The 138,629-nt window shown below is 41.5% G+C and overlaps 13 protein-coding genes and 1 long non-coding RNA gene across 28 annotated transcripts in view; 5 read left to right on the top strand and 9 right to left on the bottom strand.

The window, feature by feature from the left end:
* Positions 1-3,603, bottom strand: part of LOC120786227 (elongation factor 1-alpha) — a 4,009-nt gene extending 406 nt beyond the window's left edge. The window contains exons 1-8 of the mRNA XM_040121524.1: positions 3,472-3,603; positions 2,395-2,549; positions 1,478-1,657; positions 1,081-1,377; positions 846-996; positions 495-751; positions 174-408; positions 1-52 (exon numbers count right to left, since the gene is read on the bottom strand). The exon at positions 1-52 is cut by the window's left edge and continues 406 nt beyond it. Coding sequence (XP_039977458.1) covers positions 1-52; positions 174-408; positions 495-751; positions 846-996; positions 1,081-1,377; positions 1,478-1,657; positions 2,395-2,538 — 1,316 coding nt within the window. The 5' untranslated portion in view covers positions 2,539-2,549; positions 3,472-3,603. The remainder of the gene's footprint in view (positions 53-173; positions 409-494; positions 752-845; positions 997-1,080; positions 1,378-1,477; positions 1,658-2,394; positions 2,550-3,471) is intronic.
* An 8,317-nt stretch (positions 3,604-11,920) lies between these two features.
* On the bottom strand, positions 11,921-29,519 carry si:ch1073-513e17.1 (sialin). Of its 8 annotated transcripts, none has more exons than XM_040121345.1 (11): positions 29,032-29,519; positions 24,077-24,233; positions 21,910-22,127; positions 21,202-21,435; positions 20,347-20,521; positions 19,638-19,756; positions 18,664-18,825; positions 17,087-17,219; positions 15,576-15,723; positions 14,808-14,898; positions 11,921-13,513 (listed from the first exon to the last, which is right to left on the bottom strand). In XM_040121345.1, exons 2-11 carry the CDS (start codon positions 24,159-24,161, stop codon positions 13,340-13,342), a joined length of 1,539 nt encoding a protein of 512 aa, XP_039977279.1. In that variant the 5' UTR covers positions 24,162-24,233; positions 29,032-29,519; the 3' UTR covers positions 11,921-13,339. The 8 variants fall into 8 exon arrangements, with proteins under 8 accessions (XP_039977279.1, XP_039977280.1, XP_039977281.1 ...); XM_040121346.1 differs by having other exon boundaries at positions 29,039-29,519; XM_040121347.1 differs by lacking the exon at positions 29,032-29,519 and adding an exon at positions 27,867-28,179.
* On the top strand, positions 28,432-29,800 carry LOC120786154 (MYC binding protein). Its single transcript, XM_040121353.1, has 5 exons — positions 28,432-28,559; positions 28,864-28,936; positions 29,050-29,098; positions 29,513-29,642; positions 29,738-29,800. Exons 1-5 carry the CDS (start codon positions 28,545-28,547, stop codon positions 29,780-29,782), a joined length of 312 nt encoding a protein of 103 aa, XP_039977287.1. The 5' UTR covers positions 28,432-28,544; the 3' UTR covers positions 29,783-29,800.
* Positions 29,801-30,736: 936 nt separating this feature from the next.
* LOC120786153 (gap junction alpha-9 protein-like) lies at positions 30,737-32,248 on the bottom strand. The gene has a single exon (XM_040121351.1). The coding sequence runs from the start codon at positions 32,246-32,248 to the stop codon at positions 30,737-30,739; it is 1,512 nt and encodes a 503-aa protein (XP_039977285.1).
* A 3,476-nt stretch (positions 32,249-35,724) lies between these two features.
* On the bottom strand, positions 35,725-44,033 carry LOC120786768 (serine/arginine-rich splicing factor 10-like). Its single transcript, XM_040122399.1, has 6 exons — positions 43,837-44,033; positions 41,129-41,233; positions 39,920-40,023; positions 38,129-38,300; positions 37,972-38,025; positions 35,725-37,132 (listed from the first exon to the last, which is right to left on the bottom strand). The coding sequence occupies exons 1-6, from the start codon at positions 43,980-43,982 to the stop codon at positions 36,898-36,900; spliced, it is 816 nt and encodes a 271-aa protein (XP_039978333.1). The 5' UTR covers positions 43,983-44,033; the 3' UTR covers positions 35,725-36,897.
* A 743-nt stretch (positions 44,034-44,776) lies between these two features.
* LOC120786579 (fatty acid-binding protein, liver-like) lies at positions 44,777-47,266 on the bottom strand. The gene is made up of 4 exons (XM_040122078.1): positions 46,666-47,266; positions 46,406-46,578; positions 45,064-45,153; positions 44,777-44,910 (listed from the first exon to the last, which is right to left on the bottom strand). The coding sequence occupies exons 1-4, from the start codon at positions 46,790-46,792 to the stop codon at positions 44,860-44,862; spliced, it is 441 nt and encodes a 146-aa protein (XP_039978012.1). The 5' UTR covers positions 46,793-47,266; the 3' UTR covers positions 44,777-44,859.
* Positions 47,267-47,570: 304 nt separating this feature from the next.
* Positions 47,571-67,460, bottom strand: LOC120786347 (Na(+)/H(+) exchanger beta-like). Its single transcript, XM_040121774.1, has 13 exons — positions 67,252-67,460; positions 66,702-67,163; positions 58,777-59,237; positions 56,026-56,276; positions 54,968-55,185; positions 54,559-54,755; positions 53,698-53,787; positions 53,169-53,239; positions 52,115-52,288; positions 51,345-51,459; positions 50,983-51,081; positions 50,709-50,781; positions 47,571-49,487 (listed from the first exon to the last, which is right to left on the bottom strand). Exons 2-13 carry the CDS (start codon positions 66,973-66,975, stop codon positions 49,219-49,221), a joined length of 2,292 nt encoding a protein of 763 aa, XP_039977708.1. The 5' UTR covers positions 66,976-67,163; positions 67,252-67,460; the 3' UTR covers positions 47,571-49,218.
* Positions 67,461-75,247: 7,787 nt separating this feature from the next.
* LOC120786041 (cilia- and flagella-associated protein 69-like) lies at positions 75,248-88,164 on the bottom strand. Its single transcript, XM_040121081.1, has 23 exons — positions 87,782-88,164; positions 86,313-86,372; positions 86,159-86,224; positions 85,665-85,774; positions 85,493-85,569; positions 84,558-84,656; positions 83,285-83,437; positions 82,850-83,027; positions 82,585-82,708; positions 82,371-82,419; positions 82,137-82,258; positions 81,794-82,025; positions 80,917-81,081; positions 80,695-80,810; positions 80,043-80,161; positions 79,717-79,798; positions 79,348-79,540; positions 78,415-78,552; positions 77,829-77,905; positions 77,536-77,733; positions 76,972-77,058; positions 76,761-76,844; positions 75,248-76,068 (listed from the first exon to the last, which is right to left on the bottom strand). Exons 1-23 carry the CDS (start codon positions 87,863-87,865, stop codon positions 75,901-75,903), a joined length of 2,781 nt encoding a protein of 926 aa, XP_039977015.1. The 5' UTR covers positions 87,866-88,164; the 3' UTR covers positions 75,248-75,900.
* Positions 88,165-88,325: 161 nt separating this feature from the next.
* Positions 88,326-97,521, top strand: LOC120786871 (lysine-specific histone demethylase 1B). Its single transcript, XM_040122614.1, has 21 exons — positions 88,326-88,440; positions 88,729-88,871; positions 89,455-89,576; positions 89,675-89,764; positions 90,000-90,111; positions 90,216-90,329; positions 90,414-90,452; positions 90,673-90,865; positions 90,946-91,130; positions 91,351-91,521; positions 91,618-91,692; positions 91,800-91,934; positions 92,093-92,264; positions 92,890-93,017; positions 93,439-93,570; positions 93,702-93,776; positions 93,949-94,065; positions 94,184-94,309; positions 94,633-94,755; positions 95,129-95,281; positions 96,046-97,521. The coding sequence occupies exons 1-21, from the start codon at positions 88,425-88,427 to the stop codon at positions 96,127-96,129; spliced, it is 2,505 nt and encodes an 834-aa protein (XP_039978548.1). The 5' UTR covers positions 88,326-88,424; the 3' UTR covers positions 96,130-97,521.
* Positions 97,522-98,428: 907 nt separating this feature from the next.
* On the top strand, positions 98,429-105,553 carry LOC120786811 (nucleolar protein dao-5-like). 5 transcript variants are annotated; one of them, XM_040122492.1, is made up of 11 exons: positions 98,429-98,786; positions 100,740-100,802; positions 100,916-101,041; positions 101,144-101,260; positions 103,452-103,559; positions 103,648-103,800; positions 103,903-104,037; positions 104,136-104,261; positions 104,369-104,518; positions 104,706-104,849; positions 104,930-105,553. In XM_040122492.1, exons 1-11 carry the CDS (start codon positions 98,735-98,737, stop codon positions 104,998-105,000), a joined length of 1,245 nt encoding a protein of 414 aa, XP_039978426.1. In that variant the 5' UTR covers positions 98,429-98,734; the 3' UTR covers positions 105,001-105,553. The 5 variants fall into 5 exon arrangements, with proteins under 5 accessions (XP_039978426.1, XP_039978425.1, XP_039978427.1 ...); XM_040122491.1 differs by having other exon boundaries at positions 104,927-105,548; XM_040122494.1 differs by lacking the exon at positions 98,429-98,786 and adding an exon at positions 98,812-99,007 and having other exon boundaries at positions 104,927-105,484.
* On the bottom strand, positions 100,224-103,258 carry LOC120786813. The gene is made up of 3 exons (XR_005706763.1): positions 102,606-103,258; positions 101,135-101,245; positions 100,224-100,975 (listed from the first exon to the last, which is right to left on the bottom strand). It is a non-coding gene; the product is annotated as an uncharacterized LOC120786813 (long non-coding RNA).
* A 789-nt stretch (positions 105,554-106,342) lies between the features above and the next one.
* LOC120786782 (probable C-mannosyltransferase DPY19L4) lies at positions 106,343-114,919 on the top strand. 3 transcript variants are annotated; one of them, XM_040122429.1, is made up of 19 exons: positions 106,343-106,507; positions 106,925-107,098; positions 108,100-108,224; positions 108,305-108,395; positions 108,536-108,657; positions 109,138-109,283; positions 109,532-109,655; positions 109,758-109,892; positions 110,498-110,629; positions 110,788-110,889; positions 111,007-111,080; positions 111,255-111,413; positions 111,545-111,664; positions 111,812-111,932; positions 112,867-112,923; positions 113,013-113,095; positions 113,260-113,392; positions 113,811-113,969; positions 114,611-114,919. In XM_040122429.1, exons 2-19 carry the CDS (start codon positions 106,927-106,929, stop codon positions 114,773-114,775), a joined length of 2,220 nt encoding a protein of 739 aa, XP_039978363.1. In that variant the 5' UTR covers positions 106,343-106,507; positions 106,925-106,926; the 3' UTR covers positions 114,776-114,919. The 3 variants fall into 3 exon arrangements, with proteins under 3 accessions (XP_039978363.1, XP_039978361.1, XP_039978362.1); XM_040122427.1 differs by having other exon boundaries at positions 106,343-106,754; XM_040122428.1 differs by having other exon boundaries at positions 106,343-106,754; positions 106,896-107,098.
* Positions 114,920-117,123: 2,204 nt separating this feature from the next.
* On the top strand, positions 117,124-131,370 carry ints8 (integrator complex subunit 8). 2 transcript variants are annotated; one of them, XM_040121992.1, is made up of 28 exons: positions 117,124-117,173; positions 118,333-118,471; positions 118,891-119,065; positions 119,351-119,491; positions 120,303-120,374; positions 120,615-120,666; positions 120,881-121,060; positions 121,310-121,417; positions 121,681-121,833; positions 122,039-122,139; positions 122,555-122,696; positions 122,989-123,059; positions 123,326-123,501; positions 123,666-123,796; positions 124,075-124,185; positions 124,353-124,557; positions 124,980-125,101; positions 125,637-125,821; positions 125,915-125,948; positions 126,051-126,110; positions 126,334-126,395; positions 126,491-126,609; positions 128,091-128,194; positions 129,329-129,379; positions 129,602-129,675; positions 129,765-129,829; positions 130,023-130,066; positions 131,170-131,370. In XM_040121992.1, the coding sequence occupies exons 1-28, from the start codon at positions 117,150-117,152 to the stop codon at positions 131,284-131,286; spliced, it is 3,018 nt and encodes a 1,005-aa protein (XP_039977926.1). In that variant the 5' UTR covers positions 117,124-117,149; the 3' UTR covers positions 131,287-131,370. The 2 variants fall into 2 exon arrangements, with proteins under 2 accessions (XP_039977926.1, XP_039977927.1); XM_040121993.1 differs by having other exon boundaries at positions 117,124-117,279; positions 131,170-131,286.
* A 3-nt stretch (positions 131,371-131,373) lies between these two features.
* LOC120786526 (G1/S-specific cyclin-E2-like) lies at positions 131,374-138,424 on the bottom strand. Its single transcript, XM_040121994.1, has 12 exons — positions 138,355-138,424; positions 137,249-137,430; positions 137,079-137,136; positions 136,910-136,960; positions 136,486-136,634; positions 136,262-136,397; positions 135,173-135,319; positions 134,475-134,570; positions 134,232-134,366; positions 133,769-133,880; positions 133,310-133,464; positions 131,374-132,260 (listed from the first exon to the last, which is right to left on the bottom strand). The coding sequence occupies exons 2-12, from the start codon at positions 137,260-137,262 to the stop codon at positions 132,192-132,194; spliced, it is 1,122 nt and encodes a 373-aa protein (XP_039977928.1). The 5' UTR covers positions 137,263-137,430; positions 138,355-138,424; the 3' UTR covers positions 131,374-132,191.
* Between the last annotated feature and the right edge of the window lie 205 nt (positions 138,425-138,629).

Below are 138,629 nucleotides of genomic sequence, written 5' to 3'. Positions count from 1 at the left end.
TTGATGACACCGACAGCCACCGTCTGCCTCATGTCACGCACAGCAAAACGACCTGGAAATAGAAGCGGGGTGAGTAACACCATCTTTTACCATTTTGTTGTGCAGGTACCAAGCATGATAAAGCATTTCTAAAGTGCATGTGTGCAGTGGGGGCCAGTGAGTACAAAACGTACCAAGGGGAGCATAGTTGGAGAAGGGCTCCACAACCATGGGCTTCTGTGGAATGAGTTTGACAATGGCGGCATCGCCAGACTTGACGAACTTGGGGTGGTCCTCAAGCTTCTTGCCAGAACGACGGTCGATCTTCTCGATGAGCTCCTTGAACTTGCAGGCAATGTGAGCAGTGTGGCAATCCAGCACTGGGGCGTAACCCTCATTGATCTGGCCGGGGTGGTTCAGGATGATGACCTGTGGACACATTCCGAATTAGAATGTCTGCCAAACGTAACTTCACCCAAAACTGCAACTTATGTGTCCAATTTCACAATACCAACCTGAGCGTTAAAGCTGTCAGCAGCCTTGGGTGGGTCGTTCTTGCTGTCACCAGCCACGTATCCACGACGGATTTCCTTGACGGACACGTTCTTGATGTTGAAGCCGACGTTGTCACCAGGGACAGCCTCGGGCAGAGACTCGTGGTGCATCTCCACAGACTTCACCTCAGTGGTCAGGTTGGGGGGAGCAAAGGTGACGACCATGCCGGGCTTCAGGAGACCAGTCTCCACACGACCGACGGGGACAGTTCCAATACCTGAGAAGTAAAGTGGTTTAAGTATAAGATGCTTTACTGTTTGAGTAGTTCCTATTCATGCCACCATTTTTTAGTAATTGTTCTCCATTCTTACCGCCAATCTTGTAGACGTCCTGCAGGGGCAGACGGAGGGGCTTCTCAGTAGGGCGAGATGGGGGCAGGATGGCATCCAGGGCCTCCAGCAGTGTGGTTCCACTGGCGTTGCCCTCCTTGCGCTCAATCTTCCATCCCTTGAACCAGCTCATCTATAGACAGTTTCAAAGTGAAAAATAAGCCCTTGCTTCCAATCAGGTTAACGAGCTGATCACTACATTGTATATATTCCTCACCTTTTCACTGGTTTCCAGCATGTTGTCTCCGTGCCACCCAGAGATGGGGACAAAGGCAACAGTGGCGGGGTTGTAGCCGATCTTCTTGATGTAGGTGCTCACTTCCTTGGTGATCTCCTCAAAACGGGCCTGGCTGTAAGGGGGCTCGGTGGAGTCCATCTTGTTGACACCAACGATGAGCTGCTTCACGCCGAGGGTGAAGGCCAGCAGGGCGTGCTCACGGGTCTGGCCGTTCTTGGAGATACCAGCCTCAAACTCACCAACACCAGCAGCAACGATCAGCACGGCGCAGTCAGCCTAAAAATCAGACATAAAAATTCAGGTTTCAGATCCATCTAAAGCTAGATCCACAGCAACTGGTAACTTTGAGCCCTCGGTGCTTTAACATGATGATTACCTGAGAGGTACCAGTGATCATGTTCTTGATGAAGTCCCTGTGTCCAGGGGCATCAATGATGGTCACGTAGTACTTGCTGGTCTCAAACTTCCACAGAGCGATGTCAATGGTGATACCACGCTCACGCTCGGCCTTCAGTTTGTCCAGCACCCAGGCATACTTGAAGGAGCCCTTGCCCATCTGTGAAGGAGCAAATTTGCAATTTCAGTTTTTTGCTAACCCAAGCAAATTTGATACAGTTAAGTTAGGACATTGCACTGGCATTAAGTGCTGCTTTTATGTAGTTTGACATGAAAATTAACTGCAGTTAGGGGTTCTGGACCGTCGGTTCAACACCAGACAGACATTAAATAGCGTCACCTTTGTTCTAGGACAGACTGATTTTTCTGTTTTCTGGTGTTTTGTTGCCCAAAATGATTCATTGGTAGGGAAAAAAAAAATATATAGAGTAAAATAGTAAATCAGAACTAAATGCCCCCCCAATTCTGTATGTGCATAGAAACTGAATTTGGATTCCAAGTTTTTATGTAAAGTTCAAATTTGAAGTGACACGGTTGCTCAGACAAACTTCTAGAACTTTGTACAGAGACTAACAAACATCTCATTACTATAAGCTTTTTATCTTATGAAAAAAAAATTACATTTTAGCTGTAGTATTCAGTGTGTGTCAACCATTTTTTCCTCTTTAAAAATCGACACCCCGAGGCCTGGGCTGAATAAAGTGCACCGTCACCGTCAGCCCTACTGGTGTTAGGCCCCACCCAGCGTGCGCGCACACTGCTGCTGCTACACCCTCGCGCCGGGCAGCTGAGCTCAGCCTGGAGAAGACACGCTGAAGCCGCCATCTTGAACTCGACTGACGGTTGTAAAGACAAAAAAAAATAAAATAAAACCAACATTAAAAAATTGCGGCTCACCTCGGCGGCTTCCTTCTCGAACTTCTCGATGGTTCTCTTGTCGATTCCTCCGCACTTGTAGATAAGGTGGCCGGTGGAGGTGGACTTGCCGGAGTCGACATGGCCAATGACCACGATGTTGATGTGGATCTTTTCCTTTCCCATTGTTGTAGTTTCTGTCGCGAATAAAAGACCCAGCCGTTAAGTCATTTCTAACACGCACCTTAATTTAACAGCCAGTAACATTTAACCGGATGGTTAACCGGACGTGGGGTGGGGGCGGCTATGTGACATTAACCGAACCATGATATCTTGGGCCCGGCTTAATTTGAAAACTGCTCCAACAGCAGTCCGCTTACAAAATACACCCATTTAAGCCCACAGTTGAAGTCAAAAACAGTTTTGTTTTTTGGTTTTTGTTAAGGTTGGGGGGTAGGGGAAAAAAAGAAAAAAGAAAAATCAGTTATTCCAAGGCGGCGTTCCGGGATTCGAGCCGCCAACGGGCATCGGGTGCTGGTAGGCCTCACTCGGCCACAGGCCAGCCGAGACACGTGTTCCTGCATGGGCCACGTCGTATAAAGTTACAAAGACTGCCAAAATACTCAGAAGCTATCTTGTCCGGACTCCCGACACCTGTCACTGAAGAATACGAGCAGTCGTTTCGTGTACGGGAGAGAAGGAAGAAATGCCATTCCAGCATCCTCGGATCTCCACTTTCAGCAGCCCCCTCTTTGTTCCTTTTCCCCCCACATTCTCTCCTCCCTCATAAAATCTCCTCTTTTTGTTCAAATGTTTAATATAAACCACAGTAAAAAACACTCAATAACCGACAAAAGGCGCGGGACATAAATCAAATTAGCAAACGACAGGTGATAACTACTGTAACTTTGACGGCTAATGCCTTCGTCGAAAAAAAAAAAAAAATCCACAGGTTACTGTGAAGTTACATAACCGAAAGGGCAAAGTTTTCTATTAGAAAATACCAACACTCGAAGAAAAGAAAAGAGAAAACACAAACTAGTTCTTATTAAATGTCAAAAACATCCGAAGGCCTAACTCTAGCTCTCTATCTGGGTTATGAATCAACGCCGAACTTACCGGTGTTTCTGGATTTTCACCAAAGCCGCTACCCCTAGCCAGGTAACAGAAAGAGGAAGACTGGGGCCGGACTGGGAGGTTTTATACCGAATGGGAGGCGGCCTGACTTCCCGTCGCCCTCCCCGGTGCATACCCCGCAAATCACACACATTCCTGCAAAAAACGTCAGCACGCCACCGGATGAACCGCCTGAAACATGCATGATGTCTCGCCAGAGAGTGTGAGTTCAGCACTGACACAAACGAGAGAGAAAAAAATAAAAAAATAAAAAAATAAAAACCCAACAGAGACTTCGTAAAGATGGTGACAATGATCCAGAAAAGAGGCCGATCGTTCGAGATAAACAGTTTTCCGTTCATTTTGACGGATTTCTTAGCCTGAATCATCCGGTTTTATGGACGAACCACTGGTAGGAACACGCTGTTTTTCCTCTGGAAGTTGTTTTTGGCCGAGCCGCAATCATTTTCAGCCCTTAACAGATTTTTAAACGGTAGAACAGGAAGACACAAAACACAATGTATGGTACCAAGTCAGACAGTACAGAGTTAAAATATGATAAAAAATACAACATTTTTCCATCTTGACTAAATACAACCACTCAATTATTAATATACAGCAGCTAAACAGAATCTGTATTGTAATAATGTTCTGACAAGCTGTATTTTCAATAGAAAAACTTGAAAAACACATGTAGAGAAACACACAATGGGACAAGTATGTTTATTCCAAACATACAATTGTTTCCAGCTCCTCAAATGTTAGGATCTGATGTTTTCTGTTTGGTCATAAATGACAATAAACTGAACATATTTAGGTTTGGGACTGGAGGTCGAGTAAAATCAGCATTTTCAATAAACTGACTTGAGCCGTGGGACGTTACCAGGCCTCACTGTTTTCTGACATTTCTTGGGCAAAATGAGTAGTCGGTCGATCAAGAAAAATAACCAGCCCCAATTCATTTTTACATTTGCAGGTAAGACACCCATTCCAGCCTGTAGGTGAATTTTCAGGACTGCAGTTTGTAACATCATTTACCTTCGCTCAAAGCTCACCCTCAAGCTCCTACCCACCCACCCCCCACCCCCCCAACCCCCCTTCGGACCCCAACCCACCGGTAACACTGTAACGGCTCATCAGCCTGACAAGATTATCTAAATCCGAATGAGATTTGCATTCAAACAGATGCCAGACCCTGAAAAGATGAACTCATGCTGTTTTCAAGACACCTTATCTTCCAGGCATTCCCATCGGACGCGCACGCACGCAGGCGCCACACACACACACACACACACACACACACACGTTTTTGACTGAATTAAAAGTGATTATTCAGGGCGGAGTGTATCATCAGGGTCAGCTGGTTAACTAATTTATAACCAAAAGTCATGTTATTATCCTCTGGCCATCTTTAAAGTGGTTTAAGTTTACAGTTAATTAGGATCATTCGAACCCTCAGTGGCTTGGAGGACGGAAAGAAGGACTAATTTGGGGATTTTTTCCTCATATTTTCTCCTACCCATATCCAAATATTAAAGCTGTCCAGTACACGCTGTTGATACGAGTTAATAATTAGACTGATTGAAAAGCAAAACTCAGTTATAAACAGGTGGGATAAGTAATAGACCTGTCTGTGATTAGGGATGCTGCTGGGGGGGGGGTCAGGAGGTCGGAATCCGCCTCTTCCTCCATCCCCGTGGCATGTTGCCCAGTATAGAGGCAGCTGGCATCCCTTGATACATGCACACACACGCACACACAAGCACACACCAACTACTCGCTCAGCTTTCCCCTCCGGTTCAGGTGACAGACTCTTCGGCCGGGGCAGCTGCTGCTTTCACTCCAGCGGAGCTCAGAGCGAAGGGGCCTGAGAGGTGGGGTGGGTGGGAGGGAGGGAGGGGGGGAGGATGAGAGGCATGCCGGGGGGAGATATGGTGGGATGTGGGAAGAGATAAGGGCAATGAGAAACTGGCAACTTGCTAAAAGAGTCACAAAAAGTGAGGGTGAAAAGACCAGAAGTGTGTTTTCCTCTGCTGCAGTCGTAGAGGAAAAATGTAAGTTATCGCAGTCGAAAAGTAAAATTTAGAAATTTATTGTAAAATTATTGTAAAGAAAATCCCTAGTAAATGTCATATACACACATCCCTTTGTAGGCAGAGAAACCAAGTTCTTGTTGGATCACAAACAGGTTCTGTTGTGTATTAATTCGTGGTAGACCACGATCTGTCTGACAGAGCGAGGAGCGTAGCTTCATGTGTAAGTGACAACGTGAAGCAAGATACATAATGTACTTTTAAGTCTTTTCTGACGCCACAGGCTGCTGCGGTGTTGAGTAACTGCCATTCGCAACTTCAGCCTTAGAAAATCTGGTCTGAGCCAGTTAAAATCGCCATGGGTACGAGACGGCAGGTTAGCGATTTCCAGCGGCACGGCCTTATTAAACAGCTCGGTATCTAAACAGTCACCCTCTGATCCGGCATGAAGAGACTTGTCTTATTTGTGATTCTATGGGCCTCGATCGTAGTTAGTCCATGAAAACTGAACACATCATATAACCCCCCTCTGGTAACACTTTCGGCTCTCTTGACTACAACAGGGGGTGTCTGACTCAGGGTAAGACTGTTAAAGTGACAATCTCGGCAACGAAGATGTGGACAGGCCCCTTTGCCTGGACCTAGACTGAGGTGTTGGAGGTGCCGTGCCTTGAAACATCTGCCCTGGGTCTAGAGTAAATATACCTGTTACTAAAACACACCTGTAGGGCAGGTAAAGAAGGACTATTTGGCCTTTTTTCTGATTGACAGTTGCCATAAACAGGTTGTTCAGGCTTTATTAGGTCGACAGAGCCGAAGCAGCGAGGAGACACAATATGAGGTGTCGAGACTGGGACGGGGGCGACAGAGAGCAAGTGAAGCGAGGAGTTTCCCAGCCTACAAAGGGTGGAGCAGAGCAACTTGGCAGGGACGCAGAGGTGGACTCAGCGTTCAGGGTGACACACAAGCACAGAAACACTTGACCCGTTTTACCGGCCTGCAGAGGAAGGCGGCTCCAGCTCTGTCTTTGCCTGGAAAAACGTGCCTGCTCCGCAACTGGTTTGACTTTGGAGCCGGTGGAGGAAGTGGTGCACAGAAGGGTGGAGTTGAAGACCAGGGCCATCGCGTAGACCAGCATGCAATGCACCCCTTCCATTCTATTCTGATTTATTTTTACTTATAATCTGTCCACCTATCTATCTATCTATCACCAAAGTCACTGGACTTCATCCTCTGGGGCACGATGAGTATCTGTATCAGTGTCGTGCCAGTCCATGGAGCAGGATAAGGGAAAACTTTGACCAGCCACAGCGTTTCCACTGCAGTTCGGCACATGAGGACGTAGCCTCTAATGATCCGATGACTGAACAGGGGTGAAGCGCAGCAGCTGTGTAGCCTCTGACTAGAGCAGGGCAGGAGGAAGGGGGAAGTATGAGCGTGTGTTTCAGTGTGTGTGTGTGTGTGTGATTCAACAGGCAGACTGGCACTCAGTCCGTGGGAGCACATCGGTGATGAATCATACAGCATGAGTGGTGGTTATGGCAACGAGAGAGAACTTGACGTTCAACTACTGACGGAGGGAAGCATCTCTGTTAGTACAGACGGACAGATCGGGCTCCTGTACGACCCCCGGCGTCAAAGGGGGCAACTTTCTCCAGATAGATAGAAGTACCTCACCCAGTCACTGCGGTGTCTTATACTGAATGAAAGTCCATGTGTAAGGCTCTTTTTTCTGGCCTTAAAAAAAACAAGAAAAAAAAGAACCAAAGAACATTTTATTGCTTCATATTTATTTTTAGATGCATTCATCATAATTACCCAGTTTATTTGATAAGGTTTTTACAACCAAATACCTCGTTGCATTTACCTTTTCACTAATATTTTATTCCTTTTCCTGCGAAATGCTAGATAATTTTACTAATCTCTAAAATGTATCCAAATAAAATAGGAAAACAAAAATCACACTTTTTTTTTTTTTTTTTTAAACATAATTAGTAAACGTGCAACTGGTGACACAGGACGCATGTACACATGGCTTCGTTTTATGGTGTTATAAGCCAAAAAGAATGGGAACTACTGCTATACAGTATATAAATACCATTAAATCTAAATAATCTCTGCTGTATCCCGTATCTGGAACTAAGGTGCCTAGACCCAGACCCCGAGTACACGTGTCCACATACTTTTGCCAATATAAAATAGTGGGGATGGATAATAATAGACATTCCAAATACAGAAAACAGACACGCATATACTATCGGCATATTAGTCTGAACACATGATGGATTCCAGTGTAAAACCTTGGTTTGTAGTGGGCAGCAGCATCAACTGTTCCTACGTCAGAGGCGTCTTTGGCAGTTTTAAGAAACACGACTTGGTGTCTGTGTGGGTGCGGAAGAAGAAAAAAGAAGAAAAAAAAAAGGCCGAATCCCACGGCACACTGGCATTCATGTGCATACAGGCAGTTTACGGTAACTCAATCTAAAGTGTAATTGCTCAGCACACTGTATGTAAATAAAATCTGAGTCGGGGGTGGGGGGGGCAACGGACAGTTAATGCAAATAAAGCAAATTAGCAACACACAGCCAGCTCCACATCTCCCGGCTGCCACTGCTACACACACACCCCCACCGCTCCACACGTGCAAACATCCTGGTTCACACTTGCAAACAGAGTATTCCCTTTTGGTGTCCAGGGTGTCGTCTGCATTGGTTTCACACCCCGATTATCAACCGGGAGACGCATCTATCACACGCATATCACAGCCTCCAGGCAGCGGGCGGCTACTCGACTAAACCTTCACGGGGTCAGTGGTATTCTGAGTATGTGTCGGGAAAGTGGTGCGGTTTCTGGTCCAGTAGTACGCAGCATTTTGCTGCTGGTAGCGAGACGACAGCCGCAACAAGTCCTACGGACTAGGACCGTGGTTTTTATTTAACGGGGCAAAAAGATTTTCACAGAAAGAACAAGTGAGCTGTGAAATGCGGCCACTATATACAAAGAATGAAACCTAGCAGAGGACAAGTTCATTTTCTAAGAGCAGGCTCTGCATTTTCTGTTCTTCAACAATTTATTCTACAGATATGTTGTAAATATTAAGTAACGTATGACTTCCAGGACAGTCAACGAAACTGCACGATGGAATTCAACTTGGTACATTTACTCAACCACTGTACATTTTTGAGGTACTTGTACTTCAACTTGAGTATTTCCATTCTCTGCTAATTTATACTTCTACTCCTCCGCAATTCAGAGTCAAATATTGCACTTTCTGCTCCACTACTTTATCTGATGACTTTGCAGATTCAGATAAATATTGAAAAATATAATCCACCAATAAATGATGATGTATTATTGAGGTCGGATAAGAGATTTCCAAGCCTCATAGCAGTATATTAAGTAGTTGAAATTAGCTCAACCTTTACCAGCTGCAACATTAAAGTGATAGTTACATTAATGCATCAATAATTATAAGCCGATTATATAGTGTGTATTATTCTAAAATGGTCCATTCTGCATAATGAGCACTTTTACTTTTGGTACTCTACGTATATGTTGATGTTTATTTATTTACATTTTTAAAATTTTACTCAAGTAGAATTTTTGAATGCATGTGTTTTTACTTGTAACAGAGTATTTCTACACTGTGGTATTTCTACTTTTACTAAAGTAAAGGATCTGAGTACTTCTTCCCTCTCTGCTGCAGTCATAAAAAAAAAATGACTAAAAAAATAAAATACGGTTTTGCAGCATTTTGAAACGAGAAAAACAAAACAAACAAACCCCAAAAATGTTAGTCACTGTGCTATTCGGGCAACTACTCACACAGTAAACTTCTAAAATGGTACATGACATTACAGAGCCGCCTGCAGCGCAGTCGCTTGTTATGCTAATAAAAACGCGCTCACTCGGATGAGAAAAAAAGAAAAACAGGGTAGTAATAACCGAAGCGTGTAAATAAACGCGGGCGGAACGCATAGTTTGCGCGGGGACGAGAAAATCCTGCTACACCACACCCGGCTTCACCCTAAGAACATCCGGTTCATTCATCCAAAAAAAAAAAAAAAGAAAAAAGAAAAAAAATCTGACGCAAAGTCCAGCACCTTCCAGGTAACAGGAGACACACACACACACACACACACACACACCCACCCTCCGAGTCTTTTACACAGAGGACACACATCTGTATGGAACTGATGAGGATCCAATGGAGGAAAAATGATCCAATAAGAAATCAAACAAATGTTCAATTCTATACACCGGGGTTATTTAGGGTCACAGTTGAGTGTAAAGCAAACTTAACTTCTTACTCACTTTTTTATATATATATATATACATATATATATGCATGTATATATGCAGAACCGGGTTTACCCAACTTTAAATCTTAACCAAAAACCAATTAAATATGTCTGGTAATATGACTAGTTACGAGGACTGAGCATCTCAAGAGGGAACAAGTTGGACTCAATTAATTTGCTTTTCTGACACATTCATATAAATATATGGCATAATTCTGATACAGTCACTTCCTAATGTTCTTTTCCTCTTTCCGCTGCTAACATTTAGTTTCTTGCGCCACCTAGTGGTCGTGAGGGGGGGGGGGGGTAGTATGGAGAAACCAGGCAGGCTGATTGTGTTTTACAGGCCAGTGAAAAACCAAATCAATCCAGCAGCTGTTGCTGAAAGGACGACAGGCGCTGTTACTGCACCGTGCGTCGTGTCCGGTTGGAGGGGATCGTTGCGGGGCACAACCCCCCGGGAGCAAGTGGGGGCTTCGCCTTCTGGAATATCTATTAGCCAATACGGTGGGGGAGAATTTCCAGCTGGACGCCTCCAAAGAGACTCAAAAAAAGCTCCCCTTATTTTCTACATGCACACACACACACACACACACACACACACACACACACACACACACACACTTTGGTCTGATATTCTTGCCAAACACCACATCCATAAATGTAAATTCACAAAAACAATTGTATTTAAATATGAGCTGATGAACTACAAAGATTAAATTAGGACCTCTTCCAATTGAGAAGCCATTTTCCTCCTTATTCAATATATTTCTTAACTTTTTTTTCTTTTCTTAATTTATTTAATTTCTCTCTTTTAATGTACCTATTAGACATTTATCCAAAATCAGGTGCTGCGGTAATAAACTACACCACAGGTTCATGAAAACATCTAAACAGCTGGAGGACAAAAAACAAGACAGAGCACCACCTGTGCGTTTACCCAAAGACATTTACATCAGCCCGCTTTTCAGCAGGGACCGCACCGTTGTCGTAAATGAAAAACAAAACAGAACAGGACAGACGTGTCGTTCCCTTGTGCCTCGGGATCACTGAGTCTGAGGGGCCGTAGCTACACGTGAAGACACCGAGGACCCGTCTTCAGTGTTGTCCCTGGGAACTGCGGGGGGTTCAGCGGCCTGAGGAGGAGCGAGGAGGAGTGTATATTCGACAGTTACGCAAAAAACTGCACCCGAGGAGTTTTATTATGCTGGTTGCAGTAGTTTTTGTTAAGAGTCAATTTCTTAAATCTGGCTGTTTTTGGGCCAAAAATAATACCAATTATAATGCAAATGATAATGAAAATAACAATTTCAAAGACAGGGATTTAATATTTGTACCCACCAGAATTACACTCAGTTTATTAGATACGCCCAGCTAAAACCAATGCAGTCTAATACAACAGTCCTGTAATGAATCCTCCTTCCATGACGGTTTTAACGTTCAGTGGTTACTGAAACTGCTTCAGAGAGGTGCTGAGGCAGCTGTACAAAATATTTTTGGAGGATTTCGTTAGCGGTGCCGTTAAAAGTGAAATGCATTGTGTCGCACGACAACACCTCTCAACGCAAACCGAACGTGCCAACCTCCTCGGCGGAGGATTTACTGCGGGACCGTTGTGTTACACTGCATTAGTTTCGGCTAGACGTTCCCAATAAACTGGAAAAACTGGTGTATATTCTCCAACTGAAAGAGAATATACACACTACATCGACTTTCTTGTGAGGCGATAAGAACATTAAGAAAACAATAAAGACACTTTTGGCGGCTGGTGAAAATATTTTCAGAGGGGAGCCCTGGCTGCGTTCCAGCTGATCTCCTGATCCCTTTTCACATATACTTTTGTGTGACCCGGGTGCAGCAGCAGAGGAGACCGCATCACATCAACACGATTGGTTCAGTAACAGAGGAACAATCTTGTGTCCTGGAAACATGTAAACCGGGGTTTTTTGCCTTTTATATGCAAAAAGACACACACATGTACATTTCTCCTGCTGTAGGACTGTAAGATGACAAAAAATCTGTGACAACTATACAATGTTGACACACACACACACACACACACCTGTACACAGGCTGAAATGCTAAATATGTGACAGAAGTCCACTCTGATGCCACAGATTTTATTTTTTTTTCCTCTCAGTAAAACAAATTTGATTCTTTTTTACAACAGAGTAGCCTAAAACACACACATACGTGTATCACATGGCACATTTTCAAAGTGCAGAGAAGGTAAATACATTATTGCATCCGTTTAAAAACATCATATCTTCACATTCATCACAGTGCTCTTTGACACACTGCACGAGTTTACACAAAGGGTGAGATTTTTTAAAACGACCTATGTTGCATAAAAATTGCAGTAGTTATTGTAGCTGAAGAAATTAGCAACGAAATGCAGCATCCTGATGGGAAAGTGAGCTGAAAAAAAGGCAAAATCCAGTCATTCCTTGGAAACTGAACACAGAAGTGCACAGTGATCTAAGAAATTAATTTTGCATGGTACTGACACTAAAAATGTTAAAATCCTGGCAGTGGAAGGCGCTTTGGTTTTCCGAGACTAAAGCACCTTAGCTTTCTAAATACTGGAAAAAAAACCTTCTGTTGGAAATTTGATTTTGCTAAATATTGGCACTCTTATCAAATACAAGGCTCGTGGCGTATTTCTGTGCGTGGAAAGTGCTTCTTTTGTAAAAAGTGGTCAGAAAACAGACAAAGCCGTAAACGAAGCCGCTACAGGCAATGTGGTTTGATCATAAGACAGTCGGTCCCATTTCCTTCACTGTCCAAGAAAAGCTGGAAAGTATAAGAAAAAGATCCCACAGATTTGACTGATCTGATCTGGTCTAACCTGAGGTGCTGTGTGAATTATACAGTGCAAATATCGCTGGTTGTAATTTAAATATTGGTCCGATGCAAGGAGTTGTACCTTTACAACAGTAAACAGAGCAAAAGTAAAAGAAATAACAATTTCTTGATTGGTAACAGCAGTGAGTACCCAGCAGGTGTTGAATCATGTCAGTGCAAATAGGAAATCTGTCTCTTTGGCTTCGACGCAGTCATAACATCCATCGGCTTTTTTCTTACCACCCTCAAAAATGTGGCTCAGATGTGATTTTGAGGGGTAAAACTGCTCCAAAATTTCAATCTCTCTGCTCAAACTGCTGTAAAAATTAGTCCAAAAGCTCATCTGCGTTTTAACTTTGAAAGACCAGAAACACAGCTACAGAATATAGATAAAAATGGCCAAAATATCCTGCTTTGATGATATGGATGTTTTTCCCTGTTCAGCTGATAATTTTGTTCTCCAGCCGCCTCTTTTTGATGTCTGTCTTTGCTGTGGAGATAAATCTCTCACACTCTTCGTTTTGTTAAGTGTGAATACTGCATATATTCAATGTACAGAAGTAGAAGTAGTCTCTCCTGCTGCACTCAGTACGCCGGGTTAAAATATATCCTGTAACTGTATATTGGTCTTTTAAAGCTGTATTTCATCTGCCGACCTTGTTCGTCTTCGCATAACGCCGGTGCTGGATGCGTTTACGTTTGTGCCGAGCTGGACCTGCTCCTCCTTTTCTCGGCCTCTGCCCTCTCCTCCTCCGTGACGGCCCAGGGCTGAATCTTCCCGCTGGCGAATATCGTGTAGACGAGGGCGCCGCCGACGTTCATCCCGGCTGCCACCCAGAACACCGTCCTCCAGCCCGCCAGGGTGTGCTGACGACCAGAGAAGAAGAGGCATCAGTGGCGTGTTACTGGAGTGACTCCCTGCGTTACGGTGCGTGCATCTGCTAACTGTGAATTCTCTCTCACCAGCAGGCTCTACGACTGTTTCTATGTATGTTGCTAAGAGAAAAGCGGATATCAAGGTTTTCCGACATATCTGCATGAAAGTAATGAAAGCTTAGTAGGACCATTACCATTAAAGCTTAAATAAAGCTAGTAAAGAGGTAAGTAAAGAGTTAATCGGTTACTAGGAAACATCTGTAGTGAAAAAAAAAATAGTTTTAGAGGCTAAAAACATCTTTCTTTTGTAAATGTAGGCATTACTTTGTTTTATTCATGTCTATGCACGTTTGAGAGTAAGTATTATTTATCCAGTTTAGAATGAGAGAGAAATATTTGAGTATACTAACCTAAGTGACGTAATTTACTCATTTAGTCGAATGTTACTGGCATAACGTTTTATAATTTGAGGTATGTTGTGTAATTTTTTCGAAATGTTCTTTAAAATCAGTATATTTACATCGTTATTCAACAGCATTCGTTGAATTTCAGGTCAGATATGGCGCCTGTACTCCACCTTACCTCTTTTACTCTTCAATCTAAGCGGGTCACATATTGGCAACCTGACGTTTTAACGGTTGGTTCAGTTCGCTACACAACAGCTACACCTGGTAGTTAGTGGCCACAAATATTTAGTAACGGCAGAACTAGTTTGTTTGTGTTTGTGTGAATCAACCGTTTTTTTTTTAATTTAATAACACGCAAAACAACACACTTAGTGAACACTTAGGTTATAATTGGGCTAAGTTAAGAACAGCTGGTGCAACCGGACCCAGGTCCTCATGGTAAAAAACACAATAAAAACCTCTAAACATTTTATCAGTATGGAATTAAGGAAGGACTTTTAGGCACTGGTGACGATCTAGCGATGGTTAAGATGGAGATTTTCACTCTGACAAGAAAAATTTCTAAGTTTTTTTTTTTTTTTTAAACATACAAATGTTTACATCTAAAAGGTAACAGAGGTCAGCCTTCAGAAGCTCTAGCCAAAAACGAAAAACCTCACTAAAGGTATAATACTACAAAAATCTATATCAGTCTCTCTAATATGCGACGCATGTGCGTGAGCCTCTATCGCTTAATCTCTCTTCACCAATTGTCAAGCCACATCTGGCGCTGACGTGGTGATGTTACATCCTGTCGGAGGTCAGGTGACCAAGCCGATCCCTTCCCCTTTTTAAAAAAAAAAAAAAAAAAATAAAAAATTAAAAAATGGGGGACTTACATCTTCTGTAAAGTATCCTGTGGCAATCGGTGCCACCACACCAGGGATGGTCCCGAACGTGTTGGTGATTCCCAGAAGAAATCCTGCATATCTGGAGGGGAGAGAGACAGAGAGAGAGAGAGAGAGAGACAGAAAAAAAAAGGTCTTCAGCATTTTCCTAAACTTACAGAGACAGTGAACGGAGGGAGCTTTGTCTACTTTCATTTGTAACGCTTTCCATGAAATTATATATATTGTATTACAGCTACTGAATATAATAAAGTGCATCACGCTGACGTGTGCAATCTTAATGAGTCATGAGGACCAAAACTGGAGGAGGGGTCCCAGTCCACATAAATACACTGATCAGACTCCTCCTTGTGCCTCTGAGAGTTGATTAAAAGCTGAAACGATTAGTTGATTGACCAGTTATTGGATCAACAGAGAATTACTGGGCAACAGATAATCGGTGTATCGCTCAAGTCATTTATCGTGGAAAAAGGCAAACATTCTCTGGTTTCAGCTTATGAAGTGTCATGATCTGCTGTTTCATTTTATTATATCACTGTCAACTGAATATCTCTGATACTCAGGCCGAACAAGCAATTTTGAAGACGTCACTCTGGGCTAACCGAAATGGGCATATTTCACCATTCTGTGACATTTTATAGACCACACAAATAATCGAGAAAACAAACAGACTAACGAGTAATGAGAATGACTGTTATCCGCAGCCCTACTCCAAATAAATGACCAACTGTCTAAGCCGGGAAAGATGATAACACCCACCGAGGAGCGATGTCTATCTGGTTGATGAAGACTCCGGAGGCGCTGATCCCCCCTGTGGTTGTGGAGAGTGTGAGGAAGGTGACGGTGAGGATGTGGCTGCAGCCGGCGTAGCTCACAGCCACGAGGAAAGCTGCAGGGAGCAACATACCTGCAGAGGGAGGAGGTGGATGTTAAAAAAAAAAAGAAAGAAAGAAAACATCAGCTGTTTTGTTGGTTTTATTGGTAAAACATAAAACACTGGGCCTGTTTATTCCGGTCACTGAGTGTTCTGTTAGTGTGGACGTCTGTCATCATTTCAGTACTAACAATAGAATCTAAACCACATGGGGGCAGCAGTACTCCGTTTTTTTGGTTTCACCTCTTTGGTCTGTAATGGAAAACCACCGAAACCCGCTTTCTATGTTGAGGACAGCTCCACGTTTTTTTTTTGTTTGTTTTTTGTTTTTAATCAAAAGGTTATTTTTAATCATTTTCAGGCCTTTTCAGGCCTGGTGGACACACCTGGTCCTGGCCAGTTCAAACAGTGGGTGTAACACTCTCACCTCTATATGGAGGACGAGCAAAAATACAATTTCCCTGGGGGATGTAATAAAGCGTAACATTTCTGGTGATTAATTAGGGTTGGAAAACCTACTAGTATCAGTTCCATATGTAAATGTTGCGCTAACATGAAGGAAAATGCTTCCACAGTAAACATACAGTAGTTTTAAATGTTAACTTAAATAAAAGTCCCTACGTGTAGGAGTAAAATGTATTTAAGTATCAAGAGTAAAAACAGCTATTCTGAACCTTAATCTTAATTTAAACTCTAAGAAATATTTTAGTGTTGGTCCAGATGGCCCAAAGTCTATTTACTCCATTTACTGCAAATGTAAAATCTTACTCTGCGACATCAGTAGAGCTGAAGCCGACAGATGAAAGCTGTACAGCAAAATGTAGGCTTTTTATGAGACATTTTGACATGTCACAGTAGGAAAAGATACCGGCATAAATATTATAATTAAAGATGGTTCCCGCTGTCACACTGTCACGACCCACTGGGACACCTGAACAGAAGAGAGCCGTCGTCGATGCCGTTAGCGACACCTGTGCTTTTCCTACCGTGACGTCTCAAAGTGCTTGCGGCGAAAAAGGACTCCAGTGCGTTTCCCTCTGATATAATATAATATAATATATCATATATAATGATAATATAATGCTTTAACTGTATTCAAATCCGTAGCACGTGATAAGTGTAGGAATCGTGGTCCTTCGTACTGGGGTAATGTATGAAAAGGGCCACAGTGACTATAAGGTCCATAAAAAGTGCAGGTAAACCAAAACAGCAGTCAAAAGCAGAGTAGAGACTGAACTGAATATAATAAAGTCGAACCGACCAACATAGTAAATCACCTCTCTGAGCCCCTTAACTACCTCAAAAACCTGTATCCCTTGTCCCGTGGCAGTCAGCCAGACACAGGACTAAATCACGCATGCACAGGTTTTAGTGACACACAGCACACAAGGAGGACCTGAGAGCGTAAAGAGCTTGCGTACGACGGTGACGCTGAACACCCTCTTCTCGATGAGGCTGTCTGCCACGACACCCGACAGCGTGGAGACCAACCAGCCCCCGAGGTACGGCAGGGCGGACAGGAAACCATTCTGAGGGGAGAGAGTCAAAACACAGAAGAGGATTTTAATGAATAAAGGTTGGTTGTCCTTGTCCAGTTTTTATAAGAGACGGGTAGTTAAGCATATTATAAGTAGAATTTTGTTACTATTTAGCAGCTTGGACAACGACAACAGGAAAGCGTGGGGCTGTCTTAGAAGTGATGAGAACACCGACACCAAAGTCAAAATCTATGACGCCTCGGTAAATTTGAAAGAAATACACTTTTTCTCTTTCTTTCTGAGACTTAGATGAGAAGATCGACGACCCTCTCACACTTGTATGGCAAATACTAAGCTACAGCCAGGAGGCGGTTAGCCTATCTTAACATAAAGACTGGAACCGGGCGGAAAATAGCTTGTCCGGCGCTGTCGAACGGCAACAAAATCTGCCCGCCAGCTCCTTTATCAATTAGTTGTTCGACAGAAAAACAACCTGCAACTATTTTGATGATCGATTAAGCGTTTAAGTCATTTTTTCAAGCAGAAACAGCGAAATATTGCCACATTCTCTCTGATTCCAGCCTCTCAAGCGAGGCAATATCCTGCTTTTTTTGTCATATATCATCGGAAGTTAAATATTTCTGGGTATTTGGACTTTTGTCCAAACACGACAAGACATTTGAAAACGTCACGTTTGGCTCTGTAAAGTTATGACGGACATTTTTGACATTTTTTTCTTTCTTTCTATTTTTCATAGACCAAACGATTAAGTGTTAATCAATCCTGAAAATCGTTGTTAGTTCCACCCATGATCTAAACCTCACTGATTAACATGTAATGAGCAAATAGTCTTATTTCCCAAAATGTCAAACTATTCCTTTGACTTCCTTTTGCTCAAGCACTGGTTTTCATTGGCTTGAGGGATGGAAATCCACTAGCACAATGATTAGTTGGTGATAGATATATTTAAACCACCTCAAAGTAGCCAGGTTTACTTTTGAAACAATTTTTTGTTTTTTGTTTTTTTTTAAATCAACTAATTATTTACTTTGTAAAACGTCATTATAATGTGAAAAACATTCATCACAATTTCCCAGAGCCTAAGGTGATGTGGTCAAATAGCTTTTTTTTCTTTCCAAAACCCAAAGATTTTTTTATTTAAAATGACATAAAACAGAGAAAGCAGCAAATCATCGCATTTGAGAGGCTACAACTGAGGATTAATTGATGTTTAACCACAAAACTCCTAAAACTTGTCATGAATTAACTTTTGCTATAATCCTACTGCTCTTAAATCACGCAACATGGTGAAAGTTTAAGTTTAGTATCGCAACAAATGATCCCTTGTTCGCATCTCTAAAACACGCAAACTGAACTACAGACCAAACCCTAAAACATCTGGCATATTTCTTTAAGTGAACGCATGTGGACATTATGACTAATAAATATATTTTTCAACACGAAACACAGGGGAACGAATGAATAGAAAGCTCACCGATTTGAGGTCGAAGTGCAGGATGCTGTCCATGTAGGTGGGCAGAGAGGTGAGCAGAGTGTAGTAGGACCAGTTGGAGCACATCTGGGTGATGATGATCGCCCACAGAGGGACCGACAGCAGCATGGGCAGCATGGGCACGGACCAGCCGTGACCTGTACCCTGCCGTTTCAGTTTAGATTAGACCACACAGTCTTTAAACGGACTACACAAACAGCACATGACAAAAAGCTCACATCTACAGGGAGAATGTGGAAAAAAAGAAACCCCTCGTTTAGAAACTACGCGATGATTCGATAAAAAGATTTTTCGGCTGATTTTATGAGCCTTCTGAGCCAGGGATAACGTCAGGTCACTTACTACACACATTCATAGACAAGAAAGCTTCATTTTTATGTGTGGAAAAAGAAAAGACTATGCTGCTCAGGCACAGGCTTATAGTTACTAGGATCTTTGATTAAAAAAAAAAAAAAAAAAGGAAGGGAAAGTAAGAAAATGAAAAACAGTAAAGGGAATGGAAACAGGAAGTTTGAGAAAAAAAATCTCTCCAATGTGGAGCACAAGGTCAGTTTTAAAGAGCAATGGCAGAAGAGCTTTTTTTTTTTTTTTTTTTTTTTAAATGTGTACCTAAAGCTCCCTCTGCATTTGGCGTTCTGATGCCACACTTGAATAAGTCACATAAAATCCCCTTTTTGGCAGCTCCCACACTGGCGGCAAATACAGGTGAGCTGTACGAGTGCAGTCATACTGCGTTTTTTTCTTTCACGTATTTAAGGCCCAGATTTCAAGCTGTACGAGGCCTGAGTTTTATACCATATCAACCATCTCATCTCAGCATCGAATTAAGAGGAAAGCTGAGATGATGTTGTATTCTTCCGAGTCCTCGGGTTTAAACAGTTTTCAAACAACGATCTGAGAAATGTGAGAAGCGCGCTGCGGTAAATAAAAACCGTCCGTTAATGTTTCACGGGCACCTGAGGTCCAATAGAGTTTACGATGTAGTCTCTCTCCGCTTCGCTGATTCGACGATGGGTGCGAGGGTCATCCGACACAAAAACAAACCAAAAGACGGCCCAGAGGCAACCAGCGCCCCCTGAGAGACAAAGAGAGAGAGAGAGTCCGAGAGTCAGGGAGTGCGTCAAGCTTTTACTGCACAAGGTGGTGAATAATTAAAGGAATTTTGTGCTCAGGCTCCACGGCGAATGCCAAGTGTCATAACAAAATCAGAGTGCTCTAAACGTGTCATGCACAGTGGCGCACTGTTTCAGCTATTTTGGGAGCCCAGTCAGAGGAGAGGTACTATTGTCACTGTCATAACCCAAGAGGAACAATGCTACGATATCAGAACCAGGTTAGCAAAGTTTGGGAGTCAGATCAATTGGATTATTTTTGTCATGCCATAATAAAACATTGATTTTGTGCAGCTTTAGTATTCTACAAATTACTGTAAACTAATTTCTGTTTGTCAAATATAGCAACAAATATAATTTCATTAGATTGAATGTCTTGATTATTGACCACATACGTCAAATAGGAAATTTATGCCCCGAATGTTTAAATGACTTTTTGTTTTTGCACCTCCTACCCTCCACCCTGGCATCTTTCCTGTGAGAGACTAAGGTGACGCATGCTGCGTAAGAGCAGGTGATTGCAGTCGGGTTTGCGTGAGGTTCCCTCCCTCACCACAGAGGTAGAAGACAGCGGGCCAGCCCAGTGTTTGGCAGATGTAGCCGGTGAGCGGCAGAGCCAGAAAGGCCCCAAAGTTGCCCCCGGATCCCGACAGGGTAATCAGGCGAGAGCGCTCCAGAGGAGGGGCCCACCGAGCCCACATTGCCATCATGGCCGGGAACGTCACACCCTGAAGAACAACGGAGGCGGGAAAGGGGTGAGACAGACTGGTTAGCATCCAACAAAACACTTCCTTTTGTTATTTGCAAGGTTTCAAATGTTTCCTCTTCTGGGAGGTTGTAAAAGCTACTGAAACAGCACACAGTCCATATTGGGTGGGTTTCCATCCACCTGTTTTTATGTACATTTCCGTGTAAGGGTGGCGGAAGCACGCGCACATTAATCCTCAGATTAAACTTGGTTCAGAGCTGTGCTGCATTCGGATGGAAACTCACGTGTACCGACGCCAAAATGCTCCACCGAAACAGTAACTGTCCAGACAAACCTTTTAAAGTGAGTGGTGTGAAAGAAAATCCTTGAAATCTTTTAATGCAGAACTAGTTTACTAGAAAATTACAGAAAATCTGAGTTAAAAAAACATGTAAAAGTGATAAAGCTGGCAGATTTCATAGACTGATTTTACATATTTGTGGTCAGGTTCTATTTTCCATCGCTGCCAACATTCAGTATTTCACTAAAAGTCAGTATCTTCAAGATTTATCAGCAAACTGCCATATCGGCCTGTTGCTGCTGTCGAACGACCTTCTCTGTAAACTAGAGGTCTAATCAGAATGTACAAACAACATTGCACTTTGTATTTCCTGCAGCTTCCTGACGCACAAGTGCCTCCGCTGCCCAGCATCCTCTTACCTCCCCAAAGCCCTCCAGGGCCCGGAGTGCAAACAGCCAGTACGACCCGAACTGAGCAGCCAGAGGGGTGAGGAGAGTGAGGACGGCCGTGCCCAGCACACCCAAGCCCAGGAAGATAGTCCCCCCGTAGTGACCGGCCAGGTAACCTCCCGGGATCTGTGTGAGCAGGTAGCCGAAGAAGAAGGCCCCCAGCAGCCAGCCCTGAGTCTCCGAGTCCCACGGGTACTGAGGGATCTGGGATAGGAGGACGGAGAGAGGGTGTGTTTGTGGTCACGGTCCTTCACAAAACAGGGAAAGGCAGGAAGACAAGGTGGACAGGTCACCTCCGTTTTTATCTGTTGAATTTACATTGAAATTTGCCTATTATGAGTGAACGAGCTTTTTAGCTACAGGCCCTGATGGTGGTGAGATAAAGAAGGATTAAACAGCCTCCTGCATGTCCAGTCCACTGGCTCGTCCGTCTCACATGTCCCGAGAGCCGGCAAGGAAATACAAACAAAAGCTATAAGTAATGTTTGTTTCTACTGCAGGCAATAAAAATATTCAAGACCTTAGTAAATGAGATTTAAGACTTTTTAGCACCTCGTAAGGCCTTTTGTGGGGGGAACTAAATTCACTGCTTTTTGAGACTTTTCAAGACCTGGAGATTCCTTGAAAAATTTACAACAGCAAAATAAATGAAAAAAAAAACAAAACAAACAAACTTACCCCCTCAGGCTGTAGGAAAGTGTCACTGGTGTTTTCCGTCCCCGCCGGCAGCGGACAGGCGCGGACGATGGAGCTGTTCGGCGCCGGTCTGGGGCCGGTGGTGTTCACCATGGCGACCATGGCAACACTGAGGTTGACACGGAGGCCGTAGACCACGGTGAACCCGAAGAACATGAGGACGGCGAGGTTGAGGCGAGCCGAGCAGCACTGAGGAGGAGCTGCTCACGTGCAGTACAAAGAGATTCACATGTAGCTGGACTGTGGACTGCAGTGAAAACCATGTATCTCCAATTATGGTCTTTTAACATTTTCAGAAAAACTTAAGAATGAAATGTTTCTTTGAGGGTTGAGAAAAATATCCTTTTTTAAATTTTATTTTTAAAGTACTGAGCAAAATAAACCGTTTAAAATCACATTGGATTTACTGAAAAATGCATTGTCACAAATCCGAAAACTGACATGGAGATACGTGGTTTTCACAGGACAACAACAATTCTTTTCCATTCTATTATACCTACTACGCAGTCTTGTTTTATAACTGTACAGTGTATCTATATTACATAAACTGCACATATATATATATAACATTACATACTTCCCAATATTATCATGTATATTGCACTTATTATTAGCAGTAGTTCACACACCGTGGCTGCTGGAGTTGCACTACTGGACATCTTTGGCACAAATATTTGCTCAATTCACGTATATGGTCTATTTAAGATATTGTTATGTATATATTGTATAGTTTTTTTTAATGTCTTATTTCTTAAATCTCCTATTTTATTCTTAATTCTTATTATCAGTTTAATTCAGATGGTTTTTGTCCGTTTTCTTACCTTGGCCTGTCGCTCTTCTGCTGTAACCTGTCAATTTTCCCTTGGGAATTAATAAACCTTGTCTTGTCTAATCATATCTAGTTTTAATTTTTTCACAGGACAACGGCAATAGGTTGATTTGATAAACCAATAATTTATGAAAATCACTTATTTAAATTCCCTTTTATGTGCTTCTCTTTCATCAGCCTTTATCTTTTGTTGTGTCTTGCTTTGCACAAACTGCTTTCTATTTTTCCCCCATTCTGACTGCTTCATATAAATATCGAGTTGTGCTTCTACGTGGGCCTCTTGTTTAACAGCACAAAAAGATGGCTGTTGATTTGTATATAACGGAACGTGTTTAACAGCACCACATAAACTACAGGTAACATTCATATGATAAACAGTTTATAACTTTATTTGTCTTCATTTCAGTAGCTCGTGATTTCAGTTTAACTGCAGCCATCTGGTCGTCAGCGACCTCGTTACGATCTTAGGTACCAGGTGACCGCTAACCAGTAAAGGGCAGATGACTGTCACAACTACGACGAATTTGCTGGGGAACCAGATATGCAGGCCTGTCACAGTTCACCGAGCTGTTTGCAGAATTGCAAAATAGTAAAGTAAATAGAAAGTTGTTGGTTACTCACTGCTGCAAACACCGTTTCTGTGTCACAGAAACGCATGTTGTACAAAATGAAGTCATTAGCAGAAGAGACAACAACAATCGGAAAAAGATTCACTTGCTGCATGTTCAACTTCTCTGCTCAATTTTTTAAGCATAATTAATGTTTAATGTCACAGCACAGGACTGCAACGAGTAACTGATTAGTTGATTCGTCAGAAAAATGATAATCGATTCATCATTTAAGTCATTTTTCGAGTAAAAATCGCTGTTTACAGCCTCTCATATATTATGATTTTAAAAAAGGAAACTGAATAACTTTGGGTTGTTGACAGGTGGCCGGACAAAACGTGACATTTGAATAATCAAAACCTTCTCCTTTTTAAGGTCCTCAAAGGTGGAAATTAGATTTTGTTACCATGTTTTAACGATGTAGTAAGCTGAATATTTTTAGGTACTGTACTGTTGGTCGGACAAAACAAGGGATCTGGCAAATTGTTTGGGGCATTTTTAACAGTTTTCCTGATTTTACGTAGACCAAACAATTCACCGATAAATCGAGAAAATAATCGGCGTATCAATCGAATATGAACACAACTGTCAGTTGCAGCCACAAATGTCAATACAACTGAAAGAACTCGAAACTTGTCTTGAGAGTTTTGGCATGGAGCAAATCCAAAATCTTCATCGGAATAAAAATTCCCTGCTACAAATAGAAACACACCTGCACCGGTCTCGATGAGCGGCTCACCGTCCTCGCCGTCGTCCAACGGGGCTGAGTTGATGGAGCAGCCATTCGGTAGCGGCATGGCAGTCGGCTGACGCAGCAGTATCAAGTCAGTAAAATGACGTCAGTGAGCCATGGCGTCCAGGAAAATCTGCTGCACGGACGGAATTTGACGATCAGAAGCCAGAAGAAAGGCAGAATAACCCAAAGCGGATATGAGAAAAATGCCAAAGACACGAGTCGAGAGACACAACACATCAGCAGATATGGATTGTTAGGAAAACCCAGACAGCTGGCAGGTTTTCACAAAAATAACACACACACACACACACACACACACACACACACACACACACACAGGATGATACTTCCTGCTGTCACAAGTTGTTGAAAAAGTCTCATCAAACCTACACTTATAGGAGGTTTTGATTTTCAGAATGGAGGAGGGCTACAATGCAGAGCCAGAGACTGGAACCTTTCATCAAGGAAAAAAAAAGAAAGGATGTTGTTGTTGCTGTAGGGTAAAACCTCATAATGTCAACTTTTGAGGCTCTCAGAAAACCACCTGTGTCCTTGCTTTGACGCAAACCTCTCTTTACCGACGTGGCTTTGAAAAGGTTTCGTGCAACCAAAACGCCGGCGTACAGGCAGATAAGAGAGGAAATACCCGAGGAGGTGTTGCAACAAATCTGGGAAGCTCAGGGCACCTCTGGTCAATTCACTGACCTGGAGTGACTTCTGTTGGAAGAGTCTGATTCGGTTTTAAATGAAGCATTTGGTAAAGCTTAACTGTGGGGGAGTGTGGATCCTAGTGGAAACTTAAAATGGAAAATGATAGCGCATCTGTGACATTATCTAATAAGTTTTTGTTTTGTTTTTTGCATTTTTTCCTTAAAAAAAATGACTTAAACGATTAACTGATCGTCAAAATCTTTGCAGATTAAATTTCCACCCACTGACTAAACAATCAGTCGACTAATCGTCTCAGCTCTAATCTCTCTGCACAGATCGGTACAAATTCGAGGTATTTGTACTTTACTTGAGTATTTCCATTTCGTGACACTTTCACTTCTGCTCCAGCGCATTGCAGAGGGAAAATCTTGCACTTTTCACTGCACTACATTTATTTTGGCAGCTTGAGTAAGTAGTTACTTTACACATTAAGGGTTTACGCAGCGAAACAAAAGGAAGAACCTGAGACTTACAAATTAGTCAATTCATCAAAATTGAATCAGCCAACGTTTTGATAATCCCTCAGTTGTTTAGGTGCCAAACGTTTCATGGCTTCAGCCTCACAAATGTGAACTGAGTCATTCTGAGGTTTGAATTGTTAAGGAGACGGTTTTGAGTTCTGGGCAACGGCGACGGACATGTGTCACTGTTTTCTGACGTTTTACAAACCAAACTCATTTGGATTCATCAAGAGGACGAAGATGCAGACTAATCCACAACGAAAGCAGCCCCCTGAAAAAAAAGAGAAGACGTGGACTCGAAAGTCGTACTTATGACAGCTGCTGTGCGTCTCGGTCAAAGTTCAGGTTTTTGAATCAGGCCCGGGCTCAATCGCATCCACTTAGGGACCCTTCAGAAACAATCAGCACTAGGCCAGGACTGTTTTTCTTTAGGGGAACGCACACAGAGCTGACGCTGATCTGAACTGACGTTGCAGTTTCATGATCATCTGTGTTGCCTCTCAGCACACGGTCAGGTGCTGTGAAGTATTTCTGGATGCCAATCGCTTGACTTCCTCAAAATCTGCAGCTTCTGACAAACCCTGGAGTAAAATCCTGCTGTGGCATTAATGCATGAGTAATAATAATCTAATGATATACTACACACACACATATATATATATATATATATATATATATATAGTATATCATTAGATTTACTATATACACACTCACTTCTTTGCAATTTGTACTTTAACTTTTTATCCCTGAAGCACATTTTCCTGTAACATAGCATTTTGAATGCGGGGACTTTTACTTGTGATGGAGTGTTTTTACACTGTGTGGTACCGGTACTTCTACTTAAGTGAAGGATCTAAGTACTTCCTCCATCCCCGAGTGTAACTGTAATCCCACACAGGACTGAAAGTCCACCACAACCGGTTGTCCACACCGTTCAGTTCGGTCGGCATTACCGTTTAACGACAGCCTGCGGGGGACATTTCGTTAAAATGCCGCTCACCTTGTCGAGGATTTCAAACCGAAGGCACTGGGTGACGACAGTCCGGTCCGTCGCACCGAGCGTGGCACAAAAAACCGGGCGAATTGTGTCACGGCACCGGCGAAACAACAAGCCGCGCTGCGCTGCTGTTTTTTCCGCAGAGAGCCGTCATATGAGCGGTGGTCCCTTCGCGAAGGCGCCGATGCTAAAACCCCCTGGAGCGGCTACGCCTGCCGATGCACCGCGCGCGGACGCCGGCGCGCACGTCTTTGCAAATCGGCGCTGAGGACGTGACGTTCCAGCACGAGACCGACGGGCCTGGCCCCGCCCTCCTCAGTGGCTGTCTCGGAGCGGGGTTGCCAGGTTGGGCTGTTTTCACGCTGCTTTTTGTGTGAGTGTGCCCGTAAAGAAGATGTTCCGGGCTACACCCTTCCTGTCGTCAGCGGCAGGACTGAGACCGACAGGGGACAGCAGGCTCAGCTCCACACTGACTGATTGCTGATGATTGACATGTATATATATATACCCTATTCCAGTTGTTAATCTGCCATAGCTGAGTGATGACTTGCAAGAGCTTACAGTTCATGGATGGACCACGCAACGGGCCTACCAGACACAGGGGTCAGGGGCCCATGGGGTCAGGGGCTCCTGGTCTTCACCTGCAAAAATATCCAAGAAGGTGACACAAAACCACCAAAGTGAGACGCAAAACAAACCCAAAGAAACACAAAGTGAAAAGGATGCAAAGAGACGTAAAATGTCCTCAAAGAGACGCAAAACATGTCTCTTTCAGTCTGGGTGTCTTGCTTCTTTGTAGGAGGGCTGGGGGGGACTCGAAAATCGTAGATACGCCACATTCTGTGCTTCATGGGAAAACTTCAGGTGTTAATCAGGAACGACAACGGTTCCTGACTTAACACCTGAACCGTTGTGTTGCCATTGTGTCATAATCCGTCTATGCATTTGTTCAGATGAAACATTTGCCCTTTAACATTATCTTAAAGACCGTTATTATTATTATTATAGCATTTTGATTCCCTGACTTGCTGCTCTGAGTAGTTTCTACACTTGACTGTGACGGTTCTTTAAATCTGTTTTGCCTCAAACCGATCTCGACTGCATACAGTCTTTTGGTGTATTGTAAGACATTAACGGCTGCTGTTGACAGTTGACTGTCTGAAGGTTTTTTTTTTTAAGAATTTAAACTGCTGTGTAATAATTGATTAAATACCTGCCTTGTCGGTCCACTACAGCATTTTGATCTGACTGCAGGCTCACCACGGGGTTTGCCGTGTGGGGCAGTTTTAAAAAGTGACATTTCACCAATAAAGACCCCTTTTTATTATCCAACAGACAGTCAGCAATAACACAATAGCAGGTATTGTGTAAACTAGTAAACTACACACACACACACACACACACACACACATATATGTGTGTGTGTGTTGTTTACTAGTTTACACAATACCTACTATTGTGTTATTGCTGAATGTATATATATATATATGTGTGTGTATATGTATATATATATATATATATGTGTGTGTGTGTGTGTGTGTGTGTGTGTGTATTTATATATATACAGATGTGACTACAAGTATTGGTACCCACACACCTCATTGAAACAATGCCCCGTTCTCCCTGAATAATGGTGAAGTGAAAAGCTTTTCCGTCAGGCACACCTGCAAGCCTTCGGTTCGCCGTAGATTACAACACAGAAGCTGTGGGGAAAGGGGGCCGAACTGGAGCTCGTCCAACTGGACAGATGGCCCAGACCTGACATCTAAAAAGCAGCCGTGAGTGGATGAGGGGGAAAAAAACGAGGTGGCCCGCTGCGAGTCCCGATCCTGGCCCAACCGATCATGTGTGGAAAGAGCTGAGGCTCACTGCTGGGAGAAGGGTGTCAGGTTAAGGGTCCCGGTGTTTTTTTGCCCCTGCCATTGTCAGCCGCGGTATCGCCTGAACTATGTTACATCGAAAAATCAAAAGCAGCGTGTCTGTTCTATTAAAAATGGACAAGAGGTTTCTGTGAGTTTCCACGGTTTAGCTTGCGAATACAATCCTCTGTGCTCCCTCCAGATCCTTCATTTAGCAGGTTAGAGGCAGTCGGTCTTCCTCACGTCTACCGGTTTCTTTCTTTTTCTCTTTTTTTTTTGCGTGTTGTTGTGGCAACGGGTCCCGCTCCCTCCGGGCATGTTGAGGCAAACAGAACAACCAGCTGCCGGTGGCTCGCCATAATTAACCTGTCGCGATTTTTCAAGCAACCGAAAACCACGCACCTATCCTCGCACTCATGGCCCATTACAGAGTAAGTGTCCGGCTGCGTACTTCTCTGTAGCCGTTTACTATTTCTTTACGAGGTAAATGTACTTTATAGTTGGTCCTACGAAGCGCGTGCTAACTGGGTAGCACCATAGCAACGTCAAGCTAGGCCACGGGCTGAATTCGGCTTTATTCGGTTCTCTGTCAGGTTGTTTTGTCCCCTGTGAACTCACCGGAACTCGCCATCCACATAATTATTTTTGCTAGCGGCTAGACTAGCACACCAAACGTGTGCTGCTAACGTACGTGTCAAAAGTATTAATATAAGTCTTTTTTTTTCTTTTTTTCAGGCCTCAGAATCCAAGCGAGAGCAATTTAGAAGATACCTCGAAAAATCTGGGGTCCTCGACACTATAACGAGCGGTAGGTATGCAGGCAATTCAAAGACATCACCTGGGGGAGTGCATTGGCAATCCCACGCTTGCTGTTAACCCCCCCCAACCAACCCGTACACTCACCTCTCACCTTTATCCCAGTTTTAGTGGCACTTTACGAAGAAACCGACAAGCCCAACAACGCTCTGGAGTATCCTTGTCCTCTGCGCTCGGCTCCACGGAACCTTTAGCGGCACAAGGAACGGGTGTCCGTGTGTTTCAGTTTCACTTTCTTGACAGGCTGCAGGGCAGTCACATCCCGAATTTGTTGATATTTAGGCGGGATCCGTGGGATAGTAAGTGTCGGCAGGACTTATTATTGGTCTTTGCCGTCATTCTTAACATGTTGAGTACCGCAGTATAGATACGGTACCTCGGGCAGGGAGCTTGCTCTTCGGCCACAGGAGCAACAAAACTAAATCATCATATTTTTTTTTCTCTGTTTGAATGGCCCCAGAGGGAAGCAGGTCATTGTTGTTTACCAAGCGAGACCCGTCTGACTTTGTTAAAACCAATCATTGTCCCGAACATCGAGAGAACACGTTGACCTTAACCACCTGGACAGTTTCATAAAGCTTCACCTCGGCGCGGCCGCTCCGGAGCCAGCGGACGCCGAGGCCCTCCGCATGGAGCTGGCCGAGCTTCAGCACAAGTGCAACCTGCTCATGGAGGAAAACAAAGAGCTGAGAAACAGGGTGGGTTGCACGCACAGATAAGCAGCTGTGTGTGTGTTTGTGTGTGTGTGTCTCCCGCTTTAGCCTCTAACATCTGCCTTGATATCGTTTTCCAGCTGATGCAGTATGAACCGTCGCCTGAGGAGGGAGCGGCAGAGTAGAAGAGGGGTTTTGCCTTTGCAAAAAAATAAAAGACAAACGTTTAACAATAGCATTGTTGGAGAGTATGTACAGTTTTATTACATAGTAATGGGTGTACAGTGAGCACAAATCACTGTTAGTTTTTGTTACACAACAAGAGGCAACTTTTGCTTTCTCAAAATAAAATTTTTTTTTCAGCTTTTGGTACCAGTCATTCTGTTTCCAAAATAAACCACAAGATTCTGCTTACACACTCTGCCACTCATCTGAAATACATACATTAAAAAAAAAAGAATTACTAAATATTTTTATAGATTGGTCTTAAATATTTTCAGACATTTTAATCGATATCAACTGCGTGACTGAATATCAAGTAAAAAAATAATTTCATACAAAAGCAATAATTCAGAGGTCGCTGCTCATGTGCCTTTGGGGAATTAACAGATGACAGCACACTAAAGATGCAGATTTTACATATTATCATACCACCGCAAAGATATTTTCCATTGTGACAGAGAGCTCCAGAACTGGGTGTTTCTATGTCGGATGTTCTTGTTTGAGTACTCTCAAACAGGAGCCGGATTCATTCGGCATTCAGCATTGCTTATCTAAAAGTATCCGGTTGCATAACAGCATGTTGCGGCCTAAAACAACATTATAGATTTCTGGTTCAGTTTTCCATCCCCCTATAATCATTCAGACAGAGCTGTTCCATACAGCCAAATCATTACGAGTCCGTCTGGATGCATGTAACTGACCTGGAAATGTGGGGGGGGGACTAAACAGTGCATTGTGGTCTGACCACATTTTTAAAAGTAAGAGTAGATGTTAGACGTCTTCATACTCAAGAGTTCATTTTAAATATGATTGGAAAAAGGCTGCTCTTTGATTTCAAGGGCGTAATCATGGCTTGCACCCAAACATGGCTAATTGAGAGTTTGTGTTGCCATGTTGGAAGGTACACAGTCTGTTGTTTATATCTGCAGATCAGTTGGCGCTCGTCTGCTGCTGGCACTGCTCGCCGCCGACACTCTGCGGTTTGGAGAGGACGCGGTGGGGCTGTTACTCTCACGGCTGTGTCGAGACGCAGAACTCAGCTCCCCTGCAGAGTCCGGGCTCTGGGATCTGCTCGGCCTCTTAATGTCTGATCTAGAGAGCACCCTCGCTCTGGGGCCGATGTAGCTGCTACGTAGCTTCACGCTGCTGTTGTTCCCGTGGTAGGAGTCTCCGCTGTCCGAGCCGTTCCCCTCCACCACCGTGGAGCAGTTCCACGGCGGGCTGACCCTCCGTGACTTCCTCGCAGTCCCTGACAGTGTCGTGCAGGAGGAGGTGTCTGCTACGGGGAGGGTGGGATACTCGGAGCTCGCACACTCCAGGCGCTCATGATGGGGTGAGGATTGTTCCTCTGGTTCATCCTGCTTTTCAGCAGGAGGTGAACGTGTCTCGCTGCTTGTGTTGTTGGAGTTGCTGTTCTGCTCTGTGGGGCTCGGCATGCCCTCCTTGCCGTCCTTGCGACTGCCTGGTTTTGCACCAGGGTCCCCTTGTATTGGCATGAAGGCAGAGGAGGCATTGAGGAGAGGGTAGTTCGGTCCATTGCCCTGCTTCTCCAACAGTAATGTGTATCCACTCGGTGCCGTGGGGATAGTGCTCTTGCGTCCCACAGAGGTGCCTGTGCAAACCTGATGGACAACTGAGTTCTTTTTAGACTTGTTGACGTAGTAATCGTCAAGGTCGTCCTTCAGATGTGGATAGTAGTCCAGGATCCCCTTCTTAAGATTCTTGAAGCCCAGGTGCATGATCTCAAGGAGGCTGAGAAAGAGGGAGATGCAGGCGATCGCTTGCATGAACATCATGAAAACTGTCTTCTCCGTGGGCCTGGAGACAAAGCAGTCCACCACATTTGGGCACGGCTCCCTTTCGCACTTGTAAAGAGGGCTCAGGTGGTGTCCGTAGAGGATGTACTGACCCATCATGAAGCTGACCTCCACCACCGAGCGAGTAACAATGTGGGCCACGTAAGTGCACAACAGAGAACCTCTCAGCGGCGCCTTGTTGAGCTTCCCCTGCTCCAGCTGCCTCATCTCCTTCTCAATCCTCCTCCTCACCTCCGCCAGCTCCACGTCCACCGCCTCCAGCTCCCGCCGGAGAGCCACCTTCTTGCAGTGGCGCTCCTTCTCCAGGGCTCGCAGCTGGTAGATGGCATGACCCATGTAGACCAGGGAGGGCGAGGACACAAAAATCACCTGCAGCACCCAGTACCTGATGAGGGAGATGGGGAAGGCCTGGTCGTAGCAGACGTTTCGGCAGCCGGGCTGCTCGGTGTTGCAGATGAAGTCTGACTGCTCGTCGTTCCACACGTCCTCCGCGGCGACGCCCAGCACCAGCATCCGGAATATGAAGAGGATGGTCAGCCAGATCTTGCCGACCATGGTGGAGTGGATATGCACCTCCTCCAAGATCCCGCCGAGGAAGTTCCAGTCTCCCATTTTTTTACATTAGCAGTGCTGTAAGGAGTGAGGAAAAAAGTCAAGTTATGATCGTTAATATAGCCCGAACAATACTGGATTTATAGTTCGATACTTATCAATATCTGGGAGTTTAAAAATCCAATACTGATATATCAGCTCAGAGTAATGTTTTTTTTTTTATCATTTAAATAAACACAAAATATAGACAAACAACCTTGAAACAGATTTTTTTTTTTTTAAAGAATAACAATGATAGTACTGTTTCATTATTTTAAAAGAATAAAATAGTACAATATAAGTTTGAAAGTTTGTCCTGATGTAAATCTCTGAGTCAAACATTAAAATAAACGACTTCCTCAAGGTGAGTCATTAAGTTTATAGCCCGACTGATGCTGAAATTTTGAGGCCGATATTGATACCAATACTTGGCAGCTTTAAAAAAATCTGATAAATTTCTTTTATTTTTTAAAGTCATAAACAAATAACAGAGACAAACAACATTGAAATAGATTATTATTCAATTCAAATTTTGATCTCAAGACTTGTACATGTAAGAGTATTTTTAACGTCAGGTATCGCTACTTTTTTCTCAAATAAAAGATCTCAATACTTCCTCCACCACTGGTAAGAACAAGGTTTTCCATTATACAACCAGTTAACCCTGTTACAACCGAAGCCTCGCCCACCAGACACTAATTAAAATGCTGACGTGTTAATCTGATTGTATTACATTGTTGAATTAGCTATTTTAATGCTCTTTATACCAGGTGTTAATGTAAAATCGTCTTTAGATGAAAGGTGTTCAAATTGGCAAAAGAAAATCAGTAGAGCTCACCAATCATGTCAAATAAATAATTTAAATCTATGATGTTATTTACATGAAAGTAAAGTTTTCTACATCATGGGAAAAACATTGCACTATACAGTGGAAAGCTGGTGTGTGTGTGTCTCGCTGTATAGCCTCAAAAAAAGTCATTTTAAAATGAGTTCACTTACCTTTCATCTTGGATATGAAATGTAACAATAAAGGCCTTTCTGCAATAAAAGCTGCCGATGCTGTTCAACTCAGTCCTACAAGCACATCTTTTATCTTCTTTATCCTCTTGTAAGAAGTAACATTTCCACACTGGGAGAGATTTCAGTCTCCACTGTCGGTGAAAACCGGACAAAAACAAATCATCCGCACCGGCTCTCCTGGTTCACGATTTATAGCCCGTGAAAGACAAAAACAATCAATACCGTTGCAATGCTCCGTTGCCATTTACCTCGCAGCAGTGTGAAAGAACCGACTGGCAGGCCCTGCGAGTCATTAGGGGTGAAATGGTTTGCAAAATATTCAATTGTGGGACGCCTATTTCTGGTTGAACCAATAGGGACCCTGAACTTGTTTGATCCTTTTAGATTCACACAGGACACAATTGGTGCGCTGGGTTGCCCCCTTCGGTGGGAATGTACAGTGTATGCGAGTTCCTCTAAAGTGGACTATAATCTAAATAATAACCTGCTTCTGAATAGGATTCATACCCTAATTTGATTTTATGTCCTGGGCTGAAAGATTGGTTAAAACGCTGGACATCAAGATTTTGTCCCCAGAAGGGTCCCCTGTGCTGCCGCAGTGTTTGATGTGGTGTTGGTTGCCGCAGCTGGAGCGAATTAATTGGTCGGCAGAAATGAATCCGGAACTATTGTTGAGATCAGTGCATCGTTAAATATTTTTTCTCAGTTGTGAAGCTTTGCTGCTTTTCTTTGTCTTATGTCATGGTAAACTACATATTTGTGGATTTATCAGACAAAACAATGCAAAGACGCAACCATGGGCTTCAGGTAACTGAGTACATGTACTCAAGTACTGTACTTAAGTTCAATTTGTTATTTATTTTTTTTTTTTACTTTTTTCTAATACTTCATACTTCTACTCCACAACATTTAAAACTTGTACTTTTTCCTCCACTACATTTATTTGATAACTCTGTGTTAATAATTATATTATATTAAATTACATTACATTATATTGGAGCATTCTGCATACTCAATACTTTTAGCTTTGGTACTTTAAGTATATTTTAATGTTATTACTTTAATAATTTTTATTAAAAATTGGAATGCAGAACTTTACTTGTAACAGAGTATTATCTGGGTAAATATCTGAGTACTTCTTGCACCACTGGAAAACTGAGAACAACCCCATCAAATGACTTGTTTTGTCTGACCAACAGTCCAAAACCCAAAGATGTTCAATTTATTATGTCAGACACATAAGCAGCACATTCTCATATTTCAGAAGCTGACACCATCAAATATTTGGCAATTGTGCTTGAAAAATGACTCGAACGCCAGATCAATTATCGAAAGAGTTGTCGAACTCTCGCTGACGTCACGGTTGCAGCTCATCTAAACTGCTGCATCACGACTTTCATCGAGGGTTACGACACCAGACAAGGTTGGATGCCAAACGCTGCAGTTCAAAATATTTTGGACCGGGAGCTTCAGTAAATTCACTGTACACTCACAGGGAAGCAGGAAAACAACCAGGCGGACCCCAGTTAGATTTCCAGCCACATGACTGAAAAACTGATTTTTGCCAAGCTAACAAAACCAACATCTTGACTCTTGTACTGAGCTGGAAAGGGACCCTGAGTATTGACCCGTGTCTCTCTAAAACCATGGCGGTGTTTTCTCTGACCAGAACAGTTTGTGAGACCGACTCCAGCTCCATGAGCCACTTCATGTCCAATCAGTGTCGGTTACTGTACTGGGTAATAGATGGTCACACAATCTGGTCTGTTATAATAAGGATATGATTTACATGAAATCCAAAAAAACAAACAAACAAAAATTAAAAAAAACAGGACCCCTTGTTGTCTGAGCTATGATCTACCTATTGAGTTACACAGAAGTCGGTGTAATTAGAAGTTTTTTTCAGTCATGGATGTAATGTCTTGGTCCTGTTGTGTCTTTGTAACCAACCCTGTGATTTGACTCATACCGGCTATTCTTGATAACGTAACCCACATCAAGGCTCCGTGCTACCATTGTACTCGCTTGATCAGTGTTATTTTTTCGAATACACTGATCAATGGGGCATGTCCGATTTCATACATGGTTGCATCTTCACAGTGAATCTAATTTCCTCCCAGCTACTGTTCCATTAAAAGGAAATCAATGGACAAGGCTGAACTGACAGACCATACTGGTTTGTTTTCCATGTAGATGATTGCAGACTGCAGGTCTGCACCTATAGGACATCCGGGTGTCCAGGGAGGAGTGGGAAATATCTGAATTACTCCTGATGTTTCCTCGATTTTTGTCTCCTTAAATTTCTTTGCTAAGTTAAGTGTTTTTCCTCATCTTCATATAACGTTTGGCTTGATTTGTAAATACCTTTGAGTGCCCGTGTTCGATAGTGGGCCCCACAAATAAACCTGAGCTGACCAAGTTGTACGGTGTCTTCAAGAAGGGTTTACAAACTGAAGCCACGCATTGTTGCCGTATACTGAATGTTAACCATTTATTATTTAAAATAGCAGTTTCTTCCTGCTAATGATAGAAGATTAGGAGGATAAAACATGCAGTCACAAGAATCATTCAGAAAAACTATCAACACAGTCATGTAAACACCAATGAGAAACTTCTGTTCCTCTGCTCAGAACCGATTTTTGGAGAAATGTCCAAATATGAAATAGCTTTTGAAAAAGGTCTACTCTTACAGAAAACACCATAAAATGAAATCAAATTCATTTACGTCTCAAACAGCTTGTGGTTAAAGTCACTGGTTGACAAAATTTTAACACTTAAAAAAGGAGCATAGCAACAATTCCATGTATTTAAGCCCCCCAACTCATTTACTTGACAGACCTGCCAACACAGACCATATTCTTTACATTTATGTTTTTTTCTCCCAGGCAACCAGGGGTTTTCATTTCATTATACAAAAATCATCAACTTGAAGTGACTCAAAGCTTAATTCATCACAGTCAACAGTCATCTTTCTTAGTCATGTTACTGCTGCAGGATAACTCAGTTTGCTTTTCAATTCAGTCTGCACTTACAGCTGAAATACCATGCAGTGATTCTGTATCTGACAATAAAAGTTGATCATTATCTCAACAATGTTCATCGTGATGTATTATTTATCTCAAGCAAGTTTAAGTTGATTCTTATTGAGAAATAAACAGACACATCTGGCTGCCTTGAAAGAGTTGAAAAACAAGAAAAATCTAAACTTCAGCAGTGGAAAATGGTCAGCAGTGACGTAAAAAAGCATGTGATTTGTTATAATGTGATTAAACACACAGAAATGCTGGGCTGATTCATCAACAGACTGGATAACTTTTAAAATACTGAATGTTCTTTTTTTTTTTTGCAAGAAATGGATGCATAGGGTTTATAAAAACAAAATTATCAGTAACTGTATATAAAAAAACACAATAGATTATTCCTGGCTGCCTACCACTGAACAAATATACTGCTGACTGTCTCATGTTCCTATCAGGAAATATTACCAAAACAATTTTATAAAAAACAAGCAAAGGACCAGAATTGTTCCTAAAATGGAGCTGCAAAAACAAGCTTCCTACAAATGGTTCAGTGGATGTTACATTCATGTCAAAACAAACAAATCTTCTCCTGACAAATGACCAACTCTGGTCCATCAGAGCAGATACTTTCTAGCGTCCACCTGACTTGCGGCCGGCCCAGGACCGGGACCGAGAACGTGAACGAGAGCGTGATCTCTCTCTCGATACAGACCGGGATCTGGAGTGGGAGGGGGAGTGCGTCCGTCGTACTTCTTCCTCCGTGTAGTGCGAAGTCGAAGCTGTGTTGACGTTTTCTCGCGGAGATGCAGATCTGGAGTGCGACTGAGATCTCGCTCTGGACTCTCTCCGAGGCCTCTGTCTGTATCTGAGGACACAAAATGAGACAAATGGCTGTGAAAGAAAACCTGCAGAGGTTTGTGCTGTAAGACACTGGCTGAATAAACTGTATTGTACTGTATTGGCCCAAATATAAGATGCTATTCTTTCAAGGACGAGACAATTACGTGTTCAAAACATCAGATTTTCTTCTTGAATGAAGAGCGTACCAGTGTAACTACTGGTCTATTGCAGTGTGTATCGAGTTAGTTGTTTGTAGCCTTACTGTTGCTAGGCCAGTGAGTGTTTTTAAATCTGTTAATAGCGAGTCTTTCAGAGTTAGTCAGCCCTAAAAGTGTCTCGGTAACCCACTCTCGGTAACTTCAGAAACAACCTGCGGGAGTTTCTGAAGGCTCATGTAATGTGTTTTGCTGCCACGAAAGAAATAAACTCATGATCAGTGAAAATTTGTTCACAGCATCTCCCGACATCTGTATTGCAGAAATGAACCAGGGAGAAAATCTGTCGAACAAATAAGCTCAAAAAGTCAGAGACAATGATTCAGATCTGACCATATTTCATGTTTCACTTAGAGGAGAGAAAGACTTCAATGATGAGGACTCTCTTTTCCTCGGATCAGTGGTATCTGAGGGAACCTCTGGGGTCGTCCTATATTCAACCTGATACAGTACAGTTAAGTCACTTTAGTCAATAAAGACATTACACGTATAGTAGTTTTTCTTGATGGCACTGGGGCAGGTACATAATTCCCGCGGTGAGGTTGCCCCATGGACAATGGTTGGATGCATTGGGCTGAAATAGATTGTACAGGTGTACCTAATAAAGTGGCCACTGAGTGTATATCTAAACAGTCTTGAAAGGCTGTACCTGTCATCCTCATGGCTCCTGCTCCTTCCTCTCCCATACATGCGTCCACGAGACCTGAGGAAAAAAAATGAAAGGTTATTTTCCTTTTCCCTTTCAAAAAGGAGTCAAAGTACACGACTGTGATGAATATGTTTCTGTTCCTGAGAGGAAAACTCACTCTCGAGGACTCTCAGATCGTCTGCGCCGGCGATCATAAGAAGGGCTGCGGGATCTGTATCTGTCGTAGCTGCGGCTGCGCGAACGTCTGCGCCGGCCGTCTCGATCATAGTCGTCGTATCGAGAGGACCTGCTAGGAGAATGCCTTTCCTTCGCTTTCATCTGATTTGGTGCTGTTGTAAAGAAACAGTGACATGAAAGGGGTTCCCAGACTAGAAAACAAAGCACAAAACATTCCCGAGAGCTCCAACAGTTTGTGTGGAACTCCACTGTGAGTTCCTCAGAGTTCTCCTATTTCCCTGTTTTTTAGTTTTAGATGCTCAAGCAGATCACTGTAGGAGCTGGTCTGTTTGTTTTTAATGGTACGTTTAGCAAATTTTGAAATGCAAAGCGCTTTCTGCCCCATGAGCCCTACAGAGTGAATACAATGTGTGCTTCTACACCAGGCATTACAGCACTATTGCCACAAACAGGAACCAGTCAGCACTTCCACGACCAGTTTAGATGACTGCACAGGGATGTATCAGGAAGGCCCTGCAGTCAATTCTTGCAATACACACACGCGCGGACACAGACAGACAGACAGACAGACAGACAGACAGACAGACAGACAGACAGAGAGAGAGAGAGAACAATCTGAGGATGCCAAGTGTGAGGGGCCACTGGCTCTGGAAGTGCTTTCCCACATTCTGTATTTCAGTTTTTTCTTTAATGTTACTGAACACAGAAACACAGGACTCTCCTAGATAACAGCCCTGTCGGTTTGATATGGCCACAAATTTAGATTGTTTGAGCTTCGTTTCCGAGGAATCATGCTTTGTCCATCATTTTGGCATAACAGGTCTAAAATACTACAATACCCATGATCCCATGATTCTTTTGCTATGGTGAAGATGTAAGTCAGAGGCACAAATCAGAGCTTCAGTGAATTCGTGTGCACCATCACTGCTGAATTCTCTCAAAACTGACTCAGAATTTAAAAGTGAACTGGTTTAAGCTTCAAATTGTGTTTTCAGTTTTCTAAAAAGTGTAGTCTTTAGCCCTTGACTGCCGTTGGTGGCTAAGATGACCGAATTCCAACCTCTGCAATTGGATGTGTCTTGCGATTGGATGTGTCTTTTAACATTGTCTATGGGTAAATGACCCATAGACAATGTTAAAAGTCCTCGACGGGACTTTTAAGAACATTCTGATTTGTCACATCCGGAAGATCACGGGTGTAACTAAAAACACAACATTTCACTTAGGTGACAAACTGAGCTTCAAAAGTGAAGTTGAAAGGAGACATTACTGCAGGTTCTAGTTGTGAGGTGAAACTGAAGAAGGCCTTTGGACTTCAACTGCAAAAAATGTTGCCGTTCCGGCCAAAGCTCAATCAGTGAAACCTTAACAGATATTTTGCCTTTGGCAGGCAACACCTGCTGAATATTTATACTTTTTTTCAGGTTTACCACCAAATCACGTCCTTTCTAGTTTCACTCACTTCAGTTACTAACAGCTGTGTGTGTTCTGGCAGCGTGAAGCCATCACTGATGCTCTTACACGTTTATACTGTCAAGGATGCCTTTTTGCCATAATTCTAGATACTTCAGCTCTACCAATATAGTGCATTGTTCACTCATTTACAACCCAAATAAATAACATCCTCTCAGGTGCTGTGCTGTGTCTTTAAAAGACATTTAAAAGTATTTTTCTACCACTGACAGTGAAATTAAATTTCGATCAACAGCAAAAACAATTAAAGAAGGTGTGTAGTTTACAGGAAAAAAAAAATAAAAAGTTAGAAACTTACTCTTTCTGTCGCCCTGGGCAAACTGGATTTCAATCTGCCGGCCACAAACCCACTTCCTGTCCAGGCTGTGAAGAGCATCTTCTGCATCACGCACGTCCTCAAACATGCTGGGTGGTTAAGGGTTTTATTTGCTCTAATTTTTGGTGAGGCCACACAAATGTAAATAAATGTTTTCCTCTCAAACAAGTGCAGTGGGCAAAGGAAAAACAATTTCTCCTCACATAAAAACATTAATCAATTCCACTGCATTTTCATGAATTTACCCTTAAGTTTCATCCCTCACGTGATCAAAACGTTAAGGTCCTAATTCTTATAATTTTCAAAGCCTCTTCATTAGCGCTGTGTATTTTACGCTCATGGTAAGAGGGACGGAGGGCGTTCGTCAAACATTTTCTTTAATTTGTGTGACCCGATTTATAAGGTAAAACAGTTTAAAATGATGGGGAATTATATATACTACTTCATACTGTAAGATAAGTGAAAAAACAACAACAACAACAACAACAACAACAACATACATATACACGCTCAGGTCATTTTTGTAGAGATAAAAGATGAAGCAAGCTTTTCAAACATCAAATCATTGTCTGAGGGATCAGGACAATAAATATATAAACAAATCAAACATTAGCATTTGCTTAAATAGTTTTGATCAAAATTAAAAAGTCATCGATATCACACGGACAGCTGATTTTGGTGTCATGTCAAATTCTTGGATTTGTCTTGGGAGGATACAAAATATTTCAGACTTGTTACCTTTGCCCATGCTTGACTTTGAACTTCATCTTGATCTTTACACTCTTTAATCGACTCCCAGAGAGACTCGGGTTTCCTGCTTGCCTTTTAAACCTCTTTTCTTTTCCCCATTCTTTGCCGCCATATCCAAGCTTTGTCTCCGTTCCCTTTTCCTCTTCATGCTTTACTTTCTCTTTTCAACCTTTTCCCTCTCTCTGATCCTGAAGGTCTCTGTGTGACTTGTCTTTACAGCTACTCTATACAGGTCTTTGTTACTCTTTGTGGCCGGTTCCACAACTGGATGCTTTTACATTTTCTGAAGCAATAACAGAGAAATATGTGTGTTAGATATTCAATCAAATTATGTGCAAGAAAAACACATCATAAAAGCATATCTTCTGTGCTGAAAGAAAATTTAAATAATTTGTTAACAAGAGCACAAAAACACAGTTAAAACTCATTGGGAAAGGATATTGAATGTACGCAAATCCTCTTGGTTGACGTGTATAGAAGTCAAGTGGGATGTAGACATCTACTACCGGCCCATAGCGGCCAAACTCACGCCGCAAATCCTCAGGCCTGAACACCGTAAATACAAGTATGACTCAACTGACCATCACGGGCAACTCTACCTACATCATCAACCAGTAACAGCAGCTGGGGGAGCAGCTGATGAGTGAGCTAAAGGGACAGTTCACTCCAAAACACAATAAGACTTCTTTTTTTCATTTTCTGTCTTACCTGGAGAGTGATCCACCTGTCCAGATAGTTTCTGTGTTATTTGCTTAAGTTAATAGCTACTGACTGTTCCTAACTAGGGCTGGATTAAAAATAACATTGCCCACTTAAATGGGATTTTTATTAAAATCCCAAGATCGATCTTTCGGGAATAGGTTTATTACAACATCCACAGAATGGTAATTTTATATTAAGAGTAACATAGATGATAGCTGGCTATATTAGCAGCCTTGAGTCATGACAGTCCTGTAACCTGTGACATGAATGGATACAGTCTAAGTGGACCAGCTGCAATTTACAGGACTATTGTGTACCCAGGATGGTTGGCTGAGTCTGTATATCTCATTGACTGAACAGACTGACAGACTGAAAAAAGGCTCTGCAAACTGATCTGAGCTCTGTTTGTGTTTGTTGTTTGGCTATGAGAATTCAGGCCGTGGAAGTCGAGTTAACAGTTTGTGGATTCTACATTTTTCCGTCTGTCCTTGTCGGGAAGCGTACACCAGGCTGAAATCTTGTAAACGCAAACAGTTCAGATAAATGATATGCAGGGGACAACAGTGTTGCTCACTTGTTGAATGTGAAAGAAATTTAAGTTCCCAGAGTAAATTCTGAGAAACACTTTAAGCAACAATGGTGTTTATTTGATGTAACTGAATCCAGCCCTACTGCTAACCCAGCACAGATAAACTCAGAAGCAATTTGTATTCCAGCTGCGTTGTTCTACAGCAATTCTATTGGGTTTTTGGTGAACTGCCCCTTTAAGAAACACACACTTTTTGTGAACATGCAATTGAATGTAAAACCCACTAACAAGTCCAAAACTGGTGTAGCAGATACAGTATTGATGCTTCATTTGGGTTACATTAATATCAATTGTAAAAATACAACCTTTCAGCAAATAAAAGCTCATTATGTCTGAAATGCATCGGTAACTGCGTTACCATGAGGAGGAGAAAATCTAAAGATTAAGATTGGGATTAACATGACTTTTCCAGCATCCATATTACACTGTGTTAATCAACTTTGGGTAGTAGTAGTTAACATGTAATTATATTATGAAAAACTAACTGGTCAACATTTTTGAACTGTAAATGTTGGTATATTTTGACTTATTTTTTGTCTAAGTTTATTGTATATTCTAAATTTAATACTGCTGGACTATGTAGTTTGTATTCAGATGTATATTCTGACACAATCCGAGTGTTACAGCATACAGTATAAAAAAAAAAAAAAAATGCTTGGCAGTCTAGTTTCAAAAAATAGGGAGAAGCCTTTTACGTTTTGAAGTTACAGTTCATTTATGTGACCAAATAACATTTAACTGCTTTACTTTTTCATATTTTAAAAGCTTTTTATTGACTCTTTTAAATGACTGTTCCGTTTTTTCAGGTACTGAAATTGAAGGTAACCACTTTCAACGTGTTGCGACACTTTTATTTTAAACCGATCCCAGGTGGTGGAAAGTACATTTACTCAAGTACAACTCTAAGGTACTTGTACTTGAGCATACTTTTCTACTCCACTAAAAGTCAGCGGCAAACAATCTACTTTGTTGCTCCACCACGTTCAGTTGATAACTTTACAGATTCGGGTCAGATGATAAAAAATATAATCACTAAATAAATCACGATGTATTGTTATGAGTTAAGATCAGACTTTAATAGCTCCACCTTTACCAGCCGCAACGTTGAAATGATGTACACATGAACGCATCGATAATTATGATCCCATAATGTATCATCAAATGTCTTGAAACGGACCATTCTGCATAATGAGTACTTTTACTTTTGGTACTTTGAATGGATTTCTTTCACTCAAAATAGTATTTCTACACTGTTGGTACTACTTTTACTTAAATATCCGAATATTTCTTCCACCATTGCTAATCACACACGAACATGTAACGTTTCGAGTGTAAAATGTATATCCGTTAGCTGCAGTGCAACGTTAAACTAATTAACTAATTGAATAAAAACAAGTAATTAAAACCAGCAACGGTTAACCGAAATAACGGAATGTATGCAAACGTCGTATCGGTTCGCTGAAAATCACGTCCCATCAAATGCAACCCGATTTTTTCCATATTTTAAATGTATTTTACTTGCAAATCACCAAAATATTCACTGAGCTATTGTTTTTGGGCTCACTCTCAGCTCGCTCTGTTAGCTCATGTATAACCGTGAAAACGTGCAACAGTCTCAATGCAAACAAAGAAACGCCCCCAAGACAAATAAGGTCCTGGCAAAGACATGTAAGGAGTAAAACTATTGTTTAAGTTTTAATGTATGTGACAAAAATGTGAGATAAATATGCTGCACAACGGTTTAACTTCAGGCTAACCGTAGCTGCTAGGCTAACTCAGCTAGTCGCCGTTGCCGTGAGTTAGTTAACGTTAACAGTGAATGATCTGTGGCTCAAACCGCGTCTGGATGCGGACTCACCTGGACTCATCGGCGATGTTTCTGACAAACAAAGACGTGTTTGGAGGCCTCATGTATCTGGCCATAAAGTTTAACTCACTCAGCAGAAGAAAACGTTGGCGAGGGGGGAAAGAAAAAACCCAGCAACCACAAAATTTGCAAGGCATGCGCACTTACATGGCGCCTTCTGCTTCTTCCTCGAAAAAAAAAAAATCAGGCAATAAAACCCCACAGCGCCCTCTCTGTTTGACCCCCGCACCTGCATCACCTGCACCGTGCAGAGACAGTGGATCTCAGCGGGCCTACCGGGGCGCAGCCCCAGGGGCCACCAGGACTGCAGAAAGCAACCACAAAGAGACGCCAAACAATGAAAAATAAATGCCCAAGGTCAACAAAGAGAAAATAAAACTACAAATAGATGCAAAACTACATATTACCCGTAACCACAACATAGAGAAACAAAACAACTGTAAAGAGATGCAAAACAACCACAAAGAGAAACTAAAATATAGATGGAAAACAACATATTACCCAGAATCACAAGAATGAGAAAGAAAATATCCACACACGTGCAAAACGACCACATAAAGATGCAAAACAGCTACAAAGAGAAACTAAAAACTACAAATAGATGCAAAAAAACTACATATTAACCAAAATAACAACAAAGAGAGACAAAATAACCACACACATGCAAAAAGATGCAAAACAGCAAAAAATAGATCCAAAATGTCTACTAAGAAACACAAAACGAGCACAAAGAGAAGCAAGCCGCATCGGTTGTACTTGTTTTATGTCTCTCTCAATCTTTGGGTCTTGCTCCCATGTAGCAGAGGTGGGGAGCTTTTTATATGTCTGTGTCCAGGGGCCGCTTGGCTTATGTTTTGTCCATGCAGTGGACTAAATAAAAACAAACACGTCGGTTTATTCAATCATTCAAAATTTATTCGTTGATGTATTTAGCTTTATTTAGAGTTTCCAGATGGCCCCCTTGCTTGAAGCTGAGAGGGTCAGAGGGGTGATGTGTGAGCTGCCGGGTGCTGATTAGACCCGTTTACTTCTGCTGATGAAAGTCACAGAGCCAGCAGTGACAGTCTGGAACAGTGAGGAAGCAGAGACAGAAATAAACATGATTCTCACACACACACACACACGCCAAAAAAAAAAACCAACCCCTCACGGTCTGTGTTTCTTCCTAACACAGAATCCCTCATCTTTACAGCAGTTTTTAAAATCAAAGCCACTGACCTCAACCATGTCGTCGCCTTGGATCTCTCGGACAGAGGTGAACTTGTCGGTCTCAGCGATCAGCTTCCCATCCTCCTCCCTGACGGCGCACTGGTCAAGACCGAAAACATTGCAAGGTGTCAAGACGGTCTCGAACTGTCTGCCTTGTTCCTGCTGAAGCTAAAAATCTGTTCGTTCCACACATGCACTGAAGATTTTTTCCAGTAAATGTGAGGAAACGCAAACTAATTCATTTATAACTGTCACAAGCCAAACATGCAACTGCTTTAAAAATGGCAGGATATTCAGAAAACACCATTCATTCTAGTTCATGGAATAAGGGAGATGTCTTGGCCGTGCAGATGTCTATGACCAGACAAAAGGTTTGTGCTACCAAAGTTTCTCCAAGGTATTTTTAGTAGTTTTAGTTCAGCAAGAGTAACACGGTTGTGAATGATTAATTGAGTAATGTTTTTATATCATTTTTATGTGTATATGTATATATGTATATTTGTTTTTTCTCTATAATTAATCATTTATATTTGTTATGTTTGTGAAATTTTTTTTTTTTTTTTTTTTAAACCAAGAATGTTATTGTTGGTTGGTGGGGATGGGATGGAGGATTTTTGTAAATGTTTGTTCTGTTTCTTTTAAATGACCAAAAAGCCAATAAAGATAGTTTTGAAGGAGAAAAAACAAAAAAACAAAAAGAAACATCTAATGGGGCAGTGGCTCTCAAGGCTTTTGTGTCATAAACCCCTTTGATAGCCAGGAAAAATGTTTTCCTGCTGTACATAAGTCAAGTTAATTTTTACCAACCAATGACGAATCAATGTCTAAGTGAATAATTAGCAAAGTTAAACTGCCCAAAACTGCAAAGTTTGCAGACACTAAACTCTGCTGTCTACTGACAGTGACCTCGAGAGCAAAACAGGCTTTGTCATATTTTGGATACGACTGACATTTGCTCGGTGAGCTTCACATTTTTTTTTTTTGTCTCTTCCCCGTCAAAAATCCATCTCTCCATCCAAGGACGTCCATCTTTTACGTTTCCATCTGTCTGGATAAATCTTGCAAACCTTGATCTTAATAGCCTCGCAAGCATCACTGCAAACATTCCTGGTTATTGTCTCCCCACTAATATGATTCTTTCCACTTCACATGCAGGAGGCAACAGTGAGCGAGATCTCTGCACGGCTGTTACCGTCACTTACAGCGGGCCCTTTAGTTTAAAATGCACAAAAACAAGACTTGAACCCTACGCGGATCTCGCGTGCGGCGACACTTTCTGGGGCATCTTCAGCTCACGTGCAACTCTCATATCTCCACTTCTGCGCCTGAAGGCCCCTGAGTCTCGAGCTACCTTAAACTTCCTGCCATCCACAGCGGTCATCTCGGACTCCTCTCCGATGCTGAATGAGTGGACCTTGGTGCAGATGGGAGTCTTCATTGTGTAAGTGAAGTCTTTGCCTTTCTGCTCGATCACTATCACCGGTTTGACTTCCTTGCGCATTTTGACAACCATTTGAGGTGCACCTTAAATGCATATTGGGAAAAATAAATAAATGTCTCTATAAAACGGTACATAAGCAAATAAACCCTTTAAATATGAAAAATCCTTACCCACAACTTTCAGGAACTCCTCAAGGTTTTCCTCAGAATAAACTTTCCAGGTGCCGTTGAAGTCCATACCTTCTGCTCGTGTCGCTTGCCCGAGGATGTATGTTGTGCATGTTGTCGTTAATCCCATCACATACTGCCGGTTGGCACGTTGGGGACTTCAAACTCCCTGTTATTTGGACCGGTGGTTCCAAGGAGACCCGCGACAGGTGGAAGTTTGTTTGTCCTCACTCACAGGCTGCGGTGTAACATCTTTACACACCGGTTCAACAGACGAACAGATCATGTATTGTCGCTTTTTCAGGCAGTTGCACAGGTGATGTAAAGCGGCATGAAACAAAAGTTTGGGCACCCTACTTGGTCAGCACTTAGTAATAAGTATCACAGTCTTTCAGTTCTTGTTTGAGGGATGTTCGCCCATTCTTGCTGCAGCAGGCTTCTGGTTCTGTGAGATTCTTACGGCCGCTGCTCTTTTGAGACCTGTCCACAGATTTTCGGCGACGTTAAGGTCTGTGGGGGACTGTGGGGGCCATGGCAAATCCTTCAGTGTGCGCCTCTCGAGGAGGTCCATTGTGGATTTTTTTTTTTTAGCTGTGTTTAGGATCATTATCCTGTTGTAAAGCTTTGACATTTGCATCACTTGGCCTTTCTTATTGATGAACAAGATAATTAAGGTCTGAGACCTTGGTAAAAGTTACCTGCTCCTTGCTTAAAATGTTGAAAAGAATGTTTCACCTTTAACTTTATAACCTCTGACAATCAGTTCATCATCACGGTAACAGAAATTTAGACCAGTGGTGCTCAAACTTTTTCATGCCACGGTATATTCCTTTTTTTCCCCCCCTTTCTACCAGCTACACTTTATGTTCCATTTTCTGAATCCCAACAAAAGCCATGCATATCATTCCTGAACGTCGACAGTGACAAACCTTTATTTCAGACAGGAACTAAAGCTTTTCCTCCACTTGACAAATATTTACGACTTAAACACATTTCTTCTTTCAGAATATAAAAATACTTCAGCTGGCAAACACACAAAAAGCCAAAACAGTTTAAGGCAAACGTGCAGGCAGTAAAAGCTCAGGCAGTCCAGTGCTGTGCAGTGCAGGTCTGAACAGGTGATTCGATCTTTTTAGCCTCCCAAGAAAAGTCCCGAAGCGTGCTCAGGTAACTGGAAACACAGATGCGCAGAGCTTTGTTTCCTAAATGCTAAGCCGGGGAACTAGATTACTGTGAGAATGTTACTGAAGCTCGTAGCAGCTCAAAACGCTTTAGCTATTAAAAGGTCGCATCACAAAACGGATCGCTTCGAGCAAGTTTTAGACAGAAACGCTTACTTTCTTTCTGTTAGTACCGTGACCTGTTGAAGTCCCTGAGAAAACACTGATCCGTCGTGCAGCGACGTTTGTAAAGATAAACACACTGCCAAGCTTATTCACAGACGTCGGTCCAACGATATTCGTATTTTGCTCTTGACTTTTAGGTTATTTTTAATATTCTCGGATCAGCAGATTGGTGTTTTCTGTCAAACCAAAACAGTGTCAGGTTCACAAGGAGGACAAACGGAAATTTTGACCTGACGGTGATGCTCGCTACAGAGTTAAGGGACCATCGAAGTGTTTACAATTCATCGTGAGGGGGACGCGCATGTCTGAACCCACTGTCATTACAGTCCACCAAAGTGGACTCCAGACATTTCACTGAAAGCCTCAAGTGTGAACCTCATGGTGGCGCTAGAGAAAACGTCAGAAAAATCACCAAAGATGGTAGGGTTCATCCACTGGGGGCCATGAATGATTTGTATGTAAAATTTCATGGCAGGCCGTCCAGTAATCGTTGAGATATTTCAGTCTGGACCACATCGTGGACACACAGACAAACACACACACACACACACACACACACACACACACACACACACACACACACACACCAATATACCTGGGGTCGCGCCGGACCCTCGTCAGTGATCTCTGATAGTGGAGGCACTTTTTTTTCTAAATGACCTCAAACATCTGAACAAACGTCTGTTTTGCAATTTCTCGTTACTTCGGCCGACGTGTGCCAACACTGATATGATTTATCGGTCCGGCTCTACGTTTCATGGCGCTCCTTACACTGTGCTTTTGAGAAGCGTTAAACTCCACCCATCCTGTGCTTCAAGTTTGTTAAAACAAACGCTCTCTCTCTTTTTTTGTTCTATCTGAGGCAAGTCTGCAAATCATGACACAAAAAATGCAGACATGTGGCTCATTTCAGTCGTAGAACCCTGAAACAGCAAATGTCCAGTGGTGCGTGGTTTGGCAATACGTATGATAAAAGTCATAACTTTTGAAAAAGACACATCCAAAATAATGGAAACAAAAAAAACAATTTGCATTTTTTTTTTGATCCCATATCACAAAAACATAAAAAAATAACACTAAATTATAAATATCAAGCTTCGCTATGACTCCCATTCATTCAGGCATCTTCACTCATTGAAATGCAACAAGAGAAGACAGTGAGTGGGAGAATACATCCTATGTTTTCAAGTACTATAAATATGCGGTCTAATCAAGAGAGGAAGGAGCTGTTCCCTTCCCCGTCCTTGTTTGGACCGGGGTCACTAAGGCAGCGTGATAGTTTCAGTTGTTCCTGCTCCTCCTGGTCGTCTGGCGCTTTCGCCCGCGGCTGGGCGTTGCCTTTAGCTCGCGGCGCGCCGCCCTGGTCGGGCCCCCGGGGCGATTCGCTCAACAGGCTGACGGCATCGGGAGGGCTGGGCTGGGGCTGAGACGCCCGGCCTGTGGGGCTCTCGCTGTCATCGTACATGTAAACCTGGTTTTCTGGAAAAACAGATAGAGTGCGTTGATATAATAGTGTTTTAACAGTGTCCACAAGCAGCTGCAAAATCATGAACGAGTGCCTTTATTTTGTTTTTGCTGGCCAGTGACGGAAAAAGTATTTAGATCGTTGACTTAAGTGAAAGTACCAATACCAAAATTACAAATAAAGGTTCTGCATTTAAAAATACTACTTAGTAATAATATTTAAGTATTATCAGCTAAATGTACTTAAAAAATACGAAATGTACAAGTATTTGTTTTGCAGAAAACCTGCCCCTGTGATGAATTTATTATTATATTTGACGTTATGAATTGTTAATACAGATGCACCAGGAGTGATAAGCGCTTTCCTCTGGGGGTCTCACAACAGGTGCTTAAATGAAGCCGTGTGAGGCGTTTAGAGGGAGAGTGGCTCTTTGGTGGAACTGCTAACCACAGTTACTGTGAGCCACTGGTTTAATATCTGACAATGTGTTGTGTTATATGAGCTGATCATAGGAGTATGTGGATTTTTAAAATTTCCCTTTTTTTTTTTTTCTAATGTGATATCTTAATCTGAAAAGTAAAGGTTAATAGAAAATGTAAGTGCTCGAGTAAAGTATAGTTACCTCAAAATTACACTTCGGTTCAAGACTTGAGTAAATGTACTTAGATACATTCCACCACTGTTTTTGGCTAATAGGTGGGTTAAAGTGACGTTTGTGCTGCCTTCCGCCCTCTGACCTTAAATGTCCATTTGATAAAGTTTTGTCATAGAAGGTAAATCCATGGTTGTGTAACGGCTGCTGACTGATGCTGATTATATTACCGATGGCATTGGCTGATACCTTTGGGTTTTTTTTTTTTTTTTTGTCTTAAATTTGCTTTCTGAAGCGTCAGGCCAAAGACGTGCACCGAGCAGGACGGGTTGCAGTTGAAAAGTGCCGACTGGTGGTCAAACTATGTACCGGCAACAGTGTTTGGTTACTCATGCACGGACACGCATTTGTGTCAAATGAATGACGCAAATGCCAATTGATATTCCATTGCATAATCTCGGTTTAGCTGTTATCTCATCATGCAAATCAGTTGGGAAATACCACTATGGCTGTTATCGATCACATCCCAAGCTGCGTTCAGACCCTCAACACATCCGGCTTTCAACCAGAGATATACGTCCAGTTAAACAGAGAGAAACGCATCCAACGATGAGATAAACTCTTGGCTGTGTGTTCAACTGACCTGATTCGAAGCAGACTTTCCTCACTGGCGGTGTTTCCTGGCGGTTGGCAGGAACGGTGAGGTAGTGACTCATCTGTGAATGAGACGGGACGGCGCGTAAGGAAGCGATTTATCTCAAAGCTTGATGTCTTTTTGTAAAATCATGACCAATGAGCACAATCCTTGATATTTCAGATACGCAACCAAATAAGGTTCCCGTGGCAAACAGAGGCAGTCTCGCGCTTCCACGGCTGCAACATTTACAAAGAGGATCCCAGTCCGTGCTAAGACTCACCCTCCTCTCCATCTCCACTCTCTGCCTCCGGAAGCGAATCTCGCTCACGTTGTCCTCAAGCGGGTCGATCAGCAGGTCGTGTCTGCTGTAGGAGCGAAGCTGAGGAGCAAAAACATCGACGCGAGCATCAGAAAACACGTGTTTTTTGTACCTGAGGTCTTGTCTTGACACAGCTGAGCAGTGATTCGTGGAACTCAGCCAGTTCCACAAATCGCTGCACACGCGGTGCAGTGTGCCTGTAAAACACACCCGTGCTGGACAACATTTGTGAAAATCTGCGCGCAAGCTACGTTCGTCACGTTCACAGGCACGGACACACATCAGCACATGACTTATAAGCCCTTCGCTGTGGCCTCCCCCACCCTCTGTCTGGTCTTCTGCAGGTTGGCTCGCAGGATCTTCCGGATCTCTTCCTCACGACTCTTGGAGATGCTCGGTATCGCCCGTCGTCTGGCCGGCCCCTTTGGCTGGATGTTCCTGCAGTTAATGCACCGAAACAGGAAGATTATTTCTCTCGTGAAGACGACAAATGATCTTATAATGTACTTTTTTCAAAGACCTTTCTTTAAACTTTTTAGCAACACAAAACAAACATAACATGTTTCTTAAAGGATGGTTATCAGTATATCAGTGGTTTGGCTTGAGATTAATTGTTTGAATTATTATTATTTTTTTTTTTTAGAAGCAAAGGAGATATAGTTATTCACAAGGAAAGAAGCAGAGACGAGTCTGAAAAAATAAATATAATTTTGTGCAGCATAAATGTTTTTGGCAGGTCCTCACCTCTGGGTTAGGTTCCACTGACATACGTCATGGAAATTGAACGTTAGACAAATTTTGGAACAAAAATCATCATATTTTAGTACCATATAAATTATGTTTAAAGGGCGCTTTCACCCAAATGATGATAACAAAAAAAAGTACTACTACTAGTGGTATTTAGCCATGCGGATAGTTTTGGTTTGGAGATTTGTGCCACCGCCACACTACAGTAACACAGACGTCTCTTCCCAGCAAAAGCGAGTCTTTTTAGGACTTGGATAGAAAATAAATGGTTCCCATAAGAAGTGCTCCACCTGAGAACGACATGCAGAACCCCAGTCTGCTCTCACGAAATATGACTGATACTTACTGCATGGAGACGGACGACACGATCGTGGGCAGCTTGGCGGCGCTCCCGCTCTCCACCAGCATCATGGCCTGTTTCATCTCCATCTTGTTGTAGAAGGAGATGAGCTGAGGCTCGGTGGAGCGTTCGCCCGCGATCAGCAGCCTCTTCACGTAGGCCTTGTTGAAGCGGTTCAGCCTGAGCGCAGCAGAGGAATCATTCAGTAGAGGATTACAGGTTATTTCTTAAGGTGTTCCTGCTTTACAAAAGATGAGCATGTGCAGACATTTGCACCGTCCCTCAGTCCCACCCACCATCATGCAGGTGCTTTAAAAAAAACACAAAGAATCAAAACCGTCTTGGCATCCCACCGCCAAGTGCTGCCAATCGCCTCGGACACACAAGCAGGGATGAAGTACCGCTACAGGGAACCGAACCCGGGTTTTGCCCCTGGACCATCTGTGCACCCAGTGCTGCTGCTGCTGCTGCTACATTTTTTTTTTTATTAAATCAGAGGAGGGAGGAAAGGATTCAGACTTTCTGGAGTAAATGTGAGTCCAGAAATTGGATTTTATGGTTTCTGAACCACAATGACATCAGCAGGATTTTAATTGAGGAAAAAAAAACTTCCTGTCACTCTGAAGCAACAAACCTTTGCAGCAGCAGCAGCAGCAGCAGCATGGGGGCAATTTCTGCAGGACCATATTCATATTCGCACAAGAGGATCCCGTTAAAGCATGGGATCATAAATAAACACTACTTTTCCAGCCAATTTCCCCATCATACCATACTTATCTTACTATATATTTGACATTAGTAGGTGTCCATTTAATTTAAAGCCTCTTTACAACTTTCTCATCATATATAAACCTGCTTAAAGATGGACACGGGGGGCATTTCTCTGTGCTTGAACACAAATTCTTGTTTGTTTCACACCAGTGCTCCACTCTGGTGTTTCACTGTGACCTACACCCTCTCGGTACATATATTTGTCAAACACCAACAGTGAGATACATGAGACGCCAGGCAGAGGCAGCCCCTCTGTGACTTCCCAAACAGAAGACGGAGGACATCGTACTTGTCTTTCCAGTGGTGGTGTCCGTAATGGCCACAGATGTCTTCGATTCCCGTGAGGAGGTGATCCAGGAACTAAAGACAAAATGAGTTTTGGTAGTCAAGTCGGTTTTACTTTACCTACAGTTTTTCTCAGAGGGCTTGACAGTTGATGACAGAAACCTTGTTACTAGACACCAAAGCAATTCAGCAAACTGACGCATCCTGTTAAAACGAGGGACGTTTCTCGTCGTAACATAAGCAGGTATGTTACGACGAGAAATGTCCCTATCTCGTTCATCTTTTTCTGGTTTTGACAACATTCAAAGGTTACAACAAGGTAACTGATTTTGTGGATAAGAAATTTTCATGATGTTACACGATAAACTGGTTGATGTTATTAACAAGTAATGATTCTTGCAAAAACAATAATTTGGTATCTAGTAGTAAATGTTGTCAAACCTTCAAAAAGATGAGAACATTTTTTTACTGTCATGGTGGGAGCAATACACCGTCATACTGCTGCTGAGTTCTGGTGAAGGCTAAGATCTCACCTGTGTGTGAATCTCCTCGTTAATTGATCGCTTGCTCTCCTTCTTCCTCTTCACGGCCAGAAGCTCAACCAGAGGCCTGATCGTCATTCCCTGAAGACAGAAACTGGAGTGAAGGAGTGCGTGCTTTTTCTCTCACTCTCTCACACACACACACACACACACACACACACACACACACACACACAGTGGTCAGATTCACAAATAACACTGATTGGCTTTATCATAGCCTTTAATTTAGTGCTGATGAGTGCAGGTTGTTGCAAATTCCTCACCACTAGATGTCAGTAGACACCGTGGAAGACCAAACCTGACTAATAATGAAAAAATAAAAGGATTTAAAAAATAGAAAATAATAGAAAAATTTGGTAGCTTATTTCTATATAAAACCACTTACGTAAATCGCCTCTTAAAACTCATTTTATTGATCAGCCTATGAATAAATTTGATGTTTTTTAGGTTTGACATCTTATTATGTATAATAAATGTGCTTTGTAACATTGGTTTTGAGAGGTGCTATACAAAATACATATACCAATTATTATTATTATTATTATTATTATTATTATTATAATAACATGAAAAAAATATTTGTTTGTTAATTTATTTGCATATTTTATTCATTCATCTCCTAAAAGATTTCATTGTAAGCTAAGATTTTTATCGTTCAAATTACAACATGTCCCACAACTCTTCTCTAGTCCACCATGCCTCATTCACCAAACATGATGTTTTATATGAATAAGCATGTTGGTCCTGGAGAAAAGGTTGTGCAATGCGTTTTAATCCTGACTGACATGCGTTGGACACAACATTTAAAATGTTTGTTGTATAAAAAAAAACAAAAAAACAACTCGCTCTCACCTGCACAAAGACAGTGAAGAAGATGACGGTGATGATAGCGGTGAGGAACATGTTCTTCATCTCGTTGTTGGTCAGCAGGAAACCCAGTGAGAAGGCTATGGCACCTCGCAGGCCGCCGTAGGCCACGATGAACTGGTCCTTTTTGGTCAGCTTCACAATGCGGAATTTGTTGATGATGTACGTGAGACCAATGACTCCTGAAACGCACGGAAAACAGCATGATAAGAGCTCACGAAGAAGAAGCGGCAAGTGAATGTTTTACAAAATGTATGAAGAGCGCTGCAAACAAATATCGAAAGGACGCACGACAACATCCCTTGACAGGCGCTACCATCAATATTTTTTCTCTCTTTGCACATATTAACCTAAATACATCACTGACATCTATTTCGTGTTTCTTTGCACTGACCCAGCACTCTCGACACTAAACAGAGGATGACGGTGAAGATGACGAAGGTCCAGTTCCAGGCGTGGGGACCGGCCACCGTGGAGACACCGAGGAAGATGAAGATGAGCGTCTCGCTCACGCTGCTCCACATCTTCAGGAAGTACTTGATGGTCGTGTAGGACTTGTGGGAGATGTTGGCCTCGACGTACGGCCGCATCATCACGCCACACGCTATCAACCTGTGTTCGGAGCAGGGAGAGAGGGAAGGAACGTGATAAACTTACAAACAGGGAGTGAGGTTTCGGCGGCGAAGGAGGTTCGTTTCCGCAGGGTTTAAAGCTGCATGAGAATATTTGTACGTAAAGAACAAAACTTGTGTGTGGCTCGAGTGTGGCTGCAACACAGAAGTGAGCCCAATCTAGGGCCGCAACACACAGTTATTTCCATTATCACTTTTTCTGCTGATTATTTTCTCGATTAATCAGTTAGTAGTTACCTTTACCTAAAACTTTAGTCTGCTTGTTTTGTCTGACAAACAGCCTAAAACCAAAGGAATAAAATTTACGATATAAAACAGGAAAAAAAAAATTTTAAAAAGCAGCAAATCCTCACGACTGAGAAGCTAGAACCATGTAATGTTTGAATTTTTCCCTTCAGAAATGACTTCGGTGATTAATCGATTATTAGAGCAGTTGGTGATTCATTTTCTGTCAGTTTACTAATCGATTAACCGACAAATACTCTAATCCCATCCCTTACTCACTGAGACGGTGGCGATTTGTTCAGTTTTACCGAAATTAAAAAAAACAAACGAACAAGCAAACAAACAAAAAAAGTCTATTGTGATCAATTTTCTACCCAAAATTAAAAGTAAGAGGAAAACCTAAACCGTCTCTTAAAACTAAAATATCTTGTGAGCTAATATATTGTAATGCAATATATTCTAAAATGAGCTGCAATTAACATTAAATGGATGAAAATGTGAAAAAATAAAAATAAATCACACCGGAATTGTTGTAAAGGGCATTTTTGGGTTTCATTAATCCCTGTTTGTATCTAAAACAACGACTTCTACTCACGACATGATCCCCGACAGGTGGAAGACCTCTGCGGACAGGTAAGCCATGTAGCTGTAGAGGAACACAAACAGGGGCTCGATGACACGGGTGTGGGAGGTGAAGCGGGAGGTGAAAGCGCCCAGGATGCCGTAGATGGCTCCCACCAGGACGCCCCCCAGAGAGACCACCAGGAAACAGACCACGCCGAGGAGGGCGTCCCCCACGGTCACGGTCCCCGCGTGGGAGAACTCCTCGAACAGGTGGTACAGGACCTGCACAGAGAGAAGCGGCGGTGGAGTTTGTTCAGTTTTAGATTTCCTGATTCTTTTATTGTCTGCCTCATGGTTTATTCAAGGTAAGATGTCAGGGCAGTACATCCCTGTTCGTTTTACCTCCACCAAAGATGAGTCGGCTCTTTTGCTGTTGATTAGGAAAAAAAAAAAAAAAAAAAAAGAATCCAGAGATTGTTTTCAAGGATTTCTAAAAAAAATTGGCACATGTATCCCATAATTGTCTCTATGCATATTTTTATGCCGATCATGATTCAGATGGAAATCGAGATTTCTATTCTGATCCTCAAGATTTGCTTTATTACAGTTTCTATTACAAATAAAATGCAAATCAATTAAATCATTACTATTTTTGCCATACGTCATATTGGCAGTGGTAGCAGCGTCAGTAGCAGTATCGGCAGCGGTTCTCGGCTTCTGAAATTAAAATGCCATTTATTTATTTATTTATTGATGTTTAGAAATGGGCCCAATTAGAATGTCAACAGTGCTTTAAATAGAAACTCTCGTCAAGAGAAGATCCAGACACTTCAAGATGCCCATTGGAGTCGTGATTTGAACCACCAGCACAATGTCGTCTTTAATGATGTCTGAGAAAAGCAGTGGTTCTTTTATCAAACATTTGTCTTTATATGATCTAATTACCTAATGGTGCACGTGTTCGTACTTTCTGCCTGCTTTTCTTTTCCTAGAGCGATTTCATATCTCCTGGACAATATTACACCGTTACATTTAGCATTTTTTTTTTTTTTTTAAATCTCACTTTATCTGAGAAGCTGTACAATCTTATCTGTCTCTCATGTTTTCTGTTTAAGCCCGTTGTAGCTATGTTAAGAGAAGTGCCGTACAAATAAAAGAGGTTATGATTATGATTATTATCTGTGCAGTAAGTAACTAATTGAGTGAGAAGCCCATGACTTTACTTTTAAACTTTACGATTATTGCTGCCGATTCTTCTTCTTTCTCTCCAAACTAATCTTAAAATCATCTTATTATTAATATTATACACAACATGAATCATTTTATCAGCTAAGGGCCGCCTTCACATTTCTACTTCCTGGCAGATGAATGTGATATCGTGCATTTCCGGCTCAACTTTTGTATATTAAAGTGTGTCGTTTAAATTGTCTGCACACATGCAGACGTCTTGCTTTTGACTAGCTCCAACCGTCTGACAAACAGCCGCAGTTGAGCTCTAAAAGCCTCTGCAGCTCCGGAGGAGAGAGCGCCGATGCGATTTAATGGAAAATTGATCCCGGCCCGTTCCATAATATCTGTGATCGACCTGCACGGTGAATACAAACAAAGGCCGAGAACGGCGGGTGGGGAAAAAACAGGATTCGCTTCGCTCTGGCAGAATTTTTTATCCCACAGTGACACTGACAACCCCCCGTTTTCAGCTCCCTGCCTGCTAATTTCACACATGTGGCTATATTTCTTAATGTGTCAGTGGATGGAGACACAATTTAAATTAAAAAAAACAAAAACAAAAACACTCTCTGAAAGCAGCGGTAGAAGAACTATTCAGAAAATTAACTTAAGTAAAAGTACCAATACAACAATGTGAAAATACTCCATTTCAAGTAAAAGTACAGAGATATTATCAGCAAAATGTACTTCAAAGTATCAAAGTAAAAGTAGTGAGTGATATTTTATAATGTCAATTATCGATAGGTTGGTAATACTGTTGGTATTTGGTGGAGGTCTGAGCTGAAAGCATTTGTCCATTAATCGATTAGTTAATCCGCAAAAATTTGTCTACTATATGTCTACAACTATTTTAATAATTAAATAATGGTTTATGTCTTCCTTGCCTCAGCTTCTCAGTTCTGAGGATTTACTGCTTCAGTTACTATTTTCAATCCCTTTACATGGCATCAGTCGCCATTTATATTTGTTTCATCCGTCATTCTCCACCTAGCGGTCGGGTCCCTTCAAGGGGCCACGAGGTTAATCCGAGGGGGTCGTGAGATGCTTCATGGGAGAGGAAAGAAGAAAAAACAAAGCTCTGACACACAAATTTGTATATTCACTTATTAGACTTTTCTAAAATCTACGGTTTTTTTGGTGAAATATTGGATAATTCTACATCTTTCATCCCCCGACAGTTACTCAAATGAAACCATGTGAGAGGCTTAGAGGGGAAATGTGTCTTTGGTGTAACTGCTGACGACTCAATGGACATCTGAAACATGACCTACCCAAAAAAGGCAGAGAACCGCTGGTTTATTTTATTAACTTATGTGTTTATTTTGTAAAATCTCAACCCAAAATGTTACTCTGGCTCTCAGATAAATGTAGTGCGGTGAAAAGTACAACATTTCCCTCGGAAATGCAGCGGAGCAGAAGTATAAAAAAAGCAGAAGATGGAAATACTCAAGTAAAATACGAGTTACACAAAACTTTACTTAAATGCAGTACTTGTATGAACGTACTAAAGTTACTTTCCACCACTGAGACCCGCGGCCCTCATTTCACTCACCACAGTGACGGCGTCGTTGAGGAGCGACTCCCCGAACACGAGGATGTGCAGCAGCTCGTTGATGTGGATCTCCTCGAAGACGGCCAGCACGGCCACAGGGTCCACGGCCGAGATGATGGAGCCGAACAGCAGGCAGGACAGCAGGTCCACGCTGCCCAGCTGGGCCCCCTCGATCCGGCACACGCCGTACATCATCCCGCCGACGAAGAAGGCGTTCCACAGAGTGCCCACCACCGCGAACACCAGTATGGTGCCCATGTTCTCCGTGAAGGGCCGGATGGGCAGGAAGTAGCCGGCATCAAGGATGATGGGAGGCAGCAGGTAGAGGAAGAAGAGCTTGGAGTCGAGGACCGGGGCTTCCTCTCCGATGGCTTTGATGATGCCGCCGACCAGCAGACCCACGACAATCAGCAGACAGCTCTCCGGGACAACGTTTGATACTCGGGGAATAATGTGAAAACCTGCAGAGAGGGAACATGCAAACAGTTTCACTTTTACCTACTGACGATTATTTTCACTATCAATTAATCTGAAGATTATTTTCTCAATCAGTCGTAGCAAAAAAAGGCCCATCACAATTTCCCACATCGCAAGGTGACGTCTTAAAATATCTTGTTTTGTCCAACCAACAGTCCGAAGAACACATTTATTCAGTTGAGTACCACGTGAAAAAAAAAAAAAAGATTTGCTTTTTTTTTTTTACATTTAGGAAACTGGAACCGGCAAAGGATTTTCTGGCATTTTTGCTTAAAAATAACTCGATTATACAATTATTATATTCAGCAATTCATTTTCTTTAGCTGTTACAGCTCTAATACTGACAGTAAAAGTCTTGACTTAAAACGTTCTGAAATGGAGGACACAGCTGAGGACGCACCTACTGAGACATCTCTGACTGTACAATATGTCATTGATCATGAATTAATCTGGTTTCTGAAGCATTATGTAATTTTACTAGGCAGAATAGGGATGTTTTAACCCACTACTACTTTTGAAGTTACACTATACACATAGGACTGTATGGTCACTGTCACTCTATGCATGGTCAGTGTTTGTACTGATTTGGTCGTCAATGATTAAATTCCCTAAATTCCCCTTATCATCATCATCATCATCATCATCATGTTTTCTCTGCACAATTTCTTTCCTGCTCCAGGTTTAGTTTTCTTTTTGATTCAGTTTGAGCCTATTTCTTATCATTTACCCCCATATTTTATACATACATTTGTTTGGCAATTTCACATGGTAATGGATACTGGAGACATTAAATATTTCACACAAATAAAACTGAGTCTCTAGAAAAAAGAAAAAAAAAAATGAAGGTCATGTATGCTTAATCATGTAGGATTAAAGGGGTAATGTGTAACTTTTCCTGCATTAAAATGCCTAAAAACGACTAGACCTACGTCATATATTTTGTCGAGCTGTGTGCTTTCCATTCTCCAAAACGTTTCCAGATATTTTCAAACCTAGAGAAATCTGTAGTTCTAATCAAGGTAACGGTCCGTTTCGTTTGGTCGCTTGTCAATGGCGTCATACCCCCTCTGCGAATGCATCAGCGTCGTGGGTGTCTGCCAGACACGGTCAAAATGGACTCTTTATTCAGTGTTAAGCCACATTCTCACGATAAAGTTTGTAGATCTTGGTCGTTTTCAACTATTGGAGGATTTTAGTTGCCAGATGTTCGGATCTTAAGTTGTCAGAGAAACAAGCTGAGCAAACGTCAGCGGCAGCTCGGCTCGAAGCCCCTCGGAGACGTCCTGCGTCCGCCGAACATCCTCAGAGAAACGCTTGATTTTTTTTAACGTGAAACTGCTTTATTCAGTGTTTTTACCACTTTTAAACCACCTTGTCCGTTTGTCGTGGTGAGGAGGAGACCTCTGCGGATAATTCGGCTCCCCCCAGAAACCCCCTGAACGACTGACACTGAAGGAATCCCAACCGGGAGAGGCTGACGGCAGTGACGGAAGTGGCGGTGAAGACAGCAACTCCCATGAGCCCACGCTACTTCACAACATCACCAAACTCCGTCTTTTGTTATTGTTTTGATTGAGAGACCCCTCGGTGCAGAAATTACATACTGTGATTTTCAACAGGTGATCACTTTTTGACTCTGAAGATAGTTCTTTTGAGGTTTGATAGTAAATAGTAAATTCACAAGAACTTGTTCTACAAAGTCAAGCAATGCAAGAAGACACTGCAGGATATAAAACAGACATTAGACCTTGTATCGAGGCTACGTTTAGTGACACAGCAGTTTGAAACAATTAAAAAAAAAAACAGCTCTGTCACTCGTGCTTCACCACACCATCCTCATGAAATGTGAAACATGGTGTTGCAGCAGTTGCAGGGGAACCAACTGGCTTTCTGTGGGAGCACAGCGTCTGAAAAAGTCTGTGTGGTTTAAATTTTGTGTGTTTAACTCTGGGGACTCTTCACTATTTGCCTTCAGTGGATATTATTAAAATGAAAAAAAAAAAAGAATTAAAAAAAAAAATAAAAATCAAAGGCTGCAACTAACAATCATTTTCATTGTGTTTCGTCTAACTGATTTATCCTTCACAGTCTATAAAAGTCCGGAAAAACACTGTAAAAAAAAAAAAAAAAAAAAAACCCTCACAAGTCTCCAGTGCCCAAAGCAATGTCTTCATGTTAATTATCCACAACCCACAGATATTTAATCTAAAGTAAATCATATTAAAGAGAGAAGAGCAGCAAATCTTCAAAATGGAAAATGACTTGTATGATTGATCAGCTATTAAATTGTTGTTGTTTTTGTTACTTGTTTGTTGATTTACTGATTCATTGGGTCCCAACCTGAGGTACATCTGATAGGTAGCAAGATATATATAAGAGATTTCAACATTTTTTTTCTTTAATATAAACTTATTAGCAAATAATAAATGGTTACAGTTCTGTACATAATAATACTAGTGTAGCAACGTTACGTAAACTGCCTTAATATAATGCACTAGCTCAATAATAACCAATCATTTCCTTGATAGAGACCTGATACTTTTTGATACATACTGTCAAAAAAATAGTGAAATTTTATCTTTTTTTAAACCCGAAAATGCAGAGGAGTTGGGTGGGAAAATAAACAAACAATAAAAATAAATCCCCATCACCCTACTGCTTGTAAAGCTTAAACGGTGCGAGTGTGCGGTAATAACCGCAGGCGACTCAGAGGAGCGCTTCAACATGTTGATCGACCCATGTGGACGACACGGCTTTGTGAGCTTGTAGTAAATGAATCAAACTGAAACGGTAAAAAAAATAAAATAAAGGTTCTGTGCTTAAGTACAAATTTAAAGGTACTTGTACTTGAGCATTTTTCTTTTAATGCAGGGAAATTTTGTACTTTTTACTGCACTACATTTACTTGAGAGCTTTAGTTACTTCATTTTTTTGAAAACAAAACATACGGAGAGCTTTTAGAATATCATTCTTTGTTATACATTGAACTTCTACAGTAATTACAAGCGCGGCTGGAACCGATAAATTAATTCAGTCGATATTAATTCATGTTTTTTCCCTGTAAAAATGCCAAAAAAAAAAAAAATTCAGGGTTCCAGCTTCTCAAATGTGATGATTTGCTGCTTTTCCTTTTCACGATTTTAAATCATCTCAATTTATTTTTAAATGATCATTTTTTTTGGACTAGCGGTCGGATGAAACAAAGCATCGTTAAGACGTCACTTTGGAAACCAGGAGGATCCAGTAATATTCAACACATGGTGTATGAGAGAGGAGTTACTCCGAAGAGGGACACAGCTTTCGGATTTACTTTAAAAGCCCATCATCAGAGGCTGAGGTGGCAAAAGAAACAGCAGCAGATAAATAGTCTGATACATCGTAAACTTGAGAAAACTGCAACCATCCACCATGTAACAGAGTATGTTTTTATGTATTTTACAAGCTGGTATTAGTATTTTTGCTTAAAGTAACAGGATCTGGACCCTTCCTCCACCACTGCTTGTTGCTGTCATATTTGGCCTGCTGGTTATCGGCACCTCTCCCTTAGCTAGATGAGGCCTTGGCATTCAGTCTCTCTGTCATGTGACCGGGTTCCACGATGTGGAAAACCCTCTCCCCGCCCCCTCCCCTCCGACTCTGACTCTGCACACTGAGATCTTTGTTATCGAGTGGTGCATTTGGACAGGAAGTCGGACCGGCCCCGGTGGAAAAAAACAGCTGGACGGACAGATAAGACGCCAGCGAGCCTCGTTCTGCTCGCGGCAGCCAGTGACAAGCCACATGAGAGATTCCTGGGGCCAATCCACCGGGTGGTTAGACACTCAGCGTGGTAGCATGGTGGATGACTCAACAACAAAAAAAGTCCCAATGCACCTTTAACTGTCCTGCGGGGGGGGGGAAATAAACCCCACTGCAACGACGGCTGTAGCCATCATTGAGGACACCAAGGTCTCGTCTTCTGTTGTATTTCTGGGAACCCGAAATTCAGCTTTTTGTTTCTGAAATTTTACACGACTTCATCTGCACGACAACGGTTCATACAAACGCGGTTCGAAGCGTTTTACAAGTTCAACAGTGATTAAGATACAAATAAATGAGAACGTTAAACTAAATATTTAGAGTTATCCAGCTGCTGTGTAATCATGGACCAACTTGGCTTTTATTGTTCTAGGGATGCACTGACAACTTTTGTGTGGGATGCATTTTAATGATTTTAATTTAAAAGGTAACATGTAGCAACAGGTAACGGGGTGGCGGTTTTCTCAGAGGCCGTGGCAATGTCTTCAATTTGCTTATTTCGTCTGACCACCGGTCCAAAACCTTGACAGAGAAAAATAGCACGACGTTTCCTCTGAGAAGCCGGAACCGGAAAATGTTCGGCACTTTCGTTGGAAAAATGACGAGCGAAACGTTTGCTCGCCTTTCAAAAATAGCTGTCGACTAATTGTCTGTCGATCAACTAATCGATTAGTTGACTAATCGCTGCAGCTCTACCAGGGTTTTGCTGTGGCGTAAAAACGGGTCGACGGTCTGACTGAATAAATGCATAAATGTATTGAAAGAAACAAAGCATTTTAAAGTGATTTTGCTTAATAACATAAAGTGGAGTTATATTCTACAATCACATACATATTCTGTTTCTTTTTGCTTCACTCTGATATTTTGTTTTTGACTGAATGTCTTAAAAAATTGATTGTTTTTAGGCAAAAAGAGAGAAAAATAAAATAAAACAAAGGCGTTTAGAAGTATTTCGTTTTTAGACCCAATACCTGAATTTTGAGAGTTAAGGAAAATCTGATATATCAACTGATTTTTCTGTACATAGACAAACCTTGGTTTTTAAAGAACGGTGACGAAGATGCATACTGAGTGGGACATTTTTCGGTTGAAAAACAAACTGGTTAATGCTCCCTGCAGGACAAACGTGAATGAACTCCAACATATCTTGTTTGGGTTATTTTGTCCTCCCCGTGTATATCACTGAGGGAAGGCTAGATAATAGGAACAGCCCTCTTTATAATACAATTCAGTTCCACAGCACCACTACCACCACTACTACTACGTAAAGTTGATCAACGCGTCTCCAAAACAGTTTCAACACAAACTGAACATTATAACCTTCATGGCCGGAGGATGTATTGCAGGACTATTGTATGAGACTGTGTTAGTTTTAGCTGCGTGTCCCCAACAAACCGCAAACTGAGTGTGTCTGTGACTGAGCCACTATCAGTCGATGTTGGTTGGTTACAGTCAAAAATGAGACAATAATGACAATCAGACAATAACTGAATAATATGAATAAATGAATTGAGTATTTTGTGAGTTTCTAAAACACTCTGAAAATTGCATGGAGTTTGGTTGGTGGGTGGTCAAACATTTCTTTGATGGGATGTATTCTGTCTATCTCCTTTCTTGTCATATCACTGGTATCTTTAATAAAAAGGCTCAATATGCCCCAGAGTTACTTCAACATAGAACATAATACAATGGCAGTGCGAATGCTTCAAGTAATACAATACAGTACCCAAAACAAAAGCTCACCTGAAGGAAAAAAATTAATAAAATAACTGAGTCTGAGAGGAACTGAGTAAGACAACTGCCTGTGGGATAAATGAAACTGAGTTCGCAGCTTTCATTTAGCATTAGCCTCTGCGTGGCTGCATCAAAGATCACTGGCATGGAGATGAATTATTATAAATCTCCAGAGAGATCCACTTTATCCCCGTAATTAGTCCGAGCAACTGCTCTCAGGCTCCTCGTCGAGGCTGAATTTAAACCCTGCTCCTCCTTCAACATTTGCTTCCACCACGAGCAGACGGCCCCTGAACACCATCAGGGCCCGTGCTAAAATAAGCTTGTGCGGCACTGGAACGGACTGCGGAAACACCATTAGTGTTCTGTTACAGCCTGCAGAGGGAATTATGCCCCTGATGTAGCTAGGAGATGTGGGCCCAAACGACGGCGGCAGACCCGGACTCCAGATACTCATCTTCAACGGGGAGCTCCGCCCGACTTTACACATCACCAAGCGTGAACCCTTTCGAGATTCCTGATCCGGTCTCAGTAGGTTTAGCTTTCGTCACTTGCAAGTAACTAATACGATAAATAACTACGGCTCAGAGCTTCGGATTAGATCTGGGCGAGTTTTTAGTGGTGGCGACTAATTTAAATCAACATTGACAATAAATTAATCCAACCTGATTAATTCACAAGCCGAACGAGGGTGACTGTTGATTGATACTGATTGTTCAGACACATACCGTGCAGCAGCTGTAACGTAACGTTGCCTGCGTGTTCTCAACATCGGTGTTTGCTAATAAAAATTCAAGAGGAGGGATAAAAGGGATTTTACCGACAGGGAACCGGATCCAAAGATGGAACCGGATGTAAGAAGCCAACCCTAACTACTGCATACGTAATAAAGGTCGTGGAAAACCTTTCGCGGCTCCAGAGGGAACTGTGCGAAAAATCTGACAAACCGCCCCAAGTGATGAGACTCGAGCCAGCGTTGGTCGGGATTGACGACGGCAAGTTTTGGAAATTTTAAAATCTCCGAGAAGTGAGGTCACCAGACCTCTGCAGCCCGCCCCTGCCTCAGGCTGGAGGCAGCCACCACCTGAACCACACCTGTACTGCCGGCTCTGGAGTCGAACCGTGGGTAACTGTAGGTGCCAGGTTGTGGCAAGGAAGGGAAATGTGTGGAGTAAAAGAAATGATGTCTCTGGTTCTGAAGGACACGGGTTTGATTAGTCTGAAAGTTTCAAAGTGATTTTCCTCTGTTCTCGTTCCGGTTGGACGACAGCGCGGCGGTTGGTTGTTCCTACGGCTGCAACCAACGATCGTTTTCCTGATCGATTAATCAGCTGATTACTTTCTCGATTAATGGATTAATCGTTTGGTCTATAATATGTCAGACAACAGAGAAAAAATGCCCCCCGTACAATTTCCCTGATGAGGTCAAGGTCTTGTTTTGTTTGACCGAAAGCCCAAAACCCAGAAACTTAAATTCTCCCGTCCCACGTGACAAAGAGAAGCAGCAAATCCTCACATTTGAGAAGGTGAAATGAGAGACTGGGTTGCTGCCATTGAGTGTTTGTTTAGCCAACTAATCATTTCAGCTCCAGCTGTTCCTATGAATTTAAGGACTTCAGTCTTAATGTATTTGAATCCTAATCATTACTGTTCCCTTGTATTTATTTTATATATATAAATAAACACAGGTTATCCTTTTCTTTGCTTTTACTTGAACTATTTCAGAAGCTTTGGGGAACAGAAGTTGCCTTGGGGGGGGGCCATAAAATAGAGACTTATGGGCCTCCTTCAGCCTGGATAATCAATAACCTGTAATTTATGAGAAGCCAGCCTCTGGCTCAGGCCAAACGGGGCCGTAATGACTAATGTGGCGGCAGGGAAAAACCCCTCGGGAACCCGGGTTCTGTGTCACTCACCGAGTTTCATGAGCAGGGCCAGGAGGATCCACAGGGAGATCTCGAAGGGCTTCCTGACGTGGTCGTAGTTGAAGGAGAGGACGGGGAAAGCCTTTCTGTGCGCGCTGGAGTTAGTTTGGTGACGGGAGTCCTCCGGTGTCTCCCGGGCCGGATTTCTCCACGTCTCGTTGTCGCGACTCGCGGAGGCGACGGAGGCGAGAACGAGCAACCAAACGCACACGGACCCGGTCAGACGCGGACCGGAGCTGCCCCGGCCGGGACGGAGCACGGCCATTTTCGGGTGGTTTGACGGCCGCTCCGCTCCTGCTACGCTCTAGATCCGATGAAGATGAAGATGAAGATGAAGATGAAGATAGGACTGGAAGCGAGCGTGGTGCGCCACGGAGAAGCGCGCACTTTTACGCGCAAACTCTCCAGACATCTTACAATTACGCACAGTTGGAGAAGATCAAACGGCGATTTCTGTTGAGAAGAGAGAAAAAAATAAATTAAAAAGAAAAGCTCCTGTCATCAGTGGGTGTTGATTTTAAAACAACATCACGCCCCTTACTCGCCTGCTGAGGTGGTTTAAAACCCGGGCCGGTGGTTGTCTGCTTGATCCCGACTTGTTGCTTTCTGCTCGAATGTGGCTCCGGCCACTTACATCAAGTCTCCACATCCATCGGGCAGAAATCTCTCTCGCTCTCGCTCTTCTTCGCTCCGCTTCCACGGGCAGCTCGTCCGAAGCTTGTGCGGGGCTACAGCGACACCTGCTGGGGCGGAGGACCGCGGCGCCCCCGGGTTGCATCCTCCACGTACGGCGCTTCTGCGACGCGAGGTAAATATTGAGCCGCTACGGTAACGAGGTGCGTGTATTTTGCTTTGGTATTTCTACTTTACTTGAAACTTTTACTCAGAGGTGGAAGAAGAACTACTCAGAGCGTTTACTCAAGTCACTTATTGACCGAAGCTTTTCAAAATCATTGTAAACTTCATCTCTTTGGGTTTTTGGACTGTTGGTCGAGCAAAGCAAGACATTATAAGAAGTCACCTCTTGCCCCGAGAACGTGTGACGGCCATTTTCACATTTATCAATAATGAAGATAGACAGCCCAACATATATTATACACACGGTATTTCTTTGGCGATTTATTTTTTTAAGATTAATTTTCCGTTGGGGGGGGGGTCTATACATCTTTTATGTGGACAGATTGTGAGACAATGGGCTCGTAATAAATGCAAGTTCAGAACCACACCTGAACTTCAAGGGTTTGATTCATGCTGATGATTTAAAAAAAAAAAAAAAAAAAATAGCCTAAAATCTTCCTGCCACATCAGAGCCACCATGACACTCGTCTCCACAGGTATTATCCAAATATTATAGGTAACGGTCAAAGGTTACATAAGGAACATTTTAAATAATAAATAAATAAATATCAGATTGGACTCAGTAGGAGGATACTATTAAAGGTAGGATTCAGTAACAGAAGAAACGTAACCAGGTCACGGTTTTGACTAGGGCCCTCCTGAGCCCCCACGCCCCTGGGCCTGCGCTGAATAGGCCCATTAATTTCAAGGCTCGTGGATCTGTGAAAAAGAGAAAAAAGATCATATCCTTGCTGTTTTCTAAATGTGATTTCACATCTGTCAAATGGCTTCACTTCCTTACACATATCACACTCTGCGGTACTGAAAATCTCTCCGAGGGAAAATGCGGTGTGATGAGTCATGACGAGGAAAGCCGGCTGCCTGTCATCCAGTCATGAATCATTTGACGTTGTTAAGGGAGGTGACTCCCAAACCTTTCACAAATAGGGAATCGCTGTTTCGATTGCCTTCATTTGAACTGGGCAGGTTTGTTCGCTGATGAACAAGAATCCAGAGACAGTTCTCCGCTCCTCGCTGAAGATCTGTCTTTTATAAATGAGACAAATGAGTTTTGAAAGCACTTCCCCCCCAAACATTAATGAACTAAGATGGACTCTACTCTCACTCATATGACCTTAAATTACTCTAATTCAATGCTTCATTCACACCGAGGGGAAAAATGAGTTATCTGAAATAGCCTCCAGTGTTTGATTTCAGAATAAACAATTGACAGCTCACACATCCTCTTTGTCTCTGTCAGCCCGCAGCAGAGAAGAATTAGTAAAACCAGCAACTGTGGCTGTTTCTCACAGTGTGTCTGGCCAAGAGAGGCTGATGGAATCATAATTCTACGGGTTGTGTCTTTGACGGGGTTATGAGGGGCAGTAAAAACAGAATAATTGATGTCAGAGTTGAAGTATTTACAGTCACACGGCTGTAGTGCCACCTAATACTCAAAACCTTAATTATCCTCTCAACTGTAACGTACTGTATATTGGGATTTGTGGGCGGTATATCAGAATCTGCATTTTTTTTTTTTCTCTTTTATTTTCTTTTTTCGTAAGAATGACACCGCTACCCCACAGGTATTGTTTAAACCTGCGTTAATCTTTTTTTTTTTTCCAGAACAACCCGTAAACGCATCGTCACATTATCGCCCAGTACGGCAAAATCCTTAGCAAACAGTTTATTTACACATCCAGCATTTACAGAGCAAAATGATTCTTCTTTTGCAGTTGTTTTTGTGTCCAACTGGTGAATGTGAGTCCAATATTCTCTCTCTTCTAGCTCTGTTTTGGGTCTCCACCAACTCCTGACGGAAATATCTGGCTCTTTAGCTGCTAAATGCTCCGCTGTGTTAACCAGCTGGTCTCCAACTGTGGCTCTCTACCGTTTGGTGCCGAGCAGGTATTGAACAGCGGGTCTTTAAAGCTTTTTCACTGAAAACAGCTCCCTGCCACTGCCGGAAGCAACACTGATAAGAGCAGAGATACAGAACCGAAACAGTAAAGTCGCAGGTCGTAAAAACCAAAACAATGAGCTGAAAGGCACTAAAATGCTCTGTAGAGCTGAGGGGAGCTACAGAGTTGGGAGATAGTTCTCTGTGCCACATGTCTCACATGAAATATTAATTTTTCTCCCTGTTGATATAAAATTAAGTTTTACTAGTTCATATTTATCTCTGTGTAACTTTAATGTTCATAACAAACTGAAGTTAATTGTTACCGCGCAGATTCGGGAGGTTGTAAAATTTTGCCTAGGGCCCCGGAACAGATTGGACCAGCCCTGAATTATTACAGTTATGCTGCCAACACTGTCAAAGACCCTTAAACCCTTAAATTCCTAACTGCTGTTTCCCAGAGGAAAAGCACGCTATAAACACATGCCTGTATGTGTAGACAAACTAAAACGAGACAGAAGAACACGGTCCTCAGTTAAAGAACATGTTGGCTTTTATCTCGGCATGTCATTCATGTCACAGACGCTCGCAGTAAAATCACATCCCCCGTGTGAGTTCCATTCACATGAATCGCTCCGTACAGTTTGTGCAGTCACCCGACAGTATCTGTTTCCCACAGACCTTTTCCATGCGGTCGAAGCCTGAGAACCACCAACTGCTTTAATGTTATAAAAACTACTTTGAAACATCACTACGTAGAAATCTCCACACACATATTGAAAACATGATTTTTAATATACAGTTATTTATTCAAGAATGACATCAAATTACCAAATTTGTTACTATACAGAGTAAACCCATTTGAATGTGTTTTTTAGTGGCATTTTAAATTTACGGACATTTTCTTTAATAAATCTGGTACAAACATTAAATAAAAGTTATAATTTGGCAAAGTGAAGATGCCCTGATGAAACAAGCTCTTCCTGTGGCTGTTTATAGCCTGTCTAGCACATAATAAATACTCAAAATGGTGATCGTGCTTCAGCATTTACAAACTAGATTCAACACATTAGGGTGCTACAGTAGGACAATCCTTAAGACTCAACTAAAATATCTTGAGGGAAAAGTGTTTCTGTGACTAATATCAGTAAATATAATAAGCTAGTATGCTGTGAGAGTATCCTACATAATTGTTTTATTAGATTTCTCTGTGGTTAATTTGATTAAACCCGTTTTTTGTGTGTTTTTTGTTACGCTCTAAAATGCAGGTAATATTAACGGCGGCAGATGCTGATTTGCTTGTTGACAAGTGAAATGCTCATTTTTTGCATTACAATACAGTCACTGCTAAAATGTACAATCCTCTTAAAGGCAACCCGCACAAAATAGGCAGAGTGGTCAAACTACAGGCTCCTTTGTATCTGTTTATAAATGTTGTGATGGCAATTTAAAAAAAAGCGTAAATCGTTTTAACAAATGACAAATCCTCCTGCTGGCACTGAACCATGACTCACACGTTTCTCTTGGGACGATTACATTTTCCTTCCAGCAACACCACAAACACATAAACTCTTTCACCCTCCTCCCTCACAAACCTTCCCCGACTTACGCAAGCAAACAGTCCGTCGTAAAAACAATCGGTCGAACCGCCCACGGAGCTGCTCTTGAGAACTGAGAAGTTGCTATCGATCTCAGGCGTTCGGGTGTCTCAGCTGGAACCTCTCTGCCATCTGTCTGGTGCTGTACAGAGACACTCCCGTCCCCACTGTGGCCATCATCATGGCGATGGGATCGATGAGGCTGCTCTGCGGCTGCATCCGGACCTCACCTGACACCTGCCGCTAAACACAGACAGACGCAGTTAAACACACACCAAGGGTTTGTTGATTTTTTTTGGTTTTTTTTAGGATTTTTATTCAATTATAGCATTTTTCAAACTTTTCTGATGGAATACATTTTTGTCGTAGAAACATTTGACAGTCCTGGAAAGATTTGACGCAGTCTATGTGTCTCTTTCAGCCCTTCTCTCTTAATCAGGATTTACAGTAGACTCCCTCCGAACTGCATGTCGGGTGGATGGATGGCGTTAAATGACATTATCACATTGCCCCCTCTCTCTCTCTGACAGCCAGCGCTCTGCCTCCTGGTGTGGCCGTCCGGATGGTGATTTCTGACGTGGCCAGACAGCAAGTCTTCAGAGCTAGTTCTGAGACGCCATATTTAGGCAAACCCTTAGTGTCCTATGGTCAGACTCAGAGGTGGGGGGGGGCGGGATGGAGGCAGTGACATCTACATCAGTGTCATTTTCCATATTACCACTGGGTGGCACTAAGGTTAGAAATATTCTACACACTGTGGCTTTAGGGGGCCAGTATACTCCAACTGAAGGGCTTGTCGGACGGCCGGAAACCCCTTCCCAACCCCTTCCGGACAGCGGATTAAGGGCGTCTGTGCCCGACCATTTCTGTAACTTTCCAGAAACCGACAATCCGACATTTGCAAACACTTCACGCCATGATTGCCCAGCTGTGTGGGTTGGAGACAGTATGTTGGGACTGAGCTTCTCTCTCTAGCTCTGTTTTGTACCTTTAACTTTTCCTTTTTGTCCACTTCTTTTCAAGTATAACCGGGCCCTTTACAATGACAAGTCAACCCCTCACCTCTGTCCTCTCCGTGCCCCGGGAGGTGTAGTGAGGAGAATAGTGGAACTAAGTACCCAGGGCCCCAACATGGGGAGCGCCCGCACAAAGTTTGTTATTATCTGCAGTTGTGTAATTTTATGTTATTAGCATTATAAATAAACCATTACTGTTGGCTGAATAAATTTGACAGACTATTTCTTAGCGAAAACAATATAAGAGCCTCTCTTCTTGTGTATTAAGTATCATAAAATATTACACAGTTTTAAGGTGCTTGTAATGTACAGTGTTTCTCAAGTGATAACTTTTGAACTATGATCAATTTATTGTAGTGTTTTGATCAGTTTTACTGTTGTGTTTACAAACATTACAGATGCAATTAAACCTCCAGCAGCATTAGAAAAGTTTAATGACTTAGACTGAGTTGTTATTTAACATGGCTCTCTGTATTAAGACCAGTCAGTCAGTTGCAGAGCAATATTAGGTTTTAAGCCAGTCTTTTCAGTTTTACTGCGCAAAAGGTTTCAGGCAGTACAAGTAAAGTGAATATGAACAGTTTTTATTTATTAGTTAACTTTATACAAAGTGCAGTAAAAGGAAAAAACGGAATCAATTCAATATTTGGTGCGACCACCCTTTGCCTTTAAAACAGCTCCAGCTTGCGCACAGTTTTTCCAGGTACTTGGCAGGTAGGTTGTTCCAAGCATCCTGGAGAATATTAGTCGGGAGCGCTGGTCTAATCCCACATCAGCACACAATCTCATCTCTGTTCATTTAACTGCAACATCAAGCCACTGCACCTGACTGCCTTTGGTAGTGTCTTGGCTGAAGAAGTTCAGTCTGTTGCGGGTTTGAACAGTTTCATTCAGTTCAGCGCAAAAGCTGAGCTCATACAGCTCAGCAGTCAGCTGTCTACAACATAGTTACCATGTCGTGATTGGCTTTCTATGATCTTTTGTCAAGCTTCCAAAGGCACTATGAGTAGGATTTGAAATTTCAAACTTTTTCACCCCTACAGGGTGAAAATCACATACTACAATCACATTATATAATCACATAAAATGAAATGACATGAAGTGCAACATCAGTCATTTTTCTGTTGCTGGTAAATAAGAGATGTGAGTTTAAAGTGACATAAAACTTCCTATCTTTGAATTAAGATGCGATAACTGACCATATTCATCACGTTTCTGCCTCATGCAGCCTTTTGCTGCACATGCAACACGAGCTGTGAGGTGGAGTCTGAACAAGTTATATAACGTAACCTCCTGAGATGAGCTCTCTGTAAAATATTAATTTCCACGTTGTCTGTTGCTGCTCCATCATTTCTTTTAGAATGCGTGAAAACAATTAGTTTAAAAAAAAAAGTATTAATTCGGAGCACTGATAAACTGACATAAAAGGCTTCTCTATGAATACATCCGTTTAAGTTCACTCAGATAGATCCAGTGAAATGAAATCCAAAGAAAGCAATAAAGCTTATGTGCTCTTAGAGGATGTGATACGAAAGTCGTGGTATCGATGAGTCACAGACACTGACCTGGAGGAGGCGGAAGTATCCTGGTGTCAGTCTTCCCAGTCTGATGATCATTTCTGCTGCTGGAGCTTCTCAGGCGAGAAAACAACCTTCCTGCAGGAGAGGAAAACTATTATCATTTCTACAAAAGGACAAGATTTTAATCCTGACGTTAGCCATACACCAATCTGTACACTTGATTAATTTTTTTTTTTAAAGTTTGTTATGAAATATCCATTAAAAAAAATAGATTTTCAAAGTGGTGGTGTACACATTGGTTCACCCATTTTTCCTGTCAGACGTTTTTTCTGTGTGTTGTGAGGAGAAGTCACTTTTTGAAGTATAAGTACTCTAGTTTTTAGGAATGCAAGGACTACAGAGAATACAAGTACTGTCTTTATCCCGAAGGGATTTGTCATAGTTATTCCACCTGATATCACAACCATAAATCAATGATGGTATTTCTAACACAATTCTGGGACATCAAGTCGTTTAAGTGTTGCTTAAAAACGATTGCATTCTCACTGACATCATTTTTTGCATTAATATTAAATGTATTTAAAAGTTTAAACTAAAACCAAGTAGAGATACACGTTACTTTAAGTCCCACTATTTAGTATTTAGATGCAGTTTATAAACGTTAAATAAATGTTTATAACACACTATAATGTAGTTGTAAGCAGATATTAGTGTTTATAAATGTATGTGTCGACATTCATAACTTCCTCCGTGGACACCCATAAGTGGAGGCTGGTATATAAACAGAAAATGAACGACAATATAGTAAAACACAGCTTGAATAATATAACATATGTCTTCATAAGAGAAGTTATTATTTAACAAATAGCGTACATGAATGAACATTTAAAAATATCCTTATACGTGTTATAAATGTGTTACTGTATAATGATTAAATGTTTATATAGTGTTGATTAATGCTAAATAGGGGGATGTAAAGTTAAGTGTTAGTGGTACAACTCTTGGTTGTACAAGAGAAACAAAGAGTCTCTACAACATCACCAGCCTTTAGGTAAAACATAGTCTGTCTCACAGTTTGGAGTTAACGGGTTCTCGGGGAGTTGATCAGCACCCAGCAAGGATCCAAAAGCAGCACCCAGGTTCACCCTCAGCTTCATCGACTGACACCATGTGAAGCCCCTCAGCAGCCAGAACAAACAGCGGCAGCCTGTCGTACTGAAGAGGCTCCTGTGTGTCCCAGCGCTTTTGTAAAGTCCCAGTCTGACGGGCTCAACACGCACTCTCTTGTCTCTCACACACAACCCGCACTCTCACAAAGCTGCATGAAAAGCCCCAGCCTGTCAGAGATGATTTGGTCATCCAGCCAGCAGAATGGGTGAGAGGAGAGGTGGCTCTTTGCAGCATGTTGCATGCTTGAAGGAACATGTGTGTTAATGCGCTGCAGTGACTTACGTAACCCAAAAAACACTAAAGAGAAAATACTTTTTAACGACTGTACAAAATAAACCTTCTGGGGGACACCATCTATAGCCTTTGATGACGGCATCAACCTCTACTTGACATAATTACACTGCAATTTGTTTTAATATTTAAAGTAATTTAGTGTAGTTGTTATTTTGATGTTACATAAGGCCTCTCTTTCCATGATGCCACCTTGATTGTCTCACTGTCCATGTTGCTCCGCTGGTTATGTACATGTAGCGTGCTGGAGATCGAATGCATTGAAACATTTCCAAGTGTCGCAATTATAGGTTTAATGATCGGAAGATTGTGGGAAGAAAAGGTGAAAATGTAGAATACAACAGTGCTTTACAAATGCTTAGCCCTTACAAATCCAATTCTTTCATTACTCTCGATGTTAATTAAATTCTCCATATTAAAATGCCTTTGTGTTAGGTTCACTCCATCTTAGTCACTCAATATACATGAATTTGAACAGTTATACTGTGCATAGGACATGCTGAAATAAAACATTTCATAAAACACAAAGGCCAACTAGTTTACTGCAGCTGTGTGTGTGTGTGTGTCTGTCGTGTGTGTGTGTGTGTGTGTGTGTCTATAGAAGGGGCTGGGAGGTGGACTAGACTACAAGGTACTGATTGTGCAGATCAAGTGACGTCATGTCTGCATTTGCTGCCAATTCACTTCAATATCTACAGCCATGGAAAATATATAGTATATGTACTAGAAATATAAACAATAATTCATTATAAATGTGTTAATACATTCCTAATGTTGGTCTGTTATGGATGTAAATAAAAAAACAAACTATAAAATAAAAGTGCAATAATAATGTAAAGGGCTTGTATTAAAGCAGTATCAGTCTTTGACAGATACAACGGTGCTGAAGTACTCTGGGTCTTGTGTTGTTGGATCCAACTCGTCCTGAACTGCAGCCTTGATTGGAGCTCGGGCCAATGTCAGCTTCACTCCTGCAGGCCCCTGAGCATCTGTGCTCTGTACTGCTATGACCTGCCCAATGAAATGCTGAAACAGCAAAACACATGCAATCATTAGTGAGTATGTTCTGCACAGCTCTTGGTCATGAATGTGTGCATGTGTGTTAAGCGCACTTCCTATACACATTACAACTGAATTCACTTGAGATTTCAAAAGATACAAAGGGAGATGGGTACAATTCCTACAAACTAAATGAATAACATGGCAATTCTCAATATTGATTACCTCCGCAAACGCTGAGATTTATGACTTTCAAAACAGTTTTCTGCTCTGTGTTATGAGCCAATAATGCTCAATTTCTCCAAATTATGCAGCAAGACATTTGATAAAAATCAAATTCTCACTCTCAAACCAGAAAAATCAAATGACACAGTAGTTGTATACAGCATGTTCCTTTTTACTCAATTTTTCTATTGTATCTCTGCTTTAATCAGCTGGTGTATTCCCTCATTTTGTGAAAATGGGACTGTTTACATCAGTTCTTCAATTCCATGAAGCGATGGGTCTTGTGGGAAATCTGTGCAGAAGATGTTGTTGCAGATCCCAGTATTTGCAGGCAGAGGTCAGTCAAAGTTTGACTGATTCTTGTCAGAAAAACTGATTGAACCACTTTGCTCCACAAGCTGCAGGTTTTATCCACCATACCCAAATTACTGATACACAGTGGAGCAATCCTCATAAAATCTGTGAAATCATGTAAATGTGTCTTGGTGAGAGACCTCTGCAGGATGAACTACAGCATCCTCGTGCTTTGGTTTGGGTCTGGATGATTCAATATATTTCTCCCTCTGTGCTTTTACTTCCTGTACAAAAAAGCAGGAAAAATGTCACAGATATTACTGATAAAAATAAAAACATAGTTATAGAAATGTTTTTTTTGTAACAGCCCTTCAGATTTGAGGTTATGTCAGCAGATGTAAAATATAAAACCTTCAGGATTTCATAGTTTGAAGTTCTGGAAACATAACTATCCCATGACTTCGCAGCAAGCTCCTGTTGCTTCCAATGAGACTTTATCTGTGATAAAAAAGACACACAAAATAAGTAGTCAGAGTTCATTTTATGAAAGGAAGATGTCTGCTGTGCCCACATGGATTGGGTCAACTCCCTTAGACAAATTACTTTTGATGACAATATCCATCAGTTGCTAGAGAGGAATCAGAGACTGTACTTTATCAAAGCTCTGCAAACCTTTAAAATATTGTTTTATATCAGAAAATGCTTTGGAAGAATACACGGAAACATGTGCCAGTTTTTTTTTCATTCAAATTTGTGCAGTGCAGTAGTTCATGAGAAAAGAAGAATTCCTGGATCCCGACCAAAACTAATCACTTTGTATCACACTCGGCAAAGAAACTAGAGACAAGTTTTGTCTGTTGTTAATCGAAGAAAAATAGCTTCAGCTGACTTTCACAGACTTTGCTGATCTTTCTGCTCTTGTGACTTTGCTGCAGTTGTCTACTTTTCATGAGCGTTTAATTAAACTCTCAGCACCTTTGCGTACATGAGCTCCTCCTCGCTGATGTTCTCCTTCTCCTGTTGCTCCAGGATGCTGTTTTGTTCTGCTGCAACCTTCCTCGCAGTGTCCTCGGCAATCTTACAGATGGTGCTCAGGGACTCCTCATCAGGGCTGACTGGCCTCACACCATCCAAAATCAGTTCCCTGCTGATCTCGTTCCATACCTCACCGACCTACAGCACGGTGAGAGAGTTAGTTATGGTCATTTTAGAAGGTAATTTTAAGTTAAGTACTGACATTCTGTTTCCTGCAGCAAACACATTTCTACCTTAAAGTCAAGGTATCTCCTGATGATACTCAAAGTCACATAATCTATTGTTGACAATCCAGGGAGGTCCTGAAAACCTGAGGGTGCAAAAGTAACAAATTACTATATTTCCCAGCATGGCTGAAACAGTTCAGGATATCACTTGCGGGATAAATCTGGCTGAAACAGTTTGTCTTTTAACTGCCCTTGACTACTAAAAACTCCCAACCCAAAAGACAAAAGTATCTGAAAATGTAGTTTCTTAAATACACCACTACCGTATTTTGCATTACGGCTATTGACAACCTAAATAATCATTAATAGTGTAAATCAACCATTGCCATTACCACGAGTATGGTACAACAGATTGATCTACATCTAAGCTGTTGTATACATTAAGCTAAAATTAGGCTGTGCGTGGTTTATCAGTGAAAGCGTAGTACAGCTATAGTATGCCTTAGACTACAGCTACTATGCTACATGCAGCATTATCTACATATTTGCGCATTGTTTGAATAAGTAATACTATACTAACTGCTTGGTGTGACACTGGTATTTTTGTTAAGTAACATCTGAAACTGATCTGATTCTTCAATTACTGTTGTACCGAGTTTGCAGAAGATGGAGTAGATCTTTGCCCGCAGGTTCTCTGATATCTCAAGCACTGCTGCGCTCGGTTTGTTAGCAGGAAAAGACAGCTGGTTGCTCTCCTGCTGGTAATGACTGAGGATGGGCCTCTGGGGATCTTAAAGTCAAAAGTGGACAAACAGAAAATAACAAAGAGAAACACAGGAGATACATACCATTTGTTGTATAATAGAAGAAAGACAGCGTATTTTTAGAGCTTTCGGATTTTACCACACAGAAATTATCAGTGGTGACAAGTTCTGAATGGAGACCTCTTTGGCCTATACAGTGTCTTAATACAAGCCTGTCCTAAAAACCACCAGCTCAGCTTTTTGTTTTAACTACTCGTATGAATAAATGTTTTTCCTCTGTGTGTTGTGTCTCTAATCCACAATAAGTAGCATTTAACGCTTTGTTGCACTTTCTATATTATGCCTGACAAGAGTGACTGGCTTCGTTCAGATGCACCTCTGGCGTTTATGCTCAGTTAATCGCTGTGATGACTGTCTGCATTTATTACCTCTGCCAAGGAGGTTATGTTTTCAACCATGTCTGTTTGTTGGTTTGTTTGTTGGTTGTTTGTAAGCAGGATCACACAAAAAGTACTGAACCGATTTGCAGCAAACTTGGTGGAGGGATGGGGCATGGGCCAGGGAAGAACCCATTAAAATTTTGGTGCGGATCCAGTCAAAGCAGGGGATCCATGAATTTTTTATCACTTTCCTTAACATTAGGAGATAGGGCATTTTTTGCCTGGGTGAAGGAATGCACTCTACTGGGTGCCAGTCTAGTTTGATCTGTGACGACGTAAATTGCTCTGGATAACTGTGACTACGAAAAACAGTCCATTTAAATGTACTACTAAGTAGAAAAATGGTCATGACAATCTCGCCATCGTATTCTAGTTGCGGACCTGTAATCCCTCCGTGCTGGTTTCGGCTGACACCCAGGTCCTCCTCCTCCTGCCTCCACAGCTGCAGCAGGAGTCTGGGAGCCGTCTGACCACCATCATCCCTCCAGCTCAGAATGTGAGACAATGTGTTCAGGTTGTCACATAATTCCACCAGGGTGGCGAGGACGACGCCGTGCACGCATCTGGGGCTCGACTGAGAGAGAGACACCCAAAACAATTTAATGTCGGGATTTTGCATTTTCTGTAGGTGTATATGGACACTGCCTGAAAGCAAATACCATTTATATAGAGTAGCTGAAATGTCTCTTTTCATTACAAAATAACTGGACAAAAACAAGACTTTACACCTGCTGGAGATCAGCTACTTACAACGAGTAAGTCAAGCAGAAGAAACACCCCTTCTTTAGCCAAAAAGTAGTCTTCTGTAGTGTAGCAGCCTACAATACAGGACCTAATGGGATACAGAACACACTGACTGAAACTTTCTCCGCTTGGCGAGTGATACTCTGCCTTTTTAATTTTGCAAAATTCATCAAGACAGAACAAGTTCATTTCACTGCATTTACAGAATTTGTCACTTCATGTGTCTTGAGCCTTCGACAAAGCTGCAGAAACTACAGCTGAAAAGCAGAATGTAAGAAAAACCAGGGACAAAACAAAGAACTAAAATGAAAAACTAAAAATGCTGAACTGACCAGACACAGTCAACTGTGGAGAGGATGAGCTTGTTGTGTCCCAGACCGCTGTAGAACTTGTCGGAACCTTTCCTCAGGAAATGAACTGCCATCTCAACTCCCTCTGACCCAAACAGTTCCTGTGGCAGAACGTCACAGGAACTGTCAACAACTTAGCACAGACGTACTGTATGATAAGAGACTGAAAGTAACTGAAATTTACAGCTTCTGATGTGAGCATGAGGTGGCGTCTAGCTGACTAATATAAGCCAAAAGAAAGTTAAAAGGTAAATCATATTACTATTTATGGATAAAGTATGGATTGATAATTTAAAACAATACCGGTTTGACACCTGTAGTACCAACACAAAAATATTCAGTTTATTTATGTGTTGATTAAAGGCACTATGTGTGAAGTCTGAAAATGTCCAACTTTGGTGCCCCCAAGTGTCAGTTTTCAAATATGACATTGTAGCAGAAATCATTGACTTCACCAATTTTCATCAATATTCTCCATTTTCTTACAAACAAAAACTTACGGTATGTCCTCAGAATCATTTCAATAATCAATTGAAAGTCACATAGTGGCTTTAAGTTAAGCTACTTCTTAGTTGTCTCACGGTGACCTCTGTAATTCAGCTGGGTAGATACAAAGCGTTTTTGTCAATTTTACCTTTCTGTGCATGTCGGTCTCACACAGTACTGAAAGTATCAGCTGCATGTCTGACTTTATCTCCAGTGTCACTACATCCTCCTCCTCAGGACTCATTTCCATCTGCATCAAAATCCCTGAGAAAATACAAAAGCTCTAACCTTACCGCCATGTTAAATGTTGAGTTTCTGTTGATATTATGCACTTTTTGTGATGTGTAAGTCCAGTTTTAATTTAATTTACCCAGAAGATGATTGATGGCTCCTTGATCACAAAGGTCCTGGTTGACTGACTCTTCACCTAAAGACGTCACAGATCTGAGTACTCTGATGCTGTGCCGCATTTGAGCCTTCTTACTGCCTCTGCCTCCAGTGCCATGGAAACTGTTTCCCTGACCAAAGTAAGCATCTGAAATAAAAGCGCAAAGATAATAAGCTGACTGTGGACCAATGGGTTGGTCTTTTTCAAATTTTTTTCATGACAAACAGGCTACAGTTCCCAAGTTTTAGCAAAATTAATGAAAACTAGAAAAGGTTAAATGAAGTGCGCTTGCATGGTCTGAAAATTGGGAACACTGTAAATATGTTAAAATGTCTGAAAATAATTATTATTTTTTCCTTGTGAGAAGCAGTTGAAGGGTCTGGAGTGTCTGTTGAAGTGTAATCTTGCTAAAAGCATTTGAGATTTAAGTTTAAATATTGAACACAGTATGCAGTTCAATTGTCAGCTTGTATGTAAGAACCGAAATCCTTTATAAAATACTGAAACTGAAATACTTATTACCAGTCAAAGTATCAGAGATTAAAGTAGTTGAACTTTCAGTTGAGCAGTAACAGATGAAGGCAGTAGGATTGTCAGTTAAAGTATAGAAGATGAAAGCAGTTAAACTGTCAGTTGAAGTGTGAGAAGTGAAAGCAGTTGAAATGCCAGCATCACCGCAAGGGAATGTAACTGTAGCGACTTGTTGGAGAAACTATCTTGTATGTACCTTCTTACATTTTAAGGCGAGTGAGCAGCGACTTGTGGTTTTGCTCAGGTGCATTTTGATAAGACACAAGGATGTTACTGTATGACCTTTGACCTTTCAGATACTGGACCGCGTGTTTTTCTGCTTCCTCACCTTGTCCGACGCACCAGTCCAGCAGGAGCAGCAGGCATGCGTTTCCTTGACATGACTTGTATTCGTCCACCATTAGTGGCGCGATGGTGGCGAGGGTAGCCAGTGCCTGCAGCTGAAGCTCCTCCTGCTGGACGGCGGACCAGTGACGCAGACCTGACTGGCGCTCAGACGAGGCAGCGGGCGGCTTCACGAGCGTCAGCAGAGCCAACATAACATGTTCTTCCTTATAAATCTAAGGGAGGAAAGCATGGAGAGAACATGCAGGTTGTCAGAGTCAAACTTATCACAAATCATTCACATCATTTAAATATTTACAAAGCCACTGACCGAGTCTGTGACTGACCTGCAGGGCAGCGAAATCCTTTGACATTAAAACCAACAGATTCAACAGCAACTTCTTCATTTTCAAATCTTTGTTGTTGTAGCTGAGCTTGAAGTTGCGGACCAGAGGGTTGGGAGTTTTCACTATAATATAAATAAAGAAATGTTGGTATCATGTAAGCTGCTGATGTAGTACTCATAAGTAATTCAATTGAAAAAAAACAAACTAATATTTATCGGAAAAGAGTTGCCTCACACTCTGGAAATGTGACGAAAGAAATGAGCTGTTTGGCAAATAAACTCTCCTGAAAATTAGAAACATCATGTCAGACTGTTGCAGTACATCTGACACACCCCATAACTGATCAATGTGACTAAAATGCAGCTTGCTGCGATATATTTGTGCATCATACATTTCTAAAACTACTGCACAACTTTACTACTTATTTAACTACCAGTCCTGCACTCACAATGAGCAGAGAGTTGGGATTTTCAGCAACGAGAGTTGTGATCACAAGCAGATCATTTCTGAGTTGGAGGTCAGACGATCGGGAGCCATTCATCAGCTGGTGAAAAAATGCTTCTTTCAGAGATCTAAGATACAAATGATAAGAAATTAAGGGATCAAATATGCATTTGAGAAAAAACAAAAAAAAAAATCAAATCGAAAATTTGTCCTCTTAATTCAGATTCATCCACATGTAAAAACACCATAAAACCACAGGAGACGCCTACACAACACACTCCATGATGCTGAGCTGAGCAGTGACCTCATCCTTGCTGCCTCTCTCCAGCAGGTTCCAGAGGATTTCAGAGGAGTGGAACAGGACCTGACCGGACGGGTCAGGTTCGTTCATGTGAAGGCAGATTGTCTCTGCTCCTCGTGCCTTTAGTATTAAAGCACAGTTCATATCTGTGGTTGTAAAATGAAATGCAATTAAAGAGATGTGTTTAAAAATAAACAACCCATTGACCTGCTGACATTGACACAAAGACACTTAAAATCACTGTTTTGATTATTTGACTGATTGTTATTTGGTAACAAGATGATTTATGCTCTTGAAGGCTGGCTACTTTATCTAATGAAGGAGGTCATCTGTTGCATTGACATGTCGCAGAGATCCCCTCCTCCACTACCTCAGTGGATCCATAATAAAATCAGTTACTGACCAGAGGAGTCTGTGAGGATCTTAAGGGTCTGCAGGAGCTGCAGCTTGATGGCTGGCTGGTTCTCCAGCGTGGCCATGGAGAGGAGCAGCGTCTGAGCCAGGTCACTGAGCTCCAGCAGCTGCAGCCTGTAGCCTGGAGAGGTCGGCTGGAGCCCTGCAGAAACAGAGTAGAAAGATCTACTAAATACTGAAATTAATTCCTGAATGTGAGAGGTTAACAGTGAGAAAGAAACAAATAAAGAGAAGATGTCAGAAGATATGAGAAAATAGAAATTGTAAGACAGAAAGAAAAAAAAAAGGAAAAATATATTTAGTCTTATAAAAGAACCTGAATTCACTATTACTTACAGGTACCTGTAAGTAATACAGTTACCTGATATGATATTAGAACAACAAAATAATAACACCTGTAACCAAAAGTGATACCACGTTAATAAAGTAAGAAGTAAGAAAAAGTAGACTAAAATTAGGACACAAGATAGGAAGAATGCCAGTTTCTCAGTGGAAAACAATGAAAACATTTAAGTGAATGGATTCAAAATAACATCAAAACTAGAGCCTGACTGATGTTGACTTTCCAGTAACCAGTAATGGCATAAAAATTTAGGAATATTTATCAGCAAATATTCGTGGTATGGCTAAATAATCAATGCTAGTCCGTTGGTCATTTGGTCTGCCCCTTTGACCACGACTGAAGTATCCGACCAACTATTAAATGAATTGCCATCAAATTTTGTACAGATTCCAATGGTACCCAAGAATGAAGCCAAATGACCTTTCCTCTAGCGCCACCATGAGGTTGACATTTTCGGTTTTAGTAAAACATCTCGGCAACTTTTGACTAGATTCCCATAGTTTTGGAAACACATTCATGTCCCCCTCATGATAAACTGTAATCACTTTGGTGAGCGTTTAGCTCAAAGCACCACTCTGCCTAAGTGCTGTACAGCCTCACAGAGCCGCCAGCATGGCTGTAGAGTCTCTATACACACAAATATGCGTCAGTGTACTGGAGAAAGATATTAAGAGAAGCCAAGTTGTTTTGAAGTTGTCATTGGCAATTGGCAATTATATTAACCAATAATTAGAAGCCAATATTGGTTAATACTCAGGCTCTAAAAAAGAAAAAAAAAAGAAAGAAAGAGAAAATAACGAAAGAGAAAAAGTACAAGCATGCCACCACAGAAGCCACAAGAGAGCCTCACTTAGTGAAAGTCTAGAAAATCTGCTAGAGTGGAAAGTCCGAGGCTTTGGCTTGGTGGCATGGTCCATACCGTCGAGCAGCTGTTTAGGAGCCACACAGCTGTAGAATGATTTCACAGATTCAACTGTCTGCCTTCTCACTTCAGCATCTGACACCCTCATTAGACACCCTGCCAACAGAAACACATCCGTCAGAGTCTCTCCTCATCGTCATTCCTGTCTGAAGGACGTAACTTCTTCTCTAAAGGACCAAAAGGGACAAAATCCGTCTAGAGCAATGTAAAGCAAAGATCAATCTGTAAAATCAGAAACCAAAATAAAAACTATTTGAAGGATAACATTGATTTTGTTATTTTTTTGCATTAAAAAGGTTGATGTTCAGCCACTGCATTTCCAGTCCCACATGTACATGATTGCACCAACAAATGTTTTAAAATTGGGAACTGCTGTTTAATTTTACTAATTCCAAAACACACCATCCTGCTGCAGGAAATAGTCTCCAAATGTGTATTAATCCCCAGTTGAAAATAGTGCTCTATAAATCCAACATGTACTCCAGTTTAAGTTGTGTGTGCCAAACGCTACAGTGCCCACGTATTTAGAAAATTACTGAGCCTTTAAAAAAAAAATGAAACCATATATTTTTGAGCTGATTTTACAGATTTACATCTTCAGTGGGGACCAGCGGGCTGAGTAGGACAGACCATATAGGGAAGGTGTAAAATACTGAGAATCAAACTAAGGCATTTTCTTTGTCTCTCCATTTAATCTTGACAGTAATTAAAAATACAATAATTCCAGCCTTTTTCTTTAAGTCTTCAAATTTATTTTCATAAAATATTGACAGAATGGAAATCAGTGAGTGCTAAATGTTAAAAATAACCTAAAAACCTATGGTATGCTGAATTGTTAAGTGTGATGTAATCTTATGTAAATGTGACCAGCAACATAAGGGCTGTGACATGCAAAACTATGAAACTGATCCTTTAATAACTGAGCTGTGTACCCATGTGGGAGAGGAACTCTATGACGTCCTGAGCGTAGTTCAGCTCATCAGATGCTTTCTCCTTCAGGAAGGGAAGCCTGAGATGAAGCAGAGCAACACTGTGAGGTTCCGATGAGCCCATGAGAAAAAAAAAATTGTTTCCTCGTAGGCTTGAAATATTTGAGTCTCTTACCTACAAATCTTAAGTGCCTCGCACAAAATGAGCACATACTCAGGGTGATCCTTCACTTTCTCAGCGCAGATGTTGAGTATTTTGGCTATGGCTGTTAGCTCCTTCAACAGCTTGAAATAGCTTAAGAGGTTTTAACCTTTTGGTAAAGAGTTTGCTCATACACAGGGATAAATCTCAGCGCAGGAGGGGAAGTCATGGGGCAAAGAGTCATCATGATAACTTAGGTTTTTTCTGAACAGGGAAAATGCTGACAGACACAGCGATGCAGGGGTAAATTGGAGCCTTGGGAACAACGTTTGGCTACGTGTTCAGGTTGCATGAGAGCAAATCTATTTCCATCACTGCACCAGGGAACATTAATGAGGAAAGCTTGACAATCTGCTGCAGTGTGTGACACCTGAAAGACATTATTTTGTACAAGATAGGGATTTCTCGTAAAGGGAAGTTCACATTATCAGACCATGTCAGAACATTAAATCCAGAAGAAAGGATACAAAGCCAATTTGGCTTCTCTTCAGTAGTTTCTTGAGGACAAAAAGGTGCCTCTCCTTCAAGTTAGCCTTTAGTAAAAACAGAACGTACAGTATGGTTACATATCATATCACTTAAAACAGAAGAGAAGACTGACGACATTCAACTTTAACTTACTGTCAAAGGATCTTCAAGAAGACGAATCACCTTACTGAGTTCAAGACTTTTAGCACCGACCTGTTGAAAACAAGTCCAGTTTAGGTCTAAGTTTATACTGTCCGTCAAAGTATTACTGTGATTATAATGACTCCAACATAAATTTGTTCCAAAGAAAAGTTATTTTATAAATTTATTATGGGTCCTCTGAAAATGTGACGAAATCCCCTCTACATGTCATGTAATATCCCGTTACGTGTCTGTCTTCTAGCCTTTTTTGAGTTATTGGCTCCTTTTGAAAAGCCTCCACAGGCTTCTGACCACCCTTTATTGCACATGGTAGAGGTCAACTAATGGGTGTCTGGCAAAGGCTGCTTTTATAACACTTAGTTGAGTTCAGGGCACATTATTTCTAGACCCCTGGTACATTATAGTATGAGATAAACTAAAGTCCACAGGATATGTATACGTCATTCATATCCAACATTGTGTATTGCTTTTCAACTCATTTTTGCAGTTTCTGGGATCTTGATAACCCCATTCAACATTTATTTCCTCCATTTTGCCAATCAGGATACTTAACATAATATTTATAATTGCAAGTTCACTACAATTCTATGTAAATAGAATACTGAAATGCACTGTGGTGTACCCTGTTGTCTCTAACCACCCATCATGGACAGTACACACAGCAGACTAGACACTGCATCTTAATTATATCCTGCCTATAGCCCCCCGAACCAACCCATACTCCTGGCCACGGATTTGCTGTGCGCTAATTACTTTGGGAAAAAAAAGTCTTTTAAAGTTTTTATTACTCGAAGGAATATACATTTTGTGAGCAGAATTAAATAACACAGATATAAAAATCAGAATTTGACATAGGGCCAGTCCATAAGAAAAAATCTCATGATAATAATAATTCTGGACCCATTTTATAACCATTTTTCAGTTCAGCTTTTTTAAATCTGGGTTTAAGATTTTTCTGCCATCGCAAACTTTATTAGGTAACACCAATCACCAGCTTATTATTATTAAGTTAAATTTGGGACTTATTCTTCATATCTTGCACTTCACTGTAATTTTTATTGTACTGTTTAACCTATAATTATCCGTTTCAATGTAATCTTCAATTTTAGTTTGTGTTCATCCTTTTAAGCCATATTTTATTCTGACTTCTTAAATTGTTTTGTGTTTTATTTTGTCTTTGAAATGCCTAGTGTGCTTTACATAAAACATAAAAGGTATTGAGAAAAGAAAACACAAGAAACAGAAGAAATATAAAAAGACAAATTTAAATAGGTTTTAAAAGAGCAAGAAATAATAAGATAAGAATAAAACAGGATAGTAAAACATGACTGTGCAGCTACAGTGCAGTGCAAGATGTGAATAAATAGTTCCAAGTTTAACTTAATAAAATGCGGTGGGAAACACATTTCAGCAGTATAAATAGTATATAAACCCTCCAAGGACAGAGACTGACTGTTTACCTCCTGTGGGTTCCTTTCTGCTGCTCTTGGTCTTATTACGGGAATGTCCGGTTTTCTTCTGTGCACAACTTTGCCTGAATCCATTTGCAAAAGCCTGGGAACTTTTCTCTGCTTCAGCGTCTCACTTTAGCAAACATTATCGGTTACCAATTATTTATCTTTTTTTTCGTTAGCTAACGAGTTAACAGAGCCAGATGTGTCACTTTTGAATGTCAGTTTTAAACATTTAGAAGTGGCTTCAGTTTACCGCTACCTGCGGCTGATTGCAACGAGCCAAACCCTAACGTAACTCTAACACTGACCCGGGTTTTCTTCCAGTCACAAAAGTCCAAAGAAAATCACGAATAAACACGTTAATCGTCAGACATCTCCCTCCCAGCCCCGAGTCTGACGGCTTCCTCCCGTTGCTATGGTTACAGTGTAGTACGGAGAGCGGAGCAGGTCAAAATTGATCCTTACACGAAACGCCCATTTCCTCTAAAACGGGAAGTGGTGTACTGGTATCCACGGCGCATTGACCCCTCCCCCCCCCCCTCCCATAACAATAAAAGCGAGACGGATTAAACAATTTGAAAAACCGTGTCAGAAACTCACATAAACGTCAATAAATCCCGGGGGTTTTAAAGTAACACCGCAGGCAGTCATGCTGTCGGACGCAGGTCAGTGTTCCTAACGCGCTGCTGCTGCTTGCTACATGCTAAATGTGACAGGCTGACACTGTTTATTTGGTTTAAAAGGCTCGATAATGTGCACGTTTTGTCGCCACCTCTTCTGTGTTTACATACTAGTTCATCTCGTTGTTCGTTCGCTTCGGTCAACTTGCAATTATGGGCGTTTGATTGTGTTTACATAAACGTAGTTGTTATCTACGAAAGGCCCCGTTTGAACTGAGTTTGCACTACATTGTGTCAAAAAGTGTTAAAGGCATTGTTGTCATTCATGTTTAGACTATTCCGGGAATGCCTCTGGTGCCCGGCGAGCCAAGAAGAGGAGCTCCGGGGAGTCGCCGGGGGACGGCCAGACCCTGCGCTCCTCTGGAAGGCAGAGCAACGTCCGGGTGAAGCGCACCAACAACCCTCCACCTGGACAGGTAAAACTGCATCGTGCACGTTCAGCCTCTGTTTTCCTGCTGTGCGCTATTATGCCTCATATTTGTTTTGCTCCTTTTCATTCCCATCTCCCATTGTTTTGTACTTGATCCAATTTATGTTAGAGCCTGACTGATAATTGACGTTTGAGGCTGATACCTTTTTTATCAAAATGTTCAGGAGTGAGTTCAGGAAATCAATATAATATAGATATGGTATCTATCTATCTATCTATCTATCTATCTATCTATCTATCTATCTAAAAAGAAACATTTTTGATAAAGTTGGCTTTTGGATGAATTTGGTATCTTTAGCATGTCTGTAATGTAATTTCTCATACCTCATTGGACAACATATACACTGAAACAGACCCTGATTTTGTTTTGTAATGACGCAAGCAAAGAGACTGTATTCATTGTGGACCGGGCAGGTAATGGCTGAGGCCTGATCTGCTTAATCCGGTCAGTTTTGCCGTGGATACTGATCCAGTCTATCCGATGGGTTCAGCCTTGATTTGAATTACCGCATAAATAAAAGATGACTTGAGTTCAGTTCGATAATAACACTCTCAACACTCTCTTCTAGAGCAAAAGAAAAGCCACAGACACAGAGGAGGAAGATGATCAGTCCGAGAAGAAGTACAGAAAGTGTGAGAAGGCTGGATGCTCTGCCACGTACCCCGTTTGTTTTGCAAGTGCATCTGAAAGGTAGCATGTTTCTCAGTGCAACATGAAATAAGGGCTCAACCGACCCACATCCTTGTGGTTGCTGACCGATAGGTGGTAATTCTCCTGTCTCTTCTCAGGTGTGCTAAAAATGGATACACATCTCGCTGGTATCATCTGTCGTGTGGCGAACATTTCTGCAACGAGTGTTTCGATCACTACTACAGAAGGTAATTCTGACGGAGCCACTGAACACGTAACCTCAATACAGTGCCGCACCACATATTTGGAAGTAATTTCTCCATGGTGATATTTATTTAAGTGCTGCTGCCTAGAGAGTATACGGTGGATATTTTAGTATTTAGCATCTCATAAATCTAGGAGCACTCTGTCACCATACTCTTTTTATTAAGATAATTTACTATATACGCATACAGTCTTTTGAATTCTTTTTTCCTATGTCAGTCATAAAGATGGCTATGAGATCTTTGCATCATGGAAGAAGGTGTGGACTAGTAATGGGAAAAGTGAGCCCAGTCTTAAAGCTTTCATGGCAGATCAGCAGCTGCCATTCTGGGTACGTGGTGGCTTTCCTGGTTCCTGTTAAACAGCTGAATGTGATTATTCTAACTTCTCCATGTCGTAAATACGGTACCGTTCATTTTTACACGGTCCTTTCAGGTTCAATGCACCAAACCGGATTGTAGGAAGTGGCGTCAGCTGACCAAGGAGATCCAACTTACTGCTTCCCTCGCAGCAACGTATCGCTGTGGAATGAAGTTCAACAACATTAAGGTAAGGAGGAAAATTGAAAAACGAGCCATTCACTAAGTGAGATATTTTTTTTATGTGATGATAATCTTGTTTGTTTGCCGACAGAGTGAGGGACCAGACCAGTGCTCCCAACCAGAGGACTTGGTAAGCTGGTGATGTGTGTCATGATCTGTTTTGGGATCCAAGCAGTTAGCCCAACATTAATGGATTAGTCAGCCTTGGTTGAGGAACAGTCTTGAACCAACAAAATTCAGTATAATCGGTTGTTTCCAAAATGACTGATAATGCATCCAGTATGTGTTTGATTGAAAGACGCTACAATAACTTGCATCCTCTTTAACCCCGAGCCGTTTTATTCTGACAGAGAGTGGCCGAGGTGACCGACAGCTGGTGGCATTCAATGCTGATTTTGCCGCCACTGTTCAAAGAAAGTCCAGCCAGCCCTTTCCTCGCTGCCTACTACCCCGACTGTGTGGGAATGAGTCCATCAGGCTCTCCCAGCAACGTGTCTCTGACCGAGCTGAGGGCAGATCACTGCAGAACTGTACCGCCACAAAGTAAGTCTGACTGCAGGAGAAAGTTCAGCAGCCATTATTTACTGCAATGTGTTTTAGTAATCATAATTATACCCCCTCAGTTCCAGGTCTGTGTCCATACTTCCAGCCCTTCTACCAGCCTAATGAGTGTGGCAAGGCTCTGTGTGTGCGACCGGATATGATGGAGCTTGATGAGCTTTACGAGTTTCCAGAATTTTCCCGTGATCCCACCATGTATTTGGCTTTGCGTAACCTTATTCTGGCCTCCTGGCACAAGAACTGCAAGGTACACTGAAGACATCTGCCAACAGTGACCTCCGAACGTGGCATGTTTTTCATGTTCTCATTTTTGAGGTTTTGAACCAGGAACAAAGATTCTTTCTTATGTTTTTCTACCGTTTAAATATCCCATTGTTCCCCAGTGAAAAATGCATTATAAGACTCCATAAAACAGCAAGCAGTTAAAATAAAGATTCTGTTTTTTTTGTTTTGTTTTTTTTTTAAAGGAGATGCTGACTTCTCAGAAATGTGCACTGCACATCATTGTCCGGGGGTTGGTCCGTGTACGCTGCGTGCAGGAGATGGACCGGGTGCTCAACTTTATGACCAGGAAGGGTCTGATCAACACAGGCGTGCTGGCCGTCAAACAGCCTCTCCTACCTGAAAGATACCGCTCTGTGAGTGTCCTCATTTTCACTTGATCATGACACAACAGCGCACATCTATATCTTTACGTCAAAGACAGTACTCCCAACGTTTTATCCTTTTTGCAGAAGAACGTCATCATCATTGGTGCCGGAGCTTCAGGACTGGCTGCTGCACGGCAGCTGCAAAACTTTGGCACTCAGGTTAAAATACTTCACTCTGTTGCACGTCTTCCCCGACCTCATATTTCACCCCCGCTTTCTGTTCGCAGACATGTCCCGTTACACTCTTCGTTTCCATCGATTTACAGGTGTTGGTGCTTGAGGCAAGGGAGAGAATTGGAGGTCGAGTCTGGGATGATACTTCTCTGGGCGTCACGGTGGGTCGAGGTGCTCAAATTGTCAATGGCTGTGTAAACAACCCTGTCGCCCTAATGTGTGAGCAGGTAAGAATTAATCTGCTCAAATAGTTTATGAAGCCAAAAAGCTTCCATATACCTGTGTGATTTTCAGTCTTTGATATATGCATATTTTTATAAAATATTTTGTGCTTCCCTTACATGGGATCTGAAATTTGTGTTTCTTCTTCACTCTTCCGCTACAGATGGGCATCAAGATGCACAAGCTGGGAGATCGGTGTGACCTCTTTCAGGAGGGAGGACAGGTTACTGACCCGGCCATCGACAAGCGCATGGACTTCCACTTTAACGCCATCCTGGACGTGGTGTCGGAATGGAGGAAGGACAAGTCACAGAACCAGGATACACCCCTGGGAGGTGCTGAACTGTTCTCACCAGACACAACATGATTGTCTCCATCAGTAAAGTCACTGTACAAATGGAACCAACAGCATTGATACCTTTCATCATACACTTAGGTAGTGTTTTTTGTGTTTACATTTAGTACGTTCGATAAGAAAAAATTCAGGTCAGTGGAAAATATGACTTAACTGCTACATATAAGTCATGCAGGAACAACTCTGGTTCTTTACCCGGATCATTATCTGATAAAAGGTTTCTAGAACTTGTCCTTTTTCTTGCATGACCCTCAGACAACTTTGCCATCTTATTGGAGCAGTCATATCAGCCATTCGCATGTTTGGCCTTACCTGGAATTAATTACTGTGTAGTCGACATGATGACACAAAAATTTAAAATGTCATTGCTATGACTATATGTGCAGAAAGGGCATGTTGCGGTACCGCACAGTTCACAAGTGAGAATATGTGTAATGGAAGGTTATAAAAGTAAAACAGAAGAAGTGTTGAGAAAAAGTGTGCTACTCAGCAAAACCATTTCTCCTTTAATTTTCCTGAATAAATAAAAAACCTATACAAACTGACAAATTTTGTCAGGGTTTAGAGATTTTTCTCATGTATTTGTACGCATTTTATTTCTACAGAAAAAGTCCAGGAAGTGAAGAAGAACTTTCTGCAGGAGTCTGGGATCCAGTTTAGTGAGTTGGAGGAGAAAGTGCTTCAGTTTCATCTCAGCAACCTGGAGTATGCCTGTGGAAGCATGTTAGACCAGGTTTGAAAAATTCAAAACTTAAAAGGGCGGCAAGATTTTTCTGCCGCGTCTAGGTCTGATTTGATTCATTCCTACTTGAGGGTTGGTACAAACAGAGCGTCTGTTTCCACCAGATTTGTAAGTGTTTTGATGGATCGAATGTTCAGGCTGGTTTATTGTTAAGAAAATTAAATTTGTTTCCCCCCATGTTGGCTCAGGGAAGCATTTACCCGAGAAGATGATAACACTATTGCATTTGTCTGTGTTTTTGAAGTGTGGAGTTTTTGTAATGAAAAATCCCTCAGTCTGTGTCTGACCTGTAAGAAAAGGGAATTCCAACTGCATTCTGCACATTTTGAGACATTTTGTTTGTGTGGTTTTTTGATATATTTATGTGATGAAAATGTTCTCAACTATAGTTATTTGTTTGTTTGTTTTGTAGGTATCAGCAAGATCCTGGGACCACAATGAGTTTTTTGCCCAATTCTCAGGAGACCACACTTTACTCACCAAGGGCTACTCTGTTCTACTCCACAAACTGGCTGAGGGCCTCGAAGTCCGCACAAAGTGTCCGGTTTGTTTTTCTTTTTTTTTTTCTTTTTTTTTTAAATCCCAGATTTTGAGTTGCCTTTACTTATACTGCATAAATGAATGTCACTCTGAAGTGAATCTGATCTCACTAATTATGTTTTTTTTTAATTTTAGGTTCAGGCCATTGACTACTCAGGTGACGTTGTCAAAGTTATCTCCTCCAATGGGTCCCAGTGGACAGCACAGAAGGTAAAAACATGTTATTAATGTTAAATAACTGGAAAGTGTTATTAAATGGACTCTTCACTGTGATATTATATGATCTCTATCAACCATATGGACTTTATCGTAGAAAAATGTAACATTTCAGAGGATGTTGAATCTTTTTATTGTTTTACTCAAACATCCTTTCCTCTTTTAGGTTCTTGTAACTGTCCCATTGACTTTGCTTCAGAAGAACTTGATTCAGTTCAACCCTCCGCTCCCTGAAAGGAAACTGAAAGCAATCCACAGTCTGGGAGCTGGCATAATAGAAAAGGTAATAAGTGTTTGATGCGTCAGTTTGCCAAATTTGTACCTGTAAGTGCAAGTTTCACAACTCTATCAGATACTTTTGTAGGTAATTGATAAAAATATCTGTATATCGCGATCCACAGATCGCCCTTCAGTTCCCGTACAGGTTCTGGGACAACAAAATCCAAGGGGCGGACTACTTTGGTCACATCCCACCAGGTCCTGACAAGAGAGGCATGTTCAGTGTCTTCTACGACATGGATCCGCAGGTTTGTTTCACCCACACAGAATAAGACACAAACATCGTCTTACTGCTAAACTGTCCTGGACTCCTAGGTAAATCTCCCGACTGAAATGACACCCATTCCTGCCAACCTGACAAAGAGTCCGATATATGTTTGATAACCATATAAAGTAGGAGGAGATTTGGATGCAATCGGCAACTTAACAAGACACAGGAATATAAAAAAAATGATGGGGTTGGAGGAATAAAAGACTGAAAAATGTCCTGATTTTATACTTTTATACTACTACGACCTCACGTCCTGATTTCATTGTACTCAATGCTGTTTTTGTGTGCATGTATTTGTAGGGCAAGCAGGCTGTCCTCATGTCCGTTATCACCGGCGATGCTGTGCCAGCTGTTCGGGACATGGAGGACAAGGAGGTGGTAGACGAGTGCATTAAGGTTCTGCGCGAACTTTTCAAGGAACAGGTAATGCTGTCACACTCTGCAGACACCAGTCGAGCTTTCACTGACATTTTTGAGTTGTTGCGGACACTTTAATTTAAGATAACTGATGAGTGCAACAGTGCGGCATGACAGAATTACCTGTTGACATGAGAGTATCTATTTTGTGACCAAATAATCCCAGAAACTATGGAACCCCTGTAAGTAAACTCAGGAACTAAATCAGCAACAGCAAATTCACGCGCACCCTCAGGAAATACAATTCTCATTCGCTGTGAACATCAAATCCATCCATTACTTTCATTCACAGTTTTATGGAATTACTTGATATTTTTTTTGTGTGTGTGTGTTTCTGACTGCTGTTGATTTTTTTTTTAATGCGGGTCATCCTTGATAGGAGGTCCCAGAGCCAGTGCATTTCTTTGTGACACATTGGAGCAAAGACATGTGGTCCCAGATGTCCTACAGTTTTGTGAAGACAGGGGGCAGTGGAGAGGCCTATGACATCCTCGCTGAAGACGTACAGGGAAAAGTGTTTTTCGCTGGCGAGGTAACGCTGCTTTTCTCATTTTTACCAAACGTGTTTAGAAATCTCTGTTCGTATGAAGTGGCATTGTGAGATTTAATTTGCTCATTTGCGTCTGACAGCTGCTATCTCTTTTCGGAGTTATCCCACCGAACCTTCCACATACCAGTCAAACATGGGCACTATTGTTAAAGTTTGGCTTTATACAGGTGGCACTCTTTTCCATGTTTAGCAGTGGAAATTATTGTCAACTACCCAATTTGCTCTTTTTTTTTTATTCCTAAAAAAATGCTGTTTGTGTTGCCGGAAACAAAAAATACATCATTTTTAGTGCACCAAAAGATTTTTCCTGAAAAAGATCTTTATAAACCTGAGTGTATAAAGTTAGACATATTTATTCTGCCAAATATTGTGACTTAAAGAATCTGAATTTATGTATTCAGATTTATAATTTATATTTATTTTTATTTTTTATTAGCAGTTCAGCAGTGCTGTGACCTTTTTTAACTGACTTTTTTCAGAGCAGACATTTTTACTTATCCTATGTTATAACTCCCTCCCATCAAGGGTCCCAGTAAGCAAGCATGTGCAATACCAGGGCCCTGGAAGAAGCTCACCTAAATGGAAGGCAGTGGTTTTTAATGTTATCAGTTTCACCTGTGCTTTCCCTGCTCTGACAAGTCAAAATGTCTGAAAATACTGTTATATTGCAGACATTTAACCTTATTTTCACTGTACTCGTGATATGTGTTTTTGATTGATCTGTTGCCACTGTTCTTTGCTACCAGGCCACCAACAGACACTTCCCTCAGACCGTGACAGGAGCCTACCTCAGCGGGGTCCGAGAGGCCAGCAAGATGGCTGCTATGTAAACTGTCAGTCCCCGAGCACTCAAAAACACCAGCATGGACACAAAGGTTGCACTGAGCAACAGGTCATATATCAACTCGGGCTGTGTTACCTTAATTACTCCACTTGAAATGAAGCTTCACCATACTGTGATGTGTTTGATCAGCAAGACACCATTAGCCACTTTCCAGTAGCGGGGTCAAGTAGGGCTCTCCAGGCCCTGGCTCTAGACATTTAACACATGAGAGGTTAAAGTGCTTTTTATTTACATCAAAAATCCTGCCGGCAAAATGGTTTTTGTTGGCGACAAGATGCAAAAAAACTTAATAGCAAGGCAGGAAGAATGGATTATTCCTTTGCAGCTCTGCCCTGGTCCGCCGTGCTGGAAAGCGGGATGATGTTATCTTGAATTTGTTCTGAGTTTAATGATTGGTGTACTTAGCACTTCTGTGATGAAATGTTAAGAAATTTTCATTTTGAGAGATTAGGCTGCATGAAACATTGGTAAACTCTCAGTCGTCTAATCATGAATTAAAGATTTAATCTCCAGGGATCAAGATTTAAGAGATGATATCATAGTGATATTTAAAAAATATCTTCTTTGAGAGTTACCTACCAATGTTTTATACAACTGTAATGAATTTGCATTGTATTATGTGATTAATTTGTTGGTACAAATGGTGTAGTGAAACGGATGAAGTTAGATATATATTGTTAGTCCTTCTGCGATGGCACTTTTAATTTAGAAAGAAGATTTCATTTAAAATAGTAAAAAAAAATAAATTAATTAATAATTCATGTGTATGACAAGTTGAATTCCCCTTGTGGCTTAGAAAGATCAGAATAAACCAGATTCTCCCCTTACTTTCTCAGGGATTTGATCACGATTACAACATCTAGCAGTAAATAACATAGGAAAATAATGTGATTGGACAATTTTGAAGACAGTTGTCAAAAAAAGTAAAACAACCAACCAAAGTTGGGAATCCTCCATATTCCTCTTGTATTAGTTCCTCAACAATTAAGTTCCTGAGGTTTGGGGTTGGGGAGCAGCACAACAATGTCCTCACTTTCTTCGACTAATGTTGACTAATGACGCTTTACTTGTAGAGTCATATCTCTGTGTGAATCAGTTCATCTAGGTGATCACGTCCTGTTTGTCCGACATTACAGTGCTTGAGTATTTATGTTGAATGTGTGTAATAAACTGAGCTATCAACTGCCACTATCAGCTGATCGGGCTTACTTGTGGATGAACATTTGGCTCCAATTATGGATAAAGATTTATATCAACCTAAAATACACACACTATTCTGTAAAATAGATTTTAATGGGTTGACTTTCCAGTACATTACAGAGTTCTGTACCGACTAAAGATATGAAGATTATATAAAGATATGTAAAGATTTTGATTGTATCATTCCTTGGCAGATGGTGTTTGTTTGATATTTTTGCAGATATTTCATTTTTCCAAGCACTTTAAGGACGTCCTTTCCACATTCACTTCAAAGCTGAGTTTCAAAGTTCGCTCTCGAGCTTGGAATCAGCTGACCAAACAGTTTCGCCATAAGGTTCATTTAGTATGTTCCAATTGTGTTATCCAGTTGAAAGCTCCAGCACAGCCACTGCGTGGGCTTTAGGGGGGCTTGTTTTGTCAGCTGCTGTTTCCAAGGAAAGAATGAACTTCGTAACTCTAGTCAGATGAGGCAAAATTGAGAGTGTGCTTTGTGCAAAGCATTATTTTATGTACTTACTGAAGTAACATCATTGTACCAGAAGTACAATTCTATGGTTTTTACTTGAGTATTTCCACTTTATGCTACTTTATATTTCTACTTAATATTTCAGAAGGAATTAGTGTACTTTTTCAGTGGTGGAATGTAATTAAGTACATTTCCTCAAGTACTGCAGTTCTGTACAAATGCGAGGTACTTGTCCTTAAATATGATTCTTTGTTATAAACCACCGGTATGTGCAAGTACAGCTGAAAATTATTAGTTGATTAATCAATAATTAAACTGACAGAAAATTAATTGGCAACTGCCTTTAACAGTTTTAACTCCAACTGAACCTTCACCAAGGCAGGTAGCTAGGTTTTCCTAATAAACTGCCGACAAAGAGTACATTTAGTTTAGACTACCAACAGTATTTAAAAGTGGTTAGACTGCTTTGGACCGAATTTAACTAAACTGAGTTTAGTTTGAGTTGAGGTTTAAGATCAGTTGCTACGTTTTTTTGTTCTTCAGTTTTGTTGGTAGGCAATTTCTGGAGTCAGTAAACCAATGACGGTCTGAGGCGTCATCAACAATCGCCCTAGCGCCGACCTCCAAAAACGAAACGGAAGAAAACAAACCAAACGTGAACGGGGGACTACATTTCATCCAGGACTGGAGAAACTGGTTTTTAAACTTGTCTAATGACAATCTGTGGTACAGTGACTTTAGCTGTACGTTGACGGAACAGCACACTTGGTGCTGACAAAAAAAAAAAAAACCCCCACCTAAAAACAAATTGCCAACTTAGCTAACATTAACTCAAAAAGAAGAAGAAGAAGAAGGAGCTAACAACAGCAGAAGAACTTGACGCTAATTGGATGAAGAGCATAATTAACTTACACTGATCAACAAGATGGATTTCAGCACAGCCGACCTGTCCACCACTGTGGTACATGACTCTCCAGGTGGTTAGATTATCAACGCTATTTTTTATTTTAGCTGAGGAGGTAGACGTTTTAGTGGACTGCGTTGTAGCTAAAAGCTAAGTTGATAAAGGATCGATTTCACTGCTGCTAGCTTCTATTTAAAAAAAAACAGTGAAGGTGGGGGTGTTTACACTGATAAAATTAAATGGACATTTAAGGTGGATACGAGTTTCAGCAGCGGTTGTTAGCACTAGCGCAAAGTGAGTTTTAAATACATGCTTGTAGTATTAGTAATAAACTGTGGCGGAAAGTAGCTTAACTAATGTACTTAAGTACTGTACCTGTATTTCCATTTTCTCTTACTTTATACTTCTACTCCATTACATTCCAGGGGGAAATATTGTAGAGGAGAGGAATGGGTACAATAACTAACTGGAGAGATCCTGAAGCTCTGAAAACTAATAACTGTTTTTGATCTTGTTGTACAAGATGATAACTTGTGTGCACTAAATGTGATCTTGTATGCATAAGATTTAAAAAGTCATGTCTCAAAACCTCGGAGGTCCAAAATTTCTTCTGAAAAATTAGTTCTTTTGCTTTTGATACATTTTGGCAGTAATGCTTATGTACTTTTACTCAAGCAGAACTTTGAATGCAGGACTTTTGCTTTACTTTTTACTGATAACAGAGTATTTTTTATATTGTGGTATCTTGATCTGAGTACTTCTACCAGCACTGACTATGGTACTTTTTTACTGAAGTATTTCTATTTTGTTCTAGTTTATACTTCACTACATTTCAGAAAGAAGTATTGTACTTTTCACTCCACTACATGTGTGTGACTTCTATAGTTACTTGAAACTTTGCAGATTATTTTACATACAAAATGTATGATCAGGTTTTAAAATATGATACATATACTGTATATTAAACTATCCACAGTATATAAAAATAGTCAATGTTAGCCTTGCCTTGACCAGCTACAACATTAAATTGCTGCTCACTTGTTAATGTAGCAGTAGTAATCCAATAACATAAGACATTTGGTATAACTCTGAAAGGTGCCATTCTATCTAATGAACACTTTTACTGTGAATGCTTTATGTACATTTTGCTGGTAATAGTTATGTACTTGTACTTATGTATAATTTTGACTGTGGGACTTGTAAGTAGTTTTACAGTGTGGTATTACAGCTTTTATTTAAGTAAAGGATTTGAATGCTTCTTCCAACACCAGTATTAAACAGTCATAATACTAGTATTAGTACTTTGGATCTTGTTAGAAGAGTAACTTTTCATGGTATTTGCAGTAGGTCTTCAACTGGAAAATCAGCTATTAATTAGTAGTCTTTACTGGCATCACAATAGTATTTACAAATATGGATGCCTTGATGGTTCCTGTGACTGAGAAACATAACTGGTTTGACTCCCACAGGGAACATTTCTAGCTTGTCATCATAATTTCTCTTTACCCCTATTTTCCCCTATCAGATCATACCATCAGATAAAGGCAAATGGCCATAAAAATTAATAATCTTTTAATCAACAATCTTTAACATTCATAAATATGCTTTCCAAGTAATCACATTGCATCAAACTGCATTCATTTGTAGATGAACCATAACACCAGGGAACATTTTTTTTACATATTTTTAAATGAAATAAACACTGATTAGTCAAACAAATCCTTTGGCTGTGAATTTCTTTGATTGTGGACGTGCCTAGTTTTCAGTCTCCCATGATTTGTTAAAGAGTAGTTATCTGTACATTAGTATAACATTTCTAAGTCAACTGTTGGCAAGATCGAGTTTGCCCCGAGTACCAGAAAATACCTACAGTAAAATAAAAATAAAATCAGTAAATGTAGACTAGAAGAAAAATGTAGTTTACTGTGTCCAAATTTATTGATGACTGTTTATGACCATTTTACCAAACCAAACTTGGGATGTGGCATTTACTCGTATTTATCCCATTGTATCTCTAACTGATCAGGGAAGGGCAGTTCCACGTCTGACGACTTTATACAACTCTCTAAGCTCCTGACGAGGCCACACAGTGAGGAGAAACCGTTAACCCAATTTTAAGTAAAATATTTTCAACTTGGCATATCGTGGCCATTGAAAGCAAAGGGTGCTAAATTTGTATGTGTATATCTTCTCCTGTTGTAGCTTCTGATGGCTCCTCAGCGGATGAGCCGCTGATAAAGATGAAAACAAACTTTTCACCTGCTAGGAAACCAGAGGAAAAAGAAAACACGTCATCCAGATCTAATGGCAAAAATAACAAGAATGCAGGTGATTAAATTACTATATGTGATTACCTGTATTACATAGGTTATCGGTTGATATGTGTCTGGAGTGAATAGCTCAATTGTTTGCTCTATTTACCTTTTTCAGATTTGAACACAGATGACAGCTCTGACAATGAGCCTCTGATTAAGATCGCCAAAGTGTCATCCAAAGCTGCAAAGAAGCCTCTCTCAGTGCCTCCAAAAAAACCTGTTGATACAAAGGGTAAGATATTTTTCTCTTCATTGACCCGAAACGTCAACGGACAGTTTCTGTTCTCGGGAGAAGATACAGTTGTACGCAAAAGTTTGGACACCCCTGGGAAAATTAAATCTTTTGTTGATTTTTGAAGTGAAAAGAAGTCAGTGCAACCCCAGTGGCAAAATGAGCCTTTTTCTTCAAATGTTAATGCACAGTTTTTATTTCATGAACTTAAAAGAATTAAAAAATCAAAACAATAACTGGCATGTTCAAACATTTGGGAACCCCACTTAGTCAGCACTTAGTAACCCTCCCTTTGGCAGAGATCACAGCTTGCAAACACATTTTGTAGCCGGCTGAAAGACTTTGTATTCATGATTGAGAAAACCTTCACACACTCTTCCTGCAGATCCCTTCAAGTTCTGAGATATGTTTAGGCTGTGTTGCGCAGACACAACCCTTACGATCTACCCACGGATCTTCAGTGATGTTAAGCTCGGGGGGGCTGTGAGGGCCGCTCAGAGCTCTTCAGGTGGCGTTTCTTGAAGTAGTTCATGGTGGATTTTGAGGTCTGCTTTGGATCATTGTCCTGTCGCAGAAGCCAGCCTCTTTTCAGTTTCACTTTCTTGACTGACTGCAGGACATTTACATCTAGAATTTGCTGGTACTTGAGTGGGATCCATTCTTCCGTCTCTCTGTGCAGTGTTTCCAGTTCCTAAGCAGAACATTTCCAGGCCCATACTTAACAGCCGACAGGGTGTTCTTTTCATCAAATGCTGCTCCTTTTTTTTTTTTTTTTTTCCCCCCCTCCAAACACACCTTTGGTGATTGTGGCCAAAGAGCTCAATTTCATCCTCAATCCTTTTTTTTTTTTTTTTTCTGTTTTTTTCCAAAAATGACTCCCGACTTATCCAGATGTTGTTTTGCAGACTTCAGAGATTGACCTTTGCGGTGAGGTGGCAGGTGAGGTTTTTTTTCCATCTGACCACACAGCCATGTAGACACCGTTTGTGCAACCCCCCCCCCCCCCCCTCTTGTGTCAGCTGAACCTTCTTCAGCGCCCTTAAAGTCACGTGGCGGTTTTGCTTTACCTTCCTGCCCGGCGGATGTGCGGTCTTATCTGAAAGTTCTCTTGGCCTCCGCCGTTTCCCCTCAACCGTCATTTTGTAAATGACATTTCACACAGTGGAAATTTCAAGCTGGAAGCGACACCTATTTTTTTTTTTTTATAGCCCCCGCTGCTTCGGCGGCATCGGTTGGCTTCATTTCCAGATCCCAAGTCAGCTAGCAAAAATAAATAAATAAATAACCAAACGAGACAAATAAATAAATCAGCCTCCGGCTCCTGTGCCAGGCACGTGCAACGCACCTGAGAAGAAGGGTAAAGACTGAGGAGGGCCGTCTCTGGGTCAGTTTCTGGCTGAGCGAATGGCTTAAGGCGAGACCCTCTTACGGCAGCGTTATTGATAACCGCAGCTGTCTCACGCGACGAGACCCGCTTGATCAGCCTCGATGAGGTTGAGTCGATTTGATTCGATTCGCCCCAGCGAACGTTTCACAATTCGAACGTGACGTTGGGTGTCAACGTTACCTCCGTGGAGTCTAACGTTAGCTAGCCGCACTCCTTGGTCCGAATGACACACTGCTTAACGTTACTGGCGTTACGGGGCTCCGGGGCTACTCGTTTAACGTTACCGACGTTACCCTGCTGCCGACGATTACCCCTCAAGTTGAGCTGCTCGGCCACCGCGCCAACTCGAGGGTGGTTTTTTTTTCTTCGTGCTAATATTAGCGAGGCTAATAACTGTCATAACCACGACGTAATTAAAGAATTCGCTTTTGGATTTTGTTTCGGGATATGAGGCGAATTCCCGAGACAACCCGTGTAGGCGTTTGGCTGAAATGGACCTAGGTTACTAATGATGTAGTCGGACGGAACGCTTGTTACAGCCGCAGCCTAATTATGTCGCTCGAGAAGGGGGCAAAAAGCCAAGCCCACTGAAAAACTACAGAAGCTGGGCTGAGATCACCGTGTGACAGTTTTTCCAGTTTTGCTTGTGGTGGCTGTGAAATCCATTTTTAAACGTCATATCTAAGCCCCATCTTTTCATTTATTAAAGAGCTGTTGCAGCAGCAAAAAAACCCACACTAATCACATTCATTTTTTTACCAGCTAGATTCTTGCTATATGTAACTATTGCATATTTGAACACAGATGACAGCTCTGACAATGAGCCTCTGATTAAGATCGCCAAAGTGTCATCCAAAGCTGCAAAGAAGCCTCTCTCAGTGCCTCCGAAATCTGTTGATACAAAGAAAAAAGGTAAGATCATTTTCTCTCTACGGACCTGCAGCGAGAGCTGCTTTTCTCTGTAGCAGATACTTACACTTGATTTCATGTGATTACACAGAATCACCGGTTGATGATGATAGTTTGGATGATGAGCCTCTGACTGAAATTGCCAAGAAACTTAAATCCAAACATCAGAGAGAGGCATCTGTCGTGCCCTCTAGAAAAGCAACCCCAGTTATGAAATCCAAAAGGAGTGCGGCACGGAAAAAGGGTGGGTGTGAAATGTGGAAATCTGAACTCATCTAAATGCCTTTCTTTGAAGCACTTGTACCAAAAATAAATAGTTTTTGTTTGTTCTAAATTAAATATGCAGAGTCTTCCAGTGACAGCTCAGATGACGAACCACTGGCAACAATAAAGAGGAAGAGGACAAAGGCTGCCAAAGAGCAAAAGAGTTCGGCAAAGAACAAGAAGACAAGAACAAAACTTACAGACACATCACTAAAAGGTAGGTAGCACTTTCATTACACTGACCAGAGGGAATGAATTGTATTTTGTTTAATTTCAAGTAGTTCAACTACCAAACTCTTGGATCTTCATCCTCAGACAGCAGCTCGGATGAGAATGATGATGAGCCCTTGGTGAACCTCATTGCCAATAAAAAGAAACCACTTAAGAAAAACGCAAAGAAGACAACTGTACCGCAAGGTGGTGCATCGAAAAGGAAACAAGGTACTCTAGCAGTAATCATGACATGAACAAAACATTGTGCGATTTTGCCACCAATACATTAGAAGGAAACATTTCTAAATCCTTGTTGCTGTGTTGTTTTTTGACAGGACTGTCTGAGGAAAGCTCAGATGATGAGCCCTTGATTAACCTTGTGAAAAGGAACCACACAGACAAACAGACAAAAACCAAAACAAAGGCGTCAGCTCCTAAAAAGAGGGGCACAACTCCCAAAAAGCCAAGAAAGACGCTTGTGTCAGGTAAAGACTCTGGTAAAGGTTACACGAATTAACATGCAGATCATTACAGCAACAGTGAGAGACTACATTATAGTATTAGAGGTTAAGTTGCCCAGCAAAACCTTTCCTAGGGAAAATAATTTTTTGTGTTTTGGAGAATTTTCTAATCCATTTGGATTACATCTTTGTTTTATTAATATTTTTTCAGGGTTGTCTAGCAACAGCTCAGATAATGAACCCTCAGTCAAAGCAGCCAAACACCCACAAGTGACCAAAATCCTGAGAATAATACTTGAGAGGTGTGATGGTGAAGACGCTGGGGCAACAGGAAGCCTGAACAAAACCAAAACAGGTACTGAATATATAACAAAGTGATTACTGCTATAACAATCTCAAAATTAAAAGTAACAGTACTCTTATTCTCCAAAGCAGAAACACTGATTGCTGAAGAGCTCACAAAGGAAGAATCAGAGGGTTCGGAGGAATCATCAGAAGAAGAATAAGCAGAGGAATCAGGAAGCTGTAACAGTGTGAAGGAATGTCTCTTTATTGTCACCTTTCAGCTTCTGGACGGTGAAGTTCAAATCACTTAGTGGCTCCAAGTTTGAAGAACTTCCCAAAAGGTTCTAAAACCCACGGAGAGACACCTCCTAAAAATCCCAGTTAGTGTTCATGTAAAGTTACTGTGTGTTTTATATCCATACATGTTAATTTAAGGTGATAGTATTTTTACTCCAATTTTTAGGTTTGGGACCAAGTTTTGCAGGTTCCTGACAGATTTTATGCACAAGCCTTTTACGTTATTTTACTATTTGTGCCTGTTGTTTGCATCAGCTGTTTCCTCTGGTTTTAATTTTTTAAGAGAATAATTTAACACTCATTGACGTAAGTTACATTTCTGCTTTCATATTAAGTAGACACTCAGCATGCAGCAGTGAAAATCTGTTGTGTTTGATTAAACTGCTTTCACTTCTAAAAATTCATATCAGATGAGTCCCTCTCTATTTCAGCTTACTCGCCACAACACCACAAATATTCTTCATCCGTGTCTGTCATTTTCATCCCAGGAGGATTGTATATGAGGCAAATCGGTTGTTTTTACACCCATAATCACACATTTGTCTCAGAGGGCTTGACAATGTGTGCAGCAACAGTCCGCTTCAGCCATTAATTTGATATACTGTAGGGTATTTTATAAAACTAAATTAACTTTTTTTTTTTAATGTAAGTCACGTTTAATAGAAATTCTAGGTTTACTTTGGACCTGTTTGTGGTACCAGCAGGGCGGTCTGGGTGCCCCCATCCAACTCTGGCATTGACAGAACCTGCCATCGGTTGTACACTTCTTTGTTTTAAATTGCAGTTACGGGGAAAGTTAGTTGTCTTGTTCAGATGTGATACCTACTAAATACTAGGACTGCAACTAACAATTATTTTCATTATTAATTAAGCTGATTTTTTTTTTTTTTTTTGATTAGTCAACAAATAGTTTAGTCTTAAAAAAAACCCCCCCCAAAAATTGTGAAAAGAGGCGACCACAACTTTCCCAGGGTCATCTAGGTGAAACCTAAATGTTCAATTTACTGTTATAAATTAGGCGCTCAAATAGTCCGTTATTTTGCTAGAAAACACGACTATTCGATTATCAGTAGTTGCGGGTTTTGTTTTGTTTTGTTTTTTCTGCCAACTGAACAAATGATTAGTTGTTTCACCTCTAAATTATATAAAATTGAGAAGCTGAAACCGCAGAATCATTGACATTCAAAATCGTCGATTCATTTTTTTTCTGTGCATTCATTCCCTCTTCAATCACAAGAATCCGAATTAAAGTTTGGCCTTCGCTCTTCTTCGCTGCTTTCTGCGCCCATCGGCAACTTCCGCCATGTCCCGCTTTCGCAGCCCAGCAGCAGTGCTAAGTTCCTTCCCACGGCACAGTCAACATCCCACTCAACGCTGCAACTGCGCTAACCGTAGTCCGCAACTTCGTGCAAGAAAAGTGCAACTGGAGAGGTGAGGCTTGAAGCCCGGCCGGTCACCTGCCACCTGCCAGGTGTACCGCAAAGCCAAGTGTCGACTGGGATCTGGGGTTAGCGAAACCGCTCGGTAGCTAGCATGGTGCCGCCTCAACGCATCAGACTACTCCTCTGAGGTTGATTTTATTTCGTCATGACTGCGTTAAGATGTCGGAAAACAGAGGCTTTGGGGGGAGATACAGAAGAAGAGGTTCGCCAAATTGAACCGGGACTGCAGACTGAACGTAAGTTGAGCTAACTTAGCAGTTTGCTAACCGAACAACATTTAGCTACATGTGCAGGGACACCCAGTAAGTTCAGATAACTTTGCCAGAGAAATGTAAAGCCTGGTTTACAGTGAGATGTCTGTATCCGTACTGTCACAGCCAGACTGTCTGTTGTAACACCTGAGCAGATATGAATGAGCCGGTGAGCGCGGAGGATGAGGCGAGTGTGTCCGGCGGCGGAGCAGCGGATAACTTGCAGCAGAGAGATGAAGGTGAAGTTGCAGCAGATGAGGGTCACCGTAAACAGGAGGAAGCAAACAGCCAAGGAACATCTGCCAAAAGATCCGACGGTTCTTCTACTTGTAAGTTTATTTCCAATATACTTACGCCGTCGCTTCCAAATGGCAACTTTTATAAAGCAACATCAATGTCGGTCCACTGTTACTCCGACTTTTAATGCGTGACTGTAGAGCTCTGTCACTCGACACAACTGTCAAATCGGCCACGGAAATCAATGCCAAGACTCCTGTGTAGAGAAATATGTGCATTTGTGCATAAAAGCCATGCATCTGTGTCCTGAGTTCAGCCCAAACATGCGGGTACCTGTGGGTAAGTGCTGATGGAAAGGTTCAGTAATAACAGGCGATACAGATAAGGCAGTAAAGGAAAACCCCAATTTAATGCACCTTAAATTCTTTTACAGCTTATTGTGATGTGTTTTAGGCTCATTTTTGTTTTACTCCTGCAGAACATGGTCAAACCTGGAGAAGGTAACAACAGGCTGATAGGACCTTTTTTTTTTTTTTAGTGTAGGGAATATCTCTGTTCTGCTTCCATACTGTTTATCGTGATACACAACTAGGCTAAGTAAATTAATAAATCAGATTTCTGAAGTGACTGGAAATACAGCCAAAAAAGGCCGACTCTAGTTTGACTTTCAGTTTCGGGATCCATTGTGGTGCACAAATAGACAATTTGGGATGCGCTACTTCCATATCTAAGCCTATATATCAACATCAGAAGACGGTCCTTTTAGGTTTACAGTGGTATCTTTGTTACCCATAGAGTCCAGCCATGTATGAGCAGTTTAAACCATTATTGCTCAGTGTCAGTTTTTTGCATCGGTTTCACAAAACCAAAGATTGGTGCTATTTTTCAACAATTTGCAGCAGTAGTACAGAATCCATCTTAAAAAGGGACAGAGACTAGTCTCTCCACCGACTCAGTAAACTCAGGGATAGTTGCAGTGTAAAACTATCTGAGGGCGGATTTTGGTTTTAATTAAAGTGCAAAACACTTACCGTTATAATCTACAAGCATTGATGTGATATGTGATGTTCGCTGTCACATTTCTTCTCCGCAGCGGGTTTTCTGCAGAGCCTGGTGAGGGTGTTTTTCGGATGTCTGACAGCAGTAGCCTGCGGCATGCTTTACGCTGTGTATCTCTCTGCGTATCATGACAGGAAGTATTGGTTTTCAACTAGACAGGTGGGTGGCTTTGTTGTGCTTCCATTACATGCCCACATTTCGCTGCCATCAGTTCTAAAATTCCCTTCAATGCATCTCAGGAGCTGGAACGGGAAATCACCTTCCAAGCAGGCAGTGGGCTCTATTATTACTACTATAAGCACATGCTGGCGGCACCATCCTTTGAAAGAGGTACATGTATCCCTTGTGCTTCCCATTAAAGAAAGAAAACAAAACAGACACCAACTTGGATTAAAGTGATATGACTGTAACCCTCTTCTACTCTAATCAGCTCTGTTCTTATGTATTTTTTTTTTTTTGTTGTTGCCCAGGGTTTTACGAGCTGATGATAGATAACAGGACCGTTTCAGGTCAAACCATCAATGCAGTGGAGCTTCTGTGGCTGTATCCAGAGCTCATTACAAGCTTCGTGTACAGAGTCACAGGGAGCCAGGTCAGTTATTTTGCTCTGTAAATCAACTTCTGAATTAAGGTTAGTAAAGTACAGTGAGGGCATTGTCCGTTTTGGCCATTTTTGTATCAGATTGTATTATGTAATGGAAAATTCATACGTAAGGCAATAAACCATTCAAAGCATTGTGCCAGAAAAATTGGAGAGAAGTCAGTGGATTACAATATCCAATCATATTTGACAAAAACAACATGAAAAAATCACGCTTCTGGGCCCATCAATAAACGTGTGCACAACAACACAGGCTTGTCAGTTACTTTGCCAGATGCTACGTCTTATTTTAGGTATGTCAGTTAGGACACCACCGCAATTTAGCACTCTGCTATTTGACAGTGGATTTCTGGCATTGTCATTGTTCGTACATGGCTACTAAAAGCAAACGGCGTTGTTTCTGATGTTTTTGCTCGTAGAACACTGCCCTCAGCTGTGATAAAACGGATGTTTCTGTCCCTGTGCCTTCAGGATTTTGTGGAGCCGATCTACTTCTATGTCGGAGCGGTTTTCGGCCTCCAGGCGGTCTACATCACCGCCCTCTTTGTGTGTAGCTGGGTGATGAGCGGCACCTGGGTGGCTGGCATGTTGGCTGTGGCCTGGTATGTGATCAACAGGTGAGATGTTTGTCATATTTTAGTGTGAGGCTTCTCTATGTGCCTCATCTTGTTTCTCCGTTCCCGTCAAAGTGTATCGGCAAGGCCAAGTCACAGAGTTGAAAAATGGGACACTTAGGCCTTTTTTCTCGACAAATAAAAATGTCAGTATAATCATACCTTCCTGTCTTGAATCTCAAGTTCACTCCTTTTCTTTCTGCTTTACTGTGACTTGTTCACTTTATATCTCTACTTTGGTCCTCCCACAGACCAGACACAACCAAAGTGGACCTTGCTATTCCTCTGCGGGACAACTGGGCCCTGCCTTACTTCTCTTGTCAGGTGGCAGCTTTGACTGGATTCCTCAGTAACAATATCAGCTCTGCTACCGAGGTGAGCCTCTCATGATAGTTATTTTTGAAATAATACACCACGGAGTCAAAGTTAGATGGACCTCTGCATCTATACGCACTGATAAACTGTATTTCTCCGTAGATGTTTTGTTATCTTACCATGAGTGCCACCACTTTCACCTTCCTCCTGGTCTGGGAACATGCCCACTACGTGCTCTTCATCCAAGGCCTCTGTCTTTTCCTGCTTGACTCCTTTGACCTGGTGCCATCGCGTAAGGTAACTCAGTCCTGGCAAAATAAAGGACCACAGCTTATCGGGACTGTTGAATCACATTCAGCCACGTTGATTTTTTAAATATAGTTCTTTACTGTAACAATTTTCAACCATAAGTCACTGTGAACATGTGGTAGTTGTCCCTCTACTTAACTAATATAGCAGCTCAGATTTCCCAAAAGGTTGAACTATTCCTTTTACCACAGAACTAATGAGTGAACTCAGTTGTCAGAGATTTTTTTTCTTTATAATTGGAAAAGCTGCAAACTCTTTGGGCTTGATGATCTGGTTAAGAGCCACAGATTTTATGGACTGAGAATTTTTGATTCATGGGTCTTTAACACCTAAACATGAATTAAACATGCAAATTTGAACCTATTGTTTACAAATTTAAGATTTTTAAAAAGAGCAAAAATGTTATTTATTATTTTTTTTAGTTAACATTTTTTCAAGAACGGATGCGTATTCCCAAAAATTGAACTGGTAAAAATACTTGTTTGTGCAGTGTTTTTTGATTCTGCATTGCGCACATCATTGTGTTCTCTGTTTCTCCTCTCTCTTGCCGTCTCCCATTTTCTCCATCATCCCTTCGTCTCTGATATGCACAGATGGCTGACATCCAGAAAGTGTACCTCAGCTCCTTGTTCCTGGCCTACCTGTTCCAGTTTCAGAACCCGACCCTGCTCAGCTCGCCGCTGCTCAGCCTCCTGATCGGCTCAGTGCTCGTGAAGAACTTCCAGGTAGAGTTAGCTGCTCCCGCACGACAGAGTCCAGTCAAATAACATTTTACAGGCATTTGTTGTAACTCTGTCTTTGGTTACAGCCTTTCGAATGTGAGGATTTTCTACTTTTCTCTGTATCTAATTAAAAATTGCCGTTGACTGTATTTCTATCCCAGCAAAAGATGAAGAAGGGTCCTCTTGTGGCCAGAGTGATGAAGCTCTTCCTACATTTCCACCTGGTCTTTAGCACAGGGATCACCTTCAGTTATTTGGTCAAGGTAAAGCTGCAACAACACACTTTGGCAGAGTCCCTTGGTCCACTTTGAGAAGAAGTTAGGATCATTCAGTGGTAGCTATTAAATTATTGGATTATAACCAGTGTTTTCAATTTACAGAAACTTATACCTGCAAGTGAGGGCGACTTCATATTGAAGTTGCTTGAGGTAAAAATTGGGCTCAACACAACAACGTGAGTCACGGCACTTTTATCCAGATTTTCCTGTTACAGTGCAGGCTGGAATTTGGCTTAAATAGAATGTGGCATTGTGTATTATCCTTTGAACAGTATCCATGTTATTCAGTATCCTATTTTTAGTCCGTGTAATGTAATCTAATAGCGAGATTTTCTATTCTTCTGTGTCAGTGACTTTGTCACCAACTTCCTCATGTGCCAAGAGAGTTTCCAGAGACCTGGGCAGGACTTGTTTCTGCGACTAACACAGGCCTCAGTCCTCCCCTTTTACTTCCTGGTGCTCACTGTCTGCCTGCTGTCGACCGCGCAGACCATTTACAGAAGACTCCGGTTAGAGGCTTGTGCTTGTGTCCTTCCAAAATAATCTTTGACAGACAACATTCATTGAACACTCATCAAGGTTGTGCCTTTGGCTGTCGTCTTGGTGTCGTGACGCTGAAATCATTTACACTTCTTTTCAGTGGTCAGCCGATGAAAACCAACATCCGCCTTGAAGATGGACGAATAGGAGAGCAGCCGGAGGTCATCTATCATGTTTTTCACACTTTGCTTTTTGGAGGCCTGTCTCTGCTGTTTGAAGGGTACGCTCGCCAGCGTAAAAATGTGCTTTTAGAATTTGGATTTGTTACATATAGTTACATATTTGTTACTATAATAAATGAAGCATTGTTAATTTCCTCTTTGGTTATGGCATATCTAGACATTGACTGTGTTCTTTCTTCACTCAGGATGAAGTATTTATGGACGCCATACGTCTGCATGTTTACAGCATTCGGTGTGTGTTCTCCAGACCTCTGGATGACTGTGTTTAAGTGGCTAAAACTGAAGTCCATTCACCCTGTAGTGCTGGTGAGTGGCCTCTGACACTCACTTTTTAAAGTAAACGTGTTCTTTCAGCTATAAAAAAAAATGTGCATTACTTACACACAGACCCCATTCATACCCAGTATAAACATGCGTCTTGGGGGATCCAATCACAAGTGGACAGCTCTAAGTACGTCAGTTCACAGCTGACATTAAAATGCGTCTCTCGAGTGACCACTTGTGATCGGATCTCACCTCCGATCACAATTGGAATTGATGTACAAACACGTATTTTTTTAACCAGCGGGAGGCAGCAATGCACTTCCTGTGCCTAGTCTGGCAAAAAGTAAAAGAAGAAGAAGAAATCAGACCAATACAGACTGGGTCTACTCCTTGGTGTTCTCCAGGCAAAACAAATTGGCCAAGATGTATGGCACACTTGTAATATATCTCTATCGGCTTTTTGAAAACTTCAGATGTCGTGGACAACGCCAGCTTACACGATTTGTACAACTTGTATTTGTTTACGAAAGATTATGTACATCTGGTTCTGCAGAGGATGTCAGTTTGGTAGACGGTCCTTTAACTTGGCCAAGGAGACATTTGGGTACACACTGTGATAGGAGTGTGACCATATGTGGCTCAGACCACCTCCGAAGGTGGCCTGAGCGATCGGATCTCACACGTGTCCTCAGTGCCTCTTGAGTGCATTCACACCCGTACCTAGAGCTGCCCACTTGTGATCGGATCACCCAAGACGCATGTTTATGCCAGGTATGAACAGGGCCATACGTATACAAAAAGGGTGTTTTAAATAGCATTAATAGCTAACTTGCTAAATTGTGTAATAATAATAATAATAATAATATTATTGTAACATACATTTGCAGATGAATCTAATCCCTATCACTTGTTACAAATGCTGAACCATCCAGGCTCTATCTTAAATCTGTTTATTGTTTTTTTTTTAAATCTGCAGTCTCTGATCCTGAGCACAGCAGTTCCTACCATCATTGCTTTCAGTTTATGGCGAGAGGTGAGATTTTCAGCTCTTTATCTTTCAGTGCTCTGAAGCTGAACAAGTCAAGTTATATCTCCTGTGTACTGCTCTCTTCTGTCTTGCAGTACTGCCCTCGTGTCTTAGCGGAGTTGTCTGATCTGCAGGAGTTCTACGACCCAGATACAGTGGAGCTGATCAGGTGGATCAGGTGAGACATCAAATTCTTAAGAAATTTTGTAAGATGCACCTTCTTCCTCTGTCTGTTGTACTTTTTTGTAGATTCTGTATTAGTCTTGTGTTAAAAATGTCGCTAATTTCTCACGATATTAGTTAAGTCTTTATCGTGGCATCAAATGTCTTCTCTTCTTCCAGGTCACAGGCTCCGGTGGCAGCCGTGTTTGCAGGAAGCCCTCAGCTGTTAGGGACAGTGAAGTTGTGTTCCGCTTCGGCTGTGAGCAGTTTGCCGCTTTACTCGGACATCGGTTTGCTGAGGAGGAGTGAGGATGTGAGTGACTGGCACAGCTGAGAAACTGGTGGAAGTTGTACTGCGAATGAGATTCAAATCAAAAAGACGAATCCATTCCATTATTTGGAAGGAAAACAGCTAGCACGTTGTCTTAGAAAAGATTGAAAACACAACTTGGTACAGTTTACCAAGTGGCCAGTTTAAAAGACGGCACAGTAGCACAGGTCCTCGAGTTATACATTTTTAAACAGATTGCGTTAATTATTGATGTTAATGTTTGATGATATTCCTCCGGATTATAGTAGGTATTATAGTAACAGATACATGGTTAATGTTACAGTGAGGCTTTCAGTAGACTTGGTCTAACAGATTGGTCTGAATTTTTCCTTTTTGTGGATGAGTTTATGAGAATATATGGGACTTTGAACATTCATTTCTTTTTTTCCTCCCCTTGTAGACTTATCAGGTTTATGCATTGAGATCTGCAGAGGCCATCTATAAGATTCTGACGTCTCAAAAGACAAACTACGTGATCATTGAGGAGTCGATTTGCAACGAGCTTAGTCTTAATAAGGGCTGTAGGATCAAAGACCTACTCGACATCTCCAATGGACATGTGAGTTTATTTATTCTCGTACGACAAGCTGCCTTCCTGATGGCGATGCCAACTATATAACAAAAACTGACAACTTAAAACATTTTCACATGTTTCCTATTTAGTATGTTTTGAAGGGTGAATGTCCCAGCATCCTCCTATTGAAAATAATCTCAGGAACTAAAAAAAAAAACACAATTTGTTTTAAATTGAATTAAACTATGTTGACATGAAATTCTATTTATCAAAATAAATTTTGAACATTCAAGAGATCGGAGAATATTGCTAATGTGAGGCCCATGCAGTCCATCAGCATAAAAACAGAGCACTCACCAAAAATAGATTGCAATTTTTTTCAAATTGTTGTATTGTTATTCTCCTTCCTCAGTACATAGAATTACTACCATGGTAGCTATCACACATCCTCCGCACACACTTAAAGCAGATACTGAATAGACATACAAGCGCTGTTGTCTTATTATCACATAAAGGTAATCACTTGTTAAATAAAAGCCAGAGCATTCTGACACACCGCTTTGCAAAAGCTACAGAGGCCTCGCTCTTGGAGAGTGTTGAGTGCTAATGAGATGAGTCTATAAAAACGATTGTATGAAAGGTAGCGTGTTTCTCATTAATGTTTCGTACCCTCTTGTCCCGTTCAGGTTGTTTACGACAAAGGACAGATATACTCCTTCTCCAAGCATGGCAGGTTCTGCCACGAGATAAAGATGAACTACTCGCCCTACACAAACTACTTCACTAGAGTCTTCTGGAATCCCTCGTACCACGTCTACAAAGTGAACTCTGTCATCTCTTTTCAGTACTGACAGCAGCTCCTCCCTCCCTGCTGAGACTTTACTGAGCCTGGCTCTGCCCTTCTCCAGTGTTTCGCGTCATATCCACAATGTAACACGGAGGACTGCTCTGCGCGCGTGTGTGTGTGTGTGTGTGTGTGTGTGTGTGTGTGTGTGTGTGTGTGTGTGTGCGTGTGTGTGTGCGTGTGGGGGTCAGGAAAATGTGTAAGCACTGTTCACATTACGACTTGGATGGTAAAGCTGTACATTTGAACCAACAGAGATCAACTGAGCACATTGTTTGACGCTGTTGAATTTGGAATATGCCATATTAATCACTGTACTGTAGTTTTATAAGCCATGCTTTACTGTTACTGCGATTGATTTTATGAAGGGGGAGGTTAATACGTGAAATCTGTGTGTTCAATTTGTACAGAAGCCGAGAGCAGCTGTGGTTACTGAGATATTTTTTTCTTTATCTTGTAATCACAACTTCGGTCTTTATCTAGAGACTACAAATTTTGCTTATATGTATATTTTTAAGACTTATAGATAACGATTTGATTATACTGATGTCTTCAATCCTAAATCCTTTGTGCTAAATAGCAAATGTAGTTTTTTAAAATCGTAGAGTCTTAAATGTGTCTTGACCGTTGGGATGATCGTGGTCTGTCCCACTTGGTTAACTCGTGAAGTCAGCCTTGTTGCTTAAAGAGAGAGAGAGATTTCCAGGAAGACCACAGCACAAAAGGCAGCAGGATAAACTAGGTAGACCTGCACATGCTAATAGTAGTTATGACCACCATTTTTTATTATTTTTTTTTAATCCTGCATTATGAGGTAATTATGTCTTGCCTAAGAGATAAGTTTGATCTCAAATCGTCAGTGATAACACCACCAATTTATATCAAGAACGTGATAATGTTCAGATCACAGGATTATTTATGTAAACCTAACATGATGATCAAGAGCTAATTAATACCTAAACGATATTACTGCAATGAGCTGCTTTTCGTCACTGTCTGCCTTTGTTTCCTCACATAAGTTACTCATGCAGTGCATGTGAATATGCTGTGTCCTTACAAGATGGCTGCTTCTCGTATGCTTAGCTTCCATAGGGAAGGTGTCTCTTTGCATGCTGCTTATGGTGCGATGTGGGAAAGTAAGAGCAGATTTCTGTAGTCAGGGAGGAGACCCACTGGAGGCCAGAGGTCATCAACAGCATTCCTGGTGTCTACTGTCAGCCGGTCAGTGTATTTGAAAATAACAGTTTCGAAGATAGAGAACAGGCTTGTGATATCAGCTCCCTGCTGGCGTGATGGGAGAGTTGTGATTTTTCGAACGTTGATTTGAGCTACTCGAGACGACAGAAACAACATCTGTCAACTTTTGAACTGAGGCTGCTTCTGGAGCTGCTCATAACTCTCGCTTTATTATTCTCTTCGTCTGGATGCCTTATGATCAGAGGTGGCAACAGGCATGTTTCAGTCTTAAGACTTTTCCCATCTTTTTTATCGGTCCCACCTTCGGCTTTGTCTGAGACCGATCGTTTCCCACCCCGCGGTTGTTACCTGAAGTATTCTGGGATCAATTGCTCCTGATGCTATCATGCAAGTCTCACCATTAACTGTCCCACTCCAAAGGGGCATGTAGAGAATATTAGGTTTTATCGAATTAACCGAGGGAAGTTAAAAGTGTGTATGAGTTGATAAATAAAAAAACTGATCTCTCTAAGGTGTTGGCATTTTGTCTAAATGTTTTTTTATGCTTTTCACAAAGTAAGTGCTGCTATAGATCCTGATCAATTTGTAGATGACCGCTTAACAATAGTCACGCTGAAACAGCATCCCTCCTCTTTCCCTTAAGATATTGTTTTATCTTATAAAAGTTTTTAAATTATTCACCATTTTGATGTTAATCAATGCTATGTTTTCATTATCAGGTTTAAATTGGGGCATTTCCCTTTAAACTTTTCCGTTTTTTAAGTATGTATGTATGTTTTTATGTATGTATGTGAGTTTTCAGCGTTACTTGTTCAAATTTCACAATATATATTTGTCATTACAACAATAATATTATAGCTTCTTTTTTTTTTTTTTTCTATTAACGTTTTAACCTTTTTAACCTTTTACAACGTAGTTACGACCAGGAAACCTTTAATTTTAATTCTGGGTAAAATGATCCTCCATAATATTAATCTCAAAGTCCAAAATCAAATACTGAATGAATTCGTTATCCAATATCGTAGTAGTTTGTATCTACTACGATACAAAGCAGTTTGAATCGTACAGAGATAGAACAGAGTATTATCTACTACAGTTTTAGAGCCCAGGGTATAAATATGCGTAAATGTAGCGCAGTGTTTGTTTCCTTGGCGACAGAGAGGAACCGGAATTACGGCGGAGGGATGGCGAAAGCCAAAATGAATTATGTGAGAACCAAACAGTCCGTGTAGCTGTTCCAGCACTTTAATTTGAGATTTTTTGGTCTAGATTAGGCACTTATATCCTGTGCTTGTTCGTTTTTGGCCTGATAAGGTAAGCTAATCCGTCCCCTATGTGTGCGGGGCGGGCTGTAGAGTTTAGCCTGTTGGGTAGAACATTAGCCTAAACTATGTTAGCTCCAGACACAAGAGAGAGAATGGGTGCAAGGGGTGCGCTGGATTTAAACACAGCGGCAGCCCGAACAACCTTGATTCAGTCACACTCCTACAGTTCCCGTCGGGCAACGTTGAAATCCCCACCCAGTCGGGACTACACATGAATAAGATTAAAGCTCCCCAGGCCATAACAGAAAATTAAACATTAACATGTAGCTAACCATTATTTTCCTTATCGATTTATCGTTCTGTCAAAAAATAAATAAATAAAAAAGAAATCAAAGTTGCGAAAAATGCTCGCTAAAATTTCCCACGGCTCTAGGTAATCTGTTCAAATAGCTTCTTTTATTCCACCATCAGTCAGTTTGCTGCAGCTGTATGTCTTACTGTCTTATCACAAGAAGCTACCTATCTAGTTGTGTACCCATGAACTCTTTAAGATCAAGACTATATATATTAATATTGAGTTGGGATCATTTTGACACATTAAATCCATGAAAATGTATTTTTATAGAGAAAATATACAGAACATTGCCAAGTGTTTTCAATAAGAAAATCTGCCCTACAAAGCCAAACCGCAGTAACTATATAATTAGTCAAAATTTAGTTAAGACCAGAGTATGACCGGACATATCAAATATTTTTATTCCTTAAAATGTACAATCCAAAAAACAAAACAAAACAAAACAAAACAGCATGTGTAATTGCAAAAAAAAAAAAAAAAAAACACTGCTTAAGCAAGAGACACATTTTTTTTTCTCTCAAAACAGGTTTAAAAACCTGTTTTAAGCCTGTCATCTATCATGGAGTTACAATATAAAGCCAGACCTCAGCAAAAGTATTCAGCTTTGATTCACCATTTTTCTTTCAGGAAACTGTTTAATTTTTTCCTGACATAGAGGTTTAATCTAGTCTGAATTCCTCACTACCATTAGAATCATGGTGATGTCTTGGTGAAATAAAACTAATTTTCATCTCTGTCTCCCACCAGGGGAGGATGAGTGCTGAGGCAGCAGACCGAGTGGCTGCTGTGGCCAGCAGTCGGCCCAGCACGCCTCTTCAGACTTCGTGGTTCGAGTTCCTCTTGGATGGCAGCCTGCTGGAGAAACACCTGCAGAAGATAAACCCAGGTCAGCTAAGACTTACCCGTGACTACAGGTTCTGGTACCTTTGGTCAATTTGCAGTGGTCTGTTAATTACCAAGATAACAAGTTAATGGCTTAAAAATCCTTTGTTGTATCCCATCTTTGTTTTTGACTCACATTTTGGTGACATACCCTGGCAATACTAGCTTCACTTTGTTGTTTTATGGTGAATATGTCTCACTCCTGTGGATAAAGGATTTCCACACTTTAGGTTTTAATGCAGTTTTCCTCATGCAAAAGTACTTTTTTACACAATTAGCTAATAATTGCTGTCATATCATAGGTTTATGAAATTGAAGAGAATCTCAGGTTACATGTTGATCTGTAGTCAGCATTGTGACTGGACCCCCTAAACAAACAAGGGCTGTGTGCCCGTTGGTGCATAAGTAAATCTCTTTCCACAGACCCGTTACCAGTGCAGCTGATCATCCAGTTCCTGGAGCAGGCGTCAAAGCCCTCAGTAAATGAGCAGAATCAAGTGCAGCCTCCAGCAGACAACCGCAGGAACCGCACCCTGAAGCTGCTGGCACTGAAAGTAGCAGCCCACATGAAGTGGGATCTGGAAGTACTTGAGAAAGGGTAAGTGAATGTGTTGCAGTTTTTCACACAACATTGTCAATGTGCGTCAATTCCTCAAATCTTTGTTCTTGAAGAATAATGACTTTCTGTTGTGTTATCCTTAAAGTTCTGTAATTTTCCAACAAATCAGAAATGTAAATGTTAAAACTACTTTTCCAGAAAATTAGAGATATGAAGTTGCCAGGAAAGCAAAGTTGAAAATGTCTTCTGCTCTGACATGTCTGCAGTCTAACAAACCGTATAGGCTTCTGCATTATGTACTGATCTCTCCTCCTTTCTTGCCAGCTTGACCATTCCAGTGTTAAATATGTTACTGAATGAGCTCCTGTGTGTGAGCAAAGTGCCCCCAGGGGTGAAACATGTGGACCTGGACCTCTCCACTCTGCCTCCTACCACCGCCATGGCTGTTATCATCTACAACCGCTGGTGAGTGAGCCTTGACACGAAACAAACTGGGATCAGATGCACTGGCTGAACTAATGAAATAGTCTGACTAATCCACTGTGACCTGAAATTCAAATTCTCTATTTGCAGTCATGTCTGAGAGGGAAATACTACAACTTTCATTGTAATTGGTCTGAACATGTATTGACTTACACTCGAGAAATTTAGAAAAACAGTAATCCAAATGACTTCAGTCATAAGAAAAAATGTAGATGAAAGGGGAAAAAGCTTACAAAGAAGAGTACCACTCACAACAGTCTTGTAGTATTCTTGCAGGGTATAACCAAAATAACTGTTTAAAGGTCAATAGTGATAGATTTGATGATTTTTTGTGCAAATATTTAAAATCTTTAAATGCAAGAACGTGACTGTTGGCAGCGCAGAAACCTCTAAAATGATTTTAGATCAGAAACATTGTTGTCAAAGAGTTGCTGTTGTCTTGTCATCTTAATTAAATAGCAACAATTCACACATTTGTATACAATACATTGGTCCATATTTCGTTGGGGATTTTATGCCTTTATTGGAGCATAAGAAGACGGGAAAGAAACGCACCACATGCAAAAAGTATCCTGAGCCAGATTCAGTCCCACGGCAGTAGATAGCTCACATCATGGACTCATCCACCAGGACATCACATGTGTTGACTTTGTCTGCTTATTTGTATCAACTCAGCTATTTTGGCACTAGTTGAGTACATACATTCCTACCATCGCATCAAACAAGTGTGGTGTAACAAAGAATTTTGACTGTTTCTCATGCCTAGGTCTACTTTCTTTTTTTTTCTAAAAAGGGCCATCAGAACCATTGTGTTGAGCAGCTTTCCAGAGAAACAGACCAAACCGGGACCTCACCAGATGAACATGTAAGTTCTGTCCCTTCCTTCCTATTGAATCCTCCGATCCTCTGAACAAATTTAAGTTGTTTACAGAACAAATAAACTTAGTCGTACTTATCTGAAACATTGTACAAATGGCAACATCCAGGCTCAGTTGCGCATACTGTATAGATTTAATTAAATGTACAACATGTCCAAACAACTTCTACTTTGAGTTTTAAGGGTAGATCAAGACATGAGTTCCTTTTTTCCTCTGTTTGGTCCTAGGTTAAGTATTGTGCAGCAGGAGAAAGAAATGACGGACAACATCCTTACTGTGGTGAGTTAACGTTTTCTGATGTATACAGTGGAAATGCTCAGAAACGCTTTCATACATTTTGATAGTTTTGATTTTGTAAATGTTTGGATGAACAACATCTCATTATATCACCTTTTCCCGTAATTCCTGTTTTTGTGTTTCTCCACTGTCTAGGAAATTGTCTAGTAGGTTAACTGAAATGTACTTTCTCCTCCTTATACCATTATGACCTCAGCTGAAAGAGCAGGCGGCGGACTCAATCAGTGTCCTGGAAGGAGCTCTGCAACTAAAGAAAGACTTCTACATTCACACCCTGAGGACTCTGGACCTGCTGGCTGCTGATGCTGCTGCCAACGGAGAGACAGAGTCCTCGACCGCAGGGCTTCGCATCAGCGCTGATGAGCTCCACTATCAGGTTGGAGGACCACGCGGTTTTGTCTGGCTGGAATATATCTTAGATTTAGATCACTCTTGCATTACAGAGTGTGTGTCTGAACTATTAGAATATGTCCGTGATAAATAATCTAAAACTTCGCATCATCGAATCGGCAGAAAACTGAAAGTGGTTTTGATTGTGTTTAATTTGAAAATGTGGTTTCAGTTGAACATAATTGATTTTATAGCTAGTGACTTGTACTCCAGTGTGGTGTAACTTGTGTTTCAGGTGCACTATGATTTGGGAGGTATTTTCTTCCAGCAAGGCTGCACAGACCAACCCGCCTTCGAGAAAGCCAGGGATCACTTCAGACAGACAAAGGAACTGTTACAGAAGGTAGATTTACTCGTTTATTATTATTTAGTATGGTTAGGACTTCACTTTGTCCAGATTTCTCTTGTTTTGATGTACTGAATAAACTCGACAATAAAGAGTTGAAGTAAGCTATTATTTTGAAATCAACAGCCATGCGTTGTTTAAAATTCTGTCAGGGGAACAACAAAGCAAAGCTTGTCAATCATAAAATCTGAAAGTGCTTACAATGCTGGCCTGGTGCAGTTTGTGGGTCTCAGTAATTCCCATGTATTTTTATTTTTCAGCTGGACTCAACTGTTCATGTTCACCTGGATGAGAAGCGTTTGGCTGGCTACTGGAACGCCTGCAAAGCTTTGACTGGAGACTGTGACCCCTCCGACTCCCAAACCACACCCTACGATCAGATCAACAGCCTGGTCAGGGCACACAACTACCAGGTCAGAGCAGAGCCAGCACTGACATTAAAGCTGAAGCTTTTCTGTGGGACTACATAATGAGTCCTGTGGTATGTTGTAAAACTGAAGCTTATTGAGAGATACCACAAAGACATCCAACTGAACTGAGGTATTCAGCGCTGTGTATCACGTGTAGTCCTTTACATTATGTAGAACCTGTGACTCAATTCCACCTCCACTCTCACAGGCTGTCATTGAAGCCTTCACCAAAGACAACGTGACCCGCAGTTTGCCAAACCACTTCAGACGGTCTGTTCTCCGGGAGTTCTTGTACAAAGTCCAACAAGGGTGAGACCACAGTTCAATCCAAAGCTAAAGCTATTTTAAACAGGTGGCACTTAAATGAAGCCTATAGATGTGGAAGTGTGTGATAGCCTGTAGTGGAACAAGGCACAGCCTTTTTCTGAATCACAAATTGTTTTTGTTTTTTTTAATCTATTAAGAGGGGAATTTTTCAGCCTAACCTGTAAATACAGACAGTCTGGCCAGGTTTTGTTTATTAATGAAGCACTTAACTCACTGTAGGTGTAACTAAAATCATGTTAAATTAATATTTCTTGCCAGACCGTTAGTAGCTTTGGTAAATACCTGAGCAATAGGCAAGATTATGTACAGACCCGCTTATATTGCAGAGTAAGATGATTCATGTGATCAAGACATTTCCGTATTAGAATCTTCAAACAACCTCTCTACAACTGTGCAGGGAAACTGGCCTGGATGAGGTTTGCCACAAGCTGTGTGTTTGCAACGCTGTCCGAGATGCTCTGGAAGGCGAGGTCCTCAGTGTGCGCTTCCAGCAGCTGCTTCTCAAGCCCAGTAAACGAATGGTGGACTTCATTTTAGAGGTAATCAAGCTCAGTTCAAAAATCCTTAAATAATCTAAAGAAGTCTGCATTGTCCCTTTTATCGCAGCTGGTGGCAATGAAGCATAGCATTATGAAAAGAGGTCTGTGGGAGAATGAAGACTTGCACCCAGTGTTAAAGCATTAATTATCGCAATAATACAACTCTCACAACGGACATGATCTGTAGCAAATCATTTTTTAAGTGGTAGAAGTTGTGCTGAGGTTGGAGGAGTTAAATTTGCAAATGGGACTGAGCTGAAATTGAAAGCTATGAGTGCATTTGAATCCGCAGGTGTGCACACGTTCACTGGAAAAGGACCGTCCGTCTGAGACATCCAGAAGAAACATGGCCAACTTCATGAAGTTAGTGACACAAAGCAGAATCAGTCATTTTGCTTGCCACGTACAGACACACTGACACTGCACCTCTATATATTTAAATGGAAAAAGCAGAGGCTGCAACTGACCAGGCACTGTGCAGGTCACTAAGCAGTTTCTTCATCAGTGCATGAGCTTTTCATTAAACGGCATTAATTTCACATAAAGAGTTTCACCATAAAAAGTAGGATAATTTTTAATGATGCCCTTGACTTGTCTGACTCCTAAACTAAACCATTCTTGTTGCGCAGGACTCTGTGTGAAAGCTTGGAGGAGCTGTCTCTGGTGTTTGTGGTGTCATCTCATAAGCTCTTCATGGAGCTGCTGAGGGAGGAGGAGAGGAAGGTCCTGGTGGAGCAGATGAGGAAGAGGTCTGCCACAATCAACCTCAGCGCCAAACCCCTGCCTTCCTTCTACGACATTCCAGGTGCTGGGCTGAATTTCTCTTGTACACATTATTCGGTGACATCCAATATAACCCTTAGTTTCCTGTCAAAATGCCGCCAGTGATGCGTTACTGCTCGGTGGAATATATCAGCCATGTGTCCCTGAGCTTGTGGCTTGCTATATTTTTGGTTCGTCGTCCGACAGCTTCGGCCAGTGTGAACATCGGGCAGCTGGAGCAGCAGCTTATCCTCTCCCTGGAGCCGCGCAGGATCAGGCAAATTCTTATCGAACTGCACGGCATGGCCGAACGACCCTTCTGGAGGGTCAACAGCAAGGTCAGAGGTTTAAAAAAAGATACCGGAAGAAAAAATAGACTCAAGCGCTCATATCAGAGACATTAAGGATTGTCTTTTACACTAAGATTATAGATGTAGACTGTATATACAAAAGCTCTTATTAAGAGTAACGTAAGGATTCCCTTAAAGCTCTAAATTGCCAAAATGTAAGCGCTACTGTAATTTAGTATACAAACTGTAATGTTAATCATCAAATGTTATGAAAAATACATACTGTAATGATTAAAATAATACTTTTTGCATGTGTGTGTGTATAGTGGGAGGTTCCTCCAGACTACATCAACGTGATCCTCGCTATTAAAGACAACCTGACCAAGGACCTTGTGTACATCCTAATGGCCAAAGGACTCCACTGCATATCAATAAAGGTCTGATTACATTATCAGTGCTCACGATTGTAACGTATTTGCAAAATAATGTTAGGGTGAAAGGAATTTTCAGGCTGAAAATTATGCTTTGAAATCTAAGCGGTGACTCTCACTCGAAAGTAGAAAGAAACGTTAAGTACTTGGATCCCGTTTCCCTGTCGTCTCAGGACTTTGTCCACGCACGGCAGCTTTTCTCAGCCTGCCTGGAGCTGGTTACTGAGTTCTCCCCGAAGCTGAGGCAGGTGATGCTGAACGAGATGCTGCTGCTGGAGGTTCGGGCGCACGAGAGCATGGCGGCCGAGGGCAGCAAGGAGCGACCGCCCCCCGACCTGGTCAGCAGGGTCAGAGGTTACCTGGAGATGAGGATTCACGGTGAGTGGATGTTGATTTATTACCTGATCTGTACCGACGTGTAGTGTGTTTTTTTTTTTTTTTTAAGTTTCTGATTTCGTGATGTGTTGTAAACCCCGTCTCATGGTGCTATTAGAAGTATTTGGCAAAATTAAATATATAACACACTTGTGGATGCACTTCTAACATTAGATTGTATCCTATATATCGGAGTAGGATCAAAACTTGCACACTACAGTGGATTAAAGGAGCCTTGTAGAAAGTCTGGACATTAAGAATACATGAAATTTAACACACCTGCTCTAACCATAGTATTGTTTGTCAGTAAAAAAAGCCAAAAGCTTTTTCGAAATATGTTTTACATTTCACTCATCAACCTAAAACAGTGCCAACGGTGTAATTTTCTGACGCACTAAGTTACCGTATATCGTTTTTGTCTCCAGATCTGCCTTTGCGTCAGGTGGTGGGAGAGGAGTGTGTCGCCTTCATGTTGAACTGGAGGGAGAACGACTACCTGACTCTGCAGGTGCCACCGTCTCTGGTCATGAACAACCCATACATCAAGGTAAAAAGTATTTTCGTCACTAATCTCAGGTCCACCGCTGCCTCTTCATGGCAGTAGGATAAATGCTGTCATTTCTCTCTCAAACTTGGCTCCACCGAACTTTGTATACTCTGCTGTTACGAGCTCACTAAATTCCTTAGGTCTTAGCAGTCGATTAGTTCAGATGCAATTTTGCAAGCTGCAATAACTGCAGAGAAAACAGAGTATCCGTATTTGAGTGAATTTCATCACATTCTAGTACAGTTAACGTCTTGAACTCTGATTTTCACTTTACATTTCCCTTTAAGTAGCCTGCAAGATAGAAAAACATTTTCTACACTGTAAGATCACTTGTTCACAAGATCCTTGTTTCATCACCTAATTTCAGCCATATGATAGGTAGATCAATTTTGTAGCTTTGGAAACATTGAGATATCTCCCTGAGAGTTCAAAATGAAGTTACGTGGGTTTAAACAGTTTGGTAATGATGGTTAAAGCAGTAAGACGGCTGTGGTTTTCGATTGCAAAATTCGTTGCCTCTGCTTCCCTCCGACAGCTCGGTCAGCTCCTGGCATCGACGTGCAAAGAGCTCCCGGGTCCTAAAGAGAGTCGACGCACAGCCAAGGAGCTGTGGGACGTGGTGGTTCAGATCTGCAGCGTGTCTATCCAACACAAGAGGAACAACGACGGCCGAGTGGGCCTCATTAAACAGAGAGAGTCCTCTATGGGCATCTTGCACAGGTACAGACATCCTTACCAATTCCCATTTCCCAGAGGTTTTAGGGGTTTTTACATGTGCCTGATTGTTATTTTTTCATTGTATAACCCATTTAGGAGCAAATTCATCACTTTCATCAAGAAACTTCGAGTAAGTATAAAATACGCCAAAGTTAAACAGTGGAAATATTATATTTTAATTGTATGGGGGGGTAATGATGCAAGGTAACACGTTTCATCTTAATTCTTACAGGAGCCATTGGTGCTGACAACCCTCATTTCACTGTTTGTGAGGCTGCACAGCATAGTGCGGGTATGTCTCAAATTTGAGCTGAGAAAATATTTGCTTTTCCACACTGCAGCAACAGTGATAGCACACCGTAGGGTCTGAAATTAAATTTTAAAAATGTGCTTTACGTGCCTCACATGCATCTAAAAACCCTGGTACTGTTTGAGGATTGTGGTGTAGCTGCTGCACCTGTAATTCCACTCTGCACACACACTGCTGGGTAATCAAATGTTTTCTTCCTCTCCAGGATGACATTGTAAATGAAGTGACAGCCGAGCACCTCTCCATCTGGCCATCTTCTCTCCCAAAGTAAGAACTTGTTTTTAAAAGAAGTTTGTTTGGATTGTCTGCACATGAATTCTAGCTGACCAAAGCCACTGATTCTGATGTTGTGTGGTGAACAGCATCCAGGCGGTGGATGTGGAAGCTGTGGCTGTGACGGTCAAAGAGCTGGTGTCCTACGCTCTCACCCTGAACCCCAATAACCAGTCGTGGCTCATCACACAGGCCGACATCTACTTTGGTAAGAACAACAGCAGTGCTGCTAAGTGAGAAAAGAGATGTATAAACAGTATGTACGCACAAAAATCATGCGTACGCCATTTCCCACACATAAACTCGCGGGGGATTAAATACGAGATAAATATGAGAGATGTAATCTTATATTAAAATAGTTTGTTTAGGTTTGCCAATTCCACTGGGAGTGGAAATGAGGCTTGTGCATGTGGATTCAGTTCCACAGTGATTGAGATTTATAAAACAGTACCAATCGTACATGCAGCTGTACACATCTATATGCATATTTCTGCAGTTTTAGTCGTGAATCTGCACAGTTCGCGTGCATCTGGCCCCAGGTCGTTTGAGCTTTAATGATTCGATACAGCCTTTGTTTTTCCTATCTGTGAATTTAGTTGAGGTTTCAGTTTCTAAAATAGTCACCAATGGGTTTGGGCAAACAAGAGTCGAATAGCAAATAAATCTTTAATTGTTTTAAGCCACTCGGAGAACCAGATGTTTGGGGCTTACGACATCAGGAGTGTCAGGTAAGGCACAAATGACTCAGTTAAAGGACGTGGCTGGATAGGGGTGGCGATACTCTTGCCTGTGACCACTCAAGTCATGCTGTCACAATGCAGTTACATTTCCTATAGTTATTTAGTGACTAAAGGAACCTGCTGGTTTGCCAGAGGAAAGCTTTGTTTTTTTTTGGGACAAACAGTTAAATTGATAAATTGAATAATTATTCCCGGTGTTACCGGATCTCCCTTTGCTGTCGGTCTGCAGACTGTCTCGGGGAAGAAATTCTGGGATGTTAGAGATTAACTATGAGAGGTCATCAATGTCACCAATACTTGCTTTTGCTGGGTCTTCCTCATGCTCGTTAATCCATAGTTTGGACCTTCGTGGTTAGAAAGGCAGGATAGATGTAAATGTACTCTGGCTTTATGTTTTGTCTGAAGTTGCTTGGGGTGGGGAGGTGGTTTCTTTGGACGAGTGGAAAAATGAAAGAGGTCAAGGCAAAAAAAAAATTTAATTTTTGTTTTACTTTTACCCTTTTAGTTCTTGTTGAATTGTTAATTAATCATTCAGTAAAAAATAACAATGAAAAAAGGAAAGCTGTTAATGTGAAGTTTGGGTTAACATCAGCAGTAACTTAACACAGCTTTGATACAGCTGAAAACGATCCCTAAACGGTAAAATAGGGCCGATATCTGAAAGTATGGACAGACCCATGGGGGTAAAGCTGAACTCAAAGCTACGGAGACTCAGTTAGAAGCTACAAAAGTACTGAGAGTCGAGCTGGACCCGCGGAAACCTTTCGTGTGCAGTGGATTGTTGGAACTGCTTTGACAGTCTGCCTCACGTGACAGTGCTCTCGGTGGCAAACACTAAACATCTGGCTGATAAACTGGCCACAACAGTTCAGGAAACATATTTGGAAACACGGCGTTTATCCAGATGTTTCGGTCGGAGTAATGCCACCCGTCTTCTCTCCCTCTGTAGTGACCAATCAGTACTCTGCTGCACTGAACCTGTACCTACAGGCTGGAGCTGTGTGCTCTGACTTCTTCACCAAAGCTGTGCCCCCTGATGTCTATACTGACCAGGTAAATTACTCAGGCCACTCACTGTTTATGAAATTGATAGAACACTACACCTACTATGAGAGTGAACAGCTTTTCAACAGTTGTTAACACCTAGAAATTAAAAAAAAAAAATGAAAAAAGTTCTCACTGACAATGTGATTTTTATTTTTTTTATTCTAAAATCAAATCCAGAACAAAACTTAAAATTATTTTGTGTAGTTGAATAATTACAAAATATCAGAACTCCTATGGGCAAATGACAATGATGTAAAAAGATTAACAACAAGAGACTGAAACTTAACACACTGAGCCAGTGTGAATTGTAGTTTCAGTCCACTGTTGTACACTTAAGTGACATTCAAGGATCTGTTTTTCAATTTTTCCAGTCTTTCTTAAAACAACACTCACATGCCCATGTGAAGACGGAAACAGTCTTTGCTTCATTTTGCAATCATTGGTCCTGTTCCTACTGACCTTTTTTTAAGAGATCTGTTCAAGATGTAAGCCACACTGCTGAAGCTAGTGTGGCTTCAGCAGTCCGAGTTAGTCCGTTATCTTTTTAAAGTTACAGTGTTTAGTACAACATTTCTTCTTTATGTTACACACCCTGCATTCCCTCTGAACCACAGAGAGAGGGTGAGCTGTAATATGTAGTAAGCGGGTGAAAAGGCAGCTGTGGCTGGCTCCGGCACAAGTCTGGACAACTGCAGGTGGATAGGTTAACTAACTCTCTCACCGACTGCTGCCGGGGCTGATTGAGTCAGGCTGTAGCTGTAACTATGACCGTGGTCGTATCACGCCATGGCTGTGACCCGTTTTGATTACGATGGGTGTGGCACCAACTCCATGCAGGGTTGCACACAGGGTGTGTACAGTGAATTGACTGTGTTCCTGAATTCCTGCTGCGTCATGGTAACGCATTTGTCCTATCCGATTTAAAAAAAAAAAAAAAGTGGTTTAATGTTAACAGAAGCAGTAAAGAGTAGCCATCACATGATTCAACCACAATGAATGATGAATGATTACAACAAGCAAAACCTATTTCACTGCCTATAGGGGAATTTGTGTATCGTTTGAAGAAAGACTTGAAAAAATTGTGAACCTGTCCTTTAAAACGAATCGGTTCCCCGCTGACACGTTGACTTTTCTTTGCAGGTTCTGAAGAGGATGATCAAGTGCTGCTCGATGATGAACTGCCACACGCAGGTAGGAGGTCAGACCAGACATTTCGGTTGTCCTCACCGAGCTCATAGCATCTGCTCATCACAGGGTTAAGACTGTAGTTCAGGTTTGATTGAGTAAACACACCTCAGGTTTCCAAAGGCTTTTGAATTTGTCGCGTTACCACTGCTTGCCACAGCGATTAGTCCAGGAAATTTTTCTTTTTATAGTGCCTGATTTTTAACGCATGTTACCCCTCATTCCCAGGTTGCCGTCCTCTGCCAGTTCCTGAGAGAAGTCGACTACATGACGGCATTCAAAGCTCTTCAAGAACAGAACAGGTATGGCACAGCCGTGACGCACGTTACAACATTAACAACCGACAGAGCTGGTCTTGACATCTGTAATGTTTTTCCTGTTATCAACACAGTCACGACGCCATGGACTCATTCTACGACTACATCTGGGACGTCACCATCCTGGAATACCTCACGCGTATCCTGTTACTGATGTAATGACTCATGGGGGGGCAACACAAAGCCACGTCGGTCATCTCACGACCAAGAAACGTTAACTTTTGTCTTTTTGCAGCCTTCACCTGGTCTTTTAAGAGGCCCTGCATTAATTCTTTAGGGAACATATTAGCTCTGGTTTACTTTGGTTCTTACATCCCTTAATGTGCGTTCAGATATTCACCACAAACGGGGCGAGACCGAGAAGAGACAAATAGCGGTAAGTTGTCCGAACCCATAGTTAATAACATCAAGTGTTTTAAATCAACCTGTTTCTGCACCATAATAAAAAAAACTGCTGTATATTTTACAATTTATGTAACTATTAAATTGAGTTAACAGTAGCTTGTCGCCGTCCTTTGATAACCAAACAAATTTTGCTTTTCGTGAGCCAAGAGCATGTGAAAAGCAAATTGAAAATGCATTTTTCAGACAGTCCACTGCATTTTTAAATGGTTTATGTAAAGTTCACAGCTCTTAAAGAAGCATGTATTCCTCTGGTTTCTCTGAGAAGTAAAGATTCATCAAATTTGGCGACAGTGTTTACAGGACAGTGACATGATAGTTGCCCCAGTCAATATCAATTTGGTGATAGCAGCTTAAAACTGGGCTGAATTTTGTTTAAAGAAAAAAAGCAAGTTTTAGATTTCTCTTTTGTATATAAACCTTGTTCCAGCAGCAGTTTAATGACATTTCAACACAATTAAAACCTGCTTCAAGTTTAGCCCCGTTTAAACCTCGACCTCTTTCAACCTACAAATCTACAAGTCTTTGCTTACTCAGAGGCTACATCCCAATTCCCTTGCTGGATTGGTCCTCGATCCTCGCTTGACCCAGAAGTGGTTCTGAGCCTCCATCTTGACGGCCGTCCGAAAGCTACTATTTCTGCTCTGAGGAGTGAGGAGGGATTTCTGAGTAGCCATGACCGAGGACATAAGAGTCCACCCTTCTTTTAACAGTCCAAAACACCCCTTGGTTATAACCCTGTGAGAAAGCTTCAGCTGATCAGACTGATCTGAAACTGCTTCACAGCATTACAGTGAACAAATAATAGGTTCAATAGATTAAACTGTTTTACTCCCAAGTTTTAATTATTTTTCGATTCACCAAATTAAAAATATTTGATAAAACTGATGTTGCAAGTTGGTCCAGAGGAAAGGACGTCTCCTTTCTCTACAAACACATTTCCTCAATTCCTCTCTCCTCGCATCCTTTCCTTGAGCCTTTAGTGGGAGCGGCTAAGGTGCAAGTGAGGAAAACAAGGGTGCGAATAAGAGAGTTGGGATGTACCCAATGTTTCCTAACCCTTTGCTTTCTCCTCAGATAAAAGCGATCGGACAGACGGAGCTGAACACCAGTAACCCAGAGGAAGTGCTGCAGCTGGCTGCACAGAAGAGGAAGAAGAGGTTCCTGCAGGCGATGGCCAAACTGTATTTCTAGGAGACATGTGAACCACTGCCAGACTCTGAGGGGGTGGGAATGTGTATATATTTTTTTTTTTTATTTTGTGGTAGAAAATAAACTTCTAAATAAATATACAGTTGTTCATTTGTACATTTGTAATCATTTGAAATGAATTAATAAAAAAAAAATAGTTACTGACTAATGCCCTGAGTTATACAAACAATGCCTCGGTTTCAACAGCATGGTAAAGATAAGTGAGAAACACAAATGAACTGAGGAGTATGCACTTTATTCAACTAATGCTTTGGGGTATGTGGCTTCCATCAGGGTTTAAAATAAAGTGCATACTCATCCTGTACATCAGTGTCTTTCGCATTTAGGTGAGACTAGCACCTTGATGACAGGTGAAGTATACGGCAGCACACTCAGTTGGTTTTAACAGAGTCCCGTTAAAAAAAAACAACTTAAAATTTAAACTGACCCTGACGTCTTTTAAAAGATTTTATCTTTTGGCTACGGACATATTTAATATGATACAAAAAGTAAATAATTGCACATTCAGTATTAAAATGTCATTTTCTAGAAATGACAACTAACTGCAAACAACACTTTTTTTCGAAGAAACATTTTTCTTTTCTGGAGCAAAGCACCCATTTAGTTGCTAAAAAGAAAGCTAAAATCTTAAGACAAGAAAAGCTTTGGCCAAGATTCTTTCAAATTCAGGCACATTATCCTCGATAAAGAATTCAGTGACAGATTTCAGCAGCAGGTGTGAAATAAACTCCCATCCAGACTATCAACAGTCTTTTTTTTCCCTCCCTACTCTGGCTTTGATAGGAGCCGTCTCCAGTAAACAAGACTCTGTCTCTGTTTGTGGGACATTAACCCTGTGTCCTCTTTGTTCACACTCACTTCAGAGTCTTCCTCGTGTTTCAGAGTGTTCAGGGTTTCTCTGTGCTGCTGGGAGGAGTGGGGAACTGGCTGTTCACCTCCTTTTTGCTGGCGTCCTCCTAAAATAAAAAAAAAAAAAGGTTCAAAGTCAGAAACAAATGATAAAGTGGCATCAGGAAATGCTGGAATTATTGTGTGGGGACAACAGTTGAAATCCTTTGATAAATTATTGTTTTATTCAAACATTTTCAGGTTAAAATTCACTATTTAAAAATCAATCCTTGTGAATATATCTGCTAAAACAGATTTAGTTGTGTGTGTAAATTTCATCAAGCTTATAACTGAACATCACCTGCAGTCAGCAAATAAATTAAAAGCGTCTCACAAAAGTGGCATCCTATCTGTTATGGAACTGAAGTACGATCACCACCTTACACCTTCGTTATTACAGTTAAAATCCTGATAAGATACGTGACCACAGGATGTTTTGACTGGTGATGACCATGGCCTGGATTTATCAAACTGCTAAAAAAGGAAAATTTGGGACCTAAGTGAAAGTACATTTTTTTTTTTTTTTTTAACTCCTAATCAGAAAACTTATGAACTTCTTTTGACTAAATGAGTAATAAGATGCTCTTAAATTTAGGAGCTCCAAAGGTCTGGTAAGTTGGTAAAGAGTAAATCCTAGATGACTGCAGCACAGAAACAGCCGTGCACTCCTGTGCATTTAACATTTTTTTTCTCTTTTTCATTTACCAAGGGCGCATACAAACAAAAAGAATAAATCTGACATCGATTTTATTTACAATCACTGTCTAATCATCTTCATTGTCTGCGCCTGTCAGTTTAGTACTAAGTTCTCCTACTCATATTATTCCTGTTTTACAGAACCTCGTCTACCAACAGCAGAATCACATTCCCGAGGTTTTCGGGTCTACATTATAGGCAAAATTGATATCTACTTCTGTACAGGATGGTAAAAATGGAAAGGCTTGATCATGTCAACAACGATATAGAACGGTTACTATGTCAGCATTAATTAACTACGGTTCCTGCGAGGCACCGACAGAGGGCCAAATGTCAAGAATCGTGGGATAGGGTTGACGCGCTGTCATCCACATTACCTTTCGCTTTTTCTTGAAATACCAGAACAAGAAAAAACCCTCACCAGCATGGTCATGTAGTCCGTGTGTGTCTGGATGTTGTGTCCGCCGTCTTTTGTCTCGGCAAAATCCCTCAGCGTCGCTTGGCCGAACCGGCCCACTGATTCAACAAAGGGAGCCATCCAGTTGACACATGGCTGGATGACGTCAATCGAAAGACCTGAGCACAAAAGGAAAGGGGAAAAAAGTTCACAACTCAGCCAAACAAAACAAAAAATAAACAACAAAAACAAACTGATGTAGTTTTATTGCTGTGTTTGCACCACCAATGAATGGAACATTGAGTGAAACATCATTAAAAAGAAAATATTTACTGTGATGCACTTCCGACAGACTCTACTCTTGAAGTTCAAGAACCCAGTTTTTTTTTTTTTTGACCAATTTAAATACCATAACACCGTTTTGCAACTGTATCTGGTCTAATTTTCATCCAGTCTATGAATGTAATTAATCCCAAATCTTACCTGAAACCTTTTCAACTGCTTCCTGTTTAAGGAAATGGTGCAGGACTGACGCGGCCAACACTCGATACTGGAAGTCCAGCGAGTTTATGTCGAGGATACATAGATCTAAAAGCTGGCAGAGACAAAAGAGAGTGAGAAAAACAAAGCATTTGAGATGAGTAATGAGCCAGATCTGAAACAGTAGTTTCATTAGCTGCCAGAGCTGGGGAACATCAGCAGGTGACCATTATTACCAAAAGGGGAAGAAGTACGAACATTTGCCTGAACTGGTTTTAAGGGCTGGATGGAGGAAGACAGTAGAGAACTCTGATGCATCCTGATTTCAGGGTTTTACAGCAGAGTGCAATTCACCACCATAGCACCGACAGGACAGTGTCAGTGGTTAAAAGAAATGTCGACTAAACTGACGTATGTGTAAGCATGCATGCTTTAAAGAAAAAGTGAATCCCATCCAAACACCTACACGTGTCATTTGGACGTAAGCGTCCCGTGGAAACTGTGGATCCAGCAGGTCCGAGTTAGCGTCCATCGATGCCGTCTGGAAATAAAGCTTCAGCCAAGACACGGCTGTTTCAGGACAAAGGTTCCACCGCAACGCCTGTAAAACACGCGCAAGATGGCATTTAGCAAAAAATTAAAGCTCTCATACTGATTATTAATAAAGAATGATGAATCAAAAATGGTGCCATACTTGTAATAGTATTACCTTCAAAATGATTAACTCCATTTGAAGAATCTCGTCCTCATAGTAGGTCCCTGCAGTCACATACGCCATCTGCGAGAGCCTTGGAGGACAGGCTTCCTACAAGGAAATAAAAAATAAATAAATAAAAACCATGTTCTCAGTTTAGTCTCCGTTTCCTCTCTGACACAACAGGCGTCGCCAAAGAAAAAGGAAAAAAAGAAGACCGATGACGCACAACGACAAGTCCTTCGTTTAGAAAATCTACGGTCCCACATGTTAAAGTAAGAACTTGTGGCACTGTTGTTAACTGGAGAAGGACGAGTGCTCGGCCTCAGGGTCACTGCCGGTGTTGCGCTGAACAGATTAAAAAGATCAGATAAAATGCTATCGAACCAAGTCCCTAAAGTCAAAGCGATGTAAAAAAAATAAAATTAATAATAATAATAATAATAATAATAATACGAAACAGCAGTGCTAAAAGATTGTGTTGCAAAGCAGTGGTGTTTGTGCACAACTGAATAAAGTTGTGCGTCCTCTCTGCAGCTTTAGCTTCACACCGAGTGCCCCCAGAGCTGTTCAGATTTGTTGAGTGGAGGACGTTGGTTGACATATTTTGAATTCGATGGTGTCTATAGCCACTGTACTGCACACTGGTGTTTAATTTAGTCTTGAGGTGCTTTTGGGGGAAAACAGCCCGGATCCTTCCTTTTCCTCCTTACCTCCATCTTCGATGCAATAAAGAGACAGGTGATCCCGACGAGCTGCAGCATGCTCTTGTCAATGTTGCTCTGGGTCAACATGAACCGGTCAAAGTAGTCCTGTGCCAGGTAGAACGTCTGCCGGTGGAGGGTGTACGCCTCACTCACCTAGAAAAACCGGTGAAAACATTAGGTGCGTTTACATTGAGCCTAATATTCCAATTATAAAAATCAGTTCAAAAGCCACTGAAATTTCAAATCGGATGCAGAGGGGTAGTTTAAACCTTTTCATAAACCGATCAAAAGGAAAATTGTACAACAGAAACGATTTAACCTGATTACTTTACGGCTGCGTTCTTTTCATGCGCATGACCTACGTCTGGACGTAAATGTGTGGAGACATGCGTTTCTCCATGCATGACGCACTCATCATTTAAAAAAACAAAACAAAAAACAAAAACACAGATCCCATTTAAACAGTTGACACGAAATTTTCAATCGGAATGATTTCAAAATCGGAATGAAAAAACAAGTGCATGTAACTGCAGCCATTGTGGGTACAGCCTTTTATGTTGTCAATCGTGTGAAGGAATGGCAACGTGTTGATTGTAAAGAATGTGGGGAGGAAAAAAAAAAAAAAAAAAAAAAAAAGATATTCCCTTGTTTCAACAAACAGATGTGTAAAGTTAACTGAAATTGTTAGCCAACACTTTCATGGTTCACTGACTACGGTTGTTAAGACATCTTGTGCAGCTGAGCGCAACTCCTCACAGTTTTGACTGCCTTAGCTACACAGACACGTTACACGTGAGCAACATAATGCCCTTAACCCTTAGCAGATGACTGGAAGTTAAACAAATGGGCTAAAAGTTAAACTTGAAATAATAACTCATTTGGTTTAAGCGACCGCCGAATAATCAACTGGAAGAATCTGGAGTTTTGTGCATTTGCAGCATTGTGATCAGAATAGGATTCTACATTGCTACCATTTTAAAAGAAATTAAATTGCTAATTTCTCAAAACAAAGGATTTAAAATATAAACATTTGATTTTTGAGTACTCTTGCTCTTCGGAAACAAAAAAACACTCCAGTTGAAGTTGAACACTTGCCTCAATTAACCAGTCAAGGAGGACTGATCTCATTCTGGGTTGTATCCTGGGGTGCTTCTGCATGAAGCTCTTGCTGTGTCTGTAATTCTGCTCCTTGCGCAGCATCTTCACCCACACGTCTTCGGAGGAGCCCCACCTGTGACATGAAGAAAAAAAAAAACACGCGTTAGACCGTCCAGCCCAAGACACCAGCAAACCACGGCCAAACAACGTGCGATCATTACCCAAGATGAGGCAGAGGGGACGGCCGAGCCGAAGCATCTCTGGCGGTGGGGTCTTGATAGCCGGGCTCGTCAGAGGCGACCCTGACTCCCTTCTCAGGAGTCTCGGTGAGAATGCAGGGCTTGGCGACACCCCCAAGTACCAGCTGGTTCTGAAACGGAAAAGAGAATTCACGGCTAGTGAACAGTTATGGACAGCAGCGCAGACGTCACCTGTTAGAGGGCTTTGGCTCTTTGTGACTATATTCTGACAGTTTTTGTTTTGTTCTTGGAATTTCTGAAGCTACTCTTTGCTCCTTGTTTAACTTAAAAACAAAAAACAGCTCACACGTCATCCATTTATCAATTTTCTGCCATTGAACCGACCTGGCTATGCCTCTGCAAAACCAACAAAAAGAATATTGTAAAATTAAGGAAAGGAAAATACCTCCTCACACTGCAGCTTCGACAGGGGCTGAACTTTTGCCCTGTTGCTTTGCTGCAAAGAAAAAGTAGTTGTGAGTGTATGTCAGATCTTCCAGAAAACGCTTGTCTGTATAAGCGCGAATTCAAGTCATATGAAGTCCCTCTGAATGGTGGTTTGCAGGGGCTCTTACCTTGGTAAGTTTGCCTTTCTGCCCCCGAGCATTTTCAGATCGTCTCTGCTGGCGACCACTGCGGAGACATCAAAATGATGAATTCAACACGGAGCTGGAGATTTGACAGAAGCCCAGCGATCAATCGAGTTACAGTGGTAATTCACAAAAGCACCGAGGCCGGTGATTACCTTCGTCGAGTCATGGCTGAGGCCGCTTCCGTCGGTCTGCAGAAGGGGAAACGGTTTGGAAGCAAAGTTGGTGTTCGTTAATAGCAAAACCAGGAAGTTGGCCCCCCAGATGAGAGCGGCAGACGGTTAACCACCAGCTGCAGCTGCCTTGGACTGCACGAAACACTTACTGAGAGCCAAGCCTTATGAGAGAAACACACACACACACACACACACACACACACACACACACACACACACACACACACACACACACACGCCTTCAGGTATATCCATCATGCAAATGCTACAGCCCTGATCGTACGCGCCAGTATCGTTAACAAGCCCGTAAAAGTGACCACGCTCTGCAGCTTCCGTCCACTGAGACGCTGCTGCTGCTGCTGCTGCTGCTGCTAAAAGCCTCAGTCTGAGACGCTTTTTATCGGCCGTGGGGACATTTCTGGCCTCGGGATTTTGCAGTTGCATGAGGAAAATTAAAAAAAACAAAAAACAAAAAACAAAAACAATGAACGAGAGCAAAGCACAAAGAGGCAGAGAAAGCCTCCAGAAGCGCTCCCTTCGTGCGGGAGCAACACAAAGGGCCAGGGAGGACATTTTGTCCTCGGTGCCACTGATGAAAGGCTTTGAATTTAACACTGACCGACAGCCTCATGATTAGCAGCGATTTAATGGTTCATCTGTTATGTTGTTGTTGTTGTTTTTCTTTTTGTTCGTTTTAATAATTTCTATGCTAAATCCTCTCACTTTACCAAACCCAGAGCAAAAGGCACCGAATCTTTCGTTTACTTTAATTCAAGCTGAAGGGATGCAAACTTTTTTTTTTTTCTTCCCCTGCTTCCTCTTGAGAAATACGACTTTATAAATAACACTCCTATGTCAATGAAAAACCAACGTTACGCTGGCTAATATTAGCTAACTCAACACGACCGGTCGGGCTGCGAGCTCGAAAACAACCGAGTTTACTGACTTTCCATCAAAGTAAAACGCAGCCGGCTACGATTTGAGGTCAAGCTGCTGCGCTAGGCTTAGTTAGAAATGGTTCACAAGCGTTAGAGAGAAACTACTGAGGTGAAGAGACCACAGAAGTCTAAACATTAGCAGCTCACCTTCCCCGGTTCACGGTCCAAATCAAGCTTGCCCGCAGTTGCCGCTGGCGCCAACAAATCCGCGTTCGCTGCGCATTGCGCATGTGTATGAAATACTCCGTCCCTTAAAAGATTTTCATAAAAAAAAAAAAAAACACATTTATGTTAAAGATAACCGGCTGTGATAGTGCTTCCATAATCTTTTTTGTTTTAAATGTATTCCTTTTGGTTTAGTTATAAACGCCGTGAACTAGCTAAACTAGCAACCAAACAGAGAAACCGTCGCCTTGTGAGAG

Source organism: Xiphias gladius, chromosome 24, assembly GCF_016859285.1.
Source record: "Xiphias gladius isolate SHS-SW01 ecotype Sanya breed wild chromosome 24, ASM1685928v1, whole genome shotgun sequence".
NCBI lineage: Eukaryota > Metazoa > Chordata > Actinopteri > Istiophoriformes > Xiphiidae > Xiphias > Xiphias gladius.
The sequence above is the reverse complement of the archived record's forward strand: the minus strand, read 5'-3'. Positions and strand labels throughout refer to the sequence as shown.

Bases quoted from the DNA above. Each gene is read 5' to 3' on its own strand.
- si:ch1073-513e17.1 (XM_040121345.1), bottom strand. From the start codon at position 24,161: ATGCCGCTACCGAATGGCTGCTCCATCAACTCAGCCCCGTTGGACGAC. The intron at 19,757-20,346 runs GTGAGGGAGGGA...TTTGTCTCTCAG, and splicing joins CGCTGTCTTCTACCTCTGTG to GGGGCGCTGGTTGCCTCTGG. The intron at 13,514-14,807 runs GTAAGTCCCCCA...TCTGGTCGTCAG, and splicing joins CAGGATACTTTACAGAAGAT to CACACCCTGGCGGGCTGGAG.
- LOC120786153 (XM_040121351.1), bottom strand. From the start codon at position 32,248: ATGGGAGACTGGAACTTCCTCGGCGGGATCTTGGAGGAGGTGCATATC.
- LOC120786154 (XM_040121353.1), top strand. The intron at 28,937-29,049 runs GTAGGTATGCAG...CCTTTATCCCAG, and splicing joins CCTCGACACTATAACGAGCG to TTTTAGTGGCACTTTACGAA. The intron at 29,099-29,512 runs GTATCCTTGTCC...CCACCTGGACAG, and splicing joins AAGCCCAACAACGCTCTGGA to TTTCATAAAGCTTCACCTCG.
- LOC120786768 (XM_040122399.1), bottom strand. From the start codon at position 43,982: ATGCCTTGCAAATTTTGTGGTTGCTGGGTTTTTTCTTTCCCCCCTCGC. The intron at 40,024-41,128 runs ATATCCTTTCCC...ACCACCCAGCAT, and splicing joins AGAGGATTTGCGTACATTCA to GTTTGAGGACGTGCGTGATG. The intron at 38,301-39,919 runs GTAAGTTTCTAA...TCTTTACAACAG, and splicing joins TGCCCAGGGCGACAGAAAGA to CACCAAATCAGATGAAAGCG.
- LOC120786347 (XM_040121774.1), bottom strand. From the start codon at position 66,975: ATGGCCGTGCTCCGTCCCGGCCGGGGCAGCTCCGGTCCGCGTCTGACC. The intron at 53,240-53,697 runs GTGAGATCTTAG...TTTTGTCTTTAG, and splicing joins ACGAGGAGATTCACACACAG to TTCCTGGATCACCTCCTCAC. The intron at 51,082-51,344 runs GTGGGGGAGGCC...TTTGCTCCTCAG, and splicing joins TGCAGAAGACCAGACAGAGG to CTTCGCTCCTACAGCAGACA.
- ints8 (XM_040121992.1), top strand. From the start codon at position 117,150: ATGGCGAAAGCCAAAATGAATTAT. The intron at 124,186-124,352 runs GTCTGATTACAT...CTGTCGTCTCAG, and splicing joins TCCACTGCATATCAATAAAG to GACTTTGTCCACGCACGGCA. The intron at 128,195-129,328 runs GTAAATTACTCA...TTTTCTTTGCAG, and splicing joins CTGATGTCTATACTGACCAG to GTTCTGAAGAGGATGATCAA.
- LOC120786871 (XM_040122614.1), top strand. The intron at 88,872-89,454 runs GTAAAACTGCAT...ACTCTCTTCTAG, and splicing joins ACAACCCTCCACCTGGACAG to AGCAAAAGAAAAGCCACAGA. The intron at 91,935-92,092 runs GTAAGAATTAAT...CTTCCGCTACAG, and splicing joins TCGCCCTAATGTGTGAGCAG to ATGGGCATCAAGATGCACAA.
- LOC120786526 (XM_040121994.1), bottom strand. The intron at 136,635-136,909 runs GTATTTTCCTTT...TTTCCGTTTCAG, and splicing joins CGAAGCTGCAGTGTGAGGAG to AACCAGCTGGTACTTGGGGG. The intron at 133,881-134,231 runs GTAGGTGTTTGG...TGTCTCTGCCAG, and splicing joins CTTACGTCCAAATGACACGT to CTTTTAGATCTATGTATCCT.
- LOC120786811 (XM_040122491.1), top strand. From the start codon at position 98,735: ATGGATTTCAGCACAGCCGACCTGTCCACCACTGTGGTACATGACTCT. The intron at 100,803-100,915 runs GTGAGGAGAAAC...CTCCTGTTGTAG, and splicing joins GCTCCTGACGAGGCCACACA to CTTCTGATGGCTCCTCAGCG. The intron at 104,519-104,705 runs GTAAAGACTCTG...ATATTTTTTCAG, and splicing joins AAGAAAGACGCTTGTGTCAG to GGTTGTCTAGCAACAGCTCA.
- LOC120786579 (XM_040122078.1), bottom strand. From the start codon at position 46,792: ATGGGATTAACGACAACATGCACAACATACATCCTCGGGCAAGCGACA. The intron at 46,579-46,665 runs GTAAGGATTTTT...TATGCATTTAAG, and splicing joins GGAGTTCCTGAAAGTTGTGG to GTGCACCTCAAATGGTTGTC. The intron at 45,154-46,405 runs GTAGCTCGAGAC...GGTCTTGACCAG, and splicing joins TGGATGGCAGGAAGTTTAAG to TGCGCCGTCAGGGAGGAGGA.
- LOC120786041 (XM_040121081.1), bottom strand. From the start codon at position 87,865: ATGGATTCAGGCAAAGTTGTGCACAGAAGAAAACCGGACATTCCCGTA. The intron at 82,026-82,136 runs GTCAGTCACAGA...TTCCTCCCTTAG, and splicing joins AGGATTTCGCTGCCCTGCAG to ATTTATAAGGAAGAACATGT. The intron at 77,906-78,414 runs GTACAACAGTAA...TTGCACCCTCAG, and splicing joins CTCCATCTTCTGCAAACTCG to GTTTTCAGGACCTCCCTGGA.
- LOC120786782 (XM_040122427.1), top strand. From the start codon at position 106,664: ATGACTGCGTTAAGATGTCGGAAAACAGAGGCTTTGGGGGGAGATACA. The intron at 107,099-108,099 runs GTAAGTTTATTT...TCTTCTCCGCAG, and splicing joins ATCCGACGGTTCTTCTACTT to CGGGTTTTCTGCAGAGCCTG. The intron at 109,284-109,531 runs GTGAGATGTTTG...GTCCTCCCACAG, and splicing joins GCCTGGTATGTGATCAACAG to ACCAGACACAACCAAAGTGG.